This window comes from Rattus rattus, chromosome 16 (assembly GCF_011064425.1).
Source record: "Rattus rattus isolate New Zealand chromosome 16, Rrattus_CSIRO_v1, whole genome shotgun sequence".
Classification (NCBI taxonomy): Eukaryota; Metazoa; Chordata; class Mammalia; order Rodentia; family Muridae; genus Rattus; species Rattus rattus.
The window spans coordinates 4,860,780-5,004,259 of NC_046169.1; the positions used below are offsets into that span (position 1 = coordinate 4,860,780).

General features: G+C 48.2%; 1 protein-coding gene and 1 long non-coding RNA gene across 2 annotated transcripts; both read left to right on the forward strand.

The window, feature by feature from the left end:
• The first annotated feature begins 26,295 nt into the window (after positions 1 to 26,295).
• On the forward strand, positions 26,296 to 28,171 carry LOC116885623. The gene is made up of 2 exons (XR_004386027.1): positions 26,296 to 26,422; positions 27,784 to 28,171. It is a non-coding gene; the product is annotated as an uncharacterized LOC116885623 (long non-coding RNA).
• A 35,473-nt stretch (positions 28,172 to 63,644) lies between these two features.
• Positions 63,645 to 116,060, forward strand: Katnal1 (katanin catalytic subunit A1 like 1). Its single transcript, XM_032886904.1, has 11 exons — positions 63,645 to 64,303; positions 71,693 to 71,868; positions 73,484 to 73,644; positions 88,211 to 88,373; positions 98,637 to 98,764; positions 99,111 to 99,216; positions 100,167 to 100,325; positions 101,219 to 101,345; positions 103,810 to 103,944; positions 113,519 to 113,645; positions 115,724 to 116,060. The coding sequence occupies exons 2-11, from the start codon at positions 71,707 to 71,709 to the stop codon at positions 115,920 to 115,922; spliced, it is 1,467 nt and encodes a 488-aa protein (XP_032742795.1). The 5' UTR covers positions 63,645 to 64,303; positions 71,693 to 71,706; the 3' UTR covers positions 115,923 to 116,060.
• The last annotated feature ends 27,420 nt before the right edge of the window (positions 116,061 to 143,480 follow it).

Genomic DNA, 143,480 nt, shown 5'->3' on the forward strand with positions numbered 1-143,480 from the left:
TGCTTGGGTCCCGCAGTGTGGACAAGTGTCTGCACCTGACTTCCACGTCTTCTGCTCGGTCAGTCATTGGATCACTGCTCACAGCCCAAAGCACCTCAGCACCTCGCTACAGACATTCTTTCTGTTGCTATTGGTTTGGTTTTGGCTTTTCTCTGTGTAGTCCTGCCTGCACTGAAACTCACTCCGTAAGACCAGGCTGGCCTTGAACTCACAGAGCTCTGCTTGCCCCTGCCTTCTGAGTGCTGGGATTAAAGGCGTGTGAGCCACAACGGCTCAGCAGAGGGTTCTATCTATAGGTGCTTCGCCCAACCTGCTTGGGCAGAAGAAAGCCATTCACCCTGTGGCCAACCAGGAAGCGGAAGAAAAGAGGCAGTGATCTTAATTAAGAATCCTACTAACAGGGGTTGGGGATTTGGCTCAGTGGTAGAGCGCTTGCCTAGGAAGCGCAAGGTGCTGGGTTCGATCCCCAGCCCCGAAAGAAGAAAAAAAAAAAAAAAAAAAAAAAGAATCCTACTAACAGAGCTGAGAAATGACTCAGTGGCGTAGAGCCCTGGCTGCTCTTGCAGAGACCCAGTTTTGACTCCCAGCGCATGCGTGGTGGCGGCTCCCAAACACCCATAATTCCAGGTCCAGAGGAGCGGATGCCTTCTTCTGACTTCTGTGGGTACCCGGTACATGGTGCACATATACATATATATTCAGACGAAGCATTCGTACACATAAATGAATGGACTAAAAAGAAATCTCACCAATGAAGAATTGGTAGCTGAGGATGGGCCTGTGCACGTGCCTCTGGGTGGCCGTGCGGTGCACCGGTCTGAAGTTTCGGTTTGAATAGCTTCATGGCAAATCTGCCCCAGGCACTGGGCCTGTAGCTTACAGTTATTTCAAGGGTGGTTGTAGCTGGATGAGAGAGGCCTTGCCTAGTTCGTGCAAAGCACTGTATTCATTCCTGAGGCACCTCCTCCCAAAATCCAGGGTTCAAACTTAAATGTACGTGCAGAAAGCTCGCCTGGACATCGTATATAGGATAATTGTCCATTATAAATTTCAAACAGTAAAAAAGTCTCTTCCGGGATTGCAAGACTCAGTCCTGGGAACATTCCTCCCTCCAGACTGACACTAGGAAGATAAAGAACGAGGCAGCTGACAGGGCCTCATCCAGAATTCTGCCCAGCACTCACTTAGCCCCAATGTGGCTTTCCCACTCACACCCTTCCCTTCTCAGGATAACCCTGGAAGTCCCGGAGTTTTGCTTGCTCTGTGAGGAGACCCCTGGTTTTCAGTGTCTCCTGCTAGCAACACCGAGGAAGACTTTTAAAGCTGGAATTAAAACAAAACAAAACAAAAAGCAAACCATACATCTATCTGATCCGTGACGCTGATGCCTGGCTAGGGGAATGGTGGGTGTGGGGGGCGGGGCGGGGCGGGATGGGGCGGGGTAGGGGAATGTAGGGAGGAATCGCGGGAGGTCAGACCTTCAGTTTCTCACTGGCATAATTCTTGTTTTAGTTTTACCTTGTGTGGCTGTTTGCAAGTTAGGGAATGGGGTCCCAGGCTCTGCGCCCGGATTGAAAGCCCTACTCCTTTCCGAAACGCAAAGGTCTCGCTAGGTTTTAACTGTTTACTCCTTAGACTTTATCAACAACACCACACTCGGTTCTCCCAGGCCTCTCCAAAGACGGCCTCTTAAATATGCCACTGGTCTTCACCCTGATGTCTCGCCCAGGGGAAAGGCTCATTTTGTTAAATCACTTACTCAGCTTGTTGGGACAGCCTTTTAGACTTTAGAAAGACCAAGACACCGCCGTTTGTGGGGAGCTTGTGAGCTCAGACACTCTGTGAATGCACTAATTAGCCGAGTGGAAAGAGCCTGAGAGCAGGCAGCAACATCTCCCTTCCCCCAGAAGGAAGCTCACGGGACTCTGCCTCAGCCCCCATTCTCCGAGATTCCAGCTCAGGGAAGGGGGCGAGCAATCGGTGAGCACTGATTCCCCATATCGGGGCGTTTTAGCCCCAACATCATTGATGTTCGGGGTCTGACTTTGTGGGAAAACGGAGCTGTCTGAGTCCTGTAGGCTATTTTAGCAGCCTTCCTGGATACAATCTAATCATCTGCCTTCCTCCCCAAAGCTGTGATAAGCAAAAATGTCTGTGGGGCTGGGAACATGGCTGCGGTGGAGTGCTTACCTAGCACGTGAGTGTTAAAGTTTGAATCCCTGCCTGCCTTCTGATCAGCTGTGTGACCTTGGATAAGTTCCTTTGCCGATGTGTTCCTCGGTTACCTTTCTTGTAATGTGGGATAAGAGCATGGATATTGTTCTTCTGTGATAGAAAGTGTTGAAAACGAGGCTCCAGGAAATAGACTACGTATTAAATGAGGGCCGTGCGACTCATTTTCAAAACCTTTGGGCAGATCGTATTTTTTAAAATAGAAAACAATAGTTCTGACCAGACTTTCCAAATCGTGTCATCCTTGGGATTTATTACCTGAAAGTAGCTTCGACTTTACTTCTTTAGGCTTTTTATTTTTGTAGTTATTGTGTTTTCCACAGTGTCTCTGGTTGCATGTTGGCGTCAGATTTCCTAGCAGAGGATATATCTTTGTGTTGTTTTTTGAGACAGTTTCTTTGTGTAGGCTTGGATGTTCTGGAACTTGCTCTATAGATCAGGCTGACCTCGAATTCACAAACACCTGCCTACCTTTGCTTCCCGAGTGCTGGGATTAAGGGCATGCGCCATCCCATCTGCCCCCTCCCTTTTCTGCCTATCGGTATACGGGTGTTTTGCCTGAATGTAAGTCTGTGTACTATATGCATGCAGTACCTGTGGAGGCCAGAAGAGGGCGACAGATCTTCCTGAAACTGAATTACAGTTGTGAGCGGCCATGTGGGTGCTGGGAATAGAACCTAAGTCCTCAGCAAGAGCGGCCAAGGCTCTTAAGTGCAGAAACATCTTCCAGCTCCTCCCTTTGTCTTTTTTGAGTCAGGGTCTCACACTCGCAGCCCAGGCTGGCCCCTAATTCACTATGTAGGCAAGTCTGGCCTTGAACTTAAGGAATTCCCCTACCTGAGCATCATTGAAATGAATGATGCTTGTGGATGACACAAGTAAATTATCGTTGTGTGTGTGTGTGTGTGTGTGTGTGTGTGTGTGTGTGTGTGTGTGTGTGTTGCTGAGTCTGGAACTGGAGGACTTGTGGATATTAGGTAAATCTTCTACCACTCAGTCAATCCCCCCACCCCTGCCTTTCTCCTCAGTTTTTCTGGAGGAAGAAATGGCTTCTCCTTAAGAAATTATTCACAAAGCTGTGCTGAGAGCGCTCTGCCTCCCACCAGCAACCACACTGTACTGCATGGGCAGGGTGGGTGGGGTGTGGTGGGGTGGGGTGGGGTGTGAGGGGTTGGCCATTGGCTTCTGGGTCTGCCAATCCTGATCCCTGAGATGCTTCACCAACAATTTAAACCCATCATGCCCATGAAAGGGCTTACTTCTACAAAGGGGAAATACTTTTATCTCACTACGTCGCCCATGCTGGCCTCCTTGCCTCAGATCCCCAGGGTTGGAGATTATAGGCGGGTCCCAATTTTGTTTTATTTTTTTTTTTCAAGTCAGAGTTTTTCTATCACCCGTTTTAAAGGCAGGGTTTTGCTATGTAGCCTGAGGGAGAGGAGAAGGCTCAAAGTCGTGGCAATACTCTTCTTACCTGAGCCTCGGGAGAGGGAGGATAAAAGAGAATTTAAAAAGGAAAGAAGAAGGTTTAGAAGGAGGGAGAAATCAGGGAACAAATACAGTTTTGGGATAGAGGAGCCAGTTTGGATTAGTTTTCTCCTGCAGGACTAGGGGTTAGCATGTGATATGGAGAAGCAACCTCGACTAAGGCGGCAACAATCAGCCAGAGGCAGGAAAACCAAAAAAGTAAACTGTCTTGCCATCTGGAAGACCTGGGGATTTCAGCCTGGATTTGCTAAGGCTCAGACAGCAGTGGATACGAAACAATGTCAGGGATGTTGTTTTCTACAGGGGGATTTTTTTTTTCCTTAAAAGTTTTTCATAACACTTATTTATGGGGGTTGGGGATTTAGCTCAGTGGTAGAGCGCTTGCCTAGCAAGCGCAAGGCCCTGGGTTCGGTCCCCAGCTCCAAAAAAACAAAACAAAACAACAACAACAAAAAAAAACCCACTTACTTATGTATAGGTGTGTGCGTGGGTGGAGGGGGCACACATACCATGCCTGGCACATGTGGTCAGAGGGCAACTTTGTGACGTCCTTTCTAGGGATTAAATTCAGGTCTCTCCTTTCTGAGTCATCTCTCTAGCCTTTGGATTTTTTTTTCTTTCTTTTTTAAGATTTATTCCTTTTATTTATGTGTTTGGGTGTTCTACCTGCATGTGTAGGTATCTGGTGGGCCTTGGAAGCCAGAAGATGGCATCAGATCCCCTGTAATCGGAGTTATTGACAGCTGTATGCTGCCATGTGGACGCTGGGAACTGAACCCAGGTCCTCTGCAAGAGCGGCCAGTGCTCTAACCACTGAGCCATCTCTCCAGCCCCAAGACGACTCACTCGGGTATGCTGGCTGCGTTTATAAACGTCTCTGGCACAGTCAAGACCACCAGTCTACTGTGGAGGCATGTGTCCAGCCCTTTCAAAATTTTGAGACAGGGTCAATCTGTAGCCCAGGCTGGACCAGAACTCACCATCCTACTACCTTTTTCTCAAGAATGCCACATGCCCGCCTTAATTTTTTTTTTTCTTTTCTTTTTTTCAGACCGAACCCAGGGCCTTATGCTTGCTAGGCAAGCGCTCTACCGCTGAGCTAAATCCCCAACCCCCCACCTTAATTTTTTACTTGGAAATAATATTTGTAATAGGTTTTTCTCTGCTGACAAAATAAGCCAATTCAAGCGGAATTGAGAGTAAAAAGGCAGGTTTATTTTGGTGCAGCAACTTGGTGGGTTCACCAATCCCAAGGACTGGGACCAGGGAAACTGCCAATCAGATGGGAGTTGGGGGGCGTGGCAAATTACTGTTATTTAAACTCCACCAACTTCCCACTAACCCTTCCCTCTCTCTCTTTCTCTCTCTCTCTCTTTTTTTTTTTTTTGGTCCCGAGCTGAGGGACCGAACCCAGGGCTTTGTGCTTGCTAGTCAAGTGCGCTAAATCCCCACCCCACCCCCTCTTTTTTAAATTCATTTTTTAAAGATTTTTTTTTTAATTACTAAGTACATTTACTTTACTGCTTGTGTGCTTGTGTTTTGGTCATATCTGTATGTCTGTATCTGTATGAGAGTGTCGGATGCACTGGAACTGGAGTTACAGAGAGCTGTGAGCTGTCGCGTGGGTGCTGGGAATTGAACCCTGGTCCCCTAGAAGAGCAACCAGTGCTCTTAACCGCTGAGCCATCTCTCCAGAGCTGCCCTCCCATCCCATCTCTCTCCTTTGTGGTACTGGACATGGAACCGTGGCTCTGCTCACACCAGTTGTCTAGGCAGCCTCTGCTCTTGGAGAGTGAGAACACCCGAGCCCTGACGTCTCTCCCAACTCTTCATTCCAGGACTGATCTGGGAACCCTACAAGCATTTAACTACTTGTTTTGATCTCTTCCGTGTAGTGGCAGTTCCTTGTTCATGATTTTGTCACTGTTCATTGTTCCGTGGGTTGTCCCTTCATCTGGACTTCTCCCCCAACCCCCAACCCCCACCCCGCCCCAGGAAGCTGAAGACCATGCCCCTGCTGTATAGCCCAACCCCCTCACGCAGCAAGAGTCTCCTCCACACAGCTTTCACCTCACTAACGCCGCTCTGGGCTTGCTCTTCCTGATCAAGGTGATCAGATACAAATATCTTCAGCTTTGGCTCCTAGGAGGAGGACATTTTCCCAAAAATTTCCTGGAACCAGACTGCTTTGCAGTCGCTTACACTGCAAAGTGTAAGCACAGTGCTCGTGGGCACTTCAAACAGCTGAACAAATCCACTCCCTTCTGAACCCGCTCTTCTTGCCCTCAGACCCAGGAAACAGCGCCACCCAAAACATCACCGAGTCAGAAAGCCGCAAGGAAAGCACTCAGAGCGAGGGGCCAACTTCCGGCCACCAGCGTCCCAGCAGGAAAGATGAGCTCAGTTGTCCAACCTCACAGGCTTGCTTTTGGGTTAACAGACGGTGCTAGCTGACAGGAGCAACAGGTTATTATCGCCATCACCACCATCCTCTCCTGATAGTCTCTTATTCTTCAATACTTCCCAAACACATTCTCCACCTGGTTTAATTACCCTGCTCCTCTGATTATTTCTGCTGAATAGACCAGCGGCGACTGACGTGCCGAGATGATGCACCGGGATCTGGAGAACATTCGTGAATTCCTACTTACGTTTGTCTTTTAAATCTCTTCTTTAATCTTTAAGTGTTGCGTATGCTATGATATTTAACTGGCCGTATGTAAAGATTAGAAGTGTAGTCCATTCTTGCTGTTTAACCATCCTTCAGTTGAAGAGCAGCCATATACGTAAGATTACAGTCGAGCGCCTGGGCATGGTGGCACATGCTCTCAATCCTCCTGCCGAGTCCTTTGGAGGTAAAGGCAGGTCGATCTCTCTGAGTTCCGGGCCTGCGGTGACTACAGAGTGAGACTGTCCCACACCCAAACCCACACCAAACCAAACAAGTTTATAGCACAATCCGTACAGTAAGTAACACTTGGTGATGGTTATTCCACACAACTGTTGCATGCACATGTTACATTTTATGGATGGATGGATGGATGGATGGATGGATGGATGGATGGATGGATGGATGGAGTTTTCCAGACGGGTTTCTCCGTTTAGCCCTGGGTAGCACTCTGTAGACCAGGCCCGCCTTAAACTCAGAGATCCACCAGCCTCTGCATCCAGAGTGCTGGGATTAAATACACGCACTACCACTGCCTGGCTAACATGTTTTCTAAAAAAGTATTTATTTTATTTTTTTTAATTTTGTGAATATGTGTACCAGTATGTGCATGTGAGTACAGTACCAATGGAGGCCAGAAGAGGGCGCTGGACCCTTCAGAGTGGGACTTAGCAGGTTGTTGTGAGCCATCTGATGTGGGTGATGGGAACTGTTCTCATCTTCTGCAAAGGCAGTGAGGTGCTTTTAGTCATTGAGCCGTCGTTTCAGTCTTATTATAATCATCATCATCATCATCACCACCACCACCACCACCATCACCATCATCATCATCACCACCATTTTGGTTTTAGGAATGGGCCCTGAGTCTTTTCTCATGTTAAGTATATGTTCTAAGCTAAGCTTACAACTATTATTTTACAGGCTGTTTCTCGTCATTAAAAATAATATTAACAGCCTGGGGAGATGGCTCAGCGGTTAAGAGTACTTGCTGCTCTTGTAGAATTCTGTTTCCCAAAACCCGCCTTGGGTGGCTCACAGCCACCTGTAACTGCATTTACAGGGGGTCCAGCGCCCTCACTGGCATCCAGGGGCATCTGCATGCATGCGGCACACATACGGGCCCTCGGGCCCACACTCACACATAAAATAAATAACTCTAAAAAATAAACTGCGAACAGTGCATCCAGCTTCTCCCGCACAGCCTCACACACCTGCTGGCCATTACTGCTGTATTGCATCAGAAGGTCACATGGGATGATCGCCAGGGTCATCAGACTGACCCCCATGCCTCTTACAATGTGTCCCCATGTCACCTGATGCTTGATTGGAACTATTGAAAGTTCATGTTTAAAAGGCAGTTAGGATCGGGGAGAGGGCCCCCGTTCTTGCACACTGCTGTTTTGGCAGTGTATCTTTGAACGGCCAACCTGAGGATGGCTATGGTTCGTTCATTCGGTGGTAAATTTCTGATCACCAGATCTACGCTGGTTGGCTGTGAACATGCTAGATGAGGGGGTAGGAGGACAGCAGACAAGCTCTGAAGCAGCAAGGTCCCCCAAAACTGTCTCTATCTGGGAGACACATGGGGTACAAACCTCCGTGTTTCCCTCAGCAATGCTCCTGCTTCCTTCTCTGTTTCCCCAGATACTGGAACCCAGGGGCACCATCTTGGTTAGCCTAGGGGATCTGAGATAGATGGAATCAATTCCTAGAAAGAGACCCGAGGTCCTACAGAAAATAAGGTGGGAGGAGGGTCAGAGAGAGGCCTCACTGGCGCTGGCAGGTCTCAGGACAGGTTGCAATGTAACCCCCCAGCCAGCACATTGGAGTAGTCCCTCTGCCTTCCTGTTACCACAGTTCAGGAGAGCATGCGGCAGCAGCTGAGGGTGGCCTCAGACTTCTGATGAGACCGGCAGCGTGGGTGTTTGGGAAATGCTTCCGTCCGCCTGGCGTAAGTTCAGTTCTCCTTAAGGCCACGCTGTCAGCACAGCTCTTGTGGACTCTGACGGGGCAAACTGTTCTAAAGGTTTCGCGGTGTTTACAGAGCCAGAGCCAAGTGTGCGAGCAGGTTTGAATCCTTTTTATCTGTTTACCGGTTGGTTGAGTCTGGGCATATCTTCTCCTGCCTACTCCGTCAGGTGCTCTGTTTACTACTCTGAAGGTGGCTGAACCTGGGAGAACGGAGCCTAAAAGTGAGGCGGACTAAAGTCTCATGTAGTAGCCAACTTTATTCAGAGCATCGAACGGTTTATCCTCTGAGGTTTAAGGAGAACCACTTGAGTAAACGTACAATCTAAAGGACACGCTGCATACGGCAAAACGTGTATTTCCATAGAAGCATATAAACAAATAACGATCGCTAGTCTTAATGAATAATCTGAAGTAAACCCACTCATCTAGTACACCTAGGGGTGATGCTGAGAACGGCTCCAAGAACAGATCCGTGGTTTTGAAGAAACCGAGTCACAACTCTTTGTCTTGTTTTCCAGGCGTTCTCTCACAAGCACTCAGAATTCCCCTCACGCGGTTCAGTTCTTGGACCATGGTTCCTCAGTTCATGTCTTCTTTTCAGATCTGTGAACTTATGGTCCCACCCCTCCCCCCCTTTAGTACCGGGATCACACGTATGTGCCTCAATGCTCGCTGGAACGCAATGTGTAGCGCAAGATGACCTCAGACGAATAGAGATCTGCGGTCTCTGCTCCTGGGTGCTGGGATTGAAGTTGTGGGCCACCACACTGGCTAGTAGGTTTACTTTATTTTGTAATAATCAAGTGTATGTGTGTTGTAGAAAAAAAATTTAATATTAATGGGAGGTTTCTACTCCATCTTTGATCATTCAGTTCATTGATAAAAAACCACAAACGGGGTTGGGGTTTTGGGTCAGTGGTAGAGCACTTGCCTAGCAAGCGCAAGGCCTTGGGTTCGGTCCCCAGCTCGGAGAAAAAAAAAAAAAAAAAGGAAAAAAAAAAAACAAAACCACACACAATCTTTATATTTATAGTAAGCCTGTAATGCACTAGAGCTGGTAGATGTCTACCCTCCGTGATATTAGAATCTACGTCCCCATCAACAACTCCAAGTTATAACTTGTCACGTTTCATCTGGGCAGCTCTTAACTCCAATTGGCCAGCCCTCATAGCCCTGGTTTTATGACTCACCCACCCTGCGGCATCTTTTCCTCTCTCTACCTTCTCTCTCTCTCTCCTCATGGTTTCTCCTCTGATCTCAAGCCCAGGAACCCAAACCTTGCCTGTCTCTCCTCTGCCCAGCTAGTGGCTGTTGGCATCTTTATTCACCAATCAGGGATAACTTGGGGGGAGGGGCGAGGTTACACAGCATCACTTGTGTAAGGGCAGATTTTCTCCTCCCTGGAAGCAACCAGGCCTCGAGGGCCAGTATTGAGCATGGCCAGTATTGAGCATTACAGCGCATAGCAACAGACGGAACCTCAACTGCGTGAATGTGTGCACGTGAGGGCTGGTGTCCACGGAGCACGGGACCCTCAGGAGCTGGAGTTACAGGCAGTTGTAGACTTCTAGACATGGGCGCTGGGATCCTCTACAAGAGCAGCAAATGCTCTTAACTGCTGAGCCATCTCTCCAGCCACTACACACTACAAACAAACAAACAAACAAACAAAAACCTTCCTTGCCCCAGTTTCTTCAGTAGAAAGTAGAAAGACAAAAAGTTACCCTTGGCATAGAGCACTGGTCCTCAACCTCAGAGTTCCTCACGTGGTGGTGACCCTCCAACCATAAAATTATTTTGTTGCCGGGTTGGGGATTTAGCTCAGTGGTAGAGCGCTTGCCTAGGAAGCGCAAGGCCTGGGTTCGGTCCCCAGCTCTGAAAAAAAGAACCAAAAAAAAAAAAATTATTTTGTTGCTACTTCTTAACTGTAATTTTCTACTGTTATAAATTGTAACGTGAATATTAGATATGCAGGATATCTGATATGTGATCCCAAGTACAGACTAACACACACACACACACACACACACACACACACACACACACACACATAATTTTATAGATTATATTGTCCCAGGGGTCAGCATGATGGCTCATTGGGTCAGGGCATTTGCCTACTGAACTGAGTTCAGTTTCTGGAATCCACATGGTAGAGAGAAGTGACTCATGCAAGTTCCCCCCCATCCCCCCACACACGTGCTGCAGAAGAAGCGCCCTCTCCCCCGAAAATAAATATAAAAAAGTAAAGAGTTCTAAGCAGACATTGCTCCTTTATCTCTCTGCTTGCCACCCCCATGGCTACCGCATTTACAGACACAAAACGGAAAAAGAGAACATTGCAGTTGAACTTTTCTCTGACTTGAGTGAACTTGAAGCTAGTTTCTAAAGTTGAGGGAGAATATTCCTGCCTCGTATGGTATCACAGGCTTCAGTCCCAGCAGTGGAGATGTTGAGGGCTACATAGTGAGACTCTGGAGATGGGGGGAGAGGGGGAGAGAGAAAGGCAGAGACAGACAGACAGACAGACAGACAGACAGAAAGAGGGAGGGGAGAAACAGGAGAGGAGAAGGGGGGAAGAGAGAGAGAAAGGACAGACAGAGACAGAGAGAGACAGACAGAAAGAGGGAAGGGGGAAACGAGAGAGAAGAGGGGAGAGAGAGAGAGAGGGGAGAGAGAGAGAGAGGGGGAGAGAGAGAGAGCAACAAAGAAAGGGGAAACAGGAGAGGGAAGAGAGAGAAAGACAAAAAGGGAAGGGGGAACAGGAGAGGAGAGGAAGGAGAGAGAGGGGGAAAACAGAGAGAGATTGATACGGAGAAAGAGAGAGACAGGGGAGGGGGAGGGAAGGAAGGGTAGAAGAGAGGCTGATTTCTGTAATCCTAACACACAAAAGGATACCAAGTTCAAAGCCAACCTGGGTTAACACATTGTCTCAAAATAATACATATGGTACAGGATATCATGCCTATGGGGTATATGTTAGAGTTTGAGGTAGAAATTAATTATGAAGAACCCTGAATGCACTAAAAGTCTACAGTATGTATTTTAGAAAATCAGTGGACTGGAAGAAGGGGCCCTCGCTGAGATCGGGGCTGTGACCTCTGTGTCTTTTCTATTACCGAGCTACAGAGCACACATCTGCCTAGCCTGTGCATCTTGCACCAAAGGCTGACGCCTCAAAGAAGCTCCAGCTAGCAGGCATGATGTTTGTGCTGCAAACGCACCGACTTGCTGTGGGCTGCAGCGTGGAAGTCTTTCCTTCCAACGCTCTTTCCCTGAAACAATGCCTTTGATACTGGATTCTCGAGTGTGTCGTGAAGTCTCTCCAAACAGAAAATCATGTATTCCTGCTTTAAAAAGAATAGCCCGGATAGCTCATCTGTGGGGCGGGTCTGACGCAAGCATTCACAGAGAAGCGATATCCAAACAGGGAGGTCAGGACGGAACCTGCCAGTTCTGAGCTTGGTGTGCACTCAAGGCGGGAATTCCTGCAGAGAACAGAAGGCCTGTTAACCTGCACCCAACCACACGGAACACGAGGCCAAGGCGTGCATGGCTCGGCGCTCTGGGGTGCACTTGGAACTACCCGGCTGAGGGATTAGAAGTTGTTTGCTTGCTCGGTACAAAGCAAGAGGCTTATAGGAACTTCAATGACAACCGAAAGTTGACTCCTGTAACCGACTGGCTATGCTTGACAAACCCCATACATTGATAACCTTTTATAGCTGAAAGGACCCAGAGTCCCACTAAGCAGTAGCCTGTAACACTCCTGTCTAAGCCTGCTGCTGTTGGGAAAACTTTCCCGGCTAAGGTTGTTTTTTTTTTCCTGGGCATTAATTACCTCTTGAAGTGTCCCCAAGGGTTGCAGCTGGTGTTTCCCACGGTTCCTAGGGTTGCAACTATAGAAGCATAACGTGGCAGTTACAACACATGGCCCAGGAAACTGTCACATACTGACATGCTTCCTGCCACATGACCTTTTTTAGCTGATGGTGCCATTGCCCACCCGCAGCCACCCTCTCTGAAAGAGTACCCTGATAGACTCAGGGCAAGAGAGGGGTGTGTGCCGATGCCAAGCCCCCACCCCCCCACCCCAGGCCTCTCTCTGCCATGCTCTCCTTAACAGAGTAGCTGGGCCAGGTCTTAACTGGTGGAACCTTGTACTTGCTTATTTTTACAAAAGGGGCTATTTTTAAGTGTGAGACACTTCCTATCTTTGAGTTAACTCAAACACATTTCCTACTAACAAAGCAGGCAAACGTGGCTGCTAGGATTCAGAGGCTCTCCCGGATCACAGCCTGCAAGGTCTGTGGATGACACAAAGAGGGTGGCCTTGCAGGAAGGCTGGGGTTTATGACAAGAGGATTTCCTGAGCTCTGCTAACATCTGTTCCTTGGGAGGCCTGGCTTCTAGAGTGGATTTGGGTTGAGCATTGCCCTTGGGGTGGAAGGCATATAAGACGGAGACATTTAGAGCCGCCTGTTTTGCCAGCTTCTAGTTCCTGTGGTAATGCAGTTTCTTGTCAGAGGTTTGGGAAGGGCTGACAAGGAATATTGCTGGCTTTCCCTAGTGCCATCTTGCCCCATCTCAGGACCTTTCTCCCTCCCCCTCCCCCTGTCCTCCCCCTCCCTTCCCTCTCTCCTTTCCTTCTCCCTCCCCCCCTCCTCTTGCCCCTCTCCCTCCCCTTCCTCCCCTTCCTCCTCTTCCTCCTCCTCCTTCCCAATACAGGTTCTCACTATATAGCTCTGCTTATTCTGGAATTCACTATGTAGACCAGGCTGGCCTCAAACTCAGAGAGATGCCTTTGTCTCCCAAGTACTGGGATTAAAAGTGTATATGCCACAACCTGCTGTCTATTACTTTTCCTTAACCCATTGATGCCCTAAAGCAGTCTGTACGCCAGGAGCTCTTGTCAGCTCATGTGCCAGACAAGAAGTGGGATCCCAGATAGAAACTTTGCCCGAAGTCATACATCTTCGAGGCGTCACACCTGGGATGACACTCCTGCCGTTGCTCATGATGACAAACCGAGATGGATACAGTCTGTAGGTGGCATGCAGTTGGGAAGTACCCCGTGCATATCAGAGCATAAAGCAGATGTCGCCCAGGCCGGAAGCACGGTGTCAGCTGGGTTAGCTACACTGAGTCACAGGTGGCCCTTTAATGTGGCCTGACAATACCGTTGTGCCTGGAGCTCTGTGGCTTCCACAGGAGGTTCGTTGCAGGTCCCCATGGATATCAGAATCTACAGGGGTCTGTATCTTTTCTGTCTGCATGTTGTTTGCATAGAATCTATACTTATTTCCCATATGCTCCAATCATCTCTACCTGATTTATTTTTTCCTCTTAGAATAAAATCACACTGTGCAGCCTAGGCTGGCCTTGAACTCACAATCACTTTGCCTTAGACTTGCATGTTTGTGGTAACAAGTGCGCACTACCACATTTACTCTCCGGATGACTTTTCAGTCTTAATGTACACGTCGTCTGTATAAGAAGCTTGCAGACAACCTTCCCAGGCACTTACGTATGTTCACTACGGAGGTAATGTTTACCCTGCATGCTTTTAATTAGTGGCTGGCGAATGTGCAGATGTGGAAGAAGCGGCCAGGGAGAGCCAGCTATGGCTGCGTAGCGAAAGCTCGGCTCCTTCACAGTTATGTCTGTGGGGGACTGGAACAACCAGCGGTGTGGGAGCTGCCAAGCCAAAAGCCAAACGAGATGGTGAGATACCGCTATGCTCTTGCTAATCCAGCCCATCTAGTGGTGTGTGCCTGTATGCCAGAGGGCGGCCGCCGAGACCACTGCGGGGATCGTGAGGAGGCTGAGGCAGGGGAGAGATGTATTTAGGGAGACAGTTAAAGACTTTGGGTCCTGGGGGAAGCCGATAGGTGGTTGACTCTACCAGTGTCTCAAATCCGTTCACTTTTAGAGACTTGGAAGGATAATCAAGTCTGAATTTGAGAGAGTAATGTGGGTCTTGCCATGCTCCACAACCTTTGCTTTAGGAGATGTGAGGAATGTTTTAACAGTAGACAGGTTCTGTAACCTGTAATGTGCCATGGGCATGTCTTCAGGTGGTCCATGTTTCTGATTCCTCTCCAGGCTCGCCTGGGCTGCAGCTTGCTTTGGGTTCCTACCCCTCCCTGTTCCTACCTCTCCTTTTGTGACTGGTCCAGGACAATTCTAGGGAATGATGATTCAGAGGGAGTAGAAATCACATCCCTGCCCCAAGTAGCGTTCACTTACTGGAAGGAAGGAATAAATATAGAAACTGATGGTGTAAGATCAGAAAGTAGCTGGTGAGATGGCTCAGTGAGCAGAGGCACTTACTGCCAAGCCAGATAACCCTTGGGGGTCGTTGGCCACTGGTCCACGAGGCTAGAGGGAGCGGAAGCCTTAGGCAGGGTTTGAGCATCCCTGAGTAGGATGGAAGGACTTCTGGAGACAATTGCAGTGAGACAGCTCTGCTTTACTGTTTCATGGGTAGGGTATATGAGGGCTCCCGGGAGTCCGGGTTGAAAGTGCTGATTGGTCCTAACACAGCACCTAATTATCATAGGGGCAGGAAGCAAGAGTGGGTCTAGTATGCTTAGCCAGAGCGCTCTCTCTGCACAGGGCCATTCCCCAAACAGTCAGGCACCTGTGCTCAGAGACGCTCTCCAAACAAGTTCAGGCAGAGAAACGGAGCCCTCCATTTTGCGCAGAGCTCAGAGAGCTATCAGGACCCGATGGGCTTCAACCTTAATAGGATTCTCCACAAATAAATTTTTTTTAAAAAAATAATCAAAGAGTAATTTGCTGGTGTGACACATGCCTGCCGTCTCAGAATGTGGGTGCCGAGACAGGAAGATGATAAATTCGAGGTGCAAATCGACAAAAGAGTAATTCTTTGTTAAGATCATAGAGACTGGGAAAGGGCATCTCACTCTGGGAGATGGGATGCGAGATGATTGGGGACATCAGCCTTCAGGACCACAGGAAGTGGAACTGTGGGCAGACAGGAAGACAAGAGAAAGAGTTGGTGGGGCCTAAAGTCAGGCAAGGTGAGGTAGAGAATTGTGGGAGGTCAGGCTAAGTGTGGCATCTAGAGCAGCTCCCTTGCATTGGCCAGTCAGTGGCGATGGTTCCAGGAGCTATATGCTGCAATGTGTCCAGAAGAGAGGTTGAGGACTGCAGTTAGGTCAAGGTCATGGGGAGACACAAGTCTTTGTCTTAGTAGCTTCTGTTGGTGTAACAGAAAACACGACACTGGGAAGTTTATAAAGAATTTTACTCTTTACTCATCCAGAGGCTGAGGCTCTAACACCTGGTGAAGGTCATCCTCCTGCATCATCCCATGGTGGAAGATGGAGAGGCAAGGAAGTATGGGAGAGGAAGCAAGACTACCCTTATGCTAACTAACCCATGACAACACATGGCAGACCTAACCACTGTCTTTGGGTTTCCATCACTGTGAAGAGACACCATGACCAAGGCAACTCTTATAAGGGACAATATTTAACTGGGCCTAGCTTATTGGTTCAGAGGTTCAGTCCATTATCATCATGGCAGGAAGCATGGCAGCATCCATGCAGGCATGGTGCTGGAGAAGAGCTCTACATCTTCATCTGAAGACAGAAGACTGGCTCTTATGTCCTGGGCAGAACTTAATCATAGGCCCTGAAAGCCCCAACCCCATGGTGATGCACTTCCTCTGACAAGGCCACACCCACCCCAACAAGGCCACACCCACCCCAACAAGGCCACACCTACCCCCAACAAGGCCACACCTCCTAATAGTGCCACTTCCCATGGGCCAGCATATTCAAACCATCACAGCACCTGTTGTTAGATTCCCCACTACTGCACCAGGGATCAAGTTATGAACACATGAGCTTTGAGAGGTGCATGTCAATCATAATATCAACTAAGTAAGAGGAGGGACTTGATACCCGATTGGTTACACTGAGGGGTATAAGAGAAAGAATTGAGAATGGGTAGAAGTCCACAGGTTTCTGGCTTGGTGGCTAGAGACTCCATTCACTGGTTCAGAATTAGGGTGTGGAGGGCAAAGGATGGGCAGGAGGAGTGGATTCTAATGTCCTATAGGATACTAGGGTTTACATTTCAAAATGGCCGAGACAGAGTTCAATCTTTGCAACACAAAGAAATGATGACCAACTGAGGCCATGAGTGTGCTAATTACCCAAGTCCTGTCATTTACATAATCTAGATATTTATTGAAACATTGCTCTTTATATCCACAAATATTTGAAATTACTATATATCAATTGAGAATTGAAAAAAAAAATGATATAAGAGCCATATGTAGTGACTCATGCTTGTAATCCCAGCTCTTGAGAGTCAAGGCAAGAGGAATGCTGTGGGTTCAAGGCCAATCTGGTCTATACTGAGTTTCAGGCTACCCTGTACTATAGACTGAGACCCTGTCTTACTAAACGAATGAAGAATGAATGAATGAATGAGTGGGGGAACTAGAATGACACAGGGGACAGCTATGTTCAAGGTTCCCATTGGCTATTTAGGTAGGAAGTCCAGAAGGCCCTGGACATTGCAACAGTATTGGGGGAAGGGTAGGCTGTACTGCAGAATGAGTGTTGGGGAGGCAGCCTGGAGAGAGAGAGAGAGAGAGAGAGAGAGAGAGAGAGAGAGAGAGAGAGAGAGAGAGAGAGAACAAAAGCGTGGCTTTGGCTCAAAGCACAGGACTGACTGCTGGTACTTAACTGATTCCAGCGACCCCCCCCCCCCCCCAACCCCAACCCCTCTCTCTCTCTCTCTCACACACACACACACACACACACACACACACTGACTTTTCAGGGTCACAGCATCCTTACTCAAGGCCAGGGACGCTGTGTTCCGATGCCAGTTGTGTCACAGAGCTTCGGAGAAAGCTGGGCTTGAGGAAGAGCAGGAGGCGGGTGCAGAAGTCCTTGTTCATCAGGTTCCAGGCAACCATTCCTGTCAGGGAGTCTCTAGTGTGCATCCCCTCCTCCCAGGCTGTCAGAAGTATGGAGCTGATTTGGGAAAGTCAAAAATGAGCCTTCCGATCGTCACCTGGTAGGAGCCAATGCCTGGAGCCCTCCTAAAAAAAAAAATAAAAATAAAAATAAAAATAAAAATAAAAAATTACACCCATTTCCATGGGGTTTCAAAGTGCCTCCTGACAGTCTGATTCCAGCGCTTGTCCTTCTAAGTGACACCTCTACATTTTCATCCCCTTGACCCTCTACTGAGGTTAAACAGGCCCGTAATCATCACAGGGTCCCACAGCATAGTAGGGGATACAGGGCAGCACCCAAAATGGGGTACTGGGGGTGGCTTTGGAGAACAGAATGAAATATTGGAGTATCTGTTTTCTATTAAATGATCTAAGAACAACTTTATGAGGGGAAAGCAGGCTTCTCATAAAAACAAAGACATATATATGGATACAATTTAAAATTACCACCAGCTGTCCATGAAGGAAAAATTGAGCTGTCGCACCAAGACAATTGCTGCTCCTCTTCGTAGCCACGCTTGAGAGCGTCGTCCAAGCGTGTCTGTGCTCACTGGCAGGCAATACCGTAGGTGCCAAAACGCTAAGACCATTTTCAACGGGATGTTCTGAAGTCCGGACAATTTCCAAACACTAACGTGACATTACCACCCTGAGAGTTGATATGCTGGCCAGGGTTTTTATTAATTTGTTATTTATCTTTTCGCCAACTTGACACCAACTAGAGCTGCCACGGAAGGGAGACCATCAATTGGTCGGTGGCGTTGTTTTCTTGATTAATGTTTAACGTGGGAGGACCCAGCGGAGCCACCCCCGCTCAGGTGGGTCTGGGTTGAGTAAGGCAAGCATTCTTCCACAGCCTCTGCATCAGCTCCGGCCTCCAGGTTCCTGCCTTGGCACCCCTTAGTGACGGACCACAAATTGTTTTGAGTTATATGGTCTTCATCGCAGCGGTAAATCGCAGATTAGAACGGGACATAAGAGCCACCATAACTTCATCTGACTTCTGGATCTGCCACCAACACCACCCTCGCCACCCAAGTCCAGCTGTAAAATCGGACTGTTTCGAACCACCAGCTCCCCACGATGACATGAAGACTTATTATCAATTATAACAGCTTAGGCCGTATAGCTTATCCTTGTTCCCCACGAGCTCGAAAATCTTAATTAACCCGTTATTCTAGTCCACCATGTGACCTGCTACCTCTCAATGTGTCCTGGCACATCTGACTTCCTCCATGTCTGGCTGGCCATTCCAGCGCCTCTTAATTCTCCCCACAATTCTCTGCTCAGAAGTCTTGCCTTTCCTCTCCTGCCTCAGGTAAGGAGAAGAATGTTCACAAAGCACTCAGGCAGGGAATGATCCAGGGAAAATAACAATGCCAAGGTTCAGTCAGACACAAGCACTCAGCTCTTGGCTGGTACAGAAATCAACATTTGAATAATACAAAGACAACCTTTACAAGGTGTGCAAAAAGATTATCTCAACGTGGGGGCACAATTCGAGAACCATTGTCAGAGGGAAGGAGGGACGGAGGGAGGGGGGAGGGAAGGAATGTGAGAATCACTGTCTTAAGGTTCACGTTATTTTGCTTTTTAACAGTTAAGAAATGGCTGTGTAGGGGACTGGAGAGATGGCTCAGAGGTTAAGAGCACTGACCGCTCTTCTAGAGGTCCTGAGTTCAAATCCCAGCAACCACATGGTGGCTCACAACCATCTGTAATGGGATCTGATGCTCTCTTCTGGTGTGTCTGAAGATAGCGACAGTGTACTCATATAAATAAATAAATAAATAAATAAAGAAAGAAAGAAAGAAAGAAAGAAAGAAAGAAATGGCTGTGTTCATATCAGCAGAGTGCCTCTTAGGACAGTCTGTACTGTGAGAAGTGTCCCTTTAAGTGACAGGGTCACAGACACCAGAGAACCTGTGTGGGCAACTCGGAGGGTAGAGCCTGCTGTACACCCAGGCAGTGTAGTCTACTGGTTCTGGGCCTGTACAGTGGTCACTGGATGGGGACTGTAGTAATTAATATTAAAAAGCCCAGCGCAGGTTTCTTCCCTGCCTTTGACACACACTCGCAGCCTTTATAACCTTAATAGGCCGTGGGCAGCACAAGATCGGGGCAGCTGCCCACCCTCCATGCTTTTAGAATCTACTTTCTTATCGATAGCCCTGTTATCACTCACTATATACTGTGTTCCGTCTGGGCTGCTCTTTTCTTTTCTTTTCTTTTTTTTTTTCCCGGAGCTGGGGACGGAACCCAGGACCTTGTGCTTGCTAGGTAAGCGCTCTACCGCTGAGCTAAATACCCAACCCCCGTCTGGGCTGCTCTTAACTCCAATTGGCCAGCCCTCTGGGCCATGGTCTCTTGGCTCTTAGCCCATGGCGGCTCTCCACCCTCCTCCCAGTCCTTCTCTTCCGCTCCTTCCCTCCTAGTGATCCTCTCTCCCATAAGCCCCGGGAAACCTCAACCACACCTATGTCTCTTCTGCCAGCTATTGGCTGTCAGCATATTTATCCACCAATCAGAATTAAGTTGGGGGCAGGGTCCCAGGGGCTATATGCAGGCTCCACGTCTAGGGGCCCACACTTAGCATTACAATAGACAGTAAAAGACAAAACCTCAGTGCCTGACTACCAGTCATTTTTTAATAGGAGGGTGAGTGTTTTCTGAAGGAGACAGGAGAGAGACAGTGAAAATATAATCTACACACAGGGCATTTTCAGTTCAGCTAAGATCCTCGGGGACCATCCTGTAGAATGTGCCATTTTGCTGACGGAAACTCCCGCGGTTGACCAAGATGTCTTCATGTGGTACATTAATGTTCACATTCCTACCCCAAGTGGTGGGTGCACTTTGCGGCAGGTTAAGGATTCTGCTGCCTGTGTGCCTGTAGCTCTGGGGATTTTGTCCTTGACTTATGCTGTCCCTCCTCCCTCCCTCCCTCCCCCCTCCCTCCCTCCCTCCCTCCCTCCCTCCCTCCCTCCCTCCCTCCCTTCCTTCCTTCCTTCTTTTTTATTTTTCTAGAACGGTTTTCTGTGTAGCTCTGGCTGTCCTGGAACTCCGTTTACAGACCAGGCTGGCCTTGAACGCCGAGATCTGCCTGCCACTGCCTCCTGAGTGCTGGGACTAAAGGTGTGCACAGCCAGCACCACCTCCCGGCTCCTACTATCCTTTCAACTCACGCATCTGAGAGCAATCCTTCTAGGGTCAGTTTGTAGACTATGGAACCATTTACTAGCTGTGTGACCCTGGCAACTTATTTAACCTCTCTGATCCTCGATAACCATCTATGTAAAATGGAACAAACAATGGTGTCTATTTCAAGGATAAGACGGAGACCCAAGGTTACAGAAAGACTCTGCTGGACATGTGGAAAGTTGTCCTAATAGCTTGACCAGTCTAGGCTACAAAATCTCCCAAGGTCAAGACCTCTTTAGACCCATCTGTAAAATGGATGAGAGACAGGGGGCTTAAAAATTTAGCCTGGGGCTGGAGAGATGGCTCAGTCGTTAAGAGCACTGACTGCTCTTCCAGAGGTCTTGAGTTCAAATCCCAGCAACCACATGGTGGCTCACAACCATCTGTAATGAGATCTGATGCCCTCTTCTGGTGTGTCTGAAGACAGCGACAGTGTACTTATATATAATAAATAAATAAATCTTAAAAAAAAAAAATTTAGCCTGACTATGTCCAGTCACCAGAAGGCTTAAATACGTAAAGTCAAGGTTCGAGAACAGGAAATGGGTACCATAGAAAACAAGTCACTATAGAAGGCCAAGAGCAAGCGGGTGGGGGGGGGGGCAGGAGTTGCCGCGGGCGATGGAAAGGAGATGGGAGAGATTCAGATCAAGTTCTGGAAAGTTAGGAAGCGGGATGAGAACTGCTAACCGGAGGGAGAGAGCCACGTGTGTAGGAGTCAGCTGTGGGGCTGAGCCAGCCAGGCACACTCACTAGAAAGCCGTGCAACCCTGTTCCGCACAACCCATTTCGAGCCCTTCCTCCTGCCCTCCTGGCTCTGCTGCCTAGGGCCAGGGTGGCAGCTGCTCCTCGAGGGGCCTATGAATGAGCGCTTGCTCCCAGCTGCCAAGAGGCTCCCAGTCTCTTCCTTTCTGGTTGTGGATGCAGAGCTAGAAACAGGAAATGAGTTTTGTTTTTGGTGTGTGTGCGCGTGTGCGTGTGCGTGTACACGCGCACGTTTGCATGTATTCTGCAACTGGTCTGTTGAAAGAGAAATGAAATAAACTTCCCAAAGCACGCCGATGCTCAGGGAGATTCTAGACACATGCGCAGTCCAGCTATTCATGGAGCCAAGAAAGGCTGAGGGCTGCAAATGCTGACTTTGCACTGAAGACGCTGGGAGTGCTCAGCCTGCCTCATGTGAAGGCTGCACTTCAAAGGGACTTGGAAGCTTTGCTTGGAATCCTTGCTGTTACTGAGCAGAGAGGGTCTGGGAGAGTCTGCTGAGGGAGGGGATGCACCATCCATAAATCACCTTCCCTCCTGGTCAGAGGTCTGGCTCCCGGGCTGCCTGTGGGTAAGTGGGGTGCTAAATAAATCTAAGTCATTCAAGTTGGCAGGGCACTGGAAACAGTCACAGAGGCAGACTCTCAAATCTGATCTCCGAAGACATCTTGGAATTTTTTAAAAACCTGCACACTAGGGCTCCGGACAATTCGCTGTTAAATATTTACCAGCCGCCACTGTGTGTAAACAAGGTCCAAGAGGAAGACCCAAAATAGAGAGTTCAGATAAAGCGGGACAGATAGAGAGCCACAGATTAGATTGTGTCATGGCCACGCCCATCTCCACACCCGCACCCCGCCCCCAACCACCCACGGGGTTTCTCTGTACTTCCCAGGACCGCCTGGAACTCGATTTGTAGACCAGACTGGCCTCAAACTCAAAGACTCTGCCTCCCGAGTGCTGGGATTAAAGGGGGCCGGTCTTTCCCTAATGGAAGTTTCTAGAAGGGCTGGTTATCATGACTGCACCGGGAGTGACCCTCACATCCTGGGGCAACAGTGATGGGCTTTGACAACGACGACAAAGACGACGACATCGACAACGGCGATGACGAAGATGATGATGATGATGATGATGATGACGATGATGACAACGACTCAGCCCTAAATGGAGGTCTTGGTTACAAAGCTTCTAGGTATTGGATCTAGGTGCCTAATGGGTAGCACAAGTCCACAAAAGTGAATATTCTGATATGAAAATTCAGGGCTTTTATTTATTTACTTATTTATCTGTTTTTAAATTAGTGGGGTCGGATCCTCGTGTTGATAACTGAGGGTAAGCCAGAAGGTTCTAGAAAGGGTGAGACCAAAGCTTGGTGACGACTGTATTAGTTACTCATGACCGGAATTGCTGACCAAAAACTTGAGGGAATAAAGGTTTAGTTTGGCTCAGGATCTCCATGATTTTGGTCCGTCGTGTTGGGGAAGGCAGTAGGGAACATTTCTGTCAGTGGTGCTGGGAGTGTGTGGTGGCCGTTTGCCCACCACAGTGACCAGCAGGAGGCAAAGAATGTGTGTGTGTGTGTGGGGGGGTGACCCTAAGCACAAGCTCGTAGATGGCATTCTAGATTTAAATCCTAACAATGACTTTTTAATTTTGGTACCGTGTCTAGGGGTATTTTGCAAACTCCGTGTCTGTATGTGCACCCCAGAAGTGCAGTTCCCTGAAGGGGGGCATTAGAAACAGGAATTGAACATGGACATGAGCCGCAGGGCTGGTGGTGGAACTGAACCCTGGTTCTCCACAGCAGTACCTGTTAGCATTCCTTCTAGGCTCTGCCTAGCAGTTACCTAGCAACAGCCGAGTAGGCCTGGCTTGCTATAAAAACTACCATTTGGCCTCTTTCTTCTCTCTGACCCCTTTCTCCCTCTCTTCCCTTCCCCCTCCCACTCCCTCTCCGTGAGTTCTGTCCACCCGACTCCTCCTCCTCCTCCTCCTCCTCCTCCTCCTCCTCCTCCTCCTCCTCCTCCTCCTCCCCCCCCCTTTCTCTGCCTCTACTCCCTTCTTAACCCCAATTCACATGCTCCTAAATAAACTCTATTCTATACTAGGCCGGTCGTGTGGCTGGTTCCTCAGGGAGAAGGGATGCCTCAGCATGAAGCCGTCGAGGTACCCTCCCACGGGACCATACTACGCGCCACAAAACATACCCTTGGCTTTACAAAACATATCAGTACCCACCTACCCTAAACCATTGAGCCATATCTCTAGGCCCTCTAAAGCAGACTTCTTGCCTTTCCTCTCTGAACTTTATAACCATTTTCCTGCTGAAACCCACGTGCACACAGACACGCTTCTGAGGACTGAGAATGGTAGGTTTCGTTTGCCACTAAGGTCCCCTGGAACGACTGAGTTGCCTTTCCAGCTAAACGGTTCTGGCCTGGCTTCCCAAAGCCTGTCGCCTCCAGAGAGATCTGCCACGTGGGACCTGAGTGAGAATGGGCGCAGTAAAGAAACCAAAATAGTCATTCAGTGGGTGAAGCAAGGGGTAAGTTTATTCCAAACTGCAGAGGCTGCCTCCTGGCAAAGCAAGGAGAAGCAACAGGGCAAAGAATGCCAGGGGGAAATGGGACCTGGAGGAAGGGGGTGTGTGAGCTGGGGTTGGGGGGCTTAGAGTCGAAGTCATATGTTAATGAAGGGCAACAAATTCCTCTTGCCAGAGGCAAGAGGGATACCCCTTCTAGCAAGTAGGAACTTTCTACAAGCCCCTGAAGGAATGGGGGCTCTTATTTAAATGGAAAAAGATCTTCCTTGGGGGACCCAACAGGACCCGTGGCACCTATTTTGTGGATGGCAGAGACATTAGATAGCTTGGTGCACAAGGAAAACGAACAAGATTGGAAAGATTGAAACTTTTCAAGTTTGCACGGGAGGCCACAAGCAGCAAGGTCCATGCCTGATGACATGGGGACAGGGCGCAGTCAACACTCAGGCATGCTTAACATATTGTGCAAACCTACTTCAGGCTATGTATAGGGAACATAGACAGATGTGGTGTTTGGACTTGGGTGCTATTTCCGAGATGAGATCATCATGTACAAGGAAATAGTCCCAGACTGGGGAGATTCTTAAACTCAAAACATTCTGGTCCCGTGCATTTAGACGGGAGATACCCTTTGCCAGAATCCATCAAAAGGCACACCAAAGAGACTTATGTTCTTCCCCCTCAAGGTGCCGGGGATTGGATCCAGGGTCCTGTGTGTGCTGGAAAAGCACTCTGCCCTGGAGCTGCATTCTTGGCCCTGTGTGTCTGACCAAATACGATTTTAACATAGCTGTTTTCAAAAGAACAGGCCCCAGTCCTGGCCCTACTTCCTGCACAGAATTCTTTACTTCTTTAGGGGCCTTTTTTATAAGGTGGAAATAGCCCTTATACCTGAATTGTGGCTTATTGTGAATATTAAATAAGACCACGTGGGTCAAAAGTGCTTGGTAAATGATAAAAGCTTGCACGGGTGGGTGGTCCCCATCTCCCCTCTTTTTATCCAGCCGCCTTCTGGAGCAGATTATAGGGCTGGTATGTGCTGTGGGTTTTGCCTCGAGACTTCCCTTGGAGAGCAGTGTTTATCTATTTTAAGGAGACCCTGGAGATAGCAGACTGCTACAGAAAAGCAAATGGAATATGGAATTACCAGAAAAAGGAGGGCCGGCTGCAAGGGAACAGCTGGGGAGAGAGTTATCAATCCGGCTCGGCACCAGACGGGTGCCAAGAGGGAATTGCTAAATGCCTGGGAGAGAGAATCGTGACCAGAGAGAGCAGTGAGTGAGTTTAAAAAAAAAAAAAAGAAAGAAAATCACATCCTGCCAAGCAAACTGGGTCATATTCCTGATGGAGTTAGTCACTGAGCAGAGCGGAGCTGAGCTGGGAAGGAGAAGGTTTCAGGGCAGAAAGAACGGCGCGGTGACTCAGCGGCAGCTGTAGAGGACTCCCGGCTCTTGGGCAGAGACCCCTCGTGTGGCTGGCGTGTAGCATCTTGTGGTATTTTGGATTTGAACTCAATTTTTTTTTTTTTAATCCCCTGAAGGAGATTACAAACCACATTTTTACCCCCTTGGAATAGTTGAGCATTTGCACACAGGGACAAGCGCGAGCACGAACACACACACACACACACACCACACACACACACACACACACACACACACACACACACACACGGTATCGAAGAGGTAAATCTTAGAAGATAAATTAAATCAGAATGGAAGGGCAGGAAGGCCATCTGGGAGCTTTTCCCTGGAATTCGAGTGTGAAGGGACAGCGATCAACGTTATTACTTTAAGGTCGTGGGTCCCGTCCTGTGGAGACAGGATCCTGTAATAGGACTGAAGTGTAACTTGTGAGTCACTGGGAAAAAGCTAAAGCAGGAGGTTAGCTTAGCTAACAGGAGCAGGCTGATGGGTGGGATCTCGATTTTGTTCTCATTATAAAAATTTTTGGTGCTTTCTGCTACGTAGTTCTGCCAAGAAATGTGATATGTTGGGAAAGAAGAGGAAATGTATTCTACATCTCGATGCTGTGACTATAAAAAGCCGATCCGACGACAGAAATTAGCCGGGGCTCTGTCAAGGTTGTAAATGAGGGTTTTACACTAGCCAATCAGGGTGAGAAAAAAAAAAAAAAAACAACCCTTAAAGCAGCGTCTATATTTGTCCTTGTATAGCTTCTTTATCTCTGCCTCCTTTTTCATGCCAGATTTCCTCTGCTGCAAGTCCCCTTCCCAAAGAGCCGTCCTCACCGGAGCTGACAGCCGCGGTTCTGAGAGCCGAGACACTAAGAAGACAGATGTGACTTTCTTGTTACCTCAGAAGCGAGGCCTCCAAGGGAAAGGCAGCTGAGCCCAGTCCTGAGACGCTGAATGAAGCCTGCCCCAGCCTTCCATCTCAACCCTCACCTTCTACACCTCAACCCTCACCACCCTCATCCTTGGTTTGCACCCTTGTGAGCACATGGAGGCAGGCTGGGCCATCTGCAGTGTGGTTTCGCCTCTGGTGTCTCATTTATTATCCCAACCCCACCTCTTCTCCAAGGCCTTTAGGTACGTGTGAAAAGGTAGCTTATCCACAATGTCTTGTGGGCTGTAACCACTGAGGGGATGGAGTCTATAAGTCTATCTCTTGCCTTTGGGCTGACAGAGTTAGACCGAACTTCAACTCCATAATTTACTGGCAGGTTAGGTAACCTTGTGGATAAGGAGTTCTTTGCTCTGAAGGCTGTGACAAACCACTTAACATTCAGTTTCGAAACAGACTGTGTAGCCCAGGCTGGCCTTAAACTGACAGTAATCACCCTGCCTCAGCCTCCTGGGCACTAAGGTTACAGAAGTGTGTCTCTATGACTGGAGTTCTTTCTTTGTATGCAAACGAGATGGACTGTAACTTAATCAGGAAGGAATTTTCTAGAAAGGGACGGACTGGTTCTTAGAGGCTGAAGAGCCAGAAGTATGAGATAATTGTTTGCTCCAAGTCAGGGTAAAGAATCTCTACATTCCAGTGATTTCTGTTACCCCTTTCCTCCTGAGAATCCAGGGTGACAAGGACCTAATGGCCTTATTGCATTCTATGCGGTGCTGTCTTTTGGTTGATGACAGTCAGGGGGAGCCAGGAATCAATGGGACAAAGGCTTATTCTCTGAGAGTATCCCCAGGAAGGAAAATTATGTTGTCATCCCAAGGTAAGAAATTCCTAGCAGGGGGCTGGTTCATCCTTCCTTTCCCAGGGTGCAGCTCGGGTCAGGGGATGTTCACTGCTTGAGGAGAAACGTCTCCAGGACAGGAGCGAATGCAGTTTCCCTTTAAGAAGTGGATGAAAGAACTAAGATTAGAACCAAAGAAGAGAGGACTGGGTTAGTTTGGCATGACTGTCTTAGATACTGTGAGGTCTGGCCCCCAGAAACAAGAACAATTTGTATTCCATATACCCGAAAGGAAAAACTAAAGCCAAGAAATGGACTATCAAGTGAAACAGGCTGAGGTGGTACACAACAGTAAGATAGGCTACAGACGAGGAGGCAGGAGGGTCATGAGTTCAAGGCTAGCCTGAACTTACGGGGCTCCGTGGTTGAGAACACTTGCCGAGGGCCCAGTTTTAGTTTCTAGCACCCACTGCACCTGTAATTCCAGTTCTAGGGGATTGGACACCTACTGCTGGCCTCTGCAGACACTGAGCGTACACACAGTGTACGTACACACACGCAGGCACATACACCCAAAGTAAATATGAATCAATTGGAAGCGAAACGGTTTTCCTTCCACTATATCTAAAGCTACAGTCTTCCAAGAAGCAAGGTAAGCTGACTTGTGAGGGAGACAACTTTGCGTCTCTGGGAGGATTCGTGTGCGAGGACCACAGTGGACCGCAGTAGACAGGATGCTACAGCTGATGTCCTCATGGCTTTCAGTGGTGACATGCGTCAGTGCCTGGGTGGCCACATCTGCCCAACGGCACTTTTCCAGATGTGGAGTTCCAGATGTGTACGGCGTGAGTGACAGAGAACGTGAGGAGCTCCCACATACCCTTCCTGACCACCTCCTTAGGTCTGTGATGGTCCGGACATACTGTGGGAGAGCCCTTTATGTTGGAGTGATGCCCTGCTCAGAGGTCACTGCTGGGATGTGTTCCATCAGTCAGCGTCCTTCATGCTTCCTCCAGTGTAAACCACACCAATGTTTTGTTTATCACTGAAGAACAAATATATTTTGAGTCCCTAGGGCTATATCTGTTATGAGAAAGCGAAAATACCCATATTTATAAACATCGTGTTGTATATCAGAAATACATGAGATTTTAAAAAAAGATATATCTGTATTAGCTTTAAGTGTGTGAGTGTGCGTGTGTGCGTGTGTGTGTGTGTGTGTAGGAGTTTGTGCACATGAGTGCAGTGCCCACAGAGGCCAGAAGAGAATGTCAGATCCCTTGAAGCTGGAGTGCTGGAGTTGTAGGTAGCCATGAGACCCTTCTTCCGGGTGCTGGGAACTGAACCTGGGTCCTCTGGGAAAGCAGTAAGGGCTTGCAACCGTTGAGCCTTCTCTCCTGCCCTGAGAAATATAAACTATATATTTTGTCCATTAGAACAGTAGCAAGGGAAAGCTAGACATTGAAGGCAGTGTGATTTGGATGTGTCCTGTTAGATCCTGTGTTGGAAACTTTAGGAGTCTAAAGTGCTTTGAGGAGAGACCTTTTAGAGGTGGTGAGGCTTCATCTCCTGGGCGGTGGGGGTGCCAATCCCATGACCTAAGTCCTAACCACTGAACGTTACCTTTCTACCTCCTACCACGGAATGCCGCAGTAAGGTCCTTGCCAAATGCAGGACTCTTGACCTTACATTTCCAAAGACTTCTAAAGTAGAGGAAAGAAGTGCTTGTTCTTTACGAGTATGAAAAGTAGGAAAGGAGGGAGAGAGAGGGAAGAAGGAGAGGGAGAAAGGGAGAAGGGAAGAGGAAAGGGGGAGGGGAAGGAGGAGGGGGAGGGAGAGAGAGAGCAAGTTAATGACTCAGACGTGGCTAGACCATAGACTGAATGGCAATCCTACTAAGTTGTGCTCCCAACATTTTGAGTAGTTTCAGTAAAATTCCTTCTCACTCAGCTTGATGGTGGTGGCTCATGGTTTTAATCCCAGCACTCAGGAGGCAGAGGCAGGCAGATCTCTGAGTTCAAGGCCAGCCTGGTCTACAGAGTGAGTTTCAGGACAGCCAGGGCTCCACAGAGAAACCCCGTCTCTTGGAACTAGAGTTACAGATGGTTTGTGAGCCCATATGTGGGTGCTGGGAATGGAACTGGGGTCCTCTGGAAGAGGAGCCAGTGCTCTTTTTTTTTTTTTTTTTTTTTTTTTTTTTTGGAGCTGGGGACCGAACCCAGGGCCTTGCCTTCCTAGGCAAGCGCTCTACCACTGAGCTAAATCCCCAACCCGAGCCAGTGCTCTTATACTGAGCCATCCCATCAGCTCCTGTCTTACTTAAAAAAAAAAAAAAATGTCGTGTTGGGACTGGAACCCGGAGCACATACCATATATTTCGTCTCTCCCTTCCCCATTTCTTACCCTCGACCCTAACTCTGCTGCCCTGTCTGACCTGGAACTCCTGGGCCCAAGGTTCCTCAGGGGGCCTCAGCCTCTCTAATAGCCAGGGCACCCTCACCACCACAGAGTCTCCCTCTACAGAGCGCCTCCCACGGCTTTTCTGTGTGTGTGTGAGTGAGCGTGCGAGCGAGCGAGCGTGCGTGCGTGCGTGCATGCGTGCGTGCGTGTGATGGGTGGGGAATGGGGTGTGGTGGATGGGTGGGGCTGAGGTGACTGCAGACCCAACCTGTAGATACTACTCTTGCCGCAAGCTTGCGAACCCTGACTCTCTTTGCTGCCTGCTGCCCAACGCTGACTGGTTTTCTAGACTCAGGGAGATTAAAGGGAATCCCTTGCAATCGGCTGACTATTCTGTACTTTCCTAGGCATTTTGCAAACTAGATTAAATTAGCTACACACCATAACCCAGTAGACAGTCAGGAACCGTTTCTTTTTTCTTTCCCATTTAAGTAGGACATGACCTTGGCTTGTGAATAGGCTTTCTGCGACCTTACAAATAGAGTGGGTGGATAGAGGGACTGTCTCCTCCGAAGGGTGACAGGGCAGCTAAACACCCTACACTGGGGATGCTGTCCCCTCTTCCTTGCTGAAGGAGCCCAGACTTGTGCCTCATACCCTAAGGATCATGCTACTTCAAAGGCAGGAACTCAGAGAGAAGCTGGGGCTCAGGAAGGTTGAGCCTGGAGGCTCTCTGATCCTGATTCTTCTAGCAAGCCGGGTTAGCACGGTTTAACTGGGAACGACCTTTACTGTCCACTCATAAATCGCTGACTGTGCCCTTTACACCCAACCTCACCAAAGTATAAGGCTTCAGTGTTAGAAACCCCGCAGACAATAGGCTAGGGAGAAAAGGGACCTACTTGGAAGAGGGCGGTTTCCGCAGGAAGTCAGTTGAGGTTGCTTGCAGGGCTGTTTAAAATACTTAACAGCGGGCCTGCCCAATCCCATATCTTCTGCTGGGCGACGGGGCACGGCTTCCTGTGGTCCCCTGCTGAGCCTGGAGCGACGCCCTGGGGAGGTGTGGAACACTGATGCTCATGTCAGGCTCCGTGGAGCAGGACCGCAGCCAGCCCCTGTGACATCTATAAAAGGCTGCCCCACCCCCGCACACCTGGTCCTCACGTGGAGGTGGCCATGGGAACCTGAGGGTAGTGAGTCACCAGGTGGGAACCCGAGGACAGTGGGGGACCTTTGCAGAGGCACAAGCCCAGCATCACGCGGTGCCAGACAGTACAGAGGACCCTTCTTTGTCACGTGATTCGTAGACGCGGGTACAAATCTCCTTGGACTGAGTAGGTGCTTCTCTGCGTGGGGGAATGCTGGGCTCATCCTCTGGAACCCAGAAGGCCACGATTCCAGAACCGCTGCTGACAGAGCGGAGGAGACTCCCCACCTGCTGGACCAACCGCCAACATCCATGCTCTCACCAGGGCTGAGTCGCTGGAGCAGCTCCTATCTGCACACTGCGGTTTCGCCTTTCCTCCAAGTGCATAGCTGTATGACATCTGAGAGGCAGAAGTCAGGCTGCCCCTGGTGCCAAGACAGAGGCTGAGGTGACACGCATTGTCCCTGGAAGCCTGGCTTCTTACAACCTCCTGGGAGGACAGAGGGACCTGCCTGTCAGGCGTCTAGCCTGATGGGGAAGACCCTTCGATTTCCACAGCCTGAAAATTACCGTTCTGTGCTACGGGAGCAGAAGAATTTCGTTTCACTGTTTTTTTTTTTTTTTTTTTTTGTTTATTCACTTTTTTTCTGAACACTCAGGTAGCTTAAAAGTCCACATGTTAAAATTTTCTAGAAAAGTCACAAAGTTGTGGCTTCCCCGGCCCACTCTTACTTCCATCTCTGAGTTAGTTGTACTGCCCGTGTTTGGAGCACTCGTTCGTAAACAATACATTTTAAAAGCTGTGTCTTTCTTAATTTAGAGACTCCTGGCGTTGCTATGACAGTCGAAGAATAGCTTTCTCCCTCCTCAGGCCTTCTTGCCTCGCAAATTTCCTGAATTTCCTCCTGTTTTACCTGCCCTCCATCATGAGATTTAATCTAATTAAAAAATATATTTACTCTATGTGTATGGATTTTTTTTTTTAACCTTTATCTAAGTGCATCATGTGCTTGCATTACCTATGGAGGTCAGAAGAGGGCGTCAGATCCCCGGAACTAGGAGTTACAGATGGTTGTGAGCGGCCACGTGGAGGTTGGGAACTGAACCTGGGTCCTCTGCAGGAGCAGCCAGTTCCACTTACCCATAAGTCATCTCTCCAGACCTTTAACAATATTTTATGAAGCACTACAAAAGAATAAAAGTGCGCCTGTTGAAACTAGGATGGTAAATATTGTCAATTTGATAGGATCCAGAATGACGTAGGACACAGGCCACTGGGCAAGCCTTTGAGGGCTTATCAAGATTTGTTTACTTGAAGTAGAAGAACACCTTACTTGTGGGCAGCACCATACGATGGGATGGGATCCTGACTGAGTGAACGGGAGAAGGCGAGCTGAGCCCTCCTCTCTTCAGTTGTGCTTGGTCGAGCGTTTTGCCACAGGAGTGAGATAAAGAATTAACGCCACAACGTCTTCTGATTTTTAAGATACTAAAATAAAAAATAAAAGTGCGTTTTAGAATATCATGAGCTATGCTGTTCACATGTGATGAAATCACCGGTCATATTTGTATTTTGACTGGGTATTATCTGCATCAGGCTGGGATTGCATTCCCACTTACACACATACATACAAACCTTACACACATACGCACATGTATACACATACACACATACAACACACACACACACACACACACACACACACACACACACACACACCATACATATTCTCTCCTGGAACTTGCCGTCTAGATCAGGCTGGCCTTGAACTTGTGGCAATCCTCCTGCCTCTGCCTCTGGAGATAGTTTGCTGGAGCATCTGTCTAGTATAGATGTGTAACCAGCATGCTCTGTTGGCCATATCTTTTGAACTGTGACTTTTTTTTTAAATTAGGAATTAATCTTCAAGCTCTTTCCAATATCACAAGCAGGCTGCTCTTCTCCAGGGCCTTCCTCTCTCTGATGACATCTTGTACTGCCATTCTGTGGTGACGTAAGACTGGGTGTCTTTGGGCCCATTTCACTCCCTCAGAGCTTTCACCCACCCTTGTCCTCGTGTTATGTGCCTTGTTCCCTGGGGCTTGTGTTTTCTTCCTTGGTTTGTTTTCATTTGGGTGTGGTACACACAAAAGGTAGAGGCAGGAAGATCAGGAGTTCGAGGACATCCTCAGCTCCGTGGTGAGTTCAAGGTCCGGTTGGACTACCAGAGAGCCAGACCAAATAGAAACAAAACAGGCCTTTGTTCTGAGCTTATCCTGTAGGAGCCATGTGTGGAAGGTAAGTAAATATTTTTAGAGGCTTTCCTAATGTTTGTTCTGCTCTTGCTTGCCTGCAGGCAAGGGTAATTGGCCTTCGCTAGGAGACCTCCCTCAAACTCCTAGTGATGGCGGCCGACTCTCAGATGATGATTCCTGTGGGCCATTCTGCAGCCACCTGAGTGTTGCCAAGGGACTCCTGACAGGTGGTTTTCCGTGGCTCTTCGATCCTGCTTTGATCAGCTTCCCGAGTCAATTCTCCGCTGTTCACTACAGGACATAAGCTTTCCTGCTAAGCATCATGGGAGGCAGGGGACCACCAATTGCAAATTTTTCATCTGCTTCCAGTGTGTGGTAGGCCAGCTCTTAGCTGTGCCTAGCGAACGTTCTTGGGCCCTTGTGCAATTCACAGTTTCTTCCTCAGGCTGGGCAGGGACAGAGGCACAGGTACACACAGGAATGAGAGGGAGCGAACACATCTTTAACATGTTTGTTTTCAGTGCACCTGCACTGCACGCGTGTGGCGAAGTGGGAGCCCCTGTCTGTTCTTTTCTGAGGTCCCGCTGGTTCCGTATGGACATCCTTCCCATGAGGTTGGTGTTTTTTGTTAAATGAATCCACCCACCTGTTGTGTTACTGAGGGCGAAAGCTGAGGCCTTGCAAGTGCCAGGCAGAATGCTCTACAGGTAAGCTACGATGCTAGCCCAGTTAATTGCTTGTTTCAGGCTATTTGAACCTGTTTCCAGTTAGGGGGTGTCTCAGCCCTTGGCACACGCCTTTAATCCCTCTAACTGGAATACAGACACACCCTTAGTACTCATCTTCAATCCCAAACAATGAAGGTAAAGTCAGTTTGCAGGAGGAAGCACCCATGTTTCAAAAGGGATGTCTAATTGAGTGGCAGAAAAAGTGATGAATCAGAGAAAGACCTGACAGAATAGGATACACCCAGCTCTCAGGAGAAGAGAAAGGAAAAGGAAGCTCCTCAAGGGAGAGACAGACAGTACAGGAAGAAGAGAGTACAGCACAGGAATACAGTGGAGTTCATGGAGAGCAGCACCGTGGAGTTGAGAGGGAGAGTGGAGCAGACAGAGAGGGAGAAGGAAGCAGTTTTCCTGAGAGAGTTTTACAGAGACAGAGTGAAGAGAGAACAAGCTACACACAGGGAAAGACAGAACGGGCCGAAGAATGAGAAGAACGCAAATTAGAACATATTGCCAAAGTTAGTGTGAGGTCAAGCAGAGCAGTTCAGTCAGAGTTTGAGAGAGAAGCCGCTTTGAATCAGTCAGCTGGGAGAGGAGTTTGAATCAGAACAGCTGAGTCGAACCAGCCACCCAGAGCTCAGAAAGAACCAGAAAGGGTGTGTTTACTGAGCAGCAAGTCTCAGAGGCTGATAACTTCTAGGCCTAGATTAGATTGTATGGAGGCTAGAAGCTTCCAGGACTAGGCCTGGGTTAGCAGACTGAGGCAGTAAGCTTTGAGGACGACAGTTACATCAGGAGAAGAAAAGTCATGTCTACAGTTGGTCTTAATCTTCTGCATTGCTATTCTCCTGTGTGTGGTTAAAAATGACCTCTGCTGCTGCTGGGTCTGCTGTTTCTCTTTGTGGATGACTAGCAAATAAAGGAAGTTTAAATTGGACACGGGGATGGGTGCCTATAATCTCAGCCTTGGGGAAACTGAGGCAAGAGGAGCACGAGGACAAGGCCAGACTGGGCTATACATAGGAGATTCTGCCTGAAAAAAGAAAAAGAAAAACAACAACAACAAACAAACAAAAACAAAAAAACAAAAAACAAAACAAACAAACAAACAAAAAAACAAAAGCAAAAAAAACAAAAAAAAACCCAAACCAAAACAAAAACCAAAAACCCTCCAGAACCCCAAAAGACAAAAAGAAGACGTGTACTGGGATGTTCGAGGATACCTTGGTGATCTTGTTGACTGTTGGTGAGACCTTTGTGCCATTCCACCATGGTCGGAAAAGCAGTTGGGCAATCCAGCTGCCTGTGAAGACGGGGAAATGGCAAAGTTTTTGCAGTGGCTCTGTAGGCTAGCGCAGGTCAACGCAACACAGACCTGGAAGAAAGAATCACAATTGAGGGATTGCTCCCATCGGATTGGTCCGCTGCATGTCTGTGGGGTGTTTTCTTGGTTGCTGATTGATGTCGAAAGGCCCAGCCCACTGTGGGCGGTGCCATCCCTAGGCCGGCAGGCCTGGACTATAGAAGAAAAGTGGGTGACTGTCCAGTAAGCAGCGTTCCTAATGGTCTTTGCTTCAACCCGCGCTTCTGGGTTCTGACTCCAACATTTTGTTTTTGTTCTTGTGTTTTTTCCCCCCTTCCACAGCAACAGGCAACCAAGCTAAAACAATAACTAATCCAGTTTAATTTTTGAGGTGTGCACCTCTGACCTCAACATCTCTGACCGAGTTCTGTCCCCCAACACTGCCGAACCCAGGCATTAGACCTCGACGGGAGTTTGGAAGAGGACGGACAGCACAGCATGGATCAGACGGAATGCTTGTGAAATTATAGTGAGAAGGAATGATTCTGAGAAAAAGTGGGGCTGATTCGAGTGAGGAGGCAGCGGGTGAGCGGGTGAGCGGCGTTCGGGCAGAGCACTTGGCCACGCTGAAAGCGCTTCTTAAGTCAGGCCTTGTGGAACGGTGGCTACAGCGAGGCCTGGAGGCCAAGGGAGCTGGGCTGGAAGCCAAACCCCACTTCACTCTCCAAGTATGAGCCCGCAGGAGGTTGAATTTCCTACCACTCATAGTTTATAGAACTGGAGAAAGCCGTGGATAAAGTCTACTTGTGTGGTTGTGGGGGGCGGGGACCAGGTGACAGTAATGAAAATTGATGTTGTCCTTCCTTTTCTTCGTTGCTTCGTAATTCCCAGTGCCGTAAAAAGAAAAGGTTCCTGCGTAACAAGGAATGTGTACAAATCTTGTTCTGGTCAGTGGGGACCGGAACGACCCCTGGCCTGTGGTTCTGTCCCTGCTTGGCTATGAAAGCAGGAGCCAGAGACTCTGCTCGGCCTGTAGACGGCAGCCTGAGCTGCTCTGCTGAGTCACTGTCTGACAGTGACAGGGCACAAAAAGTACCACAGGACTGCAAACTGCTTTGTGCTGTAGGAAGGGTAAACATCACAGAAGCCACTCTTTCTTAAAAATAGAAAATCCTCTCTCCTTCCCGCTAGTGTGTGTGTGTGTGTGGGGGATAAGGGGGAGGGAGACACCCACACCTATAAAATAAAATAATTTAAAAATAAGTTATGTGGTGGTTTTGTTATTATTGTTTTTGTTTTTGTTTTTTTTTTTTAAAGATTTATTTATTTATTATATATAAGTACACTGTAGCTGTCTTCAGATACACCAGAAGAGGGCATCAGATCTCTTTACAGATGGTTGTGAGCCACCATGTGGTTGCTGGGAATTGAACTCATGACCTCTGGAAGAGCAGTTGGGTGCTCTTTAACCACTGAGCCATCTCTCCAGCCCATTGTTTTTGGTTTTTAAGGCAGGGTTTTCTCAGTGTGGCCCTGGATGTCCTGGAACTCACTCTGTAGTCCAGGCTGGTCTCAAACTCAGAGATCTTCCTCTGCTTCCCCAGTGCTGGGAATAAAGGCATACACTGCCACTTCCTGGCTTGTGTATTTTTTCTTTTTCTTTTTTCTTTTTCGGAGCTGGGGACCGAACCCAGGGCCTTTCACTTGCTAGGCAAGCGCTCTACCACTGAGCTAAATCCCCAACCCCTAAGCTTGTGTATTTTTTAAAAGTAATCTAAGTCTCAGAAGATAGGGTAATTTGCACTGAAGTCTGCAACCGAATTTGCCAACGGTGCATAAAGCGGAGGGAAATGGCCTGACTCCCCATCCCGTGCCCAGACTTGGCCACCATGTAGAGAAACCTGTAACTGGAAGTCTATCTGTGTTCCCTAGTCTCCTTCCCATGTCTGCCCAACCAGGGTACAGGGAAAAAGCCAGCTCCATGTTTGCCTTCCAGATGCTACTTGTCCCATCAGGATACCCTTTTCCTCTCCCAGCATCTCCTGCGCTCACAGTGGCCCCAGTGCCTGGCGTCCCTGAGTTGTGCCTCTGCAGCGTTCTTAAGCAGGCAGACGCGATGCCAAAGGAGACATCTTTGGATGGGTGTCTGGCGTTACGCAGGGATTTGGGGGGTTAATCCCAATAGTGTCTGTTGTTGGAGAAGAGGAAAACAGTTGTTCTTTTGCTTGCCCCACCCCCTGCCCCCTTCTACCCTGGAAAGATGAAGGCAGAGGAGACTCTAGCAGGTCCAGTTAGCCTCTTAAGGAGCACTGGGCTCACCTCAGATCTCCAAAGTGGACGCTCCCAGGACAGTTTTCCTGCAGCCTCCCTCCCTGGTCCATCAGCTCAGAGACAGAACTGTCCTGGGAAAAGCTTTATTTTTCTTATTATACAAACAGTAACCTAATTTTAAAAGTATAAGTCCAAGAATTGAACCCAGGGCCCAGGAGGAAAAAAAATAATTATTTTTATTCTTTTATGTCTAGGAGTATTTTGCCTGCATGCATGTCTACGCACCATGTGCATGCAGGGCCCACAGTGGCCAGAAGAGGGCACCAGATTCCCTGGAACTGGAGTTAAGAGTCCTGAGACATCATATGGGTGCTTGGAGCTAAACGTAGGTCCTTTGCAAGAGCAACAAGCACTCTTTTTTTTTTTTTTTTTTTTTTTTGAGCTGGGGACCCAACTTGGGGCCTTGCGCTTGCTAGGCAAGCACTCTACCACTGAGCTAAATCCCCAACCCCGCAACAAGCACTCTTAACCACTGAAACATCTCTTCAGCTCTCAAATTGAACATTTTGATACATTACGTCCTGGATCTGATATCCCTACACCCTGTATTCAAACAAAACATTTAAATTTGTGGTGCTAGGTGTCAAATCTAGGGCCAACACTCTACTACTGTGACCCATCCTTAGACCTAAAAGAGTTCTTGTTTTTGTTTTCGGAGTGCAAATGATTCCCTTCCTGCTATAGGTTCTGCATTTGCAAGGATCTCCCTGCATTTGGAAACTTCCAGTAAGGATGTAGCGCCGGTTTGATGCTCTCATGTTATCTTAGGGTTTTATTGCTGTGAAGAGACACCAAGACCAAGGCGACTCATTTTATTGGGGATGGCTTATAGTTTCAGAGGTTTAGTCCGTTATCATCACGGTGGGAAGCAGAGCTAGTGCAGGCAGACTCTGTGCTGGAGAAGGAGCTGAGAGTTCTACATCTTGCTTGACCCAAAGGCAGCCAGGAAGAGGCTCTCTTCCGCATTGGGCGGAGCTTGAGCACTAGGAGACCTCAAAGCCCGCCTACACAGTGACATACTTCCTCCAACAAGCCCACTCCTACTCCAACAAAATGGAGCCTCTAAATAGTGCCTTTTCCCTTGGGCCAAGCGGATTCAAGCATGCGCGCTATCAGCCTCCAGCAGGACCTCATGCTCTCACTTCCCTTAGTTACCCGTCATGATGACCTGAGGCTGTGCACCTCCTCAGGCATCTACTAGGCCGTCAGTGTCTGTGAGTGGCTCTCTGAGACCAAGGTTTGGCACTTCTGCAGTAGGGGCAAGTCTCGCCTTGTTGCCTGTTTCTGTTTAGTTCCATGAGCTAAAAATAGATTTACCTTTCTTAAGTGCTTAAAAAAGTCGAAAGAAGAAAGCTAGTTAATGGCATTAAAAAAATAAAAATAAAAAAAAGAGGGTGTCCATATATAGAGTCCATTGGAACCCAGTCTGTTTCATTTATTTCTGTCCCAGTTAATACTATTCGTGGCCGTCTTCCCACTCCAATGGCAGTTGTGGGTGGCTGTGGTGGACACTACGTGGCTTGGAGAATCCTTAAAAATATTCCCATGAGGCCCTTCGCCTGTCTCAGAATTCAGTCTTTCTGGGCTCCACCCCTTTGCTTTCCTCATGGTGCTGGTAGTGGCTGTCTTGATGAACCTCGGTCCTGAGATGAGAGGGCTGTCTCCTTCCTCCCGGAGCTTGTCAGGTCCTTGGTGGTCGAGCTGCTTCAACTAAGGCTACAGATGGAAGACAAGGAAAACAAAACAAAACAAAACAACAACAACAACAACAACAACAACAAAAAACCCACACCAAGTCTGGAAAGGAGGGAGGTGTCAACTTGGGGGTGGTTGCTGGAGGATGTCAACAGACCACCTCCCGATGTGGTCACAGCATTTAAATCTCTTCTTTTAGCTCTTGACAATTGCTTGTCTAAACTAAACAGTTGGCCTACTGGGGGAACAGGTGACCAATCCAAGTGTGTGTGTGTGTGTGTGTGTGTGTGTGTGTGTGTGTGTGTGTGTGTGTGTGTGTGTATGTATGTAATGCAGTTCAGGGACATGAACGAAGAGAGAACTTCTTGAGGGGAGTAGGGGACCAGGAAGAAGGCAGGAAGCAGGATGGGGCACAGTAGTAGGAAGGAAGACGAGTAAGAACAAAATATAATTACATGAGCTCACAAGAAAAGGTCACAATTGTTGGGGTAGAAATCTCGGCTCGCGTCCGGACAAAACACAACAGGCCAACATGGTTCCATGTGGAAAGATTTAATGAGAGAAGAAGAGTAGAAAAGGAGATGAGTAAAGACCGGCCATGAGCACGTGGCGAGAAAGAGGGAGGGGAATGGGGAGATAAAGGACAAAGGGGAAGGGGGGAAGAGGGCAAGAGCAAGAAGCAAGAGAGCAAGAGAAGAGAGAGAGGAGGGGGGCAAGCAGCCCCTTATATAGCATCAGGCATAGCTGGCTGTTGCCAGGTAACTGTGGGGCGGAGCATATCTGGCGGTTGCCAGGTAACTGTGGGGGTGGAGCTTAGAATGGCAACCACAATGAAACGCATTAATTTGACTTTCAAAGTAACTGAGAGAAAAAAAGGTATTTACAAATAAAGTTTCATGGCATAAAATTGTTTTTTAGGAAATTTTTTTGGGTCAAAACCTGGGCCCTGGAGACCTCAGTGATCTTGTAAGGCCCCTTTCTTCTTTGGTGTGGTCTTCATCAGGAAGCTTTTAATCGCCAGTCCTGTCTCCTCCTGGTCATTGGACGGTTGCTCTGTCTCCAATCCAACTCATCAATCCAGACAGTACCAGGAAGTGAGGAAAGAACTCTCTGAAACAGAAAGACAAAAACGGGTCCTAGAAATCTACAGATCGCACTGGCAGGCATCATGACACACGGCCTCTCTTAGCCACAAAGGTCAAGTGCGAGCAGGCCTTTTGGCCCTGCCGAATGAAACCTGTGTTCCGTACCAGCCTTTATGGGATCCCAGTCTTGCCAAACTTGAGAGATATGGAGGAGAGAGCACACGCAAGCCAGTCCCCCTCTGTCCCTGGCAAAGGCGAGACTCGTACCAACCTTTTTCTGTTTGCCGAGGGATGCCCCGTGGCTTCCCTCTTCTTTATGGTCAGAAAATGTATGGTCATCCCACAAGTCAGCGTGTAACCGGGAGGAAATAAACGTCGTGGCTGTGGAATGTGTGGTCTATTGTGTACTGAGGAGAATTGGAGAGGCCTTTTACAACAGGAAGCCCAGGATGGATGGCGATTTGTAACTAAGTAATCAGTGTGGTATTTCACTTCAGTTGGAGGGAGTCCATTCCCTCCCTCTTAGCCTGACCTGAGGAGTAGATTTTCCCCAACCACTTACGGCTGTCATGTTTTACAGTGATGTCTATGTGTTATGTTTCGGGTTCTCAACATGGAACAAGGCTTACCTCTTCTTAATACTTCCCACGATCCAGCCAGCAAGAAACAGCCAAGAAACCCGTGGTGTCCCTGAGGCTCCTGGGAGTCAACACCTTGCCACCCGGCCAGCCTGGCTTGCTGGAAAGCATTTGCATTGAAATAAAAAGAGACAAACAATGACAAATAATGGGGCTCAGGAGTGATCTGCGACAGTCACCTCACAAATAAAACTAGGTAACATTGTATATGTTTTTAAAACGTTGCTTATTATTTTGTCTCTGTAGCCAGGAGGATCAAAGGCATCTGTTCCACAGTTTATCTATACCCTACATCCCGGGCCAGTGCTTTTGTATCTTGAGTTTGCTGACTTGAGTTCACATCAATCAACACAACTATTTGTGACTTTATAAGCAGAATCCCATTTCAGAAAAAGCCCAGCTTTAGGGCTGGAGAGATGGCTCAGTGGTTAGAGCACTGGCTGCCCTTGCCCAGGCCCCAAGGTTTGGTTCCCAGCACTCACAGGGTGGCTGACAACAATCTGTAACTGCAGTTTCCAGGTAACTGGACACACTCTCTGGCCTCTGTGGACGAGAATACAGTGTTTTCCCCCTTTGTGATGTTTATGACTCTTAGAGTCTGAACTGCTGACACAGTCATGAAGTGTCCTGGGTAACCGGCATGCGCGTGTGTGCATATGTGCGTGTCTGTATAGGGTCTCCTCGTATATCTTAGGCTGTCCTCAACTTTGAAACCTTCCTGCCTCAGTCTCCTGGGTACCGACTTAGAAGCTAGCAAGCCCAGCTTGGTTTGCATTTTTGTCCAGTGTTTATTTTGGGTCTCCGTCCAGTTTCTCAAGCAAAACGCAAACTGCAAGGTGCGGTAGTACGCTTTGGAGTGATACTTTGAATCTAGGGTTGTACTTTTTAAAGGACTAAGGTCCTTTTTAAAAGGACATCTTGAATGTTTAACTAAGAATCTGTCTTTCTGCATAAATATATTTGCAAATCTGAAAACAGTCTTTTATTAGACCAAACATCTTTAAAAAAAAAAACAAACCCTTTCCTTTAATATGTTATTTTTATAGGTGCTAAAAGAAACAGTGAGGTGGTAACGAGAACAGACACTTGTTGACTTCCAGCTCTGGAGGGAACACTTCTGACTGTTTCCCCATGAAATACCTGTTTTCGTTCTCCCAACAACTCAAGAGAGTCTGCTGTTACCGTCTCACTCCTCCTACACCTAACGAAACCAGGGCGGAGTGCAGACATCGTTGCCAAGGTCAGGACGCCACCCAGGTTCGTGCAGCTGCGGCTGGCTCAAAGGGCTTGCCCACCGCCCACACTGCAGCTCATTCACGGGAGCGTGGAAATCGAGAGAAGAAGCAGCCGAACTGTAATTAGAGGCCAGAGGAGGAGACGTGGGGACCTGCTCAGGATTTATGCCTGAGCGGTGGCGATGTGGAGCAAGTCCTCTGTGTAATGAAGATGCCACATTCTAATGAGTTTGGGAGAAAGGAGAGTCGGTCAGCCGGAGGTCTATATTTGGATCTTTATCTGCTGATATGATGAAGAAATGAAGCCTCCCGATTGCTCTCCCTGTATATGGGATCTCGGATTGGAAATTCTTTTCAGGATGCACTCCCCAAACTCGGGCTGATGGACCTGGTTCAGGTTTTCATTAAAAACTGCTCCCACACCTAACAAGGTCTTCTTTTTCACCTTCATAGCTAGGAACTCTCCCACAGGGGGTCTGGAGTTCTTAAAATATTTTTAGGTTGCCAGGTTTCTTGTGTGGGCTCTCCAGAAAGCCAATTTTCTTTCTGAGCCCTCATGGCCCTCCAGTTCTGTCTTCTACCCCTTCCCTGGATGGCCATAAAAATGCTACCTAATTACTGGTTTTGGGGGGTCCCCGAGGTATTGGTCTATAGGGTACTGTATACGCTATAAACCTCACATGGGAGGGAAACCTTCGCCATGTAAATCTTCGGGCCTCGTAATAGGATTCCTCTGTAATTGTTTGCAGCCGGATGTAAAACGGGGTCAAATGTCATAATTCAACGTGCCCTGAGCATCTCAGAAGGGAACAGAGAAGAGGGCTGTCTCTTTGTGGTGGTGCCCATCTCTAAGGAGAGCTCCCTAAAAGTCCAAGTCTCTTCATGTGCGGTTCCTTCATGCCTCATGGGAGAAGCAAATCCCCCCAGGACTAGGTAAGAGACTGTCCTTAGTCCTGTGAGGCACACTCAAGCCCAAGTTCAGAGCAGTTGTCCGAAATTTTAGCCAGGGTACTTTCTAACAGTGTATTCTTTAGAAACAATGTAAAGGTTTTTTCTTTTTCGTTTTGTTTGAATGTCTTCGCCAGCAAGTGCACTGTGTATGTGCAGTACCTTAAGAAGCCAGAAGGGGCGTCAGATCCCCTGGAACAGGAGTCAACAGACGGTTGTGCGCTACCATGTGGATAATGGGAAATGAGCCCAGGTCCTCTGCAAGGGCAGAATGCGCTCTTAGCTGCCAAGCCATCTCTCCATCTCTCCAGGAAAAAAAATTGAACTTCGTCTTCCTCCTCTTCCCTGTTCTTCTATCCGTCTCCTACCTCGCTTCCTTTTTTTGTAGTCCAGACTATGTACCTAAGGCTGGCCTTGAACTCTTTGACCCTTCTGTTTTCCTTTTCTTTCTTTTTTTTTTAAACATTTTTTTTTCTTTTTCTTGGAGCTGGGGACGAACCCAGGGCCTTGCGGTTGCTAGGCAAGCGCTCTACCACTGAGCTAAATCCCCAACATCCTAGAAATTATTCTTAAGAAACATAACACATTGATATCTATAATGTAAATTTATGCTTATTTGGATCAACCCAAATGTTTCTAGGGAGAAACACCATATATAATACACAATACAGTGTAGTTCAATGGAAGACATTAAGAGGAAATACTGCATGATCATTTCTTTGTTACGAGGCGAGGAAATTAGATAACTAGCCATTTGTTGGCTACGAATTTATCCTCTAGGATTAAAACCAAGTTATATACATTTTTAGTGTTTAGAAGCTGGAGATATGGTTCAGTGGTTAAGAGCACTGGCTGGGGTTGGGGATTTAGCTCAGTGGTAGAGCGCTTGCCTCAGTGCACAAGGCCCTGTTCGGTCCCCAGCTCCGTGGGGTGGGGGGGGCACTGGCTGCTCTTACGGAGGTCTGGGGTTCAGTCCCAGCATCCACGTGGTGACTCACAGCCAACAGTAACTCCAGGTCTGAGAGATCTTACGCCCTCTTCTGGCTTCTGCCGGTATTGCACAAATGTGGTCCACACGCTTACATTCAGGCAAAACATTCATACGCATAAAATAAATCAATCTAAAAAAATCCTAGTGTTTGTGACTTGGGAAAGACCGATGCATAGAGCTGAGGCTGTTGGTGCGAGAACAGCGATGGGGAAAGAGGGGTGTGCATTACCCCGGGGTTTTCCATTGCATTAGCTACTGTATCTAGTACCCTGGAATTAGCCACACTCCTCTCCAACAGGGGCAGGTTAGACGGGAAGTGCTGCTGTGTGGCTCATGAGTGTCCCTGTCAAGCACGGTGGCTAAAAGCTTGGTCCCAAGTCTGTGGCATTATTGGGAACTGGTGGGATGTTGAGGAGAGGAGACAGGGAGGAGGTTAGGCCACTGGGGAACTTGCATGGCCTTTGGAGGGGATATTGGGACCTCGTCCCCCTTTTTTCTGTTGCTGCTTCCTGGATGTCATGAAGTAGGCAGGTGCCTCCTGCCATGCCATGGTGTGCCAGGCCTAAAGCAACATGTCCAAGTAGCTGTGGTCTGAAACCAGGGAATCCACGAGTCAGAAAAGCCTTTCCTCTGTTTAAATTAATCATTTCAGGCCCCTAAAAATATTTTTTTTGGGGGTGGGGAGATGCATGTGTAGAGGTCAGAGATAAGCCTCCAGAGTTGGCTTTCTTTCTGCACGTGGGCTCTGGGAACGGAAGTCACGTCATCAGGCACTCTAGCAAGTGGCCTTCCCTGCTGTCTGGCTGGCCCGACTCAGGGCAACAGAGAGCCGCCCTGCACGGGAGGCCTGCTGGAAGTTTAGGGTCACTGGTTCTGGCTCGAGTCCGGTTTCTGGATCTCTTTCCCAGGTGACCTCGGCCATGCTAAGTTATGCCCTCTGGATATGCATCAAGATCCCCTGCCTCCTGCCCCCAGAACGACAAACTATGTCCTTTTAAAAACTGAGATCAGGGGGTTGGGGATTTAGCTCAGTGATAGAGCGCTTGCCTAGCAAGCGCATGGCCCTGGGTTCGGTCCCCAGCTCCGAAAAAAAAAAAAAAAAAACCCAAAAAAATACTGAGATCAGAAGCCATGGAAAACCCAAATGTGGTCTCCATAGCAGCAGTCCCTACATATCGGAGTAGACCAGAGGCTTCCAGTAGTAAATCCCAGTTCTTCCCCGACCCAAGTCTTAAGTTACAATAGGTCAGTGTGATGGAGCTGGCTTTGAGGATCTCCTCTGACAGGATTATTGGTAGTAGAATTATTATATTAGGGCACGTCCATGAGGTGATTTCCAGCCCTGTCATGAGGGCTTCTCCCTGCAAATGTTTCAATCCGCGGATACAGGTGTGTGGTAGCGACAGTAGGCGCTGGGGCCTCTGAGGGAGAAACACAACACCGAGGATGTGTCCCGATAGCTAGGTCTCAACCTATTCCTTCTTCCACTCCATCTCTCCTCCCTGTTTCCTGGTTCTCCGTGAAGCAAGCAGATGCCATCTGAATCATTCTCCCATCGCCATGACAGTCTAAGCACATTGAGCCGGAAACCTATAGAATTGAACCCTCTAGAACCACTGGAGGGATGGGTCGGTGGCTAAAAGTGCTCGCTGCTCTTCCAAGAGGATCTACATGTGACTTCTACCAAATCTACGAGGTGGCTCATAACACACTTAGCCACTTGTAACTCCAGTCCCAGGGGATCTAGCGCCCTCTCTGGCCACCACAGGCACTGCATGCACATAACGCATATATACATACATGCAGGCACTCACCCACACGAAAATAATGAATTTTTTAAAAAAATTATTCATTCCTGCCTTTAAGTTGTTCTGTCAGGTATTTTGTCACAGCGATGGTAAAAGTCAATCATTCAGGGTACAGTCTAGACACCTATTTGCCTGAAGTTCCCCGAGGGCTATAACAGCAAGACTCATGCACCCTATTCCGACAGTGGCCATTGTCAGCCACCTGCAGAGTTGACAGACAAAGGGAGTTGTTTAATAGGTAATAACACGCTGCCGAATGACCGCGTGGCTGCAATGAGATGCACTGCAGGAGCAACGAGAGGGCACGTATTGCATCCAACAATTAAAAAAAAAAAAAGAAACGGCTAACACTTGACACCCCTGGCTAAGGTCTGGTGCACAGCATCTCACACACATCCCCACAGCTGCGCGCATCTTCTCTAAGGAAGGAAAGGAGGCTGCGGGTGGCCGGGTAACTGAAGCCAAGATCGCAGATGGACAGCGAGTATCCTTGCGGGGAGAATCCAGGTGTCTAGCTGTGGTTGCTTTCATGCGCCGATGTTTGTATCGGGGGTCTCTGCAAACCTCAGGGCCAGCGGGGTGTTGATCCATGGGAAGGAAGAAGGAAATCTGGTTCAACGCGACTCTACTGACTTGTTGATTCAACTTTGAGTGTCCACACCAGGTTATTTAAGCACAGTGCAATTGGGTGAAAAACATTTCCTTGCTGACAGCAAACTCCATCCTGTATGCACAATAAAGCTTAACGTGTCTGCGCTGAAACTCTTTGTAAAGCACATGTAACGTCTTCCATGAAGATGGGTGACTAGAGGGCTGGGAGTGGATGTGACCCGTGGCCTGGTGACATTTGTGCCATCTGTGTTGGCCTAGAGCACACCAGACCCTCCATCACGAGCTTGTCTTTCTCGTCGAGCTATCTGTAGAACCCGTCTTTATAGAAGAGAGGCCCTCGTGTGTTTAAGATTCTTGGTCTCTCTGTGCTTACTGAGAGCTCAGGGCCTCCGTATGTCCCACAGATGCTGTGACAGATTAGAGTCACCAGCAGTTCCTGTCATCTACGGACAGACACACAGCGGGCCTTGCTTTCCTTGGCTACAAAATGGGGGGCCTAGTACTCCCGAGAGCTGAGGGTAAAATGAGCTGAGGAGCACAGCCCTGTTGAAGCTACCGGGACTGGGAATCAGAAGGAAGTGACGTCAGTTTGAAGCTACTGGGACTGGGAATCAGAGGGAAGTGACGTCAGTTTGAGGGATGCTTCTGTCCCGCCCCGCGGTCGGGTTATAGATGGTCACACTGTGAAGTGTTAGGTACAGCATACTCTGCGTCTGTTTTTGGGCTGGTCTCTTCACTTCTCTGCTAGACAGCGTTGAGGAACTGACCTCAGCTGACTGGGCTCCCTAGGGTTAAAAAGGTATCTGAGGAGAAGACACTGAGTCTATTTCAGTTTCAACTGCCTCTCCACTGCTGTATTCAGGGATTTTTTTCTGGCTTATAATAGCATCTGGGCATGTCCTTAACACCCTTCAAAGTCCACAGTGTGCCCTCTTACCCCATGTGGGCTGCCCGGGGCTATTTTGGAGGGCCAGGATTAGCAATGGGGTGTGGGGGGGGTGTACTGAATCAAAAAACAATCTCTTTGAAAGAGCAGGATCCTCCCTTGCTGTACACAGGACCTTCTGTCTGAGCGCAGACCTGGGTTAGCATAGCAACGTCTGAGGTTTATAAGAGTTGGAAACCGGGAAATAACTCAGGGGCAGGATGCATGAAATGAGTTCTTTTTAACTCGCCGCTGTCGGTGAGACATTCTGCCATATTTAGTTGTAGGTGTAAGGTGTGTTTTCAAATGAGAAATGTCCGCCAAAGGCTGGGGTTTTCCCTGAACGCTCTGTCGCCAGTTGGTGGCGCTGTTTGGGGGAAGTGTAGCAGCTTTGCGGGAGGAAGTATGTCACTGAGGGTGGGCCTTAAGAGTCTGAATTCTCTTGGGGTTGGGAATTTAGCCCAGTGGTAGAGCGCTTGCCTAGCAAGCGCAAGGCCCTGGGTTCGATCCCCAGTTCCGAAAAAAAGAAAAAGAGTCTGAATTCTAACCCCACTTGCAGTTCGCTCTCTCTGCTTTCTGACTGGTTGTAGGTGCAATCTCCCAGCTGTCTAGTCCGACCGCCTCTCTTGTCATATAGACGCTTCCTCTGGAACCACAAGCTAAAATGCACCCTTCCTTTTCAGGTGCTTCTCAGCCCTGGTGTTTTAACCCAGCAACAGAAAAGCGACTATTTCAAGATGGTTAAATACGGGCCATTTCCACATATGTCTTATTTAGGGCCATAGAGCACTTTCCCCGCAATACTGTGTGCACAATAGATTTTCTTTAAATGTTGAGAATTTCATCTGTTACTTATATGTTCGTCTGTCCATTTTATATTTTGAGTTTATGCCTGTCATTGTGATGGGGCTGAGGGCACAAAAATCGTTAAGAACAGTTGCTATTATTAGACACTTATTAATGCACCAGGAAAACAGAGAAGTGAGCCAGGAATTAAAATCAGTATACGCTGGGACTCGGGAGATGGGTCCATGGTTAAGACATGGACTGCTCTTCTTTCTTTTTTCGGAGCTGGGGACCGAACCCAGGGTCTTGTGTTTACTAGGCAAGCGCTCTACCACTGAGCTAAATCCCCAACCTCAACTGCTCTTCTAAAGGACCTGGGTTTGATTCCCAACACCCACGTGGCGGCGAAAGACCCAGTTACTCTGGTACTAAAGCATCTGGTGCCCTCTTCTGGCTCCCGTGGGTACTGCATGCACGACGTGCACTTCGATGTAGGCAGAACACCTATCCACAAAATAAACAAGAAATAAAACCTTGAAAAAAATGTAAATCTGCGTGTGTGATATAAGGATGATGGGGGAGGCATGGGTGCTATGGGGTGCAAGAAAGAAGACCGGGGATCATGTAATGTCAGTGTCCGAAAAGAGTCTTTCGAGGCAAAGAGGTGGCCGAGTGAAATGGTCCATGGGGGTAAGATGGGTGCGAACATCTCCAGGGGCCAGCGGCGTTCTGAATCCACTCAAGCACGGGTACTGCGTGGTACCCAGTGAGGGTGAATGCACTTTTGTAGACCTCGTGTTTGGGCAGATGTTTAGGCCCCCTGCATGCATCTCTCGTATCTAGGTCTGAATTGAGTCCATGGGTTGACAGCTTTTAAAACAACATTGTTTGAGTGCTATTGCATAGACCGCAGAAGCGATGTGACCGGGTTCACATCTGAGCTTATTATCCTGGCCCCGTACGCGGGAAAGGTTTGAGGGTTAGCACAACAGCAAGCGCCTTGGCAGTTCTCCGTTACAAGGGTAAAAGCAATGCTGAGAAAGTCAGGTCGGTGGGAGAGGGAGCACAGGATTCTAAAGATCATGGATCTGCCAAGCCCGCCCTCCCAGTGCTGCCTGCAGACGCTGGGATGAGAAACCAATCTCTAGTCTTCCGAAAGCAGCTGTGGTGTGGGCCTGTGAGGGAGGGCTAACCGCCATCTTCAACCATTCCTCCCTGGGGGAGACAGACTGGGAGATGGCCAGCGAACCTCCATCTCTGGGTGTCATCCCTCTCCCTTGAGGATGCACCGGGTCTGAGCTGGCTTTTACCCACAGACCTCAGAGTATCGGCTTCCATGAATAGCCTACCTCGGAGCCTCGCTTTCGTCTGCTTAGAAAGTCTAGCTCGCAGCTGGATTTGGTAAAGCAAGTCGTCATGCTACGAGCCACTCCATTGAAGACACTCCAACAGCAAAGAAGTGAGAGGCGCTCTGGCCCGTAGCCAGAGAGGTACATGCCAAATATTGACCGGAAGTAAAGGAGGTGGGTTTTTTTTCTTTTTTTTTTTCTTTTTTCTTTCTTTTTTTTTCTTTTTTTTTTTTTTTTTGGTTCTTTTTTTTGGAGCTGGGGACCGAACCCAGGGCCTTGCGCTTCCTTGGCAAGCGCTCTACCCCTGAGCTAAATCCCCAACCTCTTTTTTTTTTTTTTTTTTTTTTATTTACATTTCTTTTTTCGGAGCGGAGGACCGAACCCAGGGCTTTGCCTAGCAAGCGCTCTACCACTGAGCCAAATCCCCAACCCCTTTTATCTACATTTTAAATGTTATCCCCTTCCCTGGTTTCCCCTCCAGAAACCCGCTATCCCATCCCCACTTCCCCTGCTTCTTTGAGGGTTCTCCCTCACTCACACACCCACACCCTTCTACCTCCCTGCCCTGATATTCCCTACACAGGGGCATCGAGCCTTCATAGGACCAAGGGCCTCTCCTATAGATGCCAGACAATGTCGTCCTCTGTTACATATGTGGCTGGAGGCATGGGTCCCTCCCTATGTACTCTTTGGTCGGTGGTTTAGTCCCTGGAAGCTCTGGGGAGGGGGTCTGGCTGGTTGATATTGTTGTTCTTCCTATGGGGTTGCAAACCGGATGTTACTGAGCAACGAGAGACCACCTGAAAGTAAAAACCTCACCGTCAGACGCGGAATGTCTATAGCTGAGGCAGTGATGTGTATACGTCAGTGTGCCTACTAAATACTAATTTAACTATTATTAATTATATCATATGAAATTTAATAAAGCATCAGATGCCTAACAATTTGTTATTAAAATATTGTTAATAATAATTATTGAATATAGTAAAACCCAATGCTAAACTAAAAAGGAAACAAAGCCCTCCCACTAGAGGAAACTACTTAACCACGAGGGTAAGAGAGTGAGGAAGGGCGAAGGGCCCTACAGAAGGAAGACGCCATTAACACACGTGCGGGGTGGGGAGCCCTCATCTGTCAGTGATAACCTTCAGTGTAACCGGAAGAGCATTATGTACGTATGTCTATACGTTTACAAAAGAATTGTATCTGTTTGCAGCAATTAAAGTGAGTGTCCCAAATCCCTGCTGACCTGCGTGGGCGAATCTCAGAAGCACGTGACGCTGAAGGAAGCGGGGTTTAAATTGGGCGTACCGGTTGGGGATTTAGCTCAGAGGTAGAGTGCTTGCCTAGCAAGCCTAAGGCCCTGGGTTTGGTCCCCAGCTCCGAAAAAAAAATGTCCTTAAACTGGGCATACCGGTCTAACTTTTTTTTTCTTTTCTTTTCTTTCTTTTTTTTTTTTTCCGGAGCTGGGGACCGAACCCCGGGGCTTGCGCTTGTTAGGCAAGCGCTCTACCACTGAGCTAAATCCCCAAGCCCCCAGTCTAACTTTTAATCCCAGCACCCGGGAGGCTGGGTAGGTAGGTCTCTGAGTTTGGGGCAAGCCTAGTCTACATAGTGAGTCCTAGGTCAATCAGCGCTACACAGCGAGACTGGCTCAGTCCTTAGGTCACGGTGAGCGCTATTGATAGCCAAGTGACACAGGACGATCAACTTGAGCAAGGTGGGGTATGATAATAATTATGGTTATAAAATGATTATAAATCTAACTAGATAAGGCTTGACAGCGGGCAAAACACCATTATTGGATGTCTAGAATATAGCAAATATTGTGGCTGTAATATGCATGCCACTTTAAGCAGCTTGGGTCTGTGCTACCTAGGGAGAGGCTTGGTCAAGAGAGCTTCAATCCAACCTGGACTGCATAAGCCGTTTCTGCAGTAGATCTGCCAGTCGGTGCCTTAGCTGCAGCTAGTCAGTTCATTTTAGTGCCGTACATGGACAACCGCTCCCTGTGATTGGAGCAGAGACCGGACTGCGCTCAGGCTCTCCTTGCTACAGGACCCAGCTGCAGCCTTCCGAGCTTCTCGTAAATCCAACACTAAAGGGCACTGGGGTCTTGGGTCACACAGCTATGCATCCTGTCGTGCACGGATTTGACCTTGCTCAACAGCCTCTTGAGTGGTTAGGCCCTCATCCCGCAGGGAGCGTTTTTGAAAATCAAGTAAGCAAGGGGAGGTATGAAAATACACTAGAATCCTCAGAGCCCTCAAAACACCCACGGCGACTTTACATTTACACACACGGGTTGCTACAGCCGTTCCTCAGTAGCCCTTGGCGTGTTCCCAGACTATAATCCGCCCAAGAATTTTGCCGATGCGCTTGTCTCTGGCATCGTGTGTGGGGTGCCCTCCTGGCTTTCTTCCTTAGACTTGCACATCTTCTGGGCGCTTTTCAAAATCGTGATAAAGACCCAGAGGCCTGCACTACGTTGCCTGTGTAACAAAACCTTCACGCAGAAGCTAGGAATCCTAACGGATCAAGGACCCTGGCCACCATCCCATGACAAATGGGCTGGGAAGGTAACCGTGGGGGGAGTACTCAGTGTTTTTATAGGCAAATGGGCATCCGACAGCTCAGGGAGCACTAGAGGCACAAGCAAAGGCATGGAAAGAGCCCATCGCTCGCCCTAATTGCTCCTTCATAGAGCAGCACCAGGCTCAGTGACAGGGATGGGGCCACTGCTTACTCAGCTCTGTTATCCGTGAATGTTCTCCATGAGCCTCGGACTTCTTTACTGGTCACACCAGCTTGTTGCAAGGGCTTTGGCCTGGGCAAAGAATATATAGACATCCTTTCCAATTTCTTTCTTTCTTTTTTTTTGTTCTTTTTTTCGGAGCTGGGGACCGAACCCAGGGCCTTGCACTTCCTAGGCAAGCGCTCTACCACTGAGCTAAATCCCCAACCCCCCTTTCCAATTTCTTAATCGTTTCTGTGAGTCTATCCTATTGCCAAGGCTTCCTGTGTTGGCCGCCTACCCTCTTATGAGGAGTGGGGACCCCTACAGATTCTGCCTTCACGCGAGTCCAGGCTATGAATGTACCACTTGGGGTACCCCCCTGCAGCTTACTTGTTTCTGTGGTGGTAAAAATCTAAACAGTGTCTCCACTCTGGATAACTGGCCAGCCCCAGGGCAACTTTGACATTCTTTGTTGTTTTTTTTTTTTTTTTTCCGGCGCTGTGGACCGAACCCAGGGCCTTGCTCTTGCTAGGCAAGCGCTCTACCACTGAGCTAAATCCCCAACCCCAGCTTTGACATTCTTTATCTTTGAACGTTCTCTCTGTACACACAGCCACGCCATCCATGCTTCTGGGGCTCGCCAGGAATGAAGGCACTCTTGGCTTTCTTATTCAAACATTAAGGAGCCAACGACCCTGCGACCCAGCAGACACCTTTCTCCTACCCCACTGCCTTGTATGGCCCTCACCTGCAACTTGGCCATCCCTCCGGGCAAACCTTCCAGGGGTCAGGAACATGGAATTGGGCTTTTGGTTAGTTTTTCCCTTATGGGCTCTGACTCTGTTTCAATATTGCTACATCTGGTTCCCCGTGACCTGGATGGGTCCATCATTTCCCTTCCCCCTTTCCTGTCCTCTCTCTCACGCACTGGCACTTTACAGACCTCACTAACATGCCGGTCTAAAGATCAAGACCCAAGGCCTATGCAGAATTAGTTTCTGAACTCTCCTACTGACACAGCCCTGTCAGATCTGGTGAACTGAGGCATCAAGCACTGTCTTACTTATGATCAAGCACTGTCTTACTTATGACTCAGTTTCCCCCTCGGTAATACCTGTCGTCCTTCATCTGCTGTCCTCCGGTCAAAGGTGCCTCAACCAAGTATCCCTAACGGCTCACGAGAACTGGGCCATCAGAGCCAAGTTTTCCTCACGTTGCTTCATACGAAGCTTGCTCTATCTTGATGCGTTGGCCATATCCCCGCTTTCTCCCTTTCTAGGCCCTCAGAGCCATCTGGTTCAGCCCCATGCCTGCAACCTCACAAGTCAGACTGTGAGAGGCTCACACGTCTTTCCCGAGTCTGGGAGTTCAGGCGCTGAGTTTCTCCTGACGACTCCAGGGTCGGCCATTCATTATCAAGGCCCCCGTCTGCAAGCCGGGTCACGAACCTCCCCCTCATACTAAAGATCAGACCCAAGGGTTGCCTTCTGTCACCGTACAGCACTTGTCCCTCTTCACCGTCCAGTTACTCCCACAGGCTTCATGGTTCTGAGAGCCACGAGGGGCTTAGTCAGCACAAAGGTAATTTGTACTTCTACCTGTCCAACCCCGCTTCTTACAACTGGTAAGAAGCATCAGTTCGCTCCTCCTTTCTTTCTTCTTTTCCTGTCAATTCAAAGGCCGGAGGTCTCCACACCCGTTTTCCTGTGATTTCTCCTTTATGTGGGCAAATGTGCAGATGGCTGAGCCTCGGCTGCATGCACCGCGACCTACGAAGGCCACGCAATCGAGGTCACGGCCTGTTTATGATACTGTCCTGGGCCGGTTACTTCGGGGGATTGCAATACATTCTATAGCCAGTCAGTTGTTGTGAGAGGCATCCCCATACTCACACGGAGACCCCGTGCATGGAGGACCGTGCCACTCGACGCCTCCCCAGCACGCTCCATTAGGTGGGACAGCCTAAGTTGTCGACCTTACCAGTCACAGTAGAGACAATGCGATGTGCTATGGCGTGCGGGTCCAAACCACATGGGTGAGGACCACCCCTGCAGAGGCTGCGCCCTCCAATGGCTTAGCCTCAGTAGCACATCTTACCACCCACAGCAGGGATGAAGAAGAAACCCTTCCCAAACTCATCTGTTCCATCACTGCGTTCCATCACCAAGCGTCATATTACGTTTCCTAAAGGGACTTGAGAGAATGATCTTGTTCACCTGTAGGGTGGAGGGCTGTGAAAGGTACCCTGATTATGGTCAACATAGGTCTAATCCCTGGGGACCCTAAAAGGGACAGCAGGAACATTCCCAGTCTCTTAGGAGATCAAGTCCTTCGTAGTTACAGCCCCCCCCCCAAACTCCTGTAGAGAGGTTTGAGACAGATCAGTCTGGTAGGGCAACACCTCAAGCCCCTCCTCCACAGGTGAGGGCGTGACCACAGGTCACACAGGCTCAGAGTAGAAGCAGGACCACGCCCCCAAATATGTAGATGAGGCCTTCCCAAGCTCTCGGGCCAAACCGATAGGAAGTACCTGCTGTCAGACGCTGACCCATCCAAAAACTGTATTTAAGAATCGTGTTCAAGATTATAGGTGTGCAGGAATTACTCCATCGTCTGAGGGCTTCCATCATAAGAGCTCTAACACCGACACTTGAGGAAGAGATCTCCTGAAATCGCCACCAGAAACTGCCCTGCACCCTTCGCTGGCTAGTCAGTCTCCTGCTGGCTCAGCCCAGGCCTGGCAACCGAAGCGGCAGGGGCAGAAAGAAGCACCAGCAGCGGAGGCAGCAGAAGCAGTCGAACCTTCTTTGCCTGAGTTCTCTCCCCCTCACCCGAACCCGAGACCTAGGCAGGCCAGAGATCGCTGGGGAAAGCCCTCTGCTCACCAGCACCACATTCACCCCAGAACAGGGCACCAACAATAGACCAAGGAAATTATGCTAGGAGTCTAGTGTGGTGAACCAGCATTTAGCAGGAGCTACAGACAGGAGCCTGGGTGAAGGATGGCAGCCTACAGGGCTGTGAACAATTTAAGGGTGGCTGCTACTTAAGACTGTCCCGCCTGTCCTCAGAGAGGAGCAGGTCTCCTTGTGTGATGGCTTGCGAGACCTCCTCCCCTTCCACGGTGGAAGGTTAGTGGGTTCAATCTTGTGAGGCCTCTCACGGCTAATCAGCTGCTGTCTTAAGGCTCAGATGGCCAAGGAGAGACCACGTGGTGACACGCATGGCCTCTAGCCCTCTTCCCAACAGAGCTCCAATCCCTCTCTGAAGACTCAGGAGCCTGGCCTTCAGTGTTCACACTTCTAGCAACATCCTGGTCTTTTTCATCCCCACCAGAACAACCCTAGGCATTTCTTACAGGCTTTATTTAGCTCTCCATTCCAAATTCTAGTCCCAAAGGCTTACGAACCATGTGTCTCGTCGCAGCCAGTGGCCTGCTCATTTTCTCTATAGATGACTTCTTGCAGCCATAACAGAACATTTAACAAAAGCAGTCCTTAAAGGGGGGAGGGGGACTGAGGCTCACGGTTTATTTAGAGATAGTCCATGGTGTGGCGGAAGGCATGCGTCTGGAGAGTGGCTCCTGGCTGAGGCGCCTGGAGCTTGAGGTGGCTCAGTCACGTCTTGGAGGCTGACTGAGATGTAGCACTGTCTGGCTAGGGTGGGGGTGCGTGGGTGCGTGTGCATCGAGAGCCCTCTAGCCCCACAACACTAGCCCTCAGAAAGGGAAGTGTGGCCGGGAGGAGGGTGTGTGGAGGGATGGCTTTGTATCTATAATCCTGTATAATCTGTTCTACCATCTTCCCAAGACAGAGCAAGTGGCTGGGACCAAGCGTTCAGACATGCAGGTCCGTAACAGACGTTTCACATTCAATGCAGGACATGGTGCTTTGGGGGAAAAACAGATGAACGTGAGGTAGGTAAGTGGTGTTCAAACTTCACACCGCCAGTGCGGAGTTTTGGATATGAAATTTGAGGAGAGACTTGAGAAAGGAGTGAGGCATCCTGAACATAAGGAGAGAACCCCAAAGAGAAGGGAATAGTTAGTCATTTAGGAATAATTCACATGAGCCCACGTTTAGGATTTTGTATCATTTATGTACATACCCCACTAGACCCCAGATCCAGCAGACAAACTAGAAAGGGACTAGAATTTTCCTCTCAAACCTATCACTCCAAATTCTCGATAGCTGGAGGGCACCGGAGAAACGAGACGGCAGAGGATCTCAGGGTGGGATCAGAGAGGCTGCCTGGGTGGGGATCTTCTTGGGAGGGACAATGGCTGCTCAGCTGTGAGGATGCTTCTCTCCCATAAGATTGGAAATGGTCTGTGATGGGGGTTGGCTGGCAAAGCACCGCTGCCTGTGGATAGAAAACCCAATCTCAAGCCGCGTTGCTGACGTGTCGCCTACCCTCGGCCACACTTCAGTGGGTGTACTGACAGGGGACATGCTTCTCAGTTCAGTCTGTGTGTCCCAAACGAAGTAACAGCTGCCAACATTCGACAGAGTGATCCGTCCATTAACGTATTTGCTATCCACAGGGTACCAGAGGGCCGTTTCCAACAGAGGCACCATTGCTCCAGCCTTCCGAGTCACTGAGATATGGATCCCGTGAGTCCAAAGTTTAGTACCTGCCTTAGTTTCTATAGCTGTGAAGAGACACCATGACCACAACTCTTATAAAGGAACACGCTTAACTGGAGCTGGCTTACAGATCAGAGCTTTGGTCCATTTATCAGCAGGGTGTCACGAAAGTAGCTGGGCAGGGAGCTGAGAGCTCTGCAACTACACCTGCAGGCAGCAGGGAGAGAGCATCTGAAACCTCAAAGCCCACCCTCTGTGATGCACTTCCTCTAACAAAGCCACGCCCACTCCAACAAGGCCACGCCTCCAATAATGCCACTCTATACTAGTCTAGGAGGGCTATTTTCATTCAAACGTCCGTAGTACCCCTTTACCAGACTCAAATCCCGGGTTTCTGTACAAAGTTTTAAGCTTGTATAAACACAAAGTCACAAATAAGGAGGACCATCACGACCTGCTGCCAAGAAGTAATTTTTTTCTTTTAAGTTTTATTTTGTCACACCTAGGAAATATTTTAAATTCTTAACCTGGGAGGCTGTTCTTTTCCCGGGGAATGTGTGACTGAGTCTAGTCTCTACTGGCAGAAGAACAGGTGTGGTAAGTGTATGGCGTACAGCACCAGACTCCCTTTGAGTAGCGCAGTAACACAGGCGTGAGGAGTTGGGCTATGCATTCCTGTCTCGTCCAATCTTCTCATCTCCCCGCATGAAAAGATCAGCAGCACCGAGACAAGACCGGTACTTAAAGATCTCGTTGGCACTGTGGTGTGAGTGCAGAGGTCTGAGGACAACTTTCAGCAGCCAGCTCTCTCCTTCTACCTTGCTTTGAGGCAGGGTCTCACTTGTTTCTTCCACTGTGCTGAGCACTCAGCCTTCTGGTAGGTTTTCCCAGTTCCACCTCCGGGCTGGCTATGGGAGCACTAGGATTACAGATACGCCCCACCCCACCCGGCTCTTTGACATGGGCTCCAGGGCTCAACAAAGCACCTTTACCTGCTGAGCCAGCTCCTGGCCCTCCTGAACATTTGAAGTCTGCCTCCTGCACTGATCACCCCTTTCCTCTCTGGATCCCCGGCACTAACGGTTTTCTTCCTGTCTGCTCCTGGGAGAATTCAGTGTGAATGCTGAAACTGCCTGTGTGCGGGGCAGGTCAGCGTCAGAGTTAGCCCAGGTCTGGGGACAGCTGCAGGATCAGTCCTTAGCAGCAATCACACAGGCTGGACCACACCTGGGGTCCGACAGTGGCTTGACGGTCCTAGAACAGGGTTCCGTTTGTCATAGCCCGAAGTCTAGAGTGATTCCACATGCTAGTTCTGGTCCCTCGCGCCTATTCAAGACGAGTTCTTATTTTATTTCACAATGCTTGCTGGTAAGGGAGGGGCCAGAGGCGTCAGTGTAAGGCATTGAAGTACAGATGAGAACTTTCCAAAGGAACCTGTAGACAATAAACACAGAGGCAGCTGTGGCCTCCCAGTTTGCAGAACCAAGATAGGAAAGGAGGTTGGGGTTATCAGATAGGTTGGAGGGTGGGGCTGGGACAACAGGGCTGGAAGTTAGAAAGAGACCCTGCCTTTGACCAGATAGCTTGGGGCCACGGGTGGAGATGGACATCATGCTGCCGCCAGGAGACCTGGCATCGGGCTCTCAGGCCCTGCCAGTTGGTGGTGGGGATACACACCACTCCCCCTCCTCCAGCCTTGCACACACACACACACACACACACACACACACACACACACACACACACACCCCACACCACACACCACACACCACACCACACCACACCACACACCCACACCACACCACACACCCATACCACACCACACACCACACACCCACACCACACCACACACCCACACCACACCACACACCCACACACACACCACACACACACCCCACACCCCACACCACACACCCCCACCCACCCCCCCCCCCCACACACACACACACACACACCCACACACACACACACATACACACACCACACACACACACACCACACACACACACACACACATACCACACAACACACACACCACAAAAACAAACACCAAACAAACACACACCACCCACACAACCCCACAAAACACACAACACCCCACACCACACCACACAAACACACCACACACACCCACCAACCACACAAACACACACACCACACACACACCCCACACCACACACACACACACACACACACACACACACACACACACACACACACACACACACACACACACACACACCCACCCCTTGTAGGCAGACAGCAAAGGAGAAGCATGCTTTGCCCAGTTCCCGCTCTACCAGCACATTGGGAGGTTTGAAGAAAAAAACAGTAAAATGGCTCAGTAACTTCCAAAGTTACCTTAACTGTGAGAACTTGCTCTGGGCTTTAACCGGATTCTTCCCGCTTCAGTTGTCACAGCTGAAATATTAAAACACTGCAGCAGGAGCACACACTTAACCCCAGTGTTGGGGATGCCGAGGCAGGAGGACCCCAAGTTTGAGGCCAGCTACATGAGCTCCATCACGTGGATGACCTGTGACCTGTAAGTAGGCCAGGAACCAGAAAAACTGCTCTCTCTGGGGAAGACGCCAAGCCCAGCACTGAGTGTTTCTTCCCACTGCCGCCTCTCACAGAACCATGACTAGCCAGGGATGCCTCTGCTGAAGACACATGGGCGGCCATTTCCCCAAGCTCTAGGTGTCTTTATGTTAAGAGGTCGCAGGTGCCATTTATTCCCGTGTGTGCGTTCTTACCTATAGTCAACAAAAGTTCATAATGTTAAATGGGAAATTTCAGAGACAAACAAAAATAAATTTTTTTAATGGGGTCTCACTGTGTTCCTAGCTGTCCTGGAACTCAGTATGTGGGTCAGGCTGGCCTCAAACTCACAGAGATCTGCCTGCCTCTGCCATCTCAGCATTAAAGGTGTGGGCCACCAAGCCCCATATAATGTACAAGTTTTAGATAACTTTATTGTAGTATCATTAAACTATTTTTTTTTTTTTGGTTCTTTTTTTCGGAGCTGGGGACCGAACCCAGGGCCTTGCGCTTCCTAGGTAAGCGCTCTACCGCTGAGCTAAATCCCCAGCCCTTATTGTAGTATCATTATTCTAGTCTATTATTGTTGTTAATCTCTTATGATGGCTAATTTGTAAACTAAACCCAATCATAGTTTGTCTTGGGGGAAGAAAACCCAAGTATACATGATTCAGCACTATCCGCTGGTGGCCTTTGGACAAAATCTTTTACAAACAATGGGGACAACAATGTCCTATGTGGACGTACTAGAAGAAAAGTAAGGTACCATCTGTGAAAACACTGTGAGGCTTGAGAGATGGCTCAGTCGATAAAGCGTTTGCTGAGCAAGCTTGAAGACTCAAGTTTGAGGGTTCAGAACCCATAAGAAAAAAATCCATGCCTGGTGGTGAGCTTGTAATGCCAGCTCTAGGAGGCAGAGACAAGCAGATCTCTTGGGACATTGATGGTGGCCACACAGGTGAACTGAAGCAAAAGAACCCAGCCAGGATGCACAAGCCCTCCTTGGCATGTGTGACTCTGCTGCTTGTGTGTCAGGACCAGAGAGGGAAGTCTGAGCATCTGTTAGAGTTCGGAGGTGAAACCCTGGAGATGGGATAGGGTTGGAGATGTGACCTGTGAAACTGGTAGAGGATTTGGGGAATAATAAAATGGACAGATGGCAAGCTATGAAGGGAGCAGGGGTCATAGGTTACCACTATGGGTGATTAGCAACATCAAACTCGAGAGGCCAAGAAGACCAAGATCCCAAGAGAAACGTATGACTGCATCAGAGATGGTATGTCCACCTTACAATAGTGATAGGCTAATTAACTTTAATTTTCAATCTGGTTTTTGGGTTGGGTTTGTTTAGTGCTAACTATCACTTTAACAGTACAGAGCACGGTCGTTTGAATGAGAGTGGCCCCCATAGGCTCATATATCTCTGAATGCTTGGTCTTCAGTTGGTGGAACTGTTTGGGAAGGATTAGGAGGTGTGGCTTTGTTGGAGGATATGCATCACTGAGGATGGGCTTTGAGGAGGCTTTGAGGTCAAAGGTCCACAGTGTTCCTGGTTAGCTTTCTCTTTTTTCTTTTCTTTTTTTTTCCGGAGCTGGGGACTGAACCCAGGGCCTTGCGCTTGCTAGGCAAGCGCTCTACCGCTGAGCTAAATCCCCCTGGTTAGCTTTCTCTCTGTGTCTCTCTGTCTGTCTCTGTTCCTCTCTCTCTCTGCCTTGTGGTTGTTGTCTTAACACATAAGCTCTCAGCTACTGCTTGAGTGCCATGCCTGCTGCCACACTTCCAGTCACAATGGTTGAGGACTAACCCTTGGAAACTGTAAGCTAGCTCCCAGTTAAATGGTTTCTTTTATAAGTAACCTTGGTCATGGTGTTTCTTCACTGCAAGAGAACAGTAACTAAGACACAAAGTAGCCAGTGAAAATAAGAAAAGGTTTCTTGGTTCTTGCTCCTTCAAAGCTTTCTTTGTGAGCTTTGCCCCTTTTGAGAACTTCGTCTCCTTTGTGAGCCTTGCCCTTTGTGGTGGTGTTCCTGGCTATGCCTCAGTGACTCGTGGTCTTTGAGATCATTCACCCTAGCTCACATGAGCAGCTGTCTGCTGTCTTGCTGACACCCACTCTCAAATGGCTTGTCCTACTAAGCTGATTTTCTGGGATCCTGGCCCTCAAAACCAAGGCAGCTAGGCACCAGAACCTTGTCTAGAGTCTTTTTATGCCTGCAGATTGTACTACAACCCTGGCCACTGCTTTGCAGAAACCACGGATGATCACAGAGAAACTATAGGAGGGAGGGATGGATCAGGTGACCCTCATCCCTGCTACTAAAACATGTGTTCATCTGTGAGCAAATTCCTATCACTTTCTCTGGGAACGGAACGGAGAATCTGCATTCTCGTTATATATGCAGAGCCGGGCGACAGGGCCAAATTTTGCTTCTCTAAATGTGTCATTCTTGCTTTGGATTTTGTCCTGGACCTTATGAGTTAAATGCTGTTGTTTCGCTCTACAAGCTGGACATGCACAGAGTTCTGATTTTCTTTCTTTCTCTTTAGAACAGATCCTAGCTGTTTTCATTTGCTCTCCTATGTCTGTCAGAAAACCCACTCTCATAATAACTGAAGCCACTGTGAAGGTGGACCGACAGCTCATGGGCATGTGGACTAAATCACATAGAACATGGGGATGTACACTACAGCATGAAAATACTGGGTTCGTATGTGCATGTGTGTACAAGTGCATGTGGCAGCCAGAGGAGCCTTAAGTGCTGTTCAGGTGTTCTCACTGACCTGGAACTCACCAAATAGGTTAGGCTCTCCCTCTCCTCAACTGCCCCCCCCTCCCCGCGCCACTGGGATTATACAAATTGAGTTGCTGAATCTAGCTTTTTTACCCCATGGGCATTGAACTCAAGACCACATTGTGTTTTCAAAACAAGCATTTTAAGGACGGTGCCATCTCCGTGGCCCCTGCGTGTGGTGGTGATGGTGGGGCTACTGTAATGGCTGGCACTCGAGTTCCTTTGGGAAAGACCTTTTGTCTCTGTAGGAAAATACTCTGGTAACCAGGTTAGCAGCAGTATGTAGCAAAGAGAACTTGGGCTGGGAGATGGAAAATAGAGCATACAGAGAGGGAGAGGACGGGAGAGACAGCACTGCAGAAATACTGAGCAGCAAGCCGTGGCTCCTGCCAGAGAGACAGGAGTTGGTGGATGAGAATGCCACGCTGGGGGAGGGGACAAAGGACTTTTAAGAGGAAAGCTTTCTAATTCTAGGCGTGAGTGCGAGTGAGCATTTTTTTTAATTAATGTGCGAGTGAGCATTTTTTTTTTTAATTAAAAAACCCACCTTCTCCAGACCTTTAGAAAAAGGTGTGCTTTGCACACAAGCAAAGAAACGGGGTTGATTTCGGAGGGAGAGGGGAGGAGGCAGAGTAGCAGGGAAGATGTGAGGAAGTCTTGCATGCTCAGAGCAAGGACTCTGAGCTAGGGGTGACCCTGACTCGGTGTACCCCATGGGCAGTACAGTGTTAGAGAGGACTAGGGGAGGTGGGCACAAGGCTTGAACTTGCAAGATCTCTGTGATGGGGTGACTCTGATAACACAGCTTGCTTTTCCAACTTTCTTTTCTCTGCCCCCCCCCCTTTTGAGACAGTCTCACTCTCCCCCCAGGAGGGGGGCTGGGGACCGAACCCAGGGCCTTGTGCTTGCTAGGCAAGCGCTCTACCACTGAGCTAAATCCCCAACCCCGAGACAGTCTCACTTTATAGCCCAGGTTGACCTCCCGTGTTCTGAGATTACAAGTGTGAACCACTACCCCCGGATCCATCATAATTTACCTGTTCTTTTCTTCTACAGGGTCTGACACATCCCAAGCTGACCTTTATGCTTTATGTAACTCAGGTTGGTCCTGAATACTTAATCCTCCTGCTTGCATTCTCCTGAATGCTGGGTTACAGAGGTTTATGTGGTGCAGGGGCTTTAAACAAAGGAGTGACACCCTTAGTCCTAACCTAGTTTCTTTTCTTTCTTTTGTATTTTTGTTTGTTTTCAAAATAGGGTTTCTTTGTGTAACAAGCACTGGCTGTCCTGGACTCAATTTGTAGACCAGGCTGGCCTCTGCCTCCTGGGTGCCAGGATTAAAGGCACTAGACACTGTGCCCTGCCTGCCCTAATTTCTTAAGAGGTAATTATGAGAAAAGATTAAGGACAGTAATTCACTTCTTTTTTATTGATTTATTTTCCTAAGGCATTACATCCCTTTTGAGGTAAATTTATATACAATAAAATGTACAAACCATAACCGTTCTATTCCTTGAGTTCTGACAGTTACAGACACTTCCCTGACCTAAACCTTTTAAATCGGTACAGGACAACTGCCCACCTCGGCCAACCCACCTTCAACTGCTAGCCAAATATTTGGACTTTTATCACTACTGGATTTAACTAGTATCTGAAAGCTACTGTGTGGGCTGCCAGACTTCTATACCGTTTCATCATCATAAACGTTTCTCTCAGGAACACAGGGATATAGTAGCTCCATTTTGCAGGCTAAAACGTCAGAGCAGGTTAAGGTGCCTCGAGTCATCGGCTACTGACCAGTTAGCCAGGGCGCTGTGTTAGAAACTTAGGTCGTTAATCCCGGCCCACACTACACTGACGAACCTGGAGAGTGTGCAAACGTGTGCCTAAGTCACATTATAGCTTCGAATTCAATGGGTGGGGATCAGTGCCATTTACGAGTTCCAAAGAGTCCGGAATCTTCCTGTAGGCAGCGTGCACACGCCATCTTATGCAATGGCTCGGTCTCTACTCCCAAGAGGATGGCAGGAGGGGGCTGGCGAGCGGCCTTCAGTCCACAGAGCTGGCTCAGCAAGGGTCGCCTCCTTAGAAACAGCGCTCTGCCTCTGCACACGTCCCGCCCGGATGCGGCAGGTGCTGCACGCCCCACCTAGGGTCTTGGGTTCCTTCCTCATCGTGTCCGGTGAGGGCTCCGAGCTCGCCACACGCGTCCCTGCGCATCCTTCCCCACAGCCCCGCTTCCCAGCGCTGACTCAGCCCCACGCCCTCTCCGCAGCACTGCCGCAGCTGCCATGGCAACCGTGCGCCACCGCCTCTCCGCGCCGGCCACGAACTAACGGACTCCGGGCGGCGGCTAGCGGCGCCCCGCCTCGTCCCTCCCCGCTCCTTGACAGCCCTGACCTGCAAGATCTAAGTGGTGAGCCCGAGGGGCCGGGCGTGACTGGGAGAGCCGGGTTGCGGAGCCCCGGAGGGGAGCCTCTCTCCGCAATCCCTCGGCCACCAACACCAGGCCGCTCAGGGGTAGAAGCCGGAGCGCCCAGCGGACAGTAGCACCAGTCGCAGGGTATCATGGGCCTTGTAGTTCGGTGGCTCTTCAGGCTCGCCGGCTTGTTTGGATGATTCGGGCCGAGAACTACAAAGCCCAGGGGTCCGGAGCGCGGCGACAGACTGATTAATTGGGAGCTGCTCAGATGGTGTTAAAGTGGCTCTTTGTCTGCAGGGGGTTCCGGGGTAGTCGCTGAATTGGGCGGTGTGCATCGGGCGGGGATAGCGCAGGTGAACCTCAGTGCTGCGCTCCGGCCCCCGCAGCCGCCGCACTCGCGGCCCCGCCCCATCGCCACCGCGCGGGGCCTGGGCTTCTTAGGGTGCTGCCTCTCGGTGCAGAACCGTATGTATGGCGCAAGGTCGATGCGAGACCCGACAAAGCAGACCCGACAAAGCCGTCATTAAAAAGGCCTTTGCCTTCCCCCCCACCGTGAATTTCTAGGTATTTCTGCTTATTTTTCAAGTACCTCAGAGCTGTTGGCATATTAAAACCATTCAGTAGCGTGTGTTCAGAGGACAGTAATATTTAAAAGGACAAATGTGAAAGCTGATGAAAGATATATTGCTGTTATTTGGTGGTGTCTTGAATATGAATATATATATATATATATATATATATATATAATTTTACATTTTAGCTATTAAGGTCAATGTCATGGAGTAATACCTCCTCCCACCCCCAGCCCCCTGTACCATCTCCATTCCCTACTTACCAGCCTGAATGTTGCCCACACGTATTTTGGTTCTACTTTGAAGACCAGTAAAGCTTTAAATGGTTAATTTTTGCCTTTTTCTGGAGAGCTGTCTTTAAGCATTTGTTTCTTTCTTCCCCAAGTACTTGCTAGAACTCACATGTGAAGCTGATGGGTCTGGAGTATTTTGGGGAGGTCTTAAATCACAAACTCTGTTTCATTGACTGATGAGATTTCTTAGTGGGTTTTGATATGCTGTGATCTCACACCCTTGTCTATTTCATTAAGTTTGCTTGACCTTTCCCTCTCTTTGAAGTTTCTATTGCTAGATCTCCTTCATTTCTGATTTGGGAAACATTTCTTCTCTTTTCCTAGCCAGCTTTACTAGAAATTTATTAATTTTATTGAACTTTCTGATGAATCTCCTTTTGACTATGTTGAAGTGTTTCGATTTCCTTTTCTATTTTTTTTTTAAATTTTGACTGATTTATTCACATTTTATTTTGTTTTAGAGACACGGCTTCACTGTGTAGTTTTGGCAAGCTAGAACTCACTATGCAGACCAGGGTGTCCTAGAACTCAGAGATCTGCCTCTCTGTCTCAGAATGCGGGGATTAGGCAGGACTTAGGCATGACTCAGGTCGATTTCCTCTCTTTAGTATGTGTAGTGAGAACTTTGTTTTTTTTTTAAACATGTAATTTACATAGAAATCTTGTAAGAATTGTTTTCATTTTAATCCCAGGTATGGGATATATGGACTGCTTCAGATTGTCCATAGCAGTTGGCTATGATTTGCCTCATGCTCTACCAGGGATGTGACTTTTGCCAACAGGCAGATAGTTTCTGTGACTGTAATGTTTGGAATTCTGGGAACTTCTCAGAGGGTATATAAATGCTATGGCTCCAAGAGGTGGGGTTGGTTGTTGATCACCAGTCGTTAAGTAGTTATACCTATGCAGAGAAGAAACAACAAGAAGAAATTAGATCTCCTGATGGCAAAGATTGAGCTTGCCCTGAGGAACTTGACACCCCTAGTCATCAGAAGTAGTCCTGACGAAGGCTCTTCAATCCCGGGCCTCTAGCTTGCTTGTTCTGTAGCATGAGTATAAGGTTTGGTAGCCCGAAGCCAGCAGACTCTATGGGCGTGTCTTGTTCTCAACTATGTTTCTCTGTACCTCTAGGCATTTTTGTTTTGTTTTGGCCTTTAAGTGAAGATTTCTCTCATTAAAAAAAAAAAAATCCCAGATTTCTTTAGTTTCAGGAATTTCTTCATATTTCATAAACAAATCTTCCGGAAATAGAAGAGCTGACCAATCACTCAGATCTGAACTCAACCATCCACCTTCCGTACTTCTCCAGGTCTGCGGAAGAGACAGACTTGGCGATTTTCTTCAGCGCCAACTCCACGTCCCCTCTGGTGACAGGCATCTGTAGCTCCTCCTTGGACAGGGCCGGGATCTCTCCTGGTGTTAAATCATTGATGTGACACCTCATTCTGTGTTTCTGTAATCACAGGCAGAGGAGTACTACAAAGTCACCACAAACATTCTATTACAAAGTCACCACAAACATCCTGAGGACTATGTAATGTGTGCTTTCCAGATACCACTTAGAAGTCTCCACTTCAGTCACATCCTGAAGTTTCAGAAGAGGTTCAAAACCCATGCAGGCACTGGAGAGAGAGAGTTCAGTTGGTGCTGGTTATGGAAGCCTAAAGACCAGGGGTTCAATTCCCAAAGCCCCTCAAAAATCAGGGTGAGGCCAGGGGTACACACATTTAGTCAAGTAACCAGAAAGAAGAAGCAGGTTGACTTCTTTGAGTCGAAATTGTGTGACATTTGGAATTCTGGAGACCTCAGAGGCTGTGGTGGTTTGAATAAGCTTGTTCCATGGGAAATGACACTATTAGGAGGTGTGGCCTGGTTGGAGTATGTGTGGCATTTTGGAGGAAGCAAGTCACTGTGTAGGCAGGCTTCGAGGTCCTATGCTCAGGCTCTACACTGTGCAGAAGAGACCTTCTTCCTAGTTGCCCACAAAACAGTCTCTGGTTGCCTTCAGTACAAGATGTAGAACTTTCAGTTCCTCCAGCGGCCATGCCGACCTGGATGCTGCCATGCTTCCCTTCTGATGATAATGGACTGAACCACTGAACGTGTAAGCCAGCCCCAATTAAATGTTGCCCCTTATAAGAGTTGCTGTGGTCATGGTGTCTGCTTACAGCAATGGAAACTCACACAAATGGAAGGGCCGTGAGAGGTGGGGCTGTTGTTGGTTGTTAGTTGGTCGAGAGCAAGGAAGAGACAAGATGAGCTTAGATATCCTGATGTGGAAGATCAAACTTGCCCCAAGGAACTTATCACCCCTAATCACCAGGAAGTAGTCTGATGATAACGTCACTCCTCCCCGCTCTATTCTTTTTTCTCTCCTTTCTAGTGTTAGGGGGTTGAAAGGGTGGAAGAGAAGGGGTAGAGAAGGATGGAAGAAAGAACAACCCACAAAATAGCCAAAGTCTGGTTACAATTATGTTTTCCATTTCTGCCTCTTTGGGGTTTAATTCCCCCAGCCCTCAATGGGATGTCCAAGCAGGCACCAGCAGGCTATTCCAGAGTGATCCATGAACTCGGGATGACTTGCTTCCTTTTAATAATCAAAGGGAAAAAAAGATACTTGATAACTCACAGAAATGAAAGGAAATTCTGATTTCAGTGACCAAACATAAGTTGTATTGGGATGCAGCCACACCCTGCCGTCTACGTACTGCCTTTCCCTGGAATAGCGGAGTCAGGTAGGTGTGTCAGAGATGGAGTGACATTTGCACAGGCTTTATGCTTGATAACACTGTCACCCCAGTCTCGGTGCTGTATACGCCACCTAAAGTATTATTTTTCTCAGTGCATATTCATGTCAAAACAAGAGAAGGTGGAGGAATGCACTTGGAATTTTAACCAGGGAGCCAGAGGACGAAGCAGTGTGCTTGCGCGATACGCAGGGCTGTGCTGAAGAACGGCACACATCACTGTCACTAGAGGAAGCCCCCGACATCACATACCCAAGGGGTTTAAGAAGGCGAAGGCTAGAAGAACCAGTGGACTTCAGCAGGCCCTCGTCCTCCAGGAGACTCTCTTCACAGAACTGAAAAATGGATATGTGGTCAGTCTCCAAATGGTTCATTTGCTAGCCAAGCAAGGAAATCATTGACCAGCGGGGAGCTGAATTACAGCAGGCGCAGAATTGTGTCTGGAGAAAATAAATTTGTTTAAAATTATTAGCCTTTTGGCGTGAGCGGTGGCTCAAAGCGTTGAGGGCACCATTAATCAATTAAAAACCAAAGTGAATGATTTTGAGTGGTTTTCCTTGGCCCTTGATGAGATGGCAGATGTTAGCAATACGGCTCAGTTGTTTACTTGAGAAGTCAGCACTGAGCCTGAGGTTAGTGAAAGGAGAGTTTTAAGAAATGATTGTGTGTGGAGGGCAGCGAGGACACACGTACGGTGTTTTCGAGGCATCAGAAACATTAGTTCCATACAACTTGAATCTGAGAAGTACATTAGAACGGTGGCTGCAAACATCAGCGTAGAATAGAGTGAGCTCAGGTGGATGTGGCTGTGTTGCTATGGAAATGTGAACTAGATGAAGCTTGTAGTTGCCGGCCCCTTAATTCTTTGGTGTTTTGCAAATAATATGTCTATCTGTCCCGAGGTTAGGGTCCGTGCAGGGTTAGTATTTTCCCTTAAGGAATTAGCTGTTGTCAGTTCCACGGCTCTGCGTCAAGAGTAAAAACAATCCCTCCCTTGCCCTAGCCACACAGCTGCCTGATGGCTTAGCAGTGGCCAGGTTTTGAGCGTAGGGTAGAGGCAGGAAGTCATCAGAATGAGAGGAATTGCCCCCAGCCACTCTTACCAAACACTAAGTGGTTTTAGCCGTCAGCTTTTGTGATAAACGCGGCAATATTCCTTCCTTCCTTCCTTCCTTCCTTCCTTCCTTCCTTCCTTCCTTCCTTTCTTTCTCTCTTTCTTTCTTTCTTTCTTTTTCTTTTTTTCGGAGCTGGGGACCGAACCCAGGGCCTTGTGCTTACTAGGCAAGCGCTCTACCACTGAGCTAAATCCTCAACCCCCAGCAATATTTCTTAATGAATTCACCTTACCCATTCCAAGACGGAACAGGTGCTTATATCAAAATACTACGGTAAAATGATTGCGGTGCCAGTTAGTGTTTTTACACAGCATAAGTGTTGCTCAGTTCCCCGTATGGTCAGAAGGTAAAACAAATGAGTGACAAGTGACGCCTCTGTTCCTCCTCGCTGTGGCCGTCAGCATTCTTCCGCGCTTAGGCTGGCTCCAGTGTTGTTTTCCAGACTTGGATGCCAATTTCCATGTTCCATCCAGCTACTGCTGTCGAAGTTCCCTCCAGCCCGGTCTTTAACCGGTCTGGAATAATCTGCGAACGCCTTGATCAGATTCTCTGAACAGGGACTATGCGGTGGCTGCGTGTGAGGGGACAGAACCGCCTCACACTGAGTCATTTCAGGAAAGACTGCACAGACGAAATCCATACAGTGTTATTACAGGCCAGCTCTAATGGCACGGCGCTTGTGATTGACAGCAGGGAACACCGACTCAGTCCCAAGCCTTGAAGAGAGTCGATTCTTTCCATGAGGACACTTGCTTTTACAGAGTTACTGCTGTCTATGATTTTGAATCTTATCATTTCATAAGCTAGAAAATTTTATTACTAGTATTAATGATTATTATCGTTATAAATAGTTTTGGTTTGTCAAGACCGGGTTCCTTTGTGTAGCCTTGGCTAGCCTAGAACTAACTCAGTAGCCCAGGCTGGCCTTGAACTCACAGAGATCCTCCTGCCTCTGCCTCCCAGGTTCTGGGATTAAAGGCATGCACCACCATGCGGGGCAGTTTTGTCTTATTATGTAAGAGTTTACACTGTACACTCTATTTTGCTAGTCCTTGGAACTTAAATACCTGTCTGAACCTTTACACAAAGGATGCCAGTCCTTTTGTTCTATCAATTTTTCCCCCTACATAATGGTATATCTGCACGTATATTAGCAGACAGCAACCTTAGAAGAATGTAATTCTTGAAGAACTTTGATGTGGTTTAGCTGGTCTTAAAGCAAGAGTTAAGAGTATTGCCTAAAGGAAGAAGGGGTTTAGACTCCCGTGGCTTTGACTTCAGGGGACGGCAGGCTGGTTCCATGCTTTCGGTCCTTTGTAAGGTAGCAGTGCTTTAGGACAGAAGGGCATTGCGGGGCAGGGCTGAGGCACCCAGGATGCCAAGAGAACAGTCTGCATCCCTAGCCTATGAGAGGCTGCCACATACTCTGGGCAGGCCTTCTTCCCAAGGGTGGTTTTCTCTGGGAACACTCCCAGATCGACCCAGAGGTGTAATGTACTGACTGCTCTTTTAGGTGCAGTGTTTTCAATATTTTTAAAATGTATGTGTGTGGTGTGTATGCATGTTTGGGCGTGTGGGTGCACTGGCATGGATGTGAACAGAGAATGGGTGGTCAGAGAATGCCAGCAGGGCTCTCCTCCCTTGATCCACCTTATACACTGAGGCAGGGTCTCTGACGTGAGCCCAGAGCCTGCTGATTCCACTGTCTACTTTGGGAGAGTCAGACTACCTAAGCCAAAATAATTCTCTAGGAAGGCAAGGAGAAGTACCTGTATTTCCTTTCTTAGATGGTCAGTTGGCTTGTTGTTTCAAAGGTAGTTAGGGAATTGGTACTCTGCCTGGGTTCTCTCCTGTCCTCTGCATTTCAGGACTGTCTGTGCTGATGGCCTTGGGAGGAGAGTCTTTGCTGGAAAGCCATGGGTGACTCTACAAGACTCTAGGGAAGTCAGAGAAAAGCCAGGATTGCTGAGCTGAATGACTGGCCTAGAAGCCAGCGGCTCAAAGGACACTGCTAGCATCAGATGGGATAGTATCAGGTAGGCTGGAGAGATGGCGAGGCAGTGCGAAGAGAGCCAACCACAAAAGTTATCTGACCATCTTTCCCTGTACAAAATCAATACATGTTGGAGGAGATGGGCAAGGTTAGATGAGGAAATCTCTCAGTTCAGTGCATGCCCTTCTCTTAGGTTTGCTGTGTGATGCAGCTAAGGCATCAGAATGATGATGGCTGTCCAAAGGCTGTCCTCTGACGTAAGACCTGAAGTCTCACCCTTTACTCCTGGGGTCCAGCAGTCTCAGTGAAAACAGCAAATGTTAATATACTTGATGATTCTCACATAATCCTTCTATGTTATAAAGACGTGGCTGGGGAGGAGGGTCTTGTGAATATGTCTGAGTTTGTGGCTATTATAAATGAGTGAGGAGGACTCATGGCCACTTTTCCTCATAAATCAACCAGTTGTCTGTCACCAGGGAGAGGCTCTCCATCTTGTCTCCCTGGATGTTCCGTGATTTCCTTTTATGTACAGAACTGGGGATTTAGTTCAGTATTAAAGCTATTTGGATGCTCAAGGCACATGTTACAAAGTTGATAATTGTTTTAAAATCAGTGCTAAGAACCTTGTTTTTTAAAAAAAGCATTGTTTTTATTATTCAGGTGTCTGAAAGAAGATGAATTTGGCCGAGATTTGTGAGAATGCGAAGAAAGGCCGGGAATATGCGCTTCTGGGGAATTATGACTCGTCAATGGTATATTACCAGGGAGTGATACAGCAGATCCAGAGACACTGCCAGTCACTGAGAGACCCGGCCACCAAAGCGAAGTGGCAGCAGGTGGGCCACACGCCACCGTGGACATGCTCTGATAACTTGAGGAAGCAGAGTTGGGAAATTAGCCAGAGCTTTGAAACATTGTTCTTACTTGTCAATTATTCTTACTGGCTACATTTCACATGTAACCGGCATGGGGTTCTGGTGTGCTACCTACTTTCTAGTCTCTCTGTTTTCCACCATACATTTCGGTCTTTGAGGACTTAATTATAGTTGAATGTATTGTTAATTTTACAAACGTTCATGCTCAATTGTTTCTGCCAACATAGTTTTGAAGTTAGGTTTTTCTTGTCGCTGTCTGTCTCTCCCCTTATTTCTGTTGGTAGCTCTGACCTATTTAAAAAATGCTTTCCTTGAAAGTCTCCTTACAAACACAAATGAGCTGGTAATCTAATAAAAGGCACTCACATCTCTTCTGTCTCTTTGACGTACAACTTGATTATATAATAGTCTAGTTAATGCAAACTTGAATTATGATTCCTCCAATTATCGTTGTAACTTAAGATCCTTTTAAACTTAAAAGTACAAAGAGAGCACTTTGAAGTTTCCGTTTCCTCTGGTGCCTTTCCAGAGCCTCTCCTCAGTTCCCTACAAGTCAGGAATTAGCGCTTCACTGACTTTTGAGGGTAAATTTGGCTCATTTTCCAGCATAAGACTTACCAAATGCCTTGAGTAAGAGCACCACACTTGTCACTCGGGCTGCAACCTTTGGATCTCCCATTCTCGTGCCTCTCACAGGTTGGGTGCCTGTGTTTGCGGCGGGGAGTGTGTCTGTTGAGATGTTCCTGTGCATCCTTTATACCGGGTCTGACCCGTGATGCCCTGTGCAGGGTCTCACGCGTCCTACATGCTGGTTGTTGGCTCTCACTGGACTCTGTATGTGGTTCCGTAGCGTCCTCACACGTTCTTTTCATACTGTTCCAGGGAAGACTTCTTCTGCTCTGCCCTGGAGATAAACACACTTTCTGGGTTGAAAGTTACTCTGATTATTAAAATCTAGTTTAAACCTCCAGCTTTTCCAGGCACTGCTTGCTCGTGAGAACTACCTTGCACAGAGCACCAAGTTTGAGGACAACACTTTTCACAGTGCAGGGCTCAGCTACATTTGTCAAATGTAGGGAAAATCTTGGCTTAGACTTGAGAAAAACCTTATCCAAAAGAGTTGAAGCCCAAAGAGACCGTAGTGAAGGGGACGGTACATCAGGGTGGACAACAGTGGCCAGACTCTCAGGACAGGCTTTGTGACTGTGGAGATGGAACATGGTGAAAACTTTGACCAATTTTATTTTGACCTCTAAGAATATTGAAAGATTTAGCATGGTGTCTTCAGTGTCTGGGGTGGGTAAGTTGTTAGCGATTTAAGTGCTTGTTTGAAGCTATATTAATACTCACTAATTTAATGAGACACACAGCTTTTCCCTTTGGGAAGAGGCATACAATCGGCCCTCTCCTCCCTGCTCTCTGCCCGTCTGTCCCTCTCTGAAGAGCCGTTCGTCAGTGTTTCTCTGACTCATTTTGTACTCTGTGACTGACACTAAGGAAGCTTACACTCTGTAGTAGTTTATGTGCGCTTTGTGTGAGCTCTGAATGGCTCCTAACATGACGTTCCCTTCCTCAGGTTCGGCAGGAACTCTTGGAAGAATATGAACAAGTTAAGAGTATCGTCAGCACGTTAGAAAGCTTTAAGATGGACAAGCCCCCTGACTTCCCTGTGTCTTGTCGAGATGAACCATTTAGAGATCCAGCAGTATGGCCACCCCCGGTCCCTGCAGAACACAGGTGAGTGAGGCTCGGGGGATCAGTTCTTGTAGCTAACCATGCTCCGTGAGAAGCTTTATTTGAGCAGTGTTTTTCGGAACCATTTTGGGGGCTTGTACGCTTCGTATGTTTCTCCTGTTTTCCATGTAGGCGCGCAGAGCTTGCTTGCGTGTGCCCTGTCAGGCCTTTGTTTTCAGTTTCCTTATAGCTGTCCCGGTGACAGGTGCTCTACGACTTACCAGTTCAGCCTCAGACCTTTGCTAGAGGAGACTGAGCCCTTCAAGTGACAGAGTGAGGAGAGCGGCACCTTTGTGGGGAAGGATGCTTGGAATTTTCAGTGGTTTCTTGTTACCGGTTGGACTCCTCAGGGTAGCAAGGGGAGCCTTTATCCCCAGCTTCTCTGATATTCCACATTCGACTGCTCTCTTCTTTCTCTGTCCAGTTTTCTGTCTGCACGGTGTCTTCTTTCTCCAAGGAAGACCAGCAGTTCACACCTCTGAACTGATCCTCTTTCTCAAGTCTGCCACAACGGAAACATTTTGCTTGTTGCTTGGCTTGCGGGTGTCATGTTGCATCCTCTTGTCTCTTTGTGCTTAGAGGCTGTGTAAGGGCAAAGGCCGTGTCTGTTCACTTGAAAAAACAACAGCAAATGTTCAGTACCGGCACTGAGGTTTGCCACAGTAAGAGCTCAAACACCCGGTGAGTGATGCTACTAATTTTACAGGAGACTGAAGCCTGGAGACCTGGGTGTGTGAGTCATGGTAGACCAAGGTCTGCACTCCAGTCTTTCTGGCTTCCTTCTCTCTGCGTTGTGACGTTCCATAGGAAATGCATTTTCTCTCAGGCAGGAGCTGGGGTCATCTGTTCAACTAACTGTTCTCTTGAGGTTTTCCAAAAACTTTTAAAGGATCGTGGGAAATGTTTAATTATCCTGCTGTTTTATTTTAAGATAGGGCCTTGCTGTGTAGCCCAGGCTGGCCTAGAACCTGCTGTAGCCCAGGCTGGCCTCTATCTCGGATCCTCAGGATTACCATTCCGCATCACTACACCCATCTAGCTCTTCCAGAATTCTTCCCACTACGTCACTGGTGGGTGAAGGCAGGTTCCAGACAAGAACTCTTTTTAAGGAAAATCACACACGCCACGCACACACACACACACACACATACACACACGCACACACACACGCACACACACACACACACACACACACACGCACACACACACACACACACACACACACACACACACACACACACACACACACACACACACACACACACGCACACACACACACACGCACACACACACACACACACACACACACGCACACACACACACGCACGCGCGCGCACACACACACACACACACACACACACTTTTTACTAGATAGCCCCAACTCCTCAGAAGGCACCAGTTCAATGATCAGGGATGTTCTCTTGAAGGCTCCAGAGTAAATATTGGGGAAAAATGAGACTGTGGCCTCCCCGAACACCACATTTCCCCTGTATACAATGGAATGCCTCACTTTTCCTGAAAGTCATTAATTCTGAAACTAAAGCTAATGGCTAACAATGCACTTACATTTTAGAGTACATGTTCTGAATTGTTAGGCGACCATTGTTACATTTTAGAAACCTGTGCGTGCAGACAGTGACTCAAATGATAAACATTGGGGATAACATTTTCCCATTGCTGATTGCCTACCCAGAAATTGTCCTTCATTACACACCCATTTCCTGTCAGTGCCCTTTCCTATCTGCCCATAACATTGATGGAATTCATTTTTATACATTTTTATATATTTTTTGGAGCTGAGGACCGAACCCAGGGCCTTGAGCTTGCTAAGCAAGCGCTCTACCACTGAGCTAAATCCCCAACCCTTTATACTTATTTTTAATACTCTTTTTTTTTCTTAATTTGAGTCAGGATTCTCTGTGTAGCCCTGGTTGTCCTGGAAATCCCTCTGGAGACCATCCTTGAACTCAGAGGTCCACCCACCTCTGCCTCCTGAGTGCTGGGATTAAAGGTCTGTCCCCCCTCACTGCTATGTATAGCTCTTGGATGTAGCAAGTGCTTCCATGTTGTCTGTGGATTAGAGACAGTAGATACAGTGATCTGAGCATGTGTGTCCCTGTGTGTCCCTGGACAGCAGACGGGGAAGGAGACTGTGATTTCCACTTTTGTGTCACTGAGAAGAACAATGAAGGGGAAGGCTTAGTGCTCAAGGCTTTGCAGGGTGTGGGCCATGCAGCAGGGTGGCTTGGTGGGGGACACACCTGCAGGGGACGGCAGACGGGAGGCAGAGGGAGTGAGAGAAAGGAGCCTGGGGTAAGATCAGTGCATGCTCCAGGCAGCCATCCTCCTGCAAGCCCCACTTCTAACCTGGCACGTCATTGGGACCTGTGTGCAACATACAAACCTGTGGGGACATTTCGTGTTCAGACTGTGACATTCGTGTCAGCAACCACAAGGAAACATGGTTCAAGAAGTTCTTCAGAGTGGGGGTCAATGCCTAAGTGCTGTGGGCTTCGTAGTTTAAGGCTTCAGGAGCAGACTGTGAGCCACAGCGGCCCACCACCCATATAGGATGCTCTGTGACATGCGTGTAAGGCACACATTACTGCAGGAAGTCCACTCTAGCACAAGGCTGACGAGCTAACGGGGCACTCCTAGTTAAAGGCCTTGGGAAGCTGGGATTGAGCACTGTTTATTTTACTCATTTACAAATTTTGTTTCTTTTCAAGTCATGAAGCAAAAAAAAAACCCCACCTGGAGATAATGACAAGTTGACAGAGTGATTTACAAAGACAGTGGCCGAGCCGTCACTGAGAACCATGGGCTTGGGGCCTTAGTGCTTTAGATGCTCTGTACATTGACTGCAAGGTCTATGGTGTGTGTGTGTGTGTGTGTGTGTGTGTGTGTGTGTGTGTGTGTGTGTGTGTGTGAGAGAGAGAGAGAGAGAGAGAGAGAGAGAGAGAGAGAGAGAGAGACTCTCCACATCAGTGATGGTGATCAGCAGGTAATGAGTTAAAATCAATGGTCAGCTCTAGGAAAAGAACTGTAGCATCCTTTCAGAGAAATAATCAAAGAGTGACATAATCAACAATATCCCATTCAGGAAATCTTCAAGTAGTTGTATTTTCTCTCTGACATTTCTAAACAAATGCTGAGTTTTCTGGGCCTGGCAGAGAGAATGCTGAGTTTTCAGTGTTGAAGATGTGTGGCATTAGTATTGGTTTTCAGGGCAAGGGCGGCCATTCACAACCGCTGGGCAGTGCTCTCTCTAAGCAGTCTCTTATTTAAGTCATCTGTGACCTCATCAAGTAGGGACTGTTCCAGCATGGTGATGTCCAGACGAAGAGAGAGAAGCTAAGCTTGTTATTTTCCAAGGTCACCTGAGCAGGAGGGAGGCAGTGAGCACCGAATCCAGCACTTGTCAGCCCTGGTCAGTACTCAGTCAGCACTGGTCAGTACTCGGTCAGTACTCATCAGCACTGGTCAGTACTCATCAGCCCTGGTCAGTACTCATCAGCACTGGTCAGTACTCATCAGCCCTGGTCAGTACTCATCAGCCCTGGTCAGTATTCATCAGCACTGGTCAGTACTCAGTCAGCACTGGTCAGTATTCATCAGCACTGGTCAGTACTCAGTCAGCACTGGTCAGTATTCATCAGCCCTGGTCAGTACTCATCAGCCCTGGTCAGTACTCATCAGCCCTGGTCAGTACTCATCAGCACTGGTCAGTACTCATCAGCCCTGGTCAGTACTCATCAGCACTGGTCAGTATTCATCAGCACTGGTCAGTACTCAGTCAGCACTGGTCAGTACTCAGTCAGCACTGGTCAGTATTCATCAGCACTGGTCAGTACTCAGTCAGCACTGGTCAGTATTCATCAGCACTGGTCAGTACTCAGTCAGCACTGGTCAGTACTCAGTCAGCACTGGTCAGTACTCATCAGCACTGGTTAGTACTCGGTCAACACTGGTCAGTACTCATCACACTGGTCAGTACTCATCAGCACTGGTGTGCTCTCTGCCCTAGGAGTGTAGCACACCCATCCAGTGACATTTGCAGCTATATTTTGGTATATATTCTGTGTCTTAATATCCACTTGTTCAATGCTTACTAGTGGTGGGAGAATAAAGAAATTGAAAATCTTTTTACAAAAGACTTCTTTATTTACTTTATGTATATGAGAACACTGTCTCTGTCTGCAGACACAGCAGAAGAGGACACCAGATCTCATTACAGATGGTTGTGAGCCACCATGTGGTTGCTGGGAATTGAACTCAGGACCTCTGGAAGAGCAGTCAGTGCTCTTAACTGCTGAGCCATCTCTCCAACCCCAAGAAATTGAAAATCTTAATGAAATATATATTAATAATTTAAATGTAATGATGAAATTTCTCTGTGGGAGCACGGCACTGAAATAATGCTTTCAGTCAACAGGGAGATATACTTTAGTACCCTACAAAGTCTTTCAGGGCTGCAGTCCATGTTTTTGGCTTTGGCTACTAATTGGGTTGGCCTGCTTCCGTCTGGTTTAGTTTATGGACTTGTACCCCTGAACTTCCTCTCATCTTCCAGCCAAGTGTCATGGCGGGTGCACATGGTGGCTTCCACTGGTGCTTTTGCCCTGTTTATTTTGAAGTTGGACTTTCTGTGCCATGGATCCGCTGAGTTTACTCATGGTCATGTTTTAAATCACCAGCAGCTGCTTAGATTACGCAGTCTGTTATAATAAGGTCGATGCATTGCCTTAAGTGTGACTAAACTGAGCTGTGAGAGTAGGCCGCGGCGGGAGGTCAGAGCAATAGCAGACTTAACCTACACAGAGGTGGATGTTAGTCAGCTCCTTACACTAGCGGAATGGCTCTGGGAGCATTTCGGATCTGGGCTTAGCAAGCCTGTCTCTTTTATGAGGTGAACTACTCTTGTGAGTTGAACCTAAGACTGTCTCTGTCTGGAACAATATCTAACATAGCATAGAATCAATAGACTCCTCTCTCTCTCTCTCTCTCTCTCTCTCTCTCTCTCTCTCTCTCTCTCTGTGTGTGTGTGTGTGTGTGTGTGTGTGTGTGTGTGTGGTGTGTGTGCAGGTAGGGAGGTGTGAAGAGGATGCTATTCTCAACTCTCTGCCTTAGTCCTTTGAGACAAGGCCTTGCACTGAATGGAGCTGGGCCAGAAGCTCACATCACTGCCATTGCAGGAACTTGTGGGACAAACTCAAGTCCTCTTGCCGGCACCCCAAGTGCTGCCCTCAGAGCCACCCACTCTGTCCCTAAAATAGTCTCTACTGATTTTAAAAAAGTAAATAGTGATAGATCTTTTTTCCAACCTTATCAAAGTAGATTTTTTTTTCCCGAGTTGAGGATAGAACCCAGGGCCTTGCGCTTGCTAGGCAAGAGCTCTAACCACTGAGCTAAATCCCCAACCCCTCAAAGTAGATTTTTTATTTAAAGTGTACAACTTAATGATGGGATTAGATTATGAATTAATAATGACACAATTAAACCGACCTCCCTTCAATAATTTGCCTTTTTTTTTCCTTTTTGTAGTGAGAACACAAGATCTGCCTTAGCGAAATTCAAGTATATAGTACACGTGGTTAGCTGTGGTCACCTTCATGTATGCTAGATGTTCAGAATTAATTTGTCTATGACAGGAGCTTTACCTGTGACAGTGTCACCCTGGGTTGTGGTCTGAGTGTCTGCCAGAGCTCCTGTGTTGGCAACTCACTCCCTAGGGCAGCAGCATGGAGAGGCTGGGTCTGTAAGAAGGGATCAGGTCCTGAGCGTGGGGTCCAGGGATGGATTAGAGCGGATAATGAAGAAGGTGGTGTGGATGGTGTAGGTAAAAGCCACTCCTCTGCACCCTCAGGCATGGGAGCATGCCGTGTGAATGGCCTTGCTGGTGTGGGCTCCTCAGACCCAGACTTCTCAGCATCCAGATGAGAACAAAGGCATTTCTGCTCGTTCTGGATTACCCAGTGCTGGATAGTTTGTTAAGGGGCCCAGAATGGTCCAAGAAGCCCTGTCTCCCTTCCCTTGAGCCTTGGTAACCAGCCTCTCCTCTGCAGTGCTGTGATCTGAAGGTTTAGATTGTAGACATGAATAAGACCCCATATGCGTCCCTCTGCAGAGTCCTCACTTAGCACAGTGTCCTCTAGGTTCATCTGCGTTTTTGCAAGTAGAACAGTCTTCTTTAAAGCTGGATGATAGTCTGTCCGACATTCACTGCATCTTCCTTGTGGTCTCACCTAAGCTACTTCCACATCTCGTTCACGTGGATAGGGCTGAAATGGACATAGGGGTGCAGATCAACACCCCCATTCAATTTTATTTAGATAAACATTCACAAGAACGATTGCTGGATCGTATAGCAGTACCATTTTTAATTTTTAAAACATTTCTTTATTTTTATTTATGTGCCTGGATGTCTTGCCTGCATGCATGTCTATGTACCTCTTGGTCACATATGTGCAGTGCCTGCAGGAGCCAAAAGAGGGCACTGGATCCTCAGGAACTGGAGTTATAGACAATTGTGAGCCACCATGTGGGTGCTGGGACTCAAACCCAGGTCCTGTATAATAGCAGCCAGTACTCTTACCTGCTGATCTCTCTCGCCAGTGTCTCTTTTGAGGAACTTGGTGTTCTTCATGATAGACACACAGGTTATATTCCCATGTGGTAGGTTTTAGCCAATCAGGCCTTTTGGGGGAGGGGCAAATGGGATTGTATATGTGAATCTGAAATTAATCATTTAGTTTATTCTGTAGAGGTGATTGTTTGACTAAAGCCTAAATAGGCCTTCTAATGCTATTCCATCAAGACCTGGAGGGAGGGGCTGGGGAGAGGGCATGGTGTAAAGGGCTTACTGTGTGAACACGCTGGGCTGAGATTGGATCTGCAACACCCCATTAAATCTGGGTGTAGAGTGCGTACCTGCAGTCCCAGTGCTGGGGGGCAGAGACAGAAGATCTCCGGGTTTTCCTGGCTTAGTCAAGGAGTGCCACGTTCAGTGAGCCACTGAGGAAGACACTTGACCTCAGCCTCTGTAGATGTGTGTGTGTGTGTGTGTGTGTGTGTGTGTGTGTGTGTGTGTGTGCATGCATGCTTGGGGAAATGGTACAGTGTGTCTCTATGTTCACTTAAGGATATTGGTTTTCCTTAAGTCCTGGAGGGATTTCCTATAGATTTGACATTAAGGTTGTTGCCAGGTGTCTGAATACCCTGGTAGCTTCGGTAACTGTCAATACTCAAACAAAACAAAAACAGCCAATAATAAAAAGGTTTGATTAAGGCCAGAGTCAAGAACTGAGAGAGGAAGCTGCCGTTTTCTGTTTGTAAGTCTGTCACCTCTGCTGTGACTGGGTTTCCTGGCCTATATGGGGTGACAGCCTCAAGAGTGCTGGCACCTGTTACCCATGGAGCTTTGCACCAGCTTCTGTGCACACTGGATGGGGCGCACAGAGATGGCCCCTGCCCTGGCAGCATTTGATCTTGTAGGGGTAGGTGGGCATGAAAGCATTCTGAGTAAAATGGACTCAACCTGGTGACTAATGGCTGGTGAGAATGAGAGAATGGCAGGTCTAGGTAATCATCTATGACCAGGATTAGAGCTGAGGACAGACTACAGAGGGTAATGGTAGTTATTTAAGAGTGTCAGCTGACCGTTACTTTAATTTTTTCAAATGCCTATTTTTAATGATTGCTCTTAAATGCTTTAAACTCCCTTTTTAGCCCACAACCCATCAGAGGTAACATGAAAGAAAGGATACAGGGGAAGTGAACCTGTTTAGAAAGGTTCTTTGGAGCTATCTGTGTTATCTGGAAATCGGCAGCTCAGTTCACAGGTCAGCAGCGGCAGCTTGATCTGCTTGCAAACACTTCACAGATAACACCAGCCGTCCAGTGTGGTAGAGTCAGGATAACAAACACAAATTAGCAGTGGTGGCATGACCTAATAGAGACAGCCCGGCCTCAGCCTCGGCTCGAATCAGCAGGAGGGACCAGGAGGAACACCAGGAGAAGTTCTAGGCTATGCCTCTCTCAGGGAAGCGAAGATCAGTGAAGATGTGAGACCAACAGGCATTGCACAGTGAGCTCTATAAGCAAGCCTAGCTCCGCCTCCATCACTGTCCCTCGAGTTCTATTTCTACTCCCTGCAAACACCACGTGTTCTCCACATGGCTTGTCTCACCAGGTGTGTCTGTCTCATTTGATATCACTCTGCCAATCACCCCAAGTCCACGGAAGCAGCAAGAAATTGTGGCGCACCACCAGAAGTTTTTTGCTATGTTTCTCTCTGTGGAGCCATAACAAATGTTCCTCAACTATGCAATGTAAGGTGGACCAATACATGCGTGTTGTTAGCAAAGAACCCTTCATCACGTGTCCTTTCATGTGCTTGCTTTAGCAGAACATCCTCTCTCCTGTGTCTGCTTCAGCTAAACGTTCCTTCACGAGTCTGCCTCAGTCTTTCATCTGTGTCCATTTCAGCTAAATGTTCCTTCACGTGTTTGCCCCAGCAAAACACCATCCCACACAAGTGAGTCTCCAAAGAACCCTTAAGTTTCCACTTCAGGAAACAGACATTTTAAGGTTCTTTATATGGTGCAGAGGTTGTGGACTAGCACCAGTGCCTGATTGGTGTTACACCCTTTCCCTTAACCTGGAGTTAGATTATCTTCTGGAATATGGGACAGCCTCTGCTTTCAGTTTGTTAGGAGAACGGAGGTAGAGAGGTGATTTGTCTCAATAATAAATCACGTTTGCTGATTCTGAATGTGGTTTATGATTTAATCTTCACAGCCTCCCATAAACAGCCACTCCAGGACAAGGGCTGGGAGTCGGATGGGATCTAGCAGCCTGAGCTCACCCGAAGTCAGTGACAGTTTCAGAAAGACACACCCTAAAATTTTATTTGGATATTTAAGACATGATCTACTGTGAAAGCCTGGGCTGGTCTCAAACCCCTGCTCTGCCTTTCTCAGCTTCTCCAGGTCTGAGATTTCAAGCTTGTACCACGTGTGTACAGCTAGATTGGAATGGCAAAGAGGGACAGAATGGGTTCAGGATGGAGACAGTGGGTCTACAGTTGGCTCAGCTGGTCCCACTGACAAGGGGAGCAGAGTTGCGTGGAGGTTGGGGAAGCCCTGGCGTCTCCATTAGTTATTTATAGAGAGGGGTCAAATGCTTGTGCTGCCAGGAGGGCTGTGCTGGCTGCCATGGTGGAAAGGCAATGCTTGGGTAAGAAGCATTGCTGTGGGCCAGTACCCTTCAGGTCTCAGTGCTGATGCAGGGGTGCTGATGCAGGGGTGCTGATGCAGGGGTGCTGATGCAGGGGTGCTGATGCAGGGGTGCTGATGCAGGGGTGCTGATGTGGTGGTGCTGATGCATTGGTGTTGATGTGGCGGTGCTGATGCAGGGGTGCTGATGCAGCAGGGGTGCTGATGCAGGGGCACTGATGCATCAGTGCTGATGCAAGGGTGCTGATGCAGGGGCGCTGATGCATTGGTGTTGATGTGGCGGTGCTGATGCAGGGGTGCTGATGCATTGGTGTTGATGTGGCGGTGCTGATGCAGGGGTGCTGGGGTGCTGATGCAGGGGTGCTGATGCAGTGGTGCTGATGTGGTAGTGTGTACAGAAAGCTCAGTTGAAGCAAGGTACACATGCAGAGAACCAGCTCCTAGGTCAGGTACAGCTGTCACTTCACAGGAAGGTGAGGGTGTCAGAAGGAGGAGGGCATCTTGTTGGGCTTTGTTTTTGATTTTTAAAGTTTCACTTTTTCTTATGTAAGCTTTCTGTAGGAAACATCTGTCTCCTGCTACAAAATACTTGAATTTTGGAAATGCAGGTATTTATTACAGTGAGAGCCTAAAATATTTTTTAAGATTTATTTTTATGTCATGTATGTAAGTGCTTTGCCTTCTTATATGCCCGTACACCAGAGACCAGAAGAGGCATGAGATCCCCTGGAACTGGAGTTACAGATGGTTGAGTCGTCATGTGTGCACTGGGAACTGAACCAGGGACTTCTGCAAGAGCAGCCGTGCGCTAACCACTGAGCAATCTCTCTAGCCCTCTAAATTTGGCTATTTCTATGTTTTGGAGAAGACAACTGAAAATAGGCATTCTAATTTATAAGAGACAGATGAAGGAGTGAAAGCAGCAGAGCGATGCAGAGTGAACACGGAGTGCGTTCACTTCCACAGTGGCACTGAAAGCTCTCTGTCTCGCTGTACCTTTCCCGCCAGCCGCTGTCTGCTGCTGGTGTAACCGATAGGCCGCTCGCTCTGTTATGAGGAATCCTGGATTCCCAGTCACTGCAGCATTGGGCTGACCCCTCGGCTACACTGAGCAACTCACTAGCGTAAGAACACCGTCTGCAGCCTCTGGGTTCCCTCCTCACCTTTGTGACACTTGCTGTCTGCTGTCTCTGTTGAACTCTTGTCCCTCTCATCCCTTTGGTGACGTTCCCATGGCTCTGTGTTCTTCCCCTTCCTTTCTGATGTGGCCTCTTCTCTCCTGCTCTCCTCTTGTGTCTAGTCCCCACCCCCCATGCTGTTCCCAGTGCAGTTCAGTTTGTCATCCCTGATGCCCATGGGGTGCAGACAAGCAAGAGTGAGGTCTCTGCTCCTAGGAGCTCCTGTTCTGGGATGTCTGCTGCCTTTGCATGCACCAGTGCTGGCTCTGAGGGCAGGGGGTGTCTCCTCTTAGCTCTGCCGCTCAGGGGCCTCGAGGACAAGCTCGCCAGCTTCATTTTCCCTCTGTGAATTCCCCCTGTAAATGGAGATCATCGTGGCAGTCACCCCATGAGGAGGCTGTAGGAGTGAAGTGGGTTAGTGTGTGGATTGTATGAAGATCCGCCTGGCCTGGCAGGGGGGCAGGGCAGGGGTGCAGCTCCCCGCTGACTCGCCAGTGGCTGACAGACACCCTTACTTTGTTCTAGCTCAGATGATTGCGGAAGTCCAGCCCAGTCTATCCTTTTGTACAGACTGCACGTTTGCTTATCCCCACCCCCACCCCCAGTCCTGCAGCAAGAACAATGCGTGGTGCAGGGTAGGCACTGCAGACGCGTTTCCTGAAGGGACTCGCACACCCACTCCTTAGTCATCTCTTGCTTCCCTGCTTTCTTCCCTGCTGACGAGCTTGGTGGTTTTCACAGTGATGGTCCATTAGTGATAAGCTATCAGTTCTTATTTTTAGAACATGGCTCTCTTCCATTGCTCTTCAGCGTAGACGCCCAGGCTAGTGTTCATTCACCGCGCTGCGGTGACTAGCTAGCTCGGTGCTTTTGAAAAGCTGCTAGTACAGTGTTGGTCTTTGACCGTCAGGGCTGAGCTCAGTGGCACTGTGCAGCCCCGCCAAAAGCTCTTAGTAAAGAGGCCTCATGAGTTTGTTGCTTATACAGCCTGGAAGTCGTCAGAGAGTCCCCACAGTGACACCGTGCATGTGATGTGGCAATGGGCAAGGAAAGAGAGTGGACCAGAGTGTCCTCTGGGACACCGACAGAGTCTGTTACACATGTAATATCCAGCTGCAGTGAGGTGGAACAGGAGACGGAGCCAGCACATGCAGACCTCCCACGGGACACGGGGCTTGCCACAGATGCCACCTACTGCTGGCTGAGCACCTCATCCAGGCCTTCTACCAGCCCATCAGCATAGTGTGTAGCAGGTCAAGCTCAGCAGCAGCCTGTGGAAGCCTAGGAGGAAATCTTACGTCATAGCTCACCCAGCCAGACGTGCACACAAAGAGGACTGTGGTGGGGCTTCTGAGCAGCTGCTAAGTGGCAAGCCGAGAGTCAGGGCTGTCTCGGGGTTCATGGCAAGGCCTCCTGGGCAAGCCCAGCACTGCAGAGCCTGGAGCTGCAGGGGCTGGGCTCACTGAAGGTGAGCAGGGGCTCCATGCCCAGGTGGAGTCTCAAAAGCTGGACCACAGTGACAGTCGCTCAATAGGAAGCCAAGCACAACTGCCAGTGATCGGAGGAACTTGATGTGAGACCCTCGTTTCATTGTCTTTGCCGATGCCCTTGGCTGACGTAGGAAAGATGTTTCTGCATACACAAAATACACAAATACATAAAGCAGACCTGTACCCAAACACACTCTATCCCTTCCTCAAAACAGAAAATGGTAAGAAGACAGGCCTGGCCTCTCCCAAAGAACAGCAGAAGGTTGCATGGAGATACTAAAGGCTTGGGCTTCTGTTTTCTGTGCTAGACGCTGATCCCACTGCTTGGTGCGTGCTGGGCAGGTGCTGTCCTCCTGAGCCGACCCCAGGCGAGCCGTGCCCTAGACACAATTTATCGTTATTGTCCTCATTCTTCACCAGGTTCTTCCGGCTCTTTTTTCCCCTCTTGGTTTTGGTTTTTCTCTCCGTGTAGCCCTGATTATTGTGGAACTCACTCCGTAGACCAGGCTGGCCTCGAGCTCAGAGACCCGCCTGCCTCCGCCTCCTGAGTGCTGGGTCTAAAGGTGTGCGTGGCACTGCTGCCTCCTGCCTCTTCACATGTTTACTTGACTGACAGACTGTTGAAGTGACTAAAGATGGCGTAGAGGCAATACTGTGATAAAACTTGAGTGCCCAAAGCCTCTGTTGGTCACTTTGCTGGGACCTCTTCCCTAGTTCCTCTCACACTACGGTTGTTTATTTCTGTCTTCTCCTGGGGCCAGCAGCGTCACTAGCTGTATACTAAAAATGGCTGTCCCATAACTGTTGAGCACACTGAGGATGAAGGTGTCCGCGTGTGGAGCCTGAGAGACGCCGGTGTGGTTCTCCGCAGCCATTCTTATCCTTAGCAGACTCCGGCAATCTGAATATGCAATGGGGGGGGGGTTGGTTTTGGTTTCACTTGTTTTGTTTGCTTTACATAACGGTTACTTTCCTCATGGCTGTGACGGTGACTCAGGTACCTGGGGATTTCACTTCCTCATGAAAGTTAAGGCATCACCATCACCTCAGGAGTCCAGGGAGGCAGAAGTGTGAGGCAGCTGCTCATTTGATTGGCCAAGATGCAGAGACAAGACAGGGCTACACCCCAAAAGCATGCCCCAAACAACACACTCCCCCATCAGCCAGGCCTCGGGGCTGTGCCACCAGCCAGGGACCAAGTGACACCCATAAGCCCGTGAGAGCCAGTTTACATCCAACCATAGCATAGGACCGCATTAGAACTGCAGCGTCTTAGTACTGCATCGGTCCTGGAGCGCATGACCTGTGTCCATGTTCCCGCCTTGTCACATTCACTATCACTGTGCCGCTCTCCATGATGCCAGGAAGGAAACCTGGGGATGAATGAAAAGCCCAGACCTGCGGGGCACATCGCAGACAGAGCGGTGGAAAGATATAAGAGCTGGGAGGAGGGTGGGAGCACGGTGAGAGCACGGTGGGAGCACGGTGGGAGCACGGTGGGAGCACGGTGGGAGCACGGTGGGAGCACGGTGGGAGCACGGTGAGAGCACGGTGAGAGCACGGTGAGAGCACGGTGAGAGCACGGTGGGAGCACGGTGAGAGCACGGTGGGAGCACGGTGGGAGCACGGTGCGATACCGACTTTCACTGTGCTGTGCTGAGAAGCTTGTGTTACTTGTCCAAGATCTTCACAAGACTGAACCTTCAGCACGCCATCATGGAATGGGAAGGGGCCTCAGGACCCCACTCTTCCCCCAGTAAATGGACTTTTCAGGGGTATAGCCATGGCTCAGGTGCACATGCTTCTATGACCAACTCTAAGGGAACTCTTGGGGTGCGCGCACAATGGATCCATTAGTATATAATTAATAAATGCTAATGAAAGCCCCAGGAAACGGGAGAGAGCTAAAATACACTGCCGTGAGGCTGGAGGTGGGACAGTCAGTGTGCTATTGAGAGTAAAGGCAGTCGCCCACAGGGCTCAGGACGGCCACAGGGCCATGCAGGGCAGCAGGGGAAGGTAGGGAAACAGCATGGATGGTTTGAGAAAGGCAGAGCTGGAGTGACAGAGGCCCCAGCAGAGTGCTGTGCTGAGAAGCCTCTCCGGCTCAGCCTTGCACGAGGGAAGATGCAATGTACCGACAAAATGTGCTTCAGTGAGCACACTGATGTCAGGAATTTATTGAAATTATTAATCTCACCTGGAGTCCTAGGAGAATTTTTGACACTCACCAGCCATGGATATATTTCCCCACACACATGGCTTTGTTTATAAGAATATGTCAGTGCTGGGCCCTGCCATTTGTAATTTGTACAGTGAAATGCTGACTTTGCCAGCGTAAGTGAGAACGTTGTCTTGGTTGTAAAACAGAAAACATTTTAACTATTCCCTCTTAAGTCCCACCCTTTAAGGAAAAGGTTTTAGTTGTTTCTAAGCTAAGTCTCCTCGATTTAGAGTCAGTAGAGTCTGAGGTTACCAGGTGGACACAGGTTGCCCTCTGTTGGTGGTCAGTAGTTCCTTTGGCCAAGCAGCCATATGCGTCACCTGTATTTAATAATTGTATCAACCATCATCTGGTAGGGAAAACTGTGACAGTCTCTTGAGTAAGATGGCTTTGCATTCCTGTCTTTGATTAATCGTTATTTAACTGTCTTTCTTTGGTCAGAGCACCACCTCAAATCAGGCGTCCCAACCGAGAAGTGAGGCCTCTGCGGAAAGACGTGGGGGCAGGAGCCCGGGGCCTCGTGGGCCGAGCACACCAGATATCGAAGAGTGATAAAGCTGCAAGTCGGGACAAGGACTATAGAGCAAGAGGGAGAGATGACAAGGCAAGACTCTGATCATTCCCAGTCGGGGCTTTGGTGGGTTCTGTAGTCGGTGTTGAATTCTCAGGGTTCCTTAGTGTTCTTTATATTTCAAAGGCCACCTTGCAATGCACATAGTATCAGAGGTGTAGGAAACACACACACATACACACACACATACTCACACACACGCATGCTCACACATACACTCACACTCATACACTAACACACACACTCACATACACATTCACACACACTCACACACATTCACACACACATTCACACTCATACACTAACACTCACACACACTCACATACACACACTCACACACTCACTCACACACTCACACTCACACACACAGTTATAGATGTGTTTATTAAAGTCCATGCACATATACACTCACACACAGTGGTGTAGGCAGGCATTTTTAATTAAGTAAATACACACATGGGGGTATCAGTGTATTAGTAAAGTGGACAAAAGAAAGGAAGACCAGGAGTAAGCCTGGTCCTGGGTTCCTGGAAGGCTCTGGGCACCATTCATGAGTCTATGAGGCAGTCCTACTCCCCTTTTCAGAGTAAAAAACTAAGGGACAAGGTGGGTGCTCCAATCATCTCCCAGTGAGGGGTGGAGTTTGTGAAGACCCCCCCCTTCCCTCACCCACCATCGAAGTCTGGATTGGGTTTGAGTACAGAAATCTGCCACTGAATCAATCCCAGTTTTAAGTGTGATTCTTCAACTGAGGACAAGACGAACCGGCGCCAGCTGTCAGAGTCACACGTGTGCCTCCAGGTTATAAACGGCGTCTCGTTACAATGCTTCTGAGTAATTGTCTGTCTTACTCTGTCAGTGACAAGCGGAGTACTCAGACTATCAGTGGAATATCAGCCTTCCTTATTTCTACAGTTGTTGGGGAGGTAGGAGAGACACTCTGAGTCACCACAGAAATAAAAGGAACTACTTTTCAAAAAAAAAAAAACAAACATGGAAGTGTCATGCTAGCTTGAAAGATATAGTTGTCACTGATCTAAGTACACTGTCACTCTCTTCAGACACACCAGAAGAGGGCATCAGATCTCATTAAAGATGGTCGTGAGCCCCCATGTGGGTGCTGGGAATTGAACTCAGGACCTCTAGAGAAGCAGTCAGTGCTCTTAACCGCTGAGCATCTCTCCAGCTCATTTCTGATCTGATTATCACAGCAGAGATTAGCATTTCTGGGGCTGCTTTGAAAATGAAGACGGAGAGATTATGGGGGCTGTTATAGACTCCCTTTTCAACTGTCTGATTGGTGTGTGTGTGGCACCTCCCCCCCCCAAAAGGAAATGAACTAGTTCAGAAAAATCAGACTGTATTGCCCAAAATAAAGCTAGAATTATCTTGGAAATATTTAGTGGAGTAAGTTTACAAACATTTAGTTCTAGGAGCTCCTGCTTGTGGCCCGGGGCCTGATGAGGCACTTAGTGACTGAGCTGTTGAAGCAACTTTGAGTGAGTAGGAGAAAGGCCGGGGTCTGTGTGCTTTTTGTTCCCTGCGTTGGTCCTGCTTCTCCCTCCATTAAGACCCCAGGTTTAGGTCCAGTGCTAGTGCTCACCTTTAATCCCAGCGCCCGGGAAGACAGGCAGGAAGAGCTCTGAGTGCAAGGCCAACCTGGTCCACACAGTAACTTACCCCTGCCAGAAAAGTTAACCAAAGCAAAAAAGGTAGTTCTATACATATGCTTGTGAAATCTCACAGTCTAATAATTAGATTATTAATCTGTGTATAGAATTTTGAAAGCTGCTTCTATTACTTTATAGGTCTATAAAATGAGGGTATAATATTTGGGGCCCATTAGATGGCTCAGCAGGTAAAGGCCTTTATAATAAATCACATCTTGTCAAGGGTCCCTGGCATATTTAGGACTGCAGGATGGAAGGACACACAGCAGCAGTGGGAGCCAGGCTCTCCCTGGGTGGCGCACACTTTGTTGTCACTCGTGTCAGACAGGTTTGAAGCTGTGTGTGTCGGTTTATTCGTTCTCTCTGGTCATCTCCGAGCATAGCCCTGCCCCCTGCTTACAGCTCACGGTGCTGTGGGCCAGGCTTTGAAGGTTATGATTGTGCACCCGACTTTTAGATCACGATGAGACACAGTGTGAAAGCCTCTTATTTTAATTATTCTTTAAATGGAATTCAGTTTAAAGTAGGGTGACTTAACATTTCTCAGCATACTTCTATATTGACTTTAATTTCCCATTAATTTTTCTGTCAACAGAAAGCACTGATTAAAAAAATACTGGTAAATTTTGTGAGAGATTGCATATTTTTTTCCACTTCTTTTTAAGCTTCTGATAGGCTTCAGACGAGCTCTAAGCATAAAGTGCTGCGTTTTAAACAAGCAACAGTCATTTTGCACCATGGTTTGCTGTTGAAGCTGTGTTCCAGGATTGTCCACATCGCCACTGCGTACCGTAATTTAGCACACACTTACCAGCTTGTACTTTGTGTGGTCATATAATAAATGTAAACTCAAAGACAAACTAATAAAGTGTACCTGGCTGTCATCCCAGCACTCAGGAGGCTGACACAGGACGGCCATGAGCTTGACGCCACTGGGCTACATAGGGAGACTGTGTCTCAGAAAGAGGACTCCTGCCTGACATCTGGTCGTTTCTCAGTGCCAACAGGAGTGGCATGAGCAGCTAAACTGTGCTTTTAGCATTATTTGAATGGACCCAGGGTCCTGATCTTTTGGATGCTATAATAAAACACTAGATGACTTTATAGAGGGCTGGACCTCAGGCAGGTGAAGGCATCTATGGGCCCCACCTCGTAATGGAAACATACTGAAGACTAGGTTGTGACATGACGTTTGGAGGAGCCTGCGTGCTCAGACGATGGCACATGGAAAAACTGAATTACCATTTTGTCATGTAAGCTTAGAGTCAATATAGAAGTAAGCTGAGAAATGTAAGTTACCCTGCTTTAACCTGAATTCTACTTAAAAGGATGTGCATCTTCAGTCACGAGATAGAGGAACACTGACCATTTTCACCAAGAGTTAATTGACAATAAGTTATATTTTTACAATTCTTGAGAATCAGAGTTTTATGTAGAAATAAATGCTTTTTTAATTTAGAAAGGATATACTCAAAGTAAATATGAGGGAGTAGAACAAATATTCTTATATTATCTTAGAAAATAAATATAAGTCTGATAGCTCAGACTCTCAAATGCTGGCCATGTTGCCTTGGCAAATTTGTGGTTAATGAGCGGTGTCCCGCAGGGTCCCACAATCACGGTTACATGCACTTCTGAGGGGAGTCCAGACTAAAGGAGGGCCAGTCACACTCACAGAGTTCACCGCTCAGTTATTCTACCTAAAGCACTTTGTCCTCTGCATTGCACGCAGCAAATGGCCATGGTGAGTGCTGTCCTTGTGCGGTTAGCTTCAAGTCACAGGCATGGAGGGCACTGGAAACAAGCCTGGACTACTCTGTTGGCCCCTGCTGACTGGTGAACGTGAACTGTCTGTCACACATGAACAGTGGCGTAAGAAAGGGCATAGATCATAATGGAGTTGCTTTGTGAATTATCATCTCATGCTGGGTGCTGATGTGTGCTGAAGAACTACTTTTCTGGAAAGCGTATGTTCATATGTAATCCATGCACGTACACATTCACATGCGAGTCTGTGACACATATGCTTACCATAAGGCTCATGCAGCAATCTGTCCATAATTTAGAAAAAGCAAGGGCCCAGTGCTCTTGATGGACTTCGGAGAACACTCTCCCTGATTGGCCACTCGCATCCCTGTCTCCCTGTGACTGCAGTGATGGATGCAGTGATGGAGGAATGCAGTGATGGATGCAGTGATGGAGGGATGCAGTGATGGAAGATGCAGTGATGGAGGGATGCAGTGATGGAGGGATGGAGGGATGCAGGGATGGAGGGATGCAGTGATGGAGGGATGCAGTGATGGAAGGGTGCAGTGATGGATGCAGTGATGGAGGGATGCAGTGACAGATGCAGTGACGGATGCAGTGATGGAGGGATGCCGTGATAGAGGGATGCAGTGATGGAAGGGTGCAGTGATGGATGCAGTGATGGATGCAGTGATGGAGGGATGCAGTGATGGAGGGATGCAGTGATGGATGGAAGCAGTGATGGATGCATTGATGGATGCAGTGATGGAGGGATGCAGTGATGGAGGGATGCAGTGATGGAAGGATGCAGTGATGGATGCATTGATGGAGGGATGCAGTGATGGAGGGATGCAGTGATGGAGGGATGCAGTGTAGCCGTGGGTGCTGGCTGGTGACTTGTTTTCTTTGGTTAGATGGTAGCAAAGCAATGAAAGGCACAGGATCTTGGAATTTGGTTCATTTCTCCATGACTCATACAGCACTGATAATCAGGACCATTTTCAAATGTTGGGAGAATATTCATTTTTAGTGTTTTTAAAAATAATGTCAAAACAGTAGAAACCCCATGTGTATATGTGCATGTGTGTGTATGGTACACACATGTACATAGGTGTTTGTCCAGGTGTGGGTGCCCATGCATGTGCGTACCTGTGTGTGGAGCTCAGAGGTCGACACCAGGTATCTATCATTCTTCACCTTATCTTTGGAGACAGGGTCTTTAATGAGAGTCGTGCTGACCCTGAGCTGTAGTTGGTGAGGCCGACTGGCCAGCAAGCTCTGGGTCCTCTTGTCTATTCCTCCCACTGGGCACTAGGGCCACACCCAGCTTTTCACCTGAGCGGGTGCTGGGCGTCTGCACTCAGCTTCGTGCTTTCCTTATGGGAGTTTTAGCCTCCGAACCATCCTCCAGCCTCCAATGATATACTTTTAGGTTGACTTTGCATTGACATTTTACCTTCACTTTTAAAACTAAACACTCAACACCAACACCAACACCACCACCAACACCACCACCAACACCACCACCACCACCATCACCACCACCACCACCACCAACAACAAAATGAGCCCTAACTTAGAGCACCTGCCGATTTCTGTGGTAGAGTTGAGTTCATGATGACAGGGTCAGCATCTCACTCAACCCCATCTACATGAGGTGTGTGATTCCCTACTCTGAGAGGTTTCTACTGTGCAGATATAGATTTAAGAAAAAAAAATATAATAGTTGTCTATCATAAACCAAAAAGATAGTTTCTGTAGTAATCCGTATAGCTTTCTTATCATAAGTGTGACTCTCCCAGGTCAAAAAAGATCATTGGCTCCTCAGAAGTCAGAAGCCATGGCCCTGAGCTCTCCCTGTCTCTGCTGCTTCCTTCTTTCCTAGGTGCCCAGCGCTCTGTGTTCTGACGCCGTAAAGGTTATTAGTAGCATCTTGTTTGAGGATGCTACTGTTTTGGGGGATAGTAGCACCCATTTTTAGGAACTGGATTTTTGATTTTTACTTTTTCTTTTCTTTCTCTGTGTCATATATTTGCAATATTTATCTATGCTTTGCTGATAGTGTACATTAATTCTCACAATTGTGCACTATTGTGTACACTTAAATGTTTCCTTGTGAATAGATTTTCGGATGTCTAGTCTGGAGCTGTTGAGTAGGGCCAATTTGGATAGTTTTTCCTTCTTTGATGTGCATATGCCTCCATTTTTAGTAATGGATTAGGGGTGTGTAGGCTTAGATTTTTTCAAAACCTGCTTTAATAAGGGTTCTTAAATGCTTCAACCTCCCTTCTAGTCCAATGACCAAAGTTGGGGGCAAAAGGTTAACAGGACAGGGAGTAGAAGCAGGTCCTTGGTGTGATTCCAAACACGAATCAGCAGTGGCTGGACCCAGAAGAAACCAGGAGGCGCCAATGATTTGGCTTCAATGAGTTCATACTTGGAGCGTATGTTCCTGTGTCTGACCTCAGCCTAAGCCTCAGAGGGCAGAGGTCTCTGCCTGTTTGCTTCATTGCTGTATTCTCTGTGTCCAGAACAGTGCCTGGCACACTAACCCTGGCATAAATACTGTGCAAGGAGTGTGCGTATGGTGAGCATAGAGCTTGCCTCGGAGCTGTTGTTACAGTCTCAGTGTCCTGATTGGGCAGTGCAGGGCTCTGCACCCTGTCAGGTCAGTAAGCGCTGCTCTGCGCTGTCTGCCTGGTCACTTTGTGGGACAGTAGGGCTCCGGAGGGCTGCAGGCTGGGGTCCTTGTCTGACATTTCCTGTGTTTGCTCTGTGTTGGGGTGGAAGCGGCCCCCATGTGCACCAGTGCGTCCTGTGAACAAACGGGCTGCGAGCACCGGTCTGGAGCTGTGGTACCTAAGGCTGCTGTTCCTGCTTAGATGGGCACTGACCTTGTTTGCCAGTTTTCTCATCTGTGAGATGGAAGCAGATTGCCTTGTTCTTTTAGAATGAATGTGCTGACACGTGCTAAGTTCTCAGGACACCGACACAGAGAGCAGCGCGGATGTCAGCGGTTAGACTAAAATGACAGTGGGAGACAAACAGAGGCACGAAAAAGATTACACAGAATTAGCATTTTACAGAAGACATGCTGGAGCTGGAGAGACAGCTCAGTGGTTAAGAGCACACATTCCTCTCCTAGAAGACCTGAGTTTGGTCAGGTGATTCATAATTCTGTAACTCCAACTCCAGGGGAATCTGATGTCTGTCTGTCTGTCTCTCTCTTGTGTGCACATACACAAACACACACAGACTCATGTTAAAACAAAAAATTAAATATAATTGATATCTTGAGGCTGAGAAGGTAGTTCTTTGATAAGAGTGCTTACTCAGCCATGGATGTAATCTCCAGCACCAAAAAAAAAAAAAAAAAAAAAAAAAAAGAGGGAGGAAGGGAGGGAGAAAGAAAGAAAGAAGGAAGGAAAGAAATAATGCTGTGTCTAAGAAATTTTGCATTTGTTTTTTGGCTATTGAGTCCAGGCAGCAGAGGGTAAGTTGGACGTGGGAGAAGCCACTGCTTTATAGAAAGGACCAGAGGCCATCTACAGTTGAGCCGAGACGTTCTGGTGACTGTATGTGGTTCCCTGCCTTGCAAGAAAGTCGGTATCTTTGTCAAACAGGAGACATTGTCAGAAAAATCCTTTCGCTGATCTGAAACCTGCCGCCTCTGTTACTTCATATTGGCCTCTGCAGTAACAGAGCAGCTAGTGTGTGTGTGTGTGTGTGTGTGTGTGTGTGTGTGTGTGTGTGTGTCTGTGGTGTTCCAGTAGTAGCTCGTCAGCTTACGTGGTCCACATCTCCTGGAATCCTCCTCCAATGGTGGGGCGTGTGAACCATTTATCAGCTGGTCATCATTCCGTGGTAGAGTTCATTCAACAATGTATCTGTAAAGTGCACGGCACAGAGCTGTCTGGATCTTAATCACTCAGTGTGAGAAGCTGCAAAGGAAAATGCTCGTATTATCTGCATTTGGGGAGAGGCTGTGATAGTCACTGACTGCAAGCTATAAATATTTGCTTTGTCGCCTAGAGCCTCATTTTCTTCAGATAGAATGAGAGGCATTACTCACAAAAAATCCTTATGGAAGTTGCCTTGATTTGAATAATGTAGAAATTAGTACAAAGAAGCTAACTATTTTGCTTTAGGGAAAAGAAAAAAAATGTGTGTCAGCTTCCACACTGTCAAATGGTTGCTAATTCTGACCGTAATAACTCGTGTGCAAATCTAAGCGTTCAGAGGTCACTCTGTGACATTCCAGCTAGTGTTCTGTATAAGTCCCAGTGTCCCAAGTGACGGTGTAAGCTTTGCTGCCTGGAAGCTGTTCATGAAAGGAGCACAGCTAATCGGCTGCTCCTGCTCAGGCAGATGGCATGTATGTCAGCTCTCCCCATCCTAATTTAATTTACGTTTGTGATAAGGACACTTCTTGCCCACTTTTACTGTGATTTTGCTGTAGCCTCACAGGTTCGCCCTCCTCTCACTTCGCCATCTTGGTTTGACTGGCCCGGTCATTCAGTGACTCACAACGACTCCGACTCCTCAGTGCAGGAAAGGCTTTCATCTCTGTGACTCCTCCTCCTTCCCATCATCCTTCCCTGCAGGAGCCACAGGCTTGTCTGAAGTGCAGGTCGGATTGGGTGCTGCCCATTTCTCCATCCCGTCCGCAGTCACATCGACTGCTCGATAGCTCGGCTTTCCTACACAGGACTAGATAGATGCTCAGTGAGGGCACACGGTGCATCCTCGTCTGCCTTGAAGCCACGCTTGCGGTCAGATGAGCTGTGTAATACCTTCGGACAGTCCCATGATTCCCATTTTCTTGGTGTGTCTGTCATGTGGGCATTTGTGTGAAAGTGAAATTTTAACTTCACTTTCCACGTGGCAAGTCTCAAATCACAATGTCGGCTCCCGTTGATGCTTACTACTTTGTTTCTAGAATCCTGGAAAATGGTCATAGCGTTCCCAGGGATTGACTTGTGTGTGACCCGTAGCCGTGGCCTAGCCACGCCATAGAATGGAATCCGAGACAGAGCCTGTTCTTTTTTTTTTTTTTTTTTTCAAGAGCTGGGGACCGAACCCAGGGCCTTGCGCTTGCTAGGCAAGCGCTCTACCACTGAGCTAAATCCCAACCTGTTTTAAAACAGAGCCTGTTTTAAGTTGGTTGATATTGTTTGTTCTGTCGTTAGGCTAGAAGCTTGTTTTCCTAGAGTCCGTTTTAACACATGCCGCTTTAAGCGCAAGGATATTACTAAACACTTAACCTAGCCTAGCACTAGTCTGCCCAAGTGAGTAAATCCTTACAGTCAGGTCACCAGAACACCGTTTTGGCCAATTACTGGGTGGCTCAGAAGATCAGAACATCCGCCCCATGAGCCGTTGGGTTCTCCTTTGGTACTGACTGCTTCTCTATCTCAGAAGTAGAACTGGAGAAGTCTGTTAATGATCTGTTGTCTCCTCATTGGAAGCCTTTACCCTTCGTTTTCTATCAGATAGAAGAGGGGCTGGTGCTCTTGAAGGGGCGTGGCTCTACTCATTAGAGCTGTTCTTGTGGTTGAAATCCCTGAGAATCAGAGCATTTTCACAGTCCCCTCTTGAGCACTGCGGAAGCTTGCAGAGCCCTGTAGCCTAGAATTCTTTCTTTCTGTTAAAGCCACGGTATCAGGAAAAGAATTTAGGATAGATTAAACATTTCTTTAAGTCTTGAAACCTGTGGTTAAAAAAGGTCCTCTGATCCGTGAATCTGAAGGTCCTAAGCCAACGGAGGTGGGAGAGCTGGGGGAGGGCTTGGACGTTACTACAGCGCTTGGGTAATAACTCTTTATGAGTAACTGTGATGGGGTCCCAGGAGCTGTACTGAGGAGACCCTCAATTCCCGTGTGGTGACTCAGTAGCCAGGGAAAGCTTATAAGTGCAGGAAAAGTCTCAGGTCCAGCTTGCCTGTAGCCTTTGTTCTGGCTGCCTTGGGGATCTGTCACTAGGCCATTCACTGAACTTGTTAAGCGACTCAGTCAGCTGTGAGATTGGATAGCCAAGGAAAGGGGCTGCTTTAGGAAGGCAGGAAGTTACATTTCTTGTCCCAACCTTTAAATGGAGTCTGACTTAGCTTTTACATTTCTTCTTAGTCAAAACGCTGAGAAGCACCAGGCATGGCGGCGCATGAGGCAGAAGCAGGAGGATCTCTGAGTTCAAGGCCATGATGTGCGAAGTGAGTCCAGGACAGTCAGGGCTCTGTTGCAAAAAAAAAAGCAGAGAAGCACTTAGTTACTTGACTTTCTTTCCCGAGGCTTGTTTTCCTTATCCATAAAGAAAGGAAAAGCAGCCACTGCGTTGGGCTGTTACATTAAATTAGCACTGTGTGAGATAGTCTGTCATAAGGCTGGTGCTCAGTAATTAATTTTCTCTTTGCACATCAGCAGTCTGTTTTCTAGCAGAGGTGCAAATGCTTTGTATCCAGGGAGTCAGAGGCAGGCTTCCCCTGTTGGATACAGTGAGGGCTAGTGAACTCTTACCTGGGACTGTCTGCCAAGGTGGAGAACGTAAGTCTGACCAGTTGAGACACTTCTGCTGAATTCACTAGGCTAGGATGATCTGGCAATGAGAAGACACTATTTTAAGTAGTAAGAAGAGATTTTAAAGAGATTACTCCGGGCAGGAATGTAGCTCAGTGCTAAGGTGCTCGCCTAGCCTGTGCAGGCTCTGGGTTTCAGCCCAGACCCTGCCCCATGTACACACTCCATAGACACACGGACACACACACACACACACACACACACACACACACACACACGGACACACAGACACATTATGTAGCGAAAGAGTTATGTATCGATTAGAGTTATTTTGTTACTGGCCATAACTTCTTTTACTCATATTCCAGGCAAGGAAAAATATGCAAGATGGCGCAAGTGATGGTGAAATCCCCAAGTTCGATGGCGCTGGGTATGACAAGGATCTGGTGGAGGCTCTGGAGAGGGACATTGTGTCCAGGAACCCTAGCATTCACTGGTGAGCGTCCTGAATTACAGTAGAGAAGAAAACTCACCGTAAGGGTGGGGTTCTGTGACTCTCCTCTCCTCCCCAGTCTCCTGATGATGCTTTCATCCGTAATGGCCGTTCTGTCAGCCTCTGACCAAGGATGCTTTACACGTTAACTTGTCGACATGCTGACAGTCTGCTAGCTGCATAAAGTATTCTAATTAATAATGCCAGGATGTTCTCACTGATCATTTTTGTATAGTTAGAATACAGTCTTAATATAAGGGCAGTTTTGTAAGCAGACACATTTAAAATAATAACCTTTTGGCCATAAATCAGGTGTGGCCTGGGTAAACCTGCGACTCTTCTTTCACAGGGATGACATAGCAGATCTGGAGGAAGCTAAGAAGTTGCTCCGGGAAGCCGTTGTCCTTCCCATGTGGATGCCTGACTTTTTCAAAGGGATTAGAAGGCCATGGAAGGTGAGCATTTCTGACAGCCTTGGAGTGGGGATGCTTGTGTAACAAAGGGCAACACTGCTGTGGACCTGTGTGCTAACGCCATCAGTCAGTCGGTTGGTTGGTCGTCCGTCAGGCAGTGCACAGCCACCTGTACAGGAATTCGTAGTTGAAATATGCTGCAGCCACACAGCCAGAGAGATGGGCTTAGGGCGGTGGGGCCGCTGCCTTCAAAGCCATGTGTTTCAGCTGCTGAGATAGAGGCTGGCTTTTAAGAAGGTTTGGATGGCTTTTTCTGTAAATAAAAAGTTAAGCAAATTAAACTGTATATCTCTTTGTGTGTGTGTGTGTGTGTGTGTGTGTGTGTGTGTGTGTGTGTGCGCGCGCGCGCGCGCGCAGGAGTATGTGCATGAAAGTGCACGTGTCTCCACAGACAGAAGAGGGTGTTGGATCCTCTAGGGCTGGAGTACAGGTGCTTGTGAGTCTGACTGGGTGCTGGGAACTGAGTGCAGCTCCTCTGTGATAGCGTCACACGCTCTTTACCACTGAGCCATCTCCTCAGCCCCTGAACAGCTAGGCAGACTTCCCACATGCCAGGATCATGGACGGGAGCCACCGTCCTGCTCAGTCTGTCAACTATGAGCTTATCCCTGGATGCCTCGGACTGGAGAGAGAGACACCTTGAGAAAGAACTGTCTTGTTTTCCTTACTTGTTTTGTTTCGAGACAGGGTTTCTCTGCATAGCCCTGGCTGTCCTGGAACTCACTCTGTAGACCAATCGGACCTCAAACTCAGAGCTCTGCCTGTCTCTGCCTCCAGGGTGCTGACATTAAAGGTGTGCACCACTGCACTGGCATTCCTCATTAGCTTGATACACTGGTTAAATGCACTGATCTTACTGTGACAGCGGGGGAGGGTAGCTTCTGAAAAGCGTTTAAATATACTGTGTTGTTTAATTCACCTTGAAATTTCAGGGTGTGCTGATGGTCGGCCCTCCAGGGACTGGTAAGACTATGCTGGCTAAAGCTGTTGCCACCGAATGTGGGACAACCTTTTTCAACGTCTCCTCTTCCACCCTGACATCTAAGTACCGAGGCGAGTCTGAGAAGTTGGTCCGTCTGTTGTTTGAAATGGTAAGTGATTGATGCTGTGTTTGGATTTCTTTTTTTTTTTTTCTTTTTCTTATCTTTTCTTTTTTTCGGAGCTGGGGACTGAACCCAGGGCCTTGCGCTTGCTAGGCAAGCGCTCTACCACTGAGCTAAATCCCCAACCCCTGTGTTTGGATTCCTAAATGCTTTGTCTGTCTGTCTGGGCATGTGATTCCTCACAGTCCAGGTCTGTGTACCTTCTGATCTTCTGAGAGAGCAGTGTGGCGTTTTGTACTAGTTGTAGACACATCTGTCATAGTGAGTTTTGCGGGATACTTGGAATATCTTTCTCCATGCGATGGAAAAAGGCCGTTTGACATCCTGTCCAGTGAGGGTGATTGGCAGTCTGGACATCTAGCACACTGATGAGACAGAAGACCTTAGAAGTCAGCTAGAGGCACATCTGTCATTAGATACTGATTTATTTAAAATTGTTGCCAGGAAGGTTTTTGGGATGGAAATGTCTCATCATAAACAAGAAAGAATTGCCAGGTCTGGTGGCATATGCCTTGGAAGGCAGACAGGTAGATCTCTGAGTTTGAGTTTGAGGCTAGTGTAGTCCAGGTAGCCACTCCCAGACCAGTCAGAGCTGCATAGTGAGACCTGCCTTAAAATAATAACAAACAAATAAAAAGTGGAAAAATGACATAACGAATCTCTATATATCTTTCACCCAGCATCACCAACCAGGTAAGTTTTATTTTTGGATTGGCTTTTCCTAAAATGATTGTCAGTGACATGGTAGTGGTGGGACCTTTTATAGACAAGAATTGCAGCCTTCATTTGCCACTATTTTAGAAGGAAAGCCAAAAGCTACTTAAAAATACAGAGTGTTTTCTGAGATCACCGAATGGCTGCTTTAACGTATTCTCCCCAAGGCGAGGTTCTATGCGCCCACCACGATCTTCATCGATGAAATAGACTCCATCTGCAGTCGAAGAGGGACCTCCGATGAGCATGAGGCCAGCCGCAGAGTGAAGTCCGAGCTCCTCATCCAGATGGATGGTAATTGTCACTAACGAGTCCTCGGATTCCCTCCTCCTCAACTCTGTCTGCATCCGTGCTGTGGAAGGTCTCAGTGAACGGGTCAGAAGGCCACTCGCTCAACCACCCACTCGTTCATGCATCCTGAAGGGCTCTCTGGGGACTTAGTGTGAACCCTGTCAGTCTGGGTTCTAGGCTATGGAGCAAAGGCCTACTGTGCCCACCCAGGCTCTAAAGGTGTGCCTGGGCCTTCAGACCATTGCAGGGAGGGCTCGACAGGGGCTACACCGTTTGAATAATAATATTGAGGCATATTTACTGGTTTTCATTTAATTCCCTCACAAGTATGTAGTAGAGTATTCCAGGGTCACAAAACCTGGGAGTGTTCCAAAGCAGAGAGGCAGAAGCAGAAGGAGAGGGCAGCTAGTCTCTCATTTACTCAGACACTGAGCCATTTGAAAAGTCTTCTAACCAAGACTTGAGAAGTTTTGAAAACTATGCCTGTCTTTCATAAGCTATGTTGTCTATCTTGATTTGATGAGTCATGGAGTCTTATTTGTACAATGAATTAATACTTTGAACATTCTGTCTGTCTGTCTGTCTGTCTGTCTACTTGTGGTGCTGGGGCTAGAACTTGGAGCCTTGTGTCTGATATGCAAGCACCGCTGAGCCAGCACTCAGCCTTCCTAGCCTTCGGTTTCCAATGGCAAATAGTGGTAGACAAACTCCACGCAATCAGAGCTCTTTAGAGTTCCACAGATTATTTTTTTAAGAATAGCAAAAGTTCTGAGACCAAACCTTTGAGCCTAACTGCTATACCACAGGCAAGCAGCTGACTAGAACGTCACAGAGTGGTCCCCTCTGTGGCAGAGGAAACTCTGGGCATAGGAGTCACAGTGGTCACAGTGGGAGGGCTGCAGCTTGGGAGGCAGAGGGGCTTTTGTGCCGTGGCTAGAATTATCCAGACAAAGAAGAAAAGCATTTGGGGAGCCATGAAAGAGAGTTAGGGGTGCAGCACTAATTTTAAGAGACAGCTCACTCTGGTAGTTGTGTGAGAGACAAGAGGTGATTTAAGTCCATGAGAAAAGATAAAAATGTGTCTAAAATATTCAGCAAGTGTTGTTTCTGATCATCTACCGGTTTTGGACACCCAGTGTTTTCTATTTCTGTGAAGAGGCATCACGACCAAGGCAACTTACAGGAGAAAGCATTTACTTGGGTCTTGCACACAGTTACGGAGGATTAGTCACTAGTATCACAATGGGGTGCCTGGCAGGCATAGTAATAAAGAAATGGCTTAAGAGCTCATATCTGATTTACAACTTGGGCTAGGCTTTTGAAACCTCAAAGCCCACCTCAGTGACACACTTCCTCCCATAAGACCACACCTCCTAATCCTTTCCAAACAGTTCCACTGACTTGGGATCGATCCAGCACTCAAACATCTGAGCCAATGGGGACCATCTTCATTCAAACCTCTACACTTGGGATGGGTGCTTAACATCACATGGTACACAACGCCAGGGTCTTAGAGACCAACGATGACATTGAGTGCCAGGAGACCTGCCCCTCGGTCAGTCTATTTCAGCGCCTGCTTATATATGAAAGGAAGGAATTTGTTTTATTTGAGAGGAAAACATAAGAGTAAACATTAGATATTTCAAATTGGGGCCAGGGCATAACTGAGTACACATTCAGTAGCAGGATTTTATTCAACGTCGCCATGGCTGTCTGTTAGTTGGAGAAATCCAGTCCTCATAGGGATGACTTCAGAAGACATCTAGGAGCGATTTACTTACTGTGCACGTCTGCGGCCTTCAGTGTGAAGTGATATCGCACTGTGCATCACCCGAGCCAACTGTGAGCCCTCCAAGTCTTTGTTATTGTCTTGTCGTTGTTCTGGTTGTGAGACAGATTCTCTCCGTTTCGTAGATCTTGCTGTCTTTGAACTTTCTATGTAGACCAGGCTGGCCTTGAACTCACAGAGATTCATTTGCCTCTGCCTCCCAGGAGCTGGGATTAAAAATGCACACTGCCATGCTACCATGCCCTGATAGAAGCTTTAACCCTAAAACTAACTGTGAGTAGGCAGACAGTGCTTCCTCTCGTTATAAAACTCTGTGCCGTGTTTCAGCTGTTCTCACTCTTGAGAAGGCCACTCAATTACAGCCTCATCACCCCCAAAATAAGTCAGAAAAGAGGAGTTGATAGGGAAAACATGAAAGCCTCAGTGGACTCGGCTCCGAGTCCTCGGAGACAATGTGCACGGCTTCCTTACAGAAAGACCGAGCAGCCCGCCCTAGGCTGCTGAGCTCTTGGGCTCCTCAGTTTTGCTCTGTGTCGTGCATGGTTTTGCCCCTCTGTCGAGGCCACAGAGATGGGGAAGTTGCCTCCTTGGCTAACACGTGGAGATGCTGGCTGAGGGAAAGGATTTCAGTGGCCATCACAGGGACACTGACGGCTTTCTCCTGCTCCCTGTGCCCAGGAGTTGGAGGAGCCTTAGAAAACGATGATCCATCCAAAATGGTGATGGTCCTGGCGGCTACGAACTTCCCGTGGGACATCGATGAGGCTCTGCGCAGGAGACTGGAGAAGAGGATCTACATCCCTCTCCCCACAGGTGTGGTGCCTTCCCTTGCTGGACTTGGAACGCTCTGTCATTTCCTGTTAACCCTCTTCTACTTATTTAAATCTCGAGTCACGGGCACTTTGTTTGAAGACCTCTGTGGTGTTAGAAGGCCAGTCTGAGTGGTGCGAATGGAGACCACGTGACAGCCTCCGCATCTCAGAGAAACCCAGCTTCAGAGCAGTATTCGTGCTGATAAGTTTGGTGCCACTTGAGTTCTTTTTTTTTTTTTTTTTTTTTTTTGGTTCTTTTTTTTCGGAGCTGGGGACCGAACCCAGGGCCTTTGCGCTTCCTAGGCAAGCGCTCTACCACTGAGCTAAACCCCCCAACCCCTTGAGTTCTTTTTAAAATTGGGTTTCACTAACCCTTATTTAAATATTTTTTAAAAGTTGTCTTAGAGACTTTGAAAAGTCTTGAATGTTGAATTCTTTTTTTTTTTTCTTTCCCGGAGCTAAGGACTGAACCCAGGGCCTTGCGCTTGCTAGGCAAGTGCTCTACCACTGAGCTAAATCCCCAACCCCCATTTTTTTTTTTTTTTTTTTTTAATTTTTTCTTCCAGTTTGTAGTTTTGCTTTTCAATTTTCTTTAAGTTATTTCTTGATAGCCAGAGTATTTTTATTTTGTAAAGACCTTTTTTTCAAGTTTTTTTTATTTTGTTTTGTTTTTTATTAATAGGGCTTCCTGTATCTTAGGAAATGTTTCCTTACCCCCAGGCTGCAAAGTTTTCTTCTTCTGTTGACTTCAGAAACCATATTTAGCTCTGTGGTTCTGTTTGAGTGGATTGTATGCGTAGGTTGGCTTTTATTTCTTCCATGTGTATATTTGGTTCTAGTACCATTGAAAGGAATTTTCTCAATTCAGTACAAACCTTAAGAACTGGCATCTTGCAGAGTGTGTTCCAGACAGTAATGGAATTGAATTAGGACTCAGTAAGATATTTAGATTACCCCAATATTTTACTTCTAAGCAAATTAACTCTGAATAACAAAAGGGCCTAAGAAAATTGGGAAAATGGAAAATATTTTTATCTTGGAAGAAAAATATGTCACACTAAATATTGTGATAAGACATAGAGAGTTTAAGGTCTGTAAACATGTACATTAAAAAGGAAGGCTTGAAGGCTGGAGAGATGGCTCAGCGGGTAAGAGAACTGACTGCTCTTCCAGAGGTCCTGAGTTCAATTCCCAGCAACCACATGGTGGCTCACAGCCATCTGTAGTGGGATCTGGCGCCCTCTGCTGGTGTGTCTGAAGACAGCTACAGTGTACTCATATACAATAAATAAATAATTTTTTTTTTTTTGGTTCTTTTTTTGGGAGCTGGGGACCGAACCCAGGGCCTTGCACTTCCTAGGCAAGCGCTCTACCACTGAGCCAAATCCCCAACCCCCAATAAATAAATCTTAAAAAAAAAGGGAAGGCTTGAGTTGGTACTATTTTAGACTGAAACAAATTAGCCTCTGTATGTCTGGAAAATAAATTATAAAAATGTTAAGTGAAATATGAAATAGATATTAATAAGGCAAATATTTGATTTTTTTTTACATCTCTAGAGCAGTAATCAAGAGCGGCAGATAAATTACCAGTGTTAGAATAAGGAGTCACCGCGACAGATCCTACAGACTAAGTCTAGACCGACACCTGAGTGAAGGTAGCCTTTCCCTACATTTCTCCATGCATGTCTCTGGACGAGCATGCAGTGGAGACCATGCAAGCCATCGTGGGTGAGAAAGTCACAGCTGTTAGCATCCGCACTTAAAGAGAAGACGGGCCTCACCTCGCTACTCTTCTCTGCTTTCAGAAAGCGAGGAGGCTGAGCTCATGGGGTAAACTCTTCCTGGGCCACAGTCCAGTGAGGCAGAAATCAGTGCCCTGCGCCCTGGGCAGTTTTCCTGAAAGCCAAACATCGGGCCCAGTTAGACATAGGCTCCCCTTTTCGTTTTCCTACACAGGAGAAGCTGTACACGCGCCCCATGGAGCTGTGTGAGTTTTTTCTAAGTGCCATAGGCTTCCGGTCCTGTAGCATCTGGGGCTTTCTGGTGTTGGTGGCCCTCAGGTCACAGCACGCTGATCCCTCCTCAGTGCTCAGCCTGAGCCAGCAGTGCTATGGGAAGCTAGAATGTGGGGCGCACGTCCCTCTTCTCAGTCCCTCCAAGGGGGAGCTACAAGTTGACCTTTTCCCTGGTCTCTGGAGCAGTGTTAGCTTGGGGCAGAACTGACGCTGTAGCCGACAGCCGTTCTTCCGATTTCTACACAGTGCACGCGATGAGCATGCCCACTTCTGGAACTTTCAGCTTCTGGACTTCTCATGTGGCTTCCGAGCCGCGCTGAGGTTAAGCCACTATCTCTCCACCATCAGAGGAACCGCAGCTAGGGTTTCTTGTTCACCCATGCTGCACCCCTCTCAGCCTCTGTTTTTATTGCCATGTCAGCTGTCACTGTCCCCTTGTGCGTTGAGGTGTGTCTTTCTGAGTCCAGTTAGTTCTTTTGTTTTTAAATCAGTTTTACTGAGGATCGACTTAGACACAATCAACTTTCTCCGCTTAGGAGTCTGAGATGCGGCAGCTGTGTGCCACCATGAGGCCACACAGAGAAGCCATGCACCTCTCCTCCAGAAAAGCTTCCTGAGCCCTCCCCGGGCCGCCTTCCTTCTTCCCTCTGAGCTGATTTGCCGTTTTTGTTGTCTCACTGTGTGAACATGTCCCAGACTGTCCCTCCATTCCCTGTTGGTTGAGATTAGACTCTGTCTAGGTTGAGGCCATGGTGAATGAACTGACAGTTGGGTGCTTGGTGGCCGATGCGCTAGTGTCTCCAGCATAAGCACTGAACAGGGACAAAGGTGACATGTTTGGCTGTAGCAGCAGGCTGGTCACTGTCCTCCCCGCTGTCTTTAAGACACTGCCCTTCGTATTGCAGTAGTCGACCATAACGTCCAGTTCCCTGTGTGTGTGTTGGATGTCTTGGTCTTCCTGCAACCGTCAACGGGGTACTGGCCATTTCCTCTAACCGTTCTCTGACACGCTCATCCATTTTTGTCCACTGACCCCTTCCTTCGCCATCTCTTTTCTGCTTTGTGTCTGTCGTGTGAATTTTAGGTGTGTTTTGCAGATCTGTCATTGCCAGTTTTTAAATAGTTTGTTGTGATGCTGGGACTCCTCCCTGTTGTCTTGTCCACTTGTCTCTCTTCCCTCTAATTCCTCCGTTCTTCCCCTGCGTTGGTCATGTGGCCTGTGTCTCAGAACAGTGTGGCAGAAGCGATGCTAAGAACATCCTGACACCCTTCTCGTGAGGGCCAGGCAGCCATGACATGAAGTTACTCAGGCAGCTATGGAGAAGCCCACACAGGAACCGGAAACTTCTACTAACAGCCACCATCTTGCCAGTCACAGAAATGAGCTGCTTCTAGATTGACTAGTCCAGGCTTGTAGTGCACTGTGTGAGATACTAACTGTCCACTTGACACAGCCCACAGTCACCAGAAGGGAGTCTGGATGGTCGCCTCTGCCAGATTGGCCTGCGGGCATGTTTGTGGGGGGTTGTCTTATTAGTTGATGTGGGTGGGGCCAGCCTACTGTGGGCAGCACCGTTCCGACGCAGTTGGGCCTGAGCTGTATCAGAAAGCCAGCTAAGTGTGGGTCTGTGCACCACAAGCAGCACTCCTCAGTGTCTCTGCCGTGGCTCCTAGCTGCGAGTGAGTTCTCTGGTTGGAGGTAATGCTCTGCCCTCCCTCAGTGACGGACTGTGACTGGGACATGGGAGCCATGGACTCGTTCTTCAGATAAGTCACTTTGGGTCGGAATAGCTCGTCATAGCAACGGAAGGAAACTAGGTTATGCTCTGGGTCGGACAAAGAAAGAGGACCTATAGAGTGTATCTCTCTGTCCATCTGCTTCTCTCTCTGTCTGCGTGTTGATGGTGGGGTGCGGAAGAAAGAGTGAGAGAGAGAGAGAGAGAGAGAGAGAGAGAGAGAGAGAGAGAGAGAGAGAGAGATTGGTGGATGGAGTAATTCAGGGTATGGCTCATGTAACCACAGCGGCTGGCAAGTGCGCAGATCAGGGTGAGCTGCCATGGTAGAGACCCAGGAAGAGCTGATGTCATGGGCAGTTAAGCGAGAAGCCTGTCAGCCTACAGGCTCCCATTTTCTGGGCGAGGCCAATGTTTTAACTGAAGCCTTCAGCTGATGAGGTGAGGCCCAGCCCCACTGTGGAGAAGGCTCTTGGCCTTCCTCACAGTCACCAGCCTAAACACGTACCCCCAGAGTAGAACTCCGCATGCACCTAGGCACTTGGTCCCAGCCAAGTTGAACATAGAAATTAGTCATCACCGACGCCGGACCGGACATTCTAGATAAGAAGCTTCTAGATTCCTGAAACTGTAAGAGGATATATTACCCAGGCCTCTGTACTTTAGCCCAGAGACTAGATTGCCACTTCCTACTTCATGGCAGCCATTCTGACCTTTAGACAACGCCGCTTCTACTCACTGCTTTCCGTTTTCTTCATTTATTTGCATTTTTCTGTGTCTTACTCTGCCCTGTGATTTATACCCATGCTGCATGCTGTCGAGCGTCTGGGTATTGCTGTCCTATACAGGGCAGCCCTGCTGGCACTCGGAGGCAAGACTAAGAAAACTGCTCTTCAGTTCCTCAGGGCTGGAAAGATGGCCAGTGGTTTTCGGGAGAACCCTGGTTTGATACCCAGCGCTAACACAGTAGCTCACAACCCTCTGGAACTTGAGTCCCAGGGGGTTCAAAGCCATCTTCTGGCCTTCGCAGGCATTGCACACACAGGGCTGTAGCCATACAGGCTGGTGAACACCCAGATGTGAAAATACTTGGCCTCGTGGCTTCACATAAGTTTATAGTGGTTTGCCATAGGAGGGCTGATCTGGCGGGCGTCAGTTGTTTCTCCATGGCAGAAAGGGCGGGAAGCCTTGTCTATGACTTTTGAAGCTGCACCTTTGTAACAAACATATTACTCGATCTCTCTAGAGACTTGGCCTCCAGGCTATCTAATGTAATTAATTGGTAGTTTCAGCTCACAGGCCCTGCTCTGTGTCACCTGTCCTGTCTGTCACTTTTGATAATCTTAGGATTTAAACACATTTCGTTTTCTTACAGTAGTGTTTAATTGCTGGTTGAGCTTATGAGACGATCTTACCTAGAGCACTGGCTGAAGGGTCTTAAGACCCTGCCATCCCGAGTGTCTGCCTGTGTCTCTGGACCCGTGACCTGAATGTGTGTCCCAAAGGCCCCCAGGCTCATTCCTATCTCCAGAACACAGTACCTGGGGGTGAAGAGTTCCGAGGCTTGTCCTTTCTTTCCTCTTTCCTAAGCATTTGGAAGTGTTTGCTGTTGTCTCCCCACTGTGACAGTTAGTGCCAGCTTGTCTCACTCGGCTGTGTGTGCGTGAACTCGGGGCCGAATCGTTTATTAGCATTCTCTGTTTATTCAGTAATTGCCAAGTCAGATGCTCTTGTCCCCGCTTCTAGGAAAGAAACAGGACATCCTCAGAACTCAGCAGTCCCCAGAGTGTCCTCCCAAGCACACTCCCTTCCAGGCCCGCTGCTAACCGCTGTCGTTCCTTTTATAAAAATGATTTATTGTTTTTCCTCGTAATTTGTATCACTTAATAATATATTTCCAAACAGTTTTATTTCTTTTGCAATTTTACATAAATTCAGCCACAAAATGGTGTCTGTCTGTCTGCTGCTTTTGCTCAGCGTGTTTCACATGCAGATGTAGTTCCTTTCTAAGCCATGTGCTCTCCTACTGTCTAAACATAGCCTCGTTGCATTAAACAACAGAAATGCACTTGCACACAGGTCACGAAGACCAAGATGAAGGTGTCATGGAACCCGGGTGTGGGGTGCATGCTGTGGTAGGAGATCTCTCTCACGAACAAGTGTCGGAGATTTAAAAAAAAACCAACCTGTTTCTTAGCAGTGGGAAAATGGAGAAGAGGAAGCTCCGCTTAAAGCCAGCTTCTCCACCACAGAGCTGGTTCTGCACACAGGGAAGGAGGAACAAAGGAGAGAGGAACCCAGGGAGGGACATGGACACTCCTGGGCACAGGCGGAGGTCCTGCAGGCCACAGGCGCTGCCTCTCCTCATCCCTTTGGTGGTCAGTGTGGCTGGGAGAGGACTTTACCTTGAAGGGGGATGAGAGACTAGGCACATCTCTGTCATATTAGCCCTGAATGAGGCAAAATAGTTCTCCAACCCTTAACCTATCTACGTGCAGGGTGAGCTGAAACTGCCCAGACGATAAGCCATCAGGGAGGACAGACATAGGATGAAGGGACAGATGCCAGGTCTTCTCCTCCTGACCTAGTTGTGGGACATCTGTAGACCCAGGGGAGGACTGTGTTCCTTTCTAAAGTGGCTGTCCAGGCTCTAGGGAGGGAGCCGATGCTGCTGTTTTCAGTGATTCTGTGCTACAGGTATTCCCCAGCAAGACTGTGGGGACGTCACCAACAGTGCAGACTAGCTGTGCGCCCCTCAGAATTAATGCTGCTAAGTCACTTGAGCAAGCAAGGGGTTACTCACTTTCTATCATTCCCTCTGAGATCCTGCTCTTTGCCTGGTAGACCCTGCTCTTTGCCTGCCATCTTCCTCTGGTATCCACACGTGACCTTCCTCCTGAGTATGTCTGTGCCCTAACCTCTCTGTAAGGACACCAGTTACACTGGGTGCGGGCGCAGTCGCATGAGATCTTTTTTTTTTTTTTTTCCTTTTCTTTTTTTCGGAGCTGGGGACCGAACCCAGGGCCTTGCACTTGCTAGGCAAGCGCTCTACCACTGAGCTAAATCCCCAACCCCTTGAGATCTTTTAAAAACCTGTCACCAAGTGTAGTCAAACTCCAAAGGACTTGGAGTTAGGACTTCAACATAAGAATATTTGGGGGCATGGTTCTTGTGATAATTGGAGTCCCCGATTCAAGCGTGCTCCGCATGGTAAGTTCTTTTAGTGTGTGTGTGTGTGTGTGTGTGTGTGTGTGTGTGTGTGTGTATGTGGTGCATAGCCACATGCATGTGATTGTGTGTGCATGAGTGCTGTGCATGTGCCTCTGGAGGCCAGCAGTCAGTGTTAGGAGTCTTCCTCTGTCACCCTCCTCATTTTCTGAGACAGGGTCTCTCACTTGCTTGTAGCTCGTTGACTGACTAGACTAGCTGGCTACTGAGCTTTCAGGACCCGTGTCTGTCTCCCAGTTCAGGGATCACGGTTCATGCTGCCCCTCCAAGATTTTGATGTGGGCGCGAGGGATCCAAACTCGGGTCCTCATGCTTTCGTGGTGAACAGTTTGTCTGCTGAGCTGTCTCTGCAGCCCCACAGCTCCCCTCTAAAAACCTGCATCTCGAGAGTTCTCCCTGAGATCATTAACTGTTTTCCTAGTTATTTCCTGAAAATGCTTTTAATTTTACAGTTATTTTACTTGTAATGGATTGGCACTGAGTTTTGCGTAGAGTATGGGGGAAACCGGATCTCATTTTCCCTGAGGACAGGTTTGCTTTTCTTCATTGCCCATCCCACCTTTCATCCCTGGAGCCTAGGGCTCACCTCGCTCCCATTTCTATCCCACTGATCTGTTCATCTCCAGAGAGGTATCCCCCCCCTACCCGCAGGCAGCAGGCAGGCAGCAGGCAGGCAGGGTGCTGTTGCTCTGCAGGCCTTCATAGAAATCATAGTTGTCATCGTGTGTGTGTGTGTGTGTGTGTGTGTGTGTCATTGCTGTCAGCAGCAGCAGCAGCCACAGCTCTTCCCACCTTGCTGCTCCCCCAGAGCATCTCAAGGCTCTTACCGCTCTGTAAACAGACCTCCTCAGACATTCTGTGGAAATGCTTTGAGGTTAGGAATCGAGAGAAGAAATGTAAATGTAGTTCTATGAAAGATAGAACTAATCAAGATTAAACCGGTAGGTGCGGACTCTACTGAGACAATGCTGAGGTGTGGCGTGAATACCTGACATGGTGGGGTGGCCTCCCAGAAGCCAGCGGGAGCTTACCGAGGCCCTGCTGTTGTCCTGATAATGGGAAAAAGTCTGTATGCCTTCGTTCTCAGGAACGTGCTCATGAACCTGTGGGTATAATGTCACCGGCAGCCAGCCCTCAATTCACAAGTGTGTGTGTGTGTGTGTGTGTGTGTGTGTGTGTGTGTGTATGTGTGTGTGTGTGTATGTGTGTGTGTGAGTATGTGTGTGAGTATGTGTGTGTATGTGTGTGTTTATGTATGTGTGTGTATGTGTGTGTATGTGTGTGTATGTGTGTTTATGTGTGTGTGTGTGTGTGTGTGTGTGTATGTGTGTGTGTGTGTATGTGTGTGTATGTATGTGTGTGTGTGTGTGTGTATGTGTTGTGTGTGTGTGTGTGTGTGTGTGTGTGTGTGTGTGTGTGTGTGTGTGTGTGTGTGTGTGTGTATGTGTGTGTGTATGTGTGTGTGTATGTGTGTGTGTATGTGTGTGTGTGTGTGTTTGTGTGTGTGTATGTGTGTGTGTGTGTGTATTTGTGTGTGTGTATGTATGTGTGTGTGTTTGTGTGTGTGTGTATGTGTGTGTGTGTGTGTGTGTGTGTGTGTGTGTGTGTGTGTGTGTGTGTGTGTGTGTGTGTGTGTGTGTGTGTGTGTGTGTGTGTGTGTGTGTGTGTGTGTGTGTGTGTGTGTGTGTGGAGGGTGGGGTTTGTAGTATTGTAAGCACCTCGTGAATGGTGAGGAGATGTAAAGGAGTTTTTTTTTCTAATATTTAACATTTCTTAAATAACAGTTGAGGAAAATTAACCTTATTTTGTATCTTAGGGAAGAGAGACCCAGGTAAACCTGTCATGGCCTGTCATAGTGTTTTGTTCAAGCAGGTCTACCTCAGACTACAGCAACGGAAAGCCAAGCAACTCAGCACAGAGCCATGTCCAAGCCAGCACTGGGGGAAACCATGCTGGCACCAGGTGTCCCTGAACTCGAGCACCCGGGAGCTGTTTGTGCTCACTGCTAAGTCTTAGCTTTTCTGAACCACGGACAGAGCTCCTTAAGTCTGTCATCCTAACATTTGAACAGGGTTCTTCTGAGGAGTTATCCTCTGTCTGTCTCTTTTGACCAACTAGACCAAATAGTTTTTCTATTTTAAAGTAATTCTGTGTTTGAGGTATTTTGCCAGCAGGTATTAGAACCACATTCATGCAGTGCCTGTGGAGGCCAGAAGAGGGCGTCAGAGCCCCAGGAACTGGAGTGACAGAAGGCGTGAGGTACATGTGGGTGCTGGGAATTGAACCCAGGTCCTCTGCAAGAGCAGCCAGTGCTCTTGACTGCTGAGCCGCCTCTGCACCCATCCCCCTGATGTTTTTAGTTCGAAGCCGTCTGAGGCTTTGAAGACAGCATTTATCTGAGCTCATAGAGAGCTCAGAGCTGTGGTTCTCCTCTGGCATCTGTTAGGAGAACTAAGTCCCCTCAGGTTTCTGTGACCACGTATAGGAAGTAGAGAGAAGTGCTGGGGGCCTCGCTGTCTTGGTCTCCTGGGTGTGTAAAGGGGATCCCTCAGCAGAAGCGGTAGTAAGTTTACGCGAGACCTTCCATCTTCCCACAGCAAAAGGAAGGGCGGAGCTCCTGAAGATCAGCCTCCGGGAGGTGGAGCTGGACCCCGACATCCACCTGGAGGACATCGCTGAAAAGACCGAGGGCTACTCGGGCGCCGACATAACTAACATCTGCAGGTATGTCCTGGTGACCTGTGGCCGAGCCCACACGTTAGTTTAGATGTGTAGGACAGCTGGTCTTAAAGTCAGAGGTGTTAGTCCCAAACCTGAAGGCAGCACCCCGTGTCCTGGAGGTTTGCACATATTTTTTCTTTTCAAATAGCTTTACTTTCTTTTTAAAAACATTTTTTTTTTGAGATTTTAATATAACTACTACACTGGTCTCCCTTCCCTCCCCTTCCACCAACCTGATTGCCTAAACATGAACGACAGCCATGCTAACACCCACGCGGCTGAGCTTAGGAGGCTCCAGTCCCACACAGACCAGCAGGCAGCCAAGGAGCGCTGAGAGCAGAGAGACAGTCTTCCCGGGTGCAGGACCCAAATGGTCAGCCCTAAAAGCATACACACCGTCATGAGTACTCCCTTCACACACACCTTGATGGTTGTTTGACAAACACGTACATAATACGATGGATGACTTGCTTCCTCTCGCTCCATTCTTGATACCAGGTCCTCTTGCCCAGGCTGTAAATTCATGCTCCTCCCGCCTGTGTCTCAGAAGTGCTGGGCGTATAGACGCTCTCTTAGAGTTTCGGGCTCCAAATACGGGCTTGCAAGGGCTGGACAAGTGCTCCACCAGTGAGCTCTATCTCCATTCCTCATGTAGGTTTTTGGTTGCCGTAAGAAACACTGTGTCTTACTCGGCAACAGAACTGAGCAACCCCACCCTAATCAGCTTTAGGGTGGAGCGCAGCCGCACTGTGGAAGCAACAGTGTGCAGCTTTCTCGGGAGAATTTGGACCACGTGAGGATGAAGGGAGTTGATCCGTTTCATTGATGGAGGAGACACAGTTTTCAGTTCCCATCTACTCTAAGGACTTCGTGGTTTTAGATCCATCACTGGAAAGAGAGAACTTTTAGTTCTTATGGAGAAGTCTGCGTACTTAGTCTCCGTGCTTTCCCTTAAAGCTTTAGCCCCTGTCTCCCTCGTGTTTCCTGCATTTGAGTCCAGAGGCTTCACGCCCACAAGTTTCCACCGTCTCTGTAGTAAAACACTGGCAGACCTGAAGGTGAGGCTTCTCGTCCTCCTAGTAGGCCTTGATGAGAACTCAGCCATCTCTTCTACGGCTTCCTGTTTATTTACCGTTGATCAGGAGAAGCATCCCACAGACGTCCCCCGAGGGACCTGTACATGGAGACAGTTGCATCCCTCCCTGCCTTCGCTCCATTTGCTGAGGCGGTACACTGACTTATTGGTTGTAAACTTGACATTTTAACATTAGCAGATGTCCGTTCCCAGCATGCGATTCTCCATTCCAAAATTGACTTCCTCTTCCTAAACTGAGCTTGTCCTGGGCCTCCGAGATATAGTACACTTCCCAACTCCTGTCCTATTTTGGTGCGTGCGTGCGTGCGTGCGTGCGTGCGTGCGTGCGTGCATGCGTGTGTGTGTGTGTGTGTGTTTGCAGGTGTATGAATGTGTGCAGATGCCTGTGCACTTGGAGATCAGACATCAATCTTGGATGTTGTTTCTCAGGTGCCGGCCACCTGATTTTGTTTGTGTGGTGACTAGGGCTGGGTTTCTTTTCTTTTTGGCAGGGTCTCACTGTGTATCTCTAGCTGACTAGGTAAACCAAGTTAGCCTCAAAATCAGAGGTCTGCACCTTCTGGCTACTTGACTAAATGTGTGTACCACCACCCCTGGCCTTGCCCTGGTTTTTGAGACAAGACAGTGGCCTTAGACTTGCCAAGTAGGCTGGGCTAGCTGGCCAACATGCCCTAGGGATTTCTGTTTTCACCTCCCTAGGCCTAGGATGACAAGCCTGTGCCAACATACCCAGCATTTGGGGGTGGGGGTGGGACTTGAACCCCTGGTCCTCGTGCTTAGATAGCCAGCACTATTCCAACTGAGCCATCTCCCCAGCTTTTGCGTTGGTCTTGAACCTCTTCCCAAACTTCAGGATGGGACTGGAGGCTTCCGAGTGGTGTCTGGAAAGCACACATAACATCGTCCTCAGTTACTGTGTGACTTTGTCGTTGAGGTGTTGAGAGCAGGTGCAGGAAGGCTGCTGACTGCTTTGGTCTGGTTGCAGAGACGCTTCTCTGATGGCCATGAGGCGGCGCATCAACGGCCTGAGTCCAGAAGAGATTCGGGCCCTGTCCAAGGAAGAGCTGCAGATGCCTGTCACCAGAGGGGACTTGGAGCTGGCGCTGAAGAAAATCGCCAAGTCTGTCTCTGCGGCAGACCTGGAGAAGTACGAAAAGTGGATGGTTGAGTTCGGATCTGCGTGACTGGTCAGCGTCTTCCATTTCCGGGAGTTTGTTTATGAAATGTGAAGAAATTCCTGAAATTAAAAAAAAAAAAAGTCTGGAATTTTTAATCAGAGAAATCTTCACTTAAAGGCCAAAACAAAAATGCCTAGAGGTACAGAGAACCGTGGTTGAGAAGTAAGAGACGCCCACAGAGTCTGCTGGCTTCAGGCTACAGAATAAGCAGGCCAGGGCCCTGGGGCTGAGGGGCGGCTCTGGGCGGGAGGGCCTTGTTTACAGAGCATTTGATTGGAATGGTCACTTGGAATGGAAAGATGGTGAATTCTTCAGGAAACATGATCTTTGAATCTGTAGAGTGCGGTCCCTGTCGGAGTGTGATGTGCAGTTAGCATTCTCGCTCACTCCCCCAGCTCTCCAGCTCCTCTGTTAGCCTCTGGCTCCTTAGACATTTGCCAAGTGTTTCCCCTGGTATAGTCTTTGTGCTGGTGCCTCTCACACTTCCTTTGGAACAATGGGAAGAGTCTCGCTCTGCTAGCAGCAGCCTTCACCCTTCGAACGTCTCACTTTTCACTCAGTGTGCTCAAATCAATATGGCTACTGGTTTTTTAATCACCTCCAACACTGTATGCTTTTGGAGAATTTGACTTTGCTCAGTAATCTGAGTTCTGAACAAGACTAGTCTCCTAGGCTATAATGCACAAGAACCTTTTCCCCTCTTCTGCATGTATTTTGCCAGCATGTATGTCTGTGTATCACATGCATGCGGTGCCTGAGGAGACCAGACGAGGACATTGGGTCCCCTGGTTCTAGAATTATAGGGAGTTTGAGCCACCATGTGGGTGCTGGGAACCAAGTCCAGGTCCTCTATATAATGGCCTGGCCATCCCTCCAACCCCACACACAGATCTATGAACTTGTGCATGCAGTGGGAGAGAGCCCACATCTGACCTGCTCAGTAGAGTTAGCCCTGAAGGAGGATCTCAAAGGGAGCTGCATGGGTGTGGTCACACGCACTGTGCCCTGTAATTAATCACGCCTGCTCCTTCTGGACTGTCAGGCAACCTATGCTTCCAAATCGACTTTAGAAGCTTGTCTGATAGTACCCTGATTCTCAAGCCTACTTTGAAACTATGTACTCTATCCACCTTAGAGGCACTTTAGAAACTCCTACTATGTCGCTTAAGATACTTGACCTCTTTTCCTAACTAAAACCTATAAACGCATCATGCTTTTTTCAGGGGGCAGAAACCTGACTCTTTAAACTCATGGATTCATCTGATTACTATAAATTGCCCCTTTCTTCTGAGACAGAGTGAAGAGCTCTAGCAGGCCGACCATGGCACCCAGGCCAACCATAGCACACAGGCGCTCACAGACTTTGTCCCATTACCCTTCTCCCCCTGCTGAGCTGTTAGATCTCATTCCTGGAGTTTGTCACCAAGGTCTGGCCCCTTATTTGGCCACTGGCTCATTCCTGAGACCGAACACCAAGGTCCAGCAATCAGAGTCCATTGTTTTGACTAACCCGATAACTAAAATTCCCAGCCAGACCTCAGCAGCGCGCCCTAGCTCGTTCTAACACAGACCTCCCCTTTCCCCTGCTAAGCTGTTTGCTGATGCTTCCGCCCAGTGCCGATTCAGCCACCTTGTCCCTCTGCCTTGCTTAATCAAGGATCTCTTTGCGTTTGGATTGTGCTTGGATGTTGGTGTTTGGATGTGGTCTGTGCCTAACCGGGGTCCAGAGGGGAGCATCCCACAGTACACAGGCCCCTCACACAGATTATAAAATTCCAAATCAAAAGACATCATTTTATTGTAACGGGCCCAATTCTTGAAAAATTAGACTGAGAGATGAGCAAACTTGCTTTTATTTATTTCCTTAGAGGAGGGTCTTACTTTGTCCCCAGTAGCTAGGACTCCAGGCCCCACACCAGGAACGTTTGAAATAAACAACTAATGTGGAAGGCTGATGTGGGAGGATCAGTAGGAAACGGACACAGCCCGAATGCCCTCCAACTGTTAAAAGGATAGTGAAAATATGGCACGCACGCAGTCTGAAGCCAGCCTGTATAGAATAGCAAGACCCTATCTCAAAAATCAAACAGATAGAAACAACCCCACTAAATCCTCTTGTTGGACTTAAAGAAAGGGAGGAAGGAAGGAAGGAAGGAAGGAAGGAGAGAGAGAGACCCTTCTCTCTAACCCTGCTGGTTGGTAGCCCTTTCCTGGCATTGGCATTACTTACCTTTGCATAAACCTTTTTTTCCCCCTGAAGTCCTCATGCTCCCACAGTGCAGGCCTGCGTCTATGCTAGGTTGGTCTGTAGCCGCTGAGTTAGTAAGTCAGATGTGCTTCCTACTCTCTCCCTCCTCAGAAGCTGTCAGTGGGTGGCAAAGGCTTTGCTTGTCTTAAACTCCTACGCGGATCTGTAAGAGGCCGCTCAGATGTAAGACATGCTTCTGTAAGACATGCTGTCATGGCCGCACGAGTCATGGCCGCACGAGGCACGTTACCTTGCCCGCAGTAGGAACTGTTTTCTTTGCTGCTCTGGCTTGTAAAGCAGGTGTGTTATCACAGTAGAAGTACTCGGTCTACTTCCCTGGGAAACAGGAGCACTGGAGCGTCAGCCCAGTGACCGGCATGTGTGTAGTTGTGTGACAGGAGCGTCGTGGGTGCTCCCGTCATGGCCACACTGCTGGTCATTCTCTGTGTGTAGGAAGGTGGATGGAGGCTGTGTGGCTTGCCAAGCCTTGCTGGACTCTGAGGCTCTGGCTGGATATTTCCTTTGGTAACTGTCACTCCCAGCTTCTACTAAAGCATGGATTTAGCTCATAAAGGGAGAAACGGCAATCTGTGTTTGGAGAAGGAAATATACAGAAATGTCTTCCTCTCTGCTTTTTTTTTTTTAAACCTTTGATTGGTTTTAAAATTAGAAATTTTAAACAATTAAACAATTTGTTTAAACAATCAAACAATTATTTGTTTAAACAAACAATAAAAAATAAAACTATTAAAGATCTATTTTAATGTACCTACTTTATCATTTTTGTGCCACAATTACACATGTAATTATGGTAAGTGTATACACATGTAATGTGTTTGCTGTGAAAGCTTTACTTCCGTAATTTCTTTTTTAAAGAAACTAGGAGAATATTGGTGAAATGTCCCAGACAAATGGCTCTTTAAGGGAAGCTGAGGCCTCCTAGTCACTCGGCTGAGAAACAGGTGACATCACAGGCCTGCAGAGTCACCCAGACCAACTTTCTCGTATCTTTGTTTGTTGCTTACTGTTTAATGTACAATATTTTCAATCTGGGACGCACATGACACCTATGCGAATCTTAAGAGCCCATCACAGCAGAAGAAAATAGGATGCAGTGAAGGACGCACGGTGGTGAGCTAACCCTCACAGGGACGCTCACACGCACTGATCTGCAGTTTATTTACCTCGACAGAATTACTCCAAGTTTACTTATTTATGCTTTTAATCTAGGCTTTTCATATTTATTTAATTTTTGGGTCATTTGCTTTTGATATTGTTTCTTAATGTGGAAACTGAGTAATTAAAATATTAGATCAGGGGGTTGGGGATTTAGCTCAGTGGTAGAGTGCTCGCCTAGCAAGCGCAAAGCCCTGGGTTCGGTCCCCAGCTCCGAAAAAAAGAAAAAAGAAAAAAAAATATTAGATCAGTATGGTAACATATTTTTACACATTTACTTTGTAGTAATTTGAATTTTTACTAGTTTTTTTTTTCTCTCTGAAAACTGTAGTTTTGATGATATTTCTCATTTCAGGTGCCTTGTTAATAAAAACATATTATGATGATGCTATGAAATCATTTCTGCTCTGCTTTTCTCACACCTTAAGAAAACTAAAAACAAAATTAAAACCTGAATATTGGCTTAATACTAGTGGTAATACTAGTGGTACGGGATTGGTATGTTTGTCACCACAAATGGGGGTTTATGTGCCTTGAGTGGCAGAAGGAAAAGAAAGCTCGTTCACTCCTCTCTCCCCCTCTCCTTCCCAGCTTTCACTTTCCCTGCATTGTGCTCTCCCTTCTCCCTGCTCTCCCTGCTCTCCTCCCTGCTCTCCTCCCTGCTCTCCCTGCTCTCCTCCCTGCTCTCCCTGCTCTCCTCCCTGCTCTCCCTGCTCTCCTCCCTGCTCTCCCTGCCCTGCTCTCCTCCCTGCTCTCCTCCCTGCTCTCCTCCCTGCTCTCCTCCCTGCTCTCCCTGCTCTCCCTGCCTCCTGCTCTCCCCCCTGCCCTCCCTGCTCCCCTCCCGCCCTCCCCTCCGCTCTCCTCCCTGCTCTCCCTGCTCTCCCTGCTCTCCCTGCTCTCCCTGCTCGCCTCCCTGCTCTCCTCCCTGCTCTCCTCCCTGCTCTCCCTCCCTCCCTCCTCTCCTCCCTCCCTGCTCTCCCTGCTCTCCCTGCTCTCCTCTGCTCTCCCCCTGCTCTCCCTGCTCTCCCCTGCTCTCCCTGCTCTCCTCCTGCTCTCCTCCCTGCTCTCCTCCTGCTCTCCCCTGCTCTCCTCCCTGCTCTCCTGCTCTCCTCCCTGCTCTCCTCCCTGCTCTCCTGCTCTCCTCCCCTGCTCCCCTGCTCTCTCCTGCTCTCCTCCCTGCTCTCCCTGCTCTCCCTGCTCTCCCTTCTCTCCCTGCTCTCCCCTGCCTCCCCTGCTCTCCTCCTGCTCTCCCTGCCCTCCCTGCTCTCCTCCCTGCTCTCCTCCCTGCTCTCCCTGCTCTCCTCCCTGCTCTCCTCCCTGCTCTCCTCCCTGCCCTCCCTGCCCTCCCTGCTTTCCCTGCTCTCCCAAGTACACACCACCCCTGTCCTCAGGAGGAGGGTCCCCTGCTTCATTTTAGGCATTCCTTGCCTCATCTCTACAGATCTGTTCTTAAAGTACTGCCCTCTCTGATGCTTTTACCTCCTCCTATTAACTTGATAATTCTAAGCTGGAATTTTAAAAGTAGTATTATTAGTAGTATTAGTATTATTTTGAGACAGGGTCTTACCTTGTAGCCCCTGTCCAGCCTGGAAATAAATACGTAAACCAAGCTGAAGTCACAGAGAGCGTCTTGCCTCTGCCTCCCGAGGGAAAGGTGAGATCCGTGAAGCGTAGACGTTGTGCTTCCCTGTGTGGCCGGCCTTTATTTGAATGTATTTCACCCCAAGGAGCAGGTTCACACATGTCACACAGTCCACTGGTTTCTCAGTGTTCTGTAAATACAAACCAACATGGTGGTATTAAACATTTTGGAGCCTAGCAGTTCCTCTGTCCACCCTGAGAACCTCATTACTTTATGAAAGCACGTGTGTTCACGCTTACCACCCTCCCTGGGGGCCACTCTGTGGACACCGTGTCCCGTGGGACCCCTACCCGACAGAATGGCTCGAGGGTGTGCCCCTAAGACTTTGCTTCCAGTGTTTGCCCTCCAGTATTTAAGCTAATTTAAATAAAAAGATGTTTCTAAATTGTATCTGCTAAATGTGTTTCTCTCACATTCATGCTTGAGTCTTGCTGTGTTGGCATAAGTTGTGGTGTTACAATAAATTTCTAGAGAGTTGACTGTCGATTCGATTGTATAGCGATGTGTGCTTCTTGCTCCCAGGGGACAACAGACCCCTCACTAGCCGCCATGAGCCTCTTTTCCAGACTTTTCTCATGAAATCACATCTTTGTCAACGTGGTATTTTGTTTTCTGTGCAATTTACTAATAATTTTAAGGTTGATGTGGTAATGTGTGTGGCTCTCCAATGAACTATTTTAATAAATATTTATGTGGTACTATTTCATAGTGGACATTCTGTGTGGTGAATTTTCCCTATCATGAGTCTTATTTTATGACACTTCCAAAAGCCATTTCTTGAATTATCACAGTTTATTTTTTAGAGAACTTTAAGGAAAATAGGAACAGAAATGGTTCTTACAGTTCCCACATTCCCTCACCAGTACCCCGTCTCTCCTGTATTAGAGTGTCGCATTGGCTTGATACAAGTGCTCCTGTAAGAGAGCCCCTAGCTTGCAGTGGGGCTCAGTCTGGGACAAGAGCATAATGCATGCACCCACCAGAATAGCTTCATGGACAATCATTTGACTGCCCTGAAAATCCTGTGGGCCCCCTGGGGCTGCTCATTTTCCCGCCACCTCTCAGGCCCTCCTACCATACTCACATTTCTCTGTCTATGGCTTCCTCAAACGGTATTCCACTGTATGGATGGATACACCACCACACTCTGTTTACTCACCGCCTACTGAAAGGCGCCTCAGCTGCTCTCGAGCTTCAGCAATTACAAATACAATGGCTGTCAACCATGCTGCATATTTACAACGCTCCTACACGGTTTCCGGGCACGCATTACGTTCTTCAACTCCTTCGAGTAAATGCCTCCAACAATGGTCCCTGGAGCATGGTAAGATTGTTCTCACATTTTTTTTTTTTTTTTTGGTTCTTTTTTTTTTCGGAGCTGGGGATCGAACCCAGGGCCTTGCGCTTCCTAGGCAAGCGCTCTACCACTGAGCTAAATCCCCAACCCCTTGTTCTCACATTTATAAGAAACTACGGTGCTGTCTTCCGATACGGCCAGGGTCATCTTGCACTTGCATTAGCAGAGACTCTGTGCTCCCCTTGCTCTGAACCCTGGCGAGCGATTGGTCGGGGTGGTTGTGTGAGTCTCACTGTTTTGCGAGGTGTGCGATTGTTGCTTTCATTTGCTTGTCCCTAATGACAGCTGGTGCTGGCCGTCTTTCCCTACACTCGTTCATTTTTATATCAGCACTTTGCCACATCTATGTATGTGTTACATGCATACAGTGCCTGAGGCGGTCAGAAGAGGGTGCTGGATCCCCTGGAAACAAAGTTACAAATGGTTGTGAGTCACCATGGGGGTGCTGGGTCCTCTGGAAGAATAGCTAGGGCTCTTAACTGCTGAGCCATCTCTTCAGCCCGGCGCACCAATTTCTAATGAGAAGCGACTGAAGCCTAGCTGTGCCCCACTCTTTCTCTGGGCTCCTAAGAAGCTGAATTTATCCTTTTCTTTGTGGAGCAGAATTATGGACACCAACGAGTCTGCTGTCATTTGTTTTTCAAATATTACTACCAATCTGTCATTAACGGTCTCTTCTTTTCCAGTCTGCAGTTACCTGGTGAAACCTTTGCTCCGCTGTCATGGAGACTGAGTTGGAGCTGTTTGGAGACAGGGAGGGGCGAAGTTCGGGTGTGTGAATTGTATGTTGTCATCTCTGGTTTCTTTGTGAGTCCGCCTGATGTGTTAATCATCATCCTGACAGGATCCTCAGTCACCTAGGAGACAAGCTTCTGGCACACCTGTGAGAAAATATCTAGATTAATGTTAGCATCTGAGAATGTCTGAGAAGTCATCTGCATGATGTCAATTGATGTGGTAAGATATATCTCAACTGTGGGCAGGACCATTCCCTGTGCGGGGATTCCGGACTGTGTTAGAGAAAGGGAGTCGGGCAAGTGCCCCTTGGAGCACGAGCATGCATGCGTCCCTCTGTGCTTTCTGACTGTGGATGCACCACGTGATCAGCCACGTGACCAGATGCTTGCCGCCCCTGCTACTGTGACTGCCGCGCCATGATGGACTTTTAAATTGTAAGCCAGAATAAACCATTTTCCCTTATGTGGCTCTTGGCAGTCTTATCAGAACCACGAAAGAGAAACGAAGACACGTAAATCCCAGAAGTGCTCTAGGTAAACCAAGCGTGAAGTTGGGATTTGCACATCGCTCCATTGCCACACAACTGGGTCATATTTACAGCTTGGAAGGTGCCTGGAAACAGTTCTGTGGCCCTACTTTTCTCACTCCCTGTGACCACAAGTGGGTTTTACCCTTCCGAAGTGTAGACAAGAAAAGACTTGGGTGAGCGGTACCAAACTAGAAGAGACCAGGAAGGACCAACTTGTCCCACTCTGTCCATCAGTCCTTTGTCCTTTGCGTAGGGCCCAGGACCAGTGCAGCTTGAAGTTGTGAGATGGATTGGGGCACAGCAGAGTTCACTGCTAGAGGGTTTCCCCCGAGAAAGCAGGAATCAATCAGACTGAGAATGCTCTGAGCATTGCTGGGTCCTTCTGTCCCCTACCTACATCCTCTACTTCCTTCCTAACAGGAACAGGATTTCCGTGTATCACCTGGCTGGCTCTCCTTCTGCCCCGCAAATGGGTGGGAAAGGAAGCAATTTTTGTCCCCTTTATGGTCTCTCCTAACCTTACCTCTTCTAACTCGCCATTATCCAGGGCTGAAATCAGGAGCCAACCATGGTCCAGACATCTCTCTCTGAGGTGAGGAGTTGACTGGCGATTTTCAATGATCTTATCTAGGAACCAACACGCGTGCATTTCTCACTATGAAGCAAAAGCAAGTCACGTGTCACAGAGCAAAATGTTTGCTATCTGCCCAGTGTGAGTGCTTCTCCTCCATCGTGCTGGCCGCCGGAAGTGCTTAAGAGTCTGGCTGCTTGGGGACTCGGGAATATTTGTGTATATCTTGAGCCTGGGACCAAAGTCTAAACCAAGAGTGTATGTTTTGATTAGATCTAGATGGAGCCCGACGGTAATCTTACATTTTGACTGTGTCCTCTTGGTGGCGGTCTCCACTTGTGCTATATCTTGTCTAGAATTCCCGTTCTGGAGCATTTTGGATTGGGAATGCAGAGCTGATTAATTCGAGTTGCCAATAGTTAGGAAATACAGGACGCACTGGCCTGAAAGGACTGGAGATAGCATTTGCAGTGTCAAGCAATATCTGAGATGCATTTACTGTCACTGGAGTCCTACTCCGCCTCCTGAAGGAGAGGAGACAGGCTGTACGGTGACCTGCTTTATGCGGGATCACAATCGAGCTTAGCTGTGGTTAGACCCCAGATTACCACATTCAAAAGTTACTTGGCAGATTTGCCCCGCCTTCTGAGGGTTTGAACCACTCACCTTCCCTTCCTGGCGGGGTACGTTTACCAGGGCATTTCTAGAGAGTGTCATAGCACATCCTGTTGCTTTTTACATTAGTGATAGACCTCATGAGCTGTAAACCAGGGCTGTTGCTGCTGCTGCTGCTGCTGCATTGGAGGGCATGCATGTGCGTGGATCTTGTTTTTCAGCGCAAGGCTTTACGGACTAAACCTAGCATCCTGAGAGCTTCAGAGCAATGCATTTCGAGCCTCCTGTAAGTGGTCCGGCTCTCTACGAGTTGCCCACTCGGGGTCTCGGCCCCATTCCCCTGGCTGCGTGCATGGTTGTCCTCAGCAACTGGGCACCACTGAGGCTCCACTCCACAGCCCAGTGTCATGCCGAACGCTCCAGATGTCTTCCAGTTAGCACATCTTCAGTAATTTCCTAAACAAATAACTAACCACAGTATGACTACCCTTCCATAACACAAGTCTCAGACGGCCGAGCTTGCAGTCATTTTGCAGTGAGGGGCGGCTGAACTGTCGTGACCCATCTGAGGCCGGTTAGCTACCGCGGGCTATTTTTCAAGCATTTTGAAATCTATTTTGTAACACTCCTCAGACACACTTTGCAAACACATTCCCTCGAGTGTTTAAGCCCTCGCACATCTTAAAGGAAATATAACCCACATGTTTCCCATTCATTTTGCACTTAACTCATTAAAGTTGTTTTTTAAGAGCAGTTTGTTTTCTACGAAGTCGTAAGAAACCCTTCTCATGAAGTCTGTTAGCCTTTAAAAGCCTTCCCCCTAATCTTAACCTTTTCCTCCCTTGATAGATGTGGATAAAGTATTTTAGCTAACAGAGCTTGAAGTCTAAGCTAGCTCCGGATTAAGGATAATAAATTAGTCTGATTTCACGGTGAGAACTGGCTTCCCTCACTGCTTCTCAAAGCAGATACGAGCAAAGGACTTGCAAAAGGTGCCTCTGAAGGAGAGTATTGGCTGCCTCTCACGCTCGGTGGAGGTGAGCCGTTCAAGCACGTACAGGAAGCTAGTTACCCATGGTGCATGGCGGAGTTATATTCTCCATTGCACATTGGGATAGATCAGAAAAGATGCTCATTTAAATTCAGCAAGCAGGGGCTGGAGACACAGCACAGTTTGTCGAGTGCTTGCCCAGCATGCGTGAAGCTCTGATTTAATTCCGGAGTACTACAAGAAAACAGGCCTATGATCCCAGGGCTCAGAAGGTAAAGGAGGCAAGAGGATCCCTCTGAGCTATAAACAAGTTGGAGGCCAGGGTACCTGAGACCTTGCCTTCCAAGGAAATGAGAAATAAATTCTGATAGGTTAACTTAGTTTTCCCCTGTATAGGTTGTGTGTCCTCGTATACAAAATGCTTTAGGACCACAGGCGATTCAGACCTGGGAGTTATTTGTATTTGAGGATGCATGCACAGATTTTACCAATCGAGCACACCCGGTCAAAAATCTCTGAAATTGGGGTTGGGGATTTAGCTCAGTGGTATAGCAAGCGCAAGGCCCTGGGTTCGGTCCCCAGCTCCGAAAAAAAGAAAAGAAAAAAAAATCTCTGAAATCCAAAATGGTCTGGAATCTAGAAAGAGCATCATGTCTATCCTCCAGAGTTTTAGATTGGTGATTTTCAGATCGCAATTGTCGACTTTTCCTGACACTTTCTACAAGATATTATTCTTGACCAAGTTAACGATTTATTGTGAAGTTGCAATAATTGTTCTCATCTGGAGTTTAGAAATACTCTCCGCCGGAGAGTTAGTTCGGCGGGCTCCCCGCGTTGCCTAGCAGTGGGGCTTTGAGACCAGCTTTCTGTTTAGCTCTGATTAAACCAGTTAATGGTATGGAGTCTCCTTCGAGTGTGTAAGGTCATTGCAGCGGAGGGAAAAGGAAGCGTGCCTGCCGACAGCTAATTGGACAGACTGTCATAAGCCACAGGGACTCGGGAAAGAGCTGCCAAAGCATAGCAACAGAAAAGGGCTTGCTCGAGGCAGCAAGACACCGGGAGCTGGAGAATGGCGCCATGTCGGATAGTTCCTGGTAGGGAAGCGTGAACTGCGCATGCCCTGACCACAGACCGTGCATTGACCACAGAACGCACCGCGACACCTGTACCTTTAATAATTATTTTTTTTTTCTAGGATTTATTTAGCAGCTACGTCTTTTTGGTTTTGGTGCCTTCCAGAGTAACTCAGCTTCGCAGAGACCCACTGGTTTATGCCACAAAGGGCTCTCTTAATGTTTTAGTGAAATTATGCTGATAGGTTAATTTAAGAATTAGCCCTTAGGGGGTTGGGGATTTGGCTCAGTGGTAGAGCGCTTGCCTAGGTAAGCGCAAGGTCCTGGGTTCAATCCCCAGCCCCGAAAAAAAAGAAAAGAAAAGAAAAAAAAAAGAATTAGCCCTTAGACTTGGTTGAAACTAAACTAGAACAACTTTACTTTAGTAAGAGAGATTTAAAAAAACAAAAAACCTTTTACTTTGTACTTTACTTTGTGTTAATTTTACAAAAGAAACGCACAGTTTTTAAGGAGCACAGAGAGCAGTATTTGTAGAAACTACTTTCTCCCTTCTCCCAGACATGGCTACCAGTCCCCTTCCCCTTGACTATAGGGCTGGATCATGCCGGGCCTCTTCCCTAACCTAGAACAGTCTGCCCCAGTTTTGACAGTGCTGCCAACCAGGAATAACATGTTAGCTGCAGCCGGGTATGTGCTGTATGCCCTCCCAATGTCAGCACTCAGTAGCTGGGCAGAGGATCATGGGTTCAAGGCCTGCTCGGGCTTATAGGGAGATCCAGGAAAAAGGACAACACTGCCCAGTGAGATCAGGTTGGAAAGCAGAGAGCCAGGGAGGCAGCCCAGTGCTAGATAATGCCTCTGTGTACAAGGACCTGGTTTGACTCTCAGTACCACCCCAAATACACAAACACCCCACTCCCACCCCCACCCCCCACCCCCCCACCCCGTGACCATCTATTGATGGCTTATAGGACTTTTGTAACTGACAGCATTTGTATATAATTTCTAAAAACACAATGTAGCCATTGTAACAATTAGCCTGGCACAAAAATCTTTACAAAAAACTGGTGAATAATTTGTGTTAAAAGCCGTGAGGTTAAATGTGTTTCATTTGGGGGTGGGGGAGGATAACGATCTGGGGACACCGATTTTGTGTATACTTGTGGGCATTAGAGCGTGATGCCCCAGGCCCACACCCATCAGCCATCTTTTCTGCATGCACCCTCTCCTCCCCCACATCTTTGCTCAACTCCGGAATGCTGCTCTCCCCGCTCCAGGGTGAGATCAACTTTTTAATGAGCTTCATTGTGAACTGAGCCCACTAATTATGCAGGAATTTTTTGTTTAACTTTCAAGTTTTCCTTGATGCTCCTCTGTCCCCCTCACTTTAATTGGAAGGTCGAAGTTTTGTATGAACAGTGCAGAATCCACCAAACCTCTCCCTTTAAAGGTTTTTTTTTCCCTTCTTTTTCAACAAATAGGAAAATTGCTTCAAACGTAACTTACCGTATTAAGAGCTTTAATAAGGGACTCTACGTCTTCGGCAGCAGAGCCCTGTAACAGTAGGAACATTTCTCAACATCGGTCTCCATCTGACAGATTCCTTTTTAAACGATCATTGTTCCCTCACTTTAAAAGAGAATTAAATTATACATAATTGAGATAAGCATTTCGTTGTGTGTGAATACATCCTACTCTTGCTATGCTAGTTATGTGTGCAATATGCAATACAATACGTATATGATATGCATACTTACTTGTTACCCTATGCATAGCAAACGTTTAATAAAAACCAGTACCTGACCCTCCGGTGCATGAGACACTGCAATGTCCTCCATTGAATCCCTTCTGTAAAGCTGCTAGGTCTGAAGCAGGAAACTGGGTCCCTCTCCAGCTGGCCCCTGTATGCACCCGCACCCTCACCCCACCCCGACCCCCGGCCCCACAGTATGTCTGTGCTGGACCCTCAGTGGCTCTTTCTGGAAGTGGGCTGGGGAGTAGCAGAAACCCATGCCCTTGCCTGCATGCTACCGTGCTGCTCCTGACCAGTTGTCAGGAACAAATTTATCGTTTAAACTCCCTCCCGTTCTCTGAGCATCCCTCCCTGAGCATCCGTCTCCTACCCACTCTATGCTGGAGGTTCCCACTGGTCTGTATATTACAGTCCTTGGATGACCTGGGCAAGCTTTTTGCTGTATTTTTATTTTTGATGTGTACGAATGCTGACCTGCGTGCGTGTCTATGCGGCTCACACATGCCTGGTACTCACAGACGGCAGAAGAAGGTGCCGAATCCCCTAGAACCGCAGTCACAGACGGTGGTGAGCCGCCATGTGGGTTCTGGGAGTCAAACCTGGGTCCTCTGCCAGAGCGGCCAGCGCTCCTAACCTCTGAGTCATCTCTCCAGTCCCAGGGTTGTCCTTTGGGGAAGCTGCCCGGTCTCTGGGACTCTCAGGCAAGCGTGGGACATTTAGACAGCTGTGTGCTGGCCATCGTGAGCAGGACCACGGCAGAGACTCTTAATAATAGAAAAATGTGAGGGGTGACAGGCTACAGAGAGGAAAGGAGGATGGTGGGATGCATTCTGAGGCTGGGCAAGAATATCTGAAGGAACCCACGGATGCTTGGTCTACTGCAGACTGCCTCCCCTGACCCAAGAGCGACCACCCCTGCTCATCAGTGAGATACCTGTCAGACAGTGAGAGGCATTGGTTGTGAATGCTTCATCCCTGGAGTCAGACCTGGCTTCTAGTCCCTGCTCTGCAACTTCCAAGCTGGGAGGCTTTGGGGAAGTGGCTTACCCTCTCTGTGCCTTTTATTTCACCTGAAAATGGAGATGCCCGTAACCATGTGTGATGGTTTGTATATACCCGGCCCAAGGAGTGGCACTATAGAAGGTGTGGCCCTGTTGGAGTAGGTGTGTCACTGTAGGTATGGGCCTTAAGACCCTCATCCTAGCTGCCTGGAAGTCAGTCTTCTCCTAGCAGCCTTCAGATGAAGATGTAGAACTCTCAACTCCTCCTGTACCATGCAGGCCTGGATGCCGCCATGCTCCCGCCTTGATGATAATGGACTGAACCTCTGAACCTGTAAGCCAGCTCCAGTTAAATGTCGTCCTTATAAGAGTTGCCTTGGTCATGGTGTCTGTTCACTGCAGTAAAACCCTAAGTCACCGTGCATGTCTGAGATCTCTGCTTGACTCTCAGGATCAACTCTGATGCCATAGTGACCTCTAACAAGAGTTCAAAGCTGTGGTGTGTAGTCCTGGTGTGGACGAGGCCAGAGCCAGTTGTTGGTTAGTTGGGGACACTTCCAGCCTTCTCATCACTGACGCTCATGGTGAGAGCATCCAGCATGGTGGAAACCAGTGGTCAGTGCAAGTCCCCCTGAAGAGATCCCTATCAGCCTGCTGCTGTTAGCCACATTCTGAAAGCCACTCAGCTCTGTCCCCTGAGACAAGCAGATGCAACAATAAACTATTACTGACCCGTATTGGACTTGTGGGATGAACAGCTGACTACTTCAGCAGCTGCCAAAACTAAGGGCCACTCTGTACTTTGTGATGTCACAGAAATTGTAGGTCACAGGGAGAAGAGTGGCGTGTTGGCCTCTCTGTCTGTCATTCCTTACCAACACTTAGGCCATCCCACACTGCTTTCAACATTCTGTCTAAGGCAGGGTGTTCTTGTCCAGAAGGTCTGAACCCTGCCGCTGGCACGGCTTACATAGAGGTCACAGCAGATGTACTTATGGAAGTGCTTTGTTGAGGCTTGGGTTTCCCAGCAACGGCCAGGAGGCTCTGAGGTCTGCTCTGCCTGTCCTCTGTCTCTCCCACACAATAGCACACAGTAGGGCATCCATCCCTGCCTTCAGTAGAAACTAAGCTGCAACCTTAATTTCTCGATAAAGAGACACTTTAGGGCAATTAGAAACATGGCGTCGTTTCCTTATTGTAGACCTGGCACAGGTCCTTTAGAAAGAACCCCACAGATTTCTGTGCACTTTGTTTAAGGGACACCGACTACAGCGATGCGTTCGTTCATCCCATTTTCTTCCCACGAGAGAGAAAACACACCGAGCGATGTCAGAGGATCTCAGGTTCCACAGGACTTTCCCCAAGGTCTCTCCCACCTAGAGGTTTGTGGAACCCTCAAGGATGTTACACAAGGGGCTGGAGGGTTGAGCCAGGACCTATTTTCCCATCTCTCCTAATTGGAATCTTGATGCAAGTCTATCATTTAGACCTGTGTAACATAATTTGAGCTTATTGATTGCACGACAGGTCTGAGGCCTGGCCCCTGCCCTGCCCTCGAAGCTCAGTTCGGTGGAGGGAGCCATGTCAACCAGCCCGTACTGAGAGCAGAGGCCGTGATCGTGCAGCTGAGAGGCAGTCTGGAGGAGCGCAGAGAAAACTTCACAGGAGAAACAGGCTACTCCAAGCACGTGAAGCCTGCCGTAGGCTTATGGAGTACGGAGTGGGGGACGTCAGTCCAGCAGAAGTTACGGTCGGGCAGACATGGCGCTGGAGAGGGAGCTGAGAGTTCTACATCAGTATCTGCAAGCAGCAGGAAAAGACAGTGAGCCATTAGGCCTGGCTTGAGCTTCTGAAGCCTCAAAGCCCGCCCCCAGTGACGCACTTCCTTCCAACAAGGACACACCTACTCCAACAAAGCCACACCTCCAATAATGCCACTTCCTGTGAGTCTCTGGGGGCCATTTTCATTCAGACCTTCACACTGTCCCTGTCTCAGGGGACTTGTATCAGTGCTGTGCTAGGCCTCTCAGTAACACGGGTAGTTATTGACAAACCGTCAGGTACCTTGAGGGCTGAGTCAACCCCTTCCTGCATCCCTCTGGGGGTTAGAGATTACAGTCACTTACCCTCCACAGGGCGGTGCCAATGGTCGTACAGGAGAGTCTCTCTCCCTGCAAGGCAAACCTTCCCTGTAGAAGTGTCACCACAGCGAAACCTCGGGTTTGATCTTCTATGGCCAGAAAGCTCAGGGTAAAGTTCATTGTCTGGTCCACAGCTGGGCCCTGGACAGCTACAGAAATTCATTTCCTTTCTTGTGCAGCTTAAAGGAAGCGTCCTGGGATGGCTGCCTGTGGCGTCACCGGACCTACTCATGAGGAGGAGAACACAGTCCCCAGAGCCTTGCCACCCTGCCACAGCTCAGCTTTTCCAGGATGATGGATGCTGAGTCCTCTCCATGGTCTCAGGATCTCTTCAGCTCCCTGAAGTCCCCCATCTCTCTCTGTCTCCCGCAGCCTCCAGAGTTGTCAATGTGGTACAGACTTTTCCCACCTGCGAACCCGGCCTACTTTGAAATCAAAAGGCACTTCCCAATTTACAGTTGTATATTAAATTCACACATTTCAGATAGAAAAATTCGCACAATCTATTTTGCGTTACTCAAGCCTAATGGTAATTTCTTTTGGCCTTTGCCCTCAGGCTGCATAGGAAGGGGGGAAAGTGGATCCGAGATGTTTATTTTGACTTTGTTCACAGATTGTAAATCTAATTAGTTCTCTATATGTTGTGTCTTTTTTTTTCTTTTTCTTTTCTTTTTTTTTCCCCTTCTCCTCTTAAAGTAGCACGGACGTTGCAGATGTCTGCTTAACAAGGGGATGGCTGCCTAAAACCATATTCGCCCTACGTCCGTTTGACGGTTCACTTAGAGCAATCTTGTGTTCCTCCTGCCCTAGTTTGATGTATCAAGTTGGCGTGTGCCCATAACAGACATGGAATCTTACTGCGAAAGGGTGAGGGTTATGTCCAGATTAGATAATGATGCTTGGGTCATCTGTTCAGTATCACAAAGACGGACAACGGCTGAGCTAGAATGCATTTACATATATGTATATATGTGTAAGTATATACATATATATGCCATATAATTATATATTCCTTTAATCCCAGCACTAGAAAGGCAGAGGTGGGTGGATCTCTGGGTTCAAGACCAGCCAGGTCTACAGAGTGAGCTCGAGGACACCCAGGGCTACACAGAGAAACCCCATCTTGAAAAACTACCACCACTACCATCACCAACAAAAACAACAACAATAAAAACAACAACAACAACAACAACAACAACAACAACAACAACAAAACAAAACCAAAAACAAAACAACTAAAAAAACCCCAAACTTTGCTACCTGCAGAAAGGAGTCTGCTCAGGTTTTACGAAGCTGTCTTGGGGTCTGTGTGCTTCCTTTTATGTCCTCCCAAGTCTCCCTGGACGTCAAGTGCCATGATCACTTGGGCTTTCCAAAGCCTCGCTCTGCCTCCTTTCCGCGCCACCCACCTGCATCTCCAAACACCTCCTCCCTAGGTGATGGGTGTGCACAGTGGCCTGACTGGGGTTTGTCATGCACATGTCCCTAGTACGACATGAATCCTGCTTCTTCTTTTCTCTCTCTTCCATTGTTCCTCTGTGGTGCAGTGTCTAATGATCTCTTGAAATAAAACCTATGGACACAGTGGTTCCTATCTCCTGTTCATCAGGACCATGGACAGCTTTCAAAAGCGTGCACCCCGCCCACTTCCTTGAGCCTCTGAAGTGTAGGTTTCTGTGGTGGTCTGGGTGTGCTCTGCCCAGGGAGTGGCACTATTAGAAGGCGTGGCCTTGTTGGAGTGGGTGTGGCCTTGTTGGAGTGGGTGTGGCCTTGTTGGAGTGGGTGTGGCCTTGTTGGAGTGGGTGTGGCCTTGTTGGAGTCGGTGTGTCACTGTGGGTGTGAGCTTTAAGACCCTCATCCTAGCTTCCTGGAAGCCAGTATTCTCCTAGCAGCCTTCAGATGAAGATGTAGGGCTCTCAGCTCCTCCATGCCTGCCTGGATGCTGCCATGCTCCTGCCTTGATGATAATGGACTGAACGTCTGAACTTGTAAGCCAGCCCCAATTAAATGTTGTCTTTATAAGAGTTGCCTTGGTCATGGTGTCTGTTCACAGCAGTAAAACCCTAATAAAAACAGTCTCCAAGCACCTACATTTTCAAAAGGATTTCTAGACAGTTTGACTTGCCTTGTTTTTACATATTTTTTAAAGATCTAGTTAGTTTTATTCATGTGTATGGCTATTTTGCCGGCATGCATGTCAGAGGCCAGGAGAGGACGTTGGATTCCCCTGGAACTGGAATTGCAGATGGTTGTGAACTGCTATATGGGTGCTGGAATTGAACCCGGGATCTTTGGGAGAGTAATCAGTGCTCTAAAGTGCCCCCTCCCCATTTTGCCTGACCACCCCCCCCCAAAACCCCCTGGATGATTTGAATGGATTTCCTTGTCGAGGGGTCCTGCAGAGAGGTGGTCACCCGCTCCTTGCTCATCTAAGTGTATGGAAGTACTAGCCTTACAGATGAACGTCTTAAGAATATTAGAGCCAACTCTCATTCTTTCAGAATCCCGGACATTTATCCTCAGACTGTTTTCCCTGCTCAGGTTCCTTGGTTTTCCGTTCTACTATTTCTGTGGACCGGAGATCCTTGGACAAGGGCGTGTAGGGTGGCTCTTGAGTAACCTCTAAAGTTAATCTGTGTCCCTAATTTGATTTCCTACATCTGGACCTCTTTCTTTTCCTTGCCTCTCTTGCCTCAGTCTGTGCCCTGAGGCCTTTGGCCGAAGGGATTCAGCTAGTGTTGAATGTGTTACCGGTCCTATCTAATTACCACACAGCATGGTCATGGCTGTACAGGTCATTAATATGTATTAGGTTCACATGGCTCTATGTTTTATTAATTACAAACATTGGTCTCTGTGTATTTGGACTTGGCTATCATATCATACCTGTCTGCTCACAGATTAACAAAATAGAGTGTCTTAGGGTTTCCGTTTCTGTGACACCATGACCAAGGCAACTCTTACAAAGGACAACATTTAATTGGGGCTGGCTTACAGGGTCAGAGCTTCAGTCCGTCATCATCAAGGCGTGTTGCAGGAGGAGCTGAGAGCTCAACATCTTGTTCTGAAGAAAAACAGAAGATTGTCTCCTACGTGGCTAAGAGGTGGGTCTCAAAGCCCATCCCCACAGTGACACACTTTCTCCAACAAGGCCACACCTCTTAAAAGTGCCACTCCTTGGGCCAAGCGTGTTCAAACACCACATAGAGGGATGATCGCTTGGTCATATTTCCCTTGTGTTTGACACTTTGGCATTATGCTACAAAGCCGGAGATAAACCGCAGCCTTGAAGTTAGCAGGATGGGCAGGGAGTTCAGTGGTGTGACTTCACAGCTTTGATTTCAAAGCTAACACGACTTTTTGGCCTTTTTTAAAGGTCTTTTAGTTTTATGCGTATGGGTGTTTTTGCATGTATGTATGTATGTATGTATGTATGTATGTATGTATGCATGTGCAACATGTGTGTGCCTAGTGCTCATGGCAGCCTGAAGAAAGGGTTGGATGTTCTGGAACTGGAATTGTGGATGTTGGGAATCTGCTCATCTCTCTCCAAACCATTCCTGATTTTCTATCAAGACGTGTGTGTGTGTGTGTGTGTGTGTGTGTGTGTGTGTGTGTGTGTGATCATGCATGCACACAGACACGCATGCGTTCACTCATGTGAGCATGCATACATGTGCAGGTTAGAGGAGAACCTCACGAATGTTGTCTACCTCACTTTTTGAGAGGGCTTGTCATCAGCCTGGAGCAATTATGCTAGACTGGAGGACCGTGAGCCCCTGTCCTGGCTTCTTCAGTCAGTATTAGAGTTAATGCAGGTCCTTTTGTGTTTGCATAGAAAACTGAGCCACCCTTACCCAGCTGCCAAGGATTAAAAAACAAAACAAAACAAACAAACAAAAAAACCCCAATCTTTACAAGAAGCTCTGTAGGCTGTAGGAAAGAACTAGATTGAAATGAATAAAGCAAAGTATAAGGAAATGAAGAGAGAGCAGAACTTCCCTAGATGTATTAGATTGGGGACCTGGTCTCACAACACACAGCCCTCCTCCCGTATCTCACCAGAGAAGCTCTGGAGGCCAGTGGAACTGGAATTGGGCAAGAACCTCATCGTGTCAGAGGTGAGAGGCCCTGGGTCATCGGCAAACACCCTACAGTCCACCAGCCTCAGCACTTTGACTGTTGTGTTTATAGGTAAAGAGAAAGGGATGTGTTTGGAGGATGTGTGGTCAGGTGTAGGGGAAGGGGGTACCTCTGTGGGCCCTTACTGAGGCATCCCTTCCCCTAAGGGACCAGCCACACGATGGTATAGTATAGAATATACTATATTTATTCGGAGCATCGGGAGGGGAGTTGAGAGGGTAGTAGAGACAGAGAAAAGCAGGGTGGGGGAAGGAGGAGGAGGAGAAGAAGAAGAAGAAGAAGAAGAAGAAGAAGAAGAAGGAGGAGGAGGAGGAGGAGGAGGAGGAGGAGGAGGAGGAGGAGGGGGAGGGGAAGGGGGAGGGGGAGGGGAGGGGGAGGGGATGGGGGAGAGGGAGAGGAAGAGGGAGAGGCCTGCCATGAGCACGTGGAGAGAGAAGAGGGAAGGGAAGAGGGAGAGATTGGGAAGGGGTGAGAGGACAGAGCAGAAACAGGAAAGCAAGAGCAAGAGAGAGTGGAGTGGGCAAGTAGCCCCTTTCACAGAGAGTCAGGCACACCTGACTGTTGCCAGGTAACCGTGGGGGCGGAGCTTAGACAAAATGCTAACATTGTCTGTCTCCCAAACCCAGCCCATAGCACTGGGCTCTACAGTTGGATAATTTATGCATCCCTCCTGGCTCCTGTACGGTCTACTGCGTGAGAGAGAGAGAGAGTTAGATCCCTTTCCTGCTTGGTCTAGATAACAACTGGACACTATGGGGAAATTAACAACTGAAGTCTGATGGTTCTGGGTTCAGGTTCTGACTTGGACAGAGAGTTAAGACTCAGGGACAAGACTCACTTTGTTGAAAGCCTTTGGTTTCCTTTGTAAACACAGATAAAACGCTGTCGGGGTGTGTAACACAAAGTACCGTCTCTATAGATGTAAACACCGTCACTACTCTCAGGCGTTAGTGCGAGCTGCAAGTCCGGAGGGCAGAAATTCTCCCAAAGACTCGAGGAAAAAAAAAAGAAAGAAAGAAACCAGAAATTGCTGAAGGCTTGCCCTTGAGGCTTAATTCTCTTGCACGTCAAAGCACAGGCTCTGATTAGTTAGCAAAGTTCTTCAGAGCGGGGAGGTAGAGGCTCCACATCGCGGAAGGAGTGCTGGTCTCCATGGCAACAGCACATTAGCTTCTGAAGCGGGTACACCTGGCATTCTCAGGTTACCCCCACCATATGGCATCTTATACATGTCACCAAGAAAAAAAAAAATCACATTTCTACCTTGACCTCCCCAGTACTGCAATACACCAATTCGCAACACGCGCAAGTGCGCGCGTGTACACACACACACACACACACACACACACACACACACACACACACCCCTCATACAATTCACAGCCACCCAAGCTACTTAAGCTTCTCTCTGAGACCAGAAACAGCACTAAGCTAATCAGCCGAACAAAGGATCTAAAGAATTTTGTAGTTGTCATTGTAGTTTGGCTTCAAAGGGCGTGCCTGGAGGAAGGGGCCCTGGACAGAACCCCAGCTGCTTTGTAAAGCAGCCCATTAATCACCTGCCGAAATGGGAGTCCTTGAGCAGGACTCTGACATCCATCTTAACATCGTGACATCGTTTGTAAAAGTGGCCTAGCAGATTCACCGCACATTTAAATGCTTGGCTTTGAATTTAAATTTAGAAGGAAGAAAAAAAAATCCTTTTTTTTTTTAAAAAGGATTTTAGAAAACCGAGACAAGCCGTAGCTGCCACCCGGCACTTCAGAGGCGTGATGGCTACGCAGACACTTCCTGTTCAGCCTCAGAAATAAACGCTTGGAGATTTCATGGTAATAGAGATGTCAGAAACCGCGGAGAGAGTCGCTGTTTCTTGAAGCACATCAAAGCTTGCCCTATCGATTGGTCTCTTCCCTCCAGAGTTCCCGGAAAGTCTATTAGAATTACCCATGCTTGCTTCTATGGCGTGACCTGCATCGTGTGTGTGTGTGTGTGTGTGTGTGTGTGTGTGTGTGCTGTCTCTTATACACATCTAGATGTGTATAAGAGACAGGTGTGTGTGTGTGTGTGTGTGTGTGTGTGTGTGTGTGTGTGTGTGTGTGTGTGTGTGCATACATGTTAGACGCTGTAAAGAGCCTTTAAGGAGAATGACTGTAAGACCCACAGGGAAGAAATGGTAGAGACAAGCAAGGGTCTAGAGGTCTTGCCTTACTTTGACACCAAGGGTGGGTTGGGTTTTTGTTTTTGTTTTTTAAAACACATTGGAGGCCCTCCGGGGAAAGAATAACAGTAACTGAATATTCTTTTTTTTTTTTATTAACTTGAGTATTTCTTATATACATTTCGAGTGTTATCCCTTTCCCGGTTTCCAGGCAAACATCCCCCTAACCCCTCCCCCCTCCCCTTCTATATGGGTGTTCCCCTCCCCATCCTCCCCCCATTACCGCCCTCCCCCCAACAATCACATTCACTCGGGGTTCAGTCTTAGCAGGACCCAGGGCTTCCCCTTTCACTGGTGCTCTTACTAGGATATTCATTGCTACCTATGAGGTCAGAGTCCAGGGTCAGTCCATGTATAGTCTTTAGGTAGTGGCTTAGTCCCTGGAAGCTCTGGTTGGTTGGCATTGTTGTTCATATGGGGTCTCGAGCCCCTTCAAGCTCTTCCAGTCCTTTCTCTGATTCTTTCAACGGGGATCCCGTTCTCAGTTCAGTGGTAACCGAATATTCCGTCCAACAAGGGGAAGGGTGCTGTGCCCTGGGAAATCCTTGGATTGGGCTTTGAAATGGGCTCCTTACAAAAGTTCCCAAATCAGCACTTGACTTTAATTTGGGGAACAGGCACTCCATTGAAAGCAATAAAAACAAAACTAAACAGAACCTCTTCCTTCCTCGGGATAGCGGCTTTTCGGCCAGCTCATGGGAGCGTTCGCTCAGCCCCTTCTCCACCTGATTCGATCACATGGAAAGTCAGTGAAGTTCTTGTGATCCAAGGGGCTCTCAGCATATTTCCGGCTTTCCCTGAACATGGAGGCAAAGTCGGACTTCGGGTTCCAGTGGAGATGAAGTTGCCGATCTTGCTTCTTAGAAGATTCGGGATGGCATAACAAAGAAGCCTAAGACGACTCTGAAGGGACAAAGGAAGTCAATGTCTTTCCTGGAGTCTCAGGTCTGGAGGAGCCTCACGGTGGTGACCCCCAGATATTTCGTATTCCAGACAGGACTTCAGCAGAACTACAATAAATGTTTTGGGGCAAAAGTCAGGGCTACCCAGCCCCACCCCCACCCGCTCGGCCCTCCCCCCATTGCTAAAACACTAAGGTTGGCCTCACTGCAGAAGCTCTTCCTGTCACTTCCCAACAGCCTATAGCTCGGTGGTTCTCCACGACCCTTTCCCAGGCCATCGGAAAACATGGACATTTACCTTTACGATACATAACAGTAGCAAAACTACAGTTATGAAGCAGCAACAAAAATCATATGATGGTTGGGGTCACCACAGCGTGAGGAGCTGTGTTAAAGGGTCACAGTGGTAGAAAGGTCGAGCACCACCGGTCTGGCTGAGGAGCAGAGGAAAACCACATCTCCCCAGACTCCGCCAGGAAGGAAGGGAGTTTGAGGCATCGCTCTCCTGGCATGGGGAGCTCAGTGCTCCCAGTTAACTTGTTGGGGGCTCCACTGGCACAGTGGTCAACTGGTTGTCTGCCCTGTGCTCTGTAGAAGCAGGGAGAACTCTGATGTCCCTGCCAGGGGGGATGTTTATGGAGTTTTCTTGCTGCTGTGACAAGATCCAACAAGCTACTTAAGGAAGGAGATGTTTGCTTTTGGTCACAGTGTTAGAGGGTACAGCTTACACATATGAAGATCCGGAAGTGGGGTGAGATTAAAAACCCTGTCTTACTCAGTCTCTAGAGTCACAGAACGTACGGAATGTCTCTATACATTAAGGGAAATCGTTGAAATGACTTACAGTCCAACTAACCCAACAGTGGGCGGCTGTGAATGGGCCAAGGGCCCAGTAGCTGCTCAGTCCCACAAGGACAGGTGTTTCTGTTGTGCCAGGAAGCGTTTGTGAACCCCGAAAAACCACAAGGATCCAGCTCCGATGTAATCACATTAGGACCTTTATTACAAACTCACTTACTTGTCCCACAGGATGGTTTGATGAAGCAGCCCTGGTTTTATAGTGTGTGTGTGTGTGTGTGTGTGTGTGTGTGTGTGTGTGTGTGTGTGTGTGCTATAGCCTGACAAGCATCTAACTGAATGACTGTTATAAGCTGACAGGTGGGTGCTCTGAAGAAAGATCAGATACAATCACGGATGGTCTGAAAGTACTTCTGAAACAATCAGACCAATCTTTGATTAATTATTACTCAGAAGTAGCCAGGGAGTGACTCTGGCCATGGGGTCCTTCCTGGTGCTTGAGTTCAGCTGCAGGTCAAATTCTCAGGCTTTTTTTTTTTTCCTCTTAAGAAGGAAGCTGGTTCCAAGATGGAGTAGGTCTGACCTCTCGTTTCAGCTGGTCTTCTGTATAGGCTAGAATCCTGAAGGAGCAGTTTCCAACAGATGTGCTGGCAGGAAAGTGCAAGCAGGGGAAGAAGAGTGAGGCTTCCTTCTTCCTATGTCCTCACGTAGGTCTCCAGCAGAAGGTGTGACCCAGATTAAAGGTGTGCACCACCGTGCCTGGACTTGGAATTTGCTCTGTCCCAGGCTGGCCTGGAACTCAGAGATCTGCTTGCCTCTGGGATTAAAGGCATGGACTACTTTGCCTGGGCCTAAGCTTTTCATGGCCACTGTGTCTCAAGATCTGGATCACAGATCTCTGTTCCTGGATCGTAGTTCATTTCAGATATACTTAAGTTGACAACCAGGAATAGTCACCACAAACCCTCAAAGGCCCAGTCCCCTGAGCCCCCTGCAGCCTGTGACCTTCCTTCACCAGTCGGACTCTATCTCCTCAAGGTTTCAAGACCGTTCCAGACAGTGCTGTCGGAAACCAAGTGTTCAAACACACGAGCCTGCGGGAGGCATTTGGGACTCAAGCCACAATAAGGAGCTGTCCATTTCCGTGGTATTAGGAGGCGGGAGGTGGCTCATCGCCACCCATTGCTCTTCCCTTCCCCTGGCTGAGCACCTTGCCCTGACCCTGCAGCAGGAAGCGGGTGTGCGTCACCCTCTCCTCTCCTGCTTCTGGGTGTCGATGGGAGCCAGGGGGAAACTGAGTTCACACTCGTCCTTGGAAGCAACCAGGCAGTGTGAATGGATGGCATTCGTGGGGTTGAGAAAGACATCTGAAGAGACTTAGTGAAGTGGGAAAGAGGTCGACTCGAGTGATGTGTAATCCACACCGGCCCAGGGCAGCACTAAGCCTTTTAAAGTCATGGCTTACAAACTACAGCAAAGCCAACACCACATTTTTTTGAGTGGGAGGTTGAAGTGGAAACTTCCAACTTCTTTGGGAAGTTAGTTATGTCAAAGGACGGGGCGCACAGGTGAAAGGATGTTTGGATATAGCGGACACGTGAAAGGACCCGTGGTGAGGAGTATAAACATGACCCCACAGACAGTGGGAGGGGAGTCCTGAGCCTTGGTTTGGTTGGCTCTGCCTCGCTATTCTTCTCTAACAACACACACAGATTGGTTTACCTTGCACAGCACTGTTGAGCTGCGCTTACAGTGATGCCAGAGAGAAACCTGACAAGCAATTCCTCCTGAGGTTCTCGGAGCATCTTCTGGTTCCAAGGCCTCAGGCTCATTAGCGAGCCTTGAGGTTTCTTCAGGATTGAACTGCAGTTACTGGTGCTCCGGTGGCGTCTGCCTGCCTGGAGGACCGGTCTGCAGCTGCTGAGTCACATTGGGTGTTTGCTACGGAACTGAACTGCTGACGAAGAAGACCGAGCTCGCTGCCCCCAAAGGACTATTGCTAAACGGGTTCACTTCCCCCATATTCTAATAACTTTCCTTTTCCACTACCTCTGCTGGGTGGTGGGTGAGAGGAAAGGTTGAACATTTTTTAAAATAGGCTGCAAAAAATGTATGCCTACAGGAGGTGGCTACTTACAAGACTGTGTATTTACAGGGGAACTCGGGTTTGAGTGGCAGGGCACTTTCCGACTGACACCAAACCAGGAGGAGCTTGTAAGCATTTTTAAGTATTGAAAGAAAAGAATGACCAAGGCTGGGGCGATGGCTCAGCAGTTACAGTGCCTGTGGCATTTGCACAAGTCCAGTTCCCAGCACCCACTTTAGGAAGCTCTCAAATGCCTGCGGGTCCAGCTCCAGGACATCTGACGCCCTCTCCTGACCCTCATGAGAACTGCGCATGCGTATAATGCTTACACAAAGACACACATACGCATAAATACAAATTAAAAAAAAATAATCCTTGAAAGAAATGAGTGGCCTAACACAAACTCCCGAAGCCAGCAGAAGTACATTTCTGTTGTGTGTAATAATTATAAAAAAATAACAATCCACGCTAATGCCGGCTACTCTCCAACCCTGGCAGTCTCCCTGCCCCCATGGCTATCCCCATGCTGCGATTCGCCAACTTCCCATGGTTCTCTTGCCACTGAACTGCTGTTTTCCCAGTCATCCGTCCCCTTCGGCTAGTCTGCTACGACTTGCTCTAAAACCCCAGCACCGTGTAAAGAAAACTCTAGAGGTCTGTAAACTATCAGTCAGATAACAGTAAATCTACAACCCACAAAATGCCCACACAACGAACTCAAAACTCAATAGACATTGATACGTGCTTCCCACCTAGATTGGACAAATTGCCCTATCCTATTCCATTGCTCTTCTATGAGACTCATAGCTACCTGTGGCTATTTCAAGCTACGTGGACTTGGTTAGTCCTCTTTCTCCATCTTTCTCTGCCCTCTCTGTCCCCTGTCCTCTCTCTAAAACTCTTAGCCCCGCCTTCCTTTTCCATTGCCCAATCACAGGCCTTAGTTTTATATTTCACCTGCCCTCACCTTCATATAGACAGCAACCCACACATTTCCATAGTAGAGGGGAAAATAAAGACACACAAAAAAGGAGAATGTATAGCCAGAATTATGAAAGGTCGTCATTTATGGACATTCTATATAAACCCTGATTTTAGAAAGGTGAGAGAGGCCATGTTACTATCTGATAAGGAGACTTCAGACAAAGAGAATTGCTGGAGTTCAGGTGGGCTTTCCCATAAGGTTTGAAGGCTCAACCCACTGGGAAAACACAAGCCCAGCAAAAGGCGAAAACAACAACAACAACAACAACAACAACAACAACAACAACAACACCCCTGGAGGTCCTGTTTTTAAAAAGAGAGTTATTTTATTAATGTATAAGTGTTTGGCCTGCATGGAAGTGTACCACATGCCTGCAGTGTTCATGACGGCCAGAAGAGGGCGCCTGGCTCCCTGCAAACTGGAGTTACACACGGTTGTGAGCGTCCATGTGGGTGCTGGGAATTGAACCTGAGTCCTGTGGGACAGCAGCCAGTGCTCCTAACTGCTGAGCCATCGCTCCAGTACCTGCTGCTCTGGTTTTGATGGTATTTCTCTTCCTTCTTGGACTATGGGGTTTCATGGGCGGGAACAAGGGGC

What these genes read in the sequence shown, in the direction of transcription:
- Katnal1 (XM_032886904.1), top strand. Translation starts at nt 71,707, where the DNA reads ATGAATTTGGCCGAGATTTGTGAGAATGCGAAGAAAGGCCGGGAATAT. An exon ending in CCAAAGCGAAGTGGCAGCAG is followed by an intron (nt 71,869 to 73,483) that starts GTGGGCCACACG and finishes TCCCTTCCTCAG; the next exon opens with GTTCGGCAGGAACTCTTGGA. An exon ending in GACATAACTAACATCTGCAG is followed by an intron (nt 113,646 to 115,723) that starts GTATGTCCTGGT and finishes GTCTGGTTGCAG; the next exon opens with AGACGCTTCTCTGATGGCCA.